Source organism: Mus musculus, chromosome 7 (assembly GCF_000001635.26).
Source record: "Mus musculus strain C57BL/6J chromosome 7, GRCm38.p6 C57BL/6J".
Taxonomy (NCBI): Eukaryota; Metazoa; Chordata; class Mammalia; order Rodentia; family Muridae; genus Mus; species Mus musculus.
Window position 1 is genome coordinate 34,199,089 of NC_000073.6, and position 144,179 is coordinate 34,343,267.

Consider the following 144,179-nt stretch of genomic DNA (forward strand, 5'->3'; position numbering starts at 1 on the left):
CAGGGGTACTGGTTAGTTCATAATGTTGTTCCACCTATAGGGTTGAAGATCCCTTTAGCTCCTTGGGTACTTTCTCTAGCTCCTCCATTGGGAGCCCTGTGATCCATCCATTAGCTGACTGTGAGCATCCACTTCTGTGTTTGCTAGGCCCCGGCATAGTCTCACAAGAGACAGCTACATCTGGGTCCTTTCAGTAAAATCTTGCTAGTGTATGCAATGGTGTCAGCATTTGGAAGCTGATTATGGGGTGGATCCCTGGATATGGCAGTCTCTACATGGTCCATCCTTTCATCTCAGCTCCATACTTTGTTTCTGTAACTCCTTCCATGGGTGTTTTGTTCCCACTTCTAAGGAGGGGCATAGTGTCCACACTTCAGTCTTCATTTTTCTTGAGTTTCATGTGTTTAGGAAATTGTATCTTATATCGTGGGTATCCTAGGTTTTGGGCTAGTATCCACTTATCAGTGAGTACATATTGTGTGAGTTCCTTTGTGATTGTGTTACCTCACTCAGGATGATGCTCTCCAGGTCCATCCATTTGGCTAGGAATTTCATAAATTCATTCTTTTTAATAGCTGAGTAGTACTCCATTGTGTAGATGTACCACATTTTCTGTATCCATTCCTCTGTTGAGGGGCATCTGGGTTCTTTCCAGTTTCTGGCTATTATAAATAAGGCTGCTATGAACATAGTGGAGCATGTGTCCTTCTTACCAGTTGGGGCTTCTTCTGGATATATGCCCAGGAGAGGTATTGCTGGATCCTCCGGTAGTACTATGTCCAATTTTCTGAGGAACCGCCAGACTGATTTCCAGAGTGGTTGTACAAGCCTGCAATCCCACCAACAATGGAGGAGTGTTCCTCTTTCTCCACATCCTCGCCAGCATCTGCTGTCACCTGAATTTTTGATCTTAGCCATTCTCACTGGTGTGAGGTGGAATCTCAGGGTTGTTTTGATTTGCATTTCCCTGATGATTAAGGATGTTGAACATTTTTTCAGGTGCTTCTCTGCCATTCGGTATTCCTCAGGTGAGAATTCTTTGTTCAGTTCTGAGCCCCATTTTTTAAGGGGGTTATTTGATTTTCTGAGGTCCACCTTCTTGAGTTCTTTATATATGTTGGATATTAGTCCCCTATCTGATTTAGGATAGGTAAAGATCCTTTCCCAGTCTGTTGGTGGTCTTTTTGTCTTATAGACAGTGTCTTTTGCCTTGCAGAAACTTTGGAGTTTCATTAGGTCCCATTTGTCAATTCTCGATCTTACAGCACAAGCCATTGCTGTTCTGTTCAGGAATTTTTCCCCTGTGCCCATATCTTCAAGGCTTTTCCCCACTTTCTCCTCTATAAGTTTCAGTGTTTGAGTGTAGTTTTAAGTGCCTTTTAATCCGGGGACCCAGAAGGGCTACCAAACACCCCCCCCCACACACACACACACTATTGCTTCCCTTTTGCTTTAACCCCCTTTAGCTCCAGGACATGTCCTCCCCTGAGCTTCCCTTGAATCTTCAGATAAAGACACACAGCTTGTTACTTTACAACTTACCTTCTGGGCACAATTGCTGGGCACAGATATCTCCTGCCTGGAAAAGCATCCACTTAACCAATTATCACCATCTCTCCACCTGCCCTAAATTTAGTAACTAGTCCCACCGAGCCCCTATTAAACATCCTTGGCGGCTCCCCTGAGAGCTCACATGGTTGTTGTGTCCTTCTTCCTCTAAAACACAGCAGAAAGACACTTTCTCCTTCCCTGCATCTATCTGCCTTTTTTTCCTCCTGGGACCTGGGAAGTCCACCTATACCTTCTGTCCAGCAATTGGCCTCTAGCTTTCTTTACTGACAAATCAAGAACCAATTGGGGAACAGGACTTTAGCATCAGAACCACCCACTTCAGTGACCAAGTTTGTGTACAGTCTACAGGGTAGACTCCTGTTTGAGTGTTTGGCCCAAAGGGAGTGGCATTACTAGGAAGTGAAGCTATGCTGAAGGGTGTGCCACTGTGGGGGCAAGCTTTGAGGTCTAACTTGCTCAAGCTAGGCCTACCTTCCGCAGCCTTCGAATCAAGATGTTGAACTCTTGGCTTCTTTTCAAGCACCAGGTCTACCCACATGTGCCACCATGGTCTGCCATGACAATAATAGACTAAACCTCTGGACTGTAAGCCAGCCCCAATGAAATGTTGTCTTTTACAAGAGCTGCTATGGTCATGGTGTCTCTTCACAGCAATAAAACCCTAAGACATGTACCAAGTCTTTTTATTGACTGGCCATCAAATGGGCCTAATTAACATGGTGGAAAGTAGAATGACAGGGCTGTCACTCAGTCTCACAAGGACTCACTGATAGCCAGGATATGAATGTGACAGTAATGACACCCTGCTAAAACTGTCTTTTGAAGGGTATAATCGAGTTCATCCCTGGGTTCTTTTGTTTGTTTTTAAGACTTATTTATTTTATGTATGTGAGTACATTGTAGCTGTCCTCAGACACACCAGAAGAGGGCATCGGATCTCATTACAGGTGGTTGTGAGCCACCATGTGGTTGCTGGGAATTGAACTCAGGACCTCTGGAAGAGCAGTCAGTACTCTTAACTGTTGAGCCATCTCTCCAGCCCCATTCCTAGGTTTTGATACCAAAAATAAAGCGAAGGTAAACAAACAAACAAGCAAGCAAAAACCTACCTAGTGAAGCAGAATTACTTTTTCCACGTCACCAAGGTGAGGAGGGGAAGGAGGTGAACACGTGACTGGAGAGCAAGTTGCCCACCTAACTGCAGATCCCTGACCCCACCCTACCCAACCCCTTTTTTGTAGACAGGGTTTCTCTGTGTAGCCCTGGCTATCCGGGAACTCATTTTGTGGACCAGGCTGGCCTTGAATTCAGATAGACCTGCCTGTGCCTCCCAAGTGCCCCTATCACCCAGCTGTCCCCTCATAACGATCAATCCTCCGAGACTGTGGACCAGCCCACCACCAAGTAAAGAGCCAACCAAACAAGGCATAAGCAGGGTCACCCACAAGTAACAGATAAAAGTACTGACTCAGTAAACTGAAGAGGCTGAGCCCCCATGCCTCCTCTAGGTGTCTTTATTCTAGCTGGGGTGTGAAATACAGGTCAGAACAACATGACACGTCAAAGCCCTTCCATCAGCTTCAACAGGGAGGGTGCGTAGTGGGTGGATGGCAGTTCCAGACCAGCTTCTCCCAACAGCCTTGTAGTCCAGGCCAACTACCGGTGGTGCGCTCTGGGCAGGGAGGGGCAGGACCATGCAGTGCATATGGTGAGAAGGGACACGGAGGACCAGTCAGTAGGGCCGCGGCTGGAGTTATTCTAGTTTGGTGTCCCGCTGTTGCTTGATGAAGCTGATCAGTCCGTTAGTGGAGGAATCATGGGAGGTCACAGCAGAGCTGCCCTCCAGCTCCGGCTCAATTTTCTTGGCCAGCTGCTTCCCCAGCTCCACTCTGTCGGGGGAGGGTGGAAGAGGAGGATGAGCCAGCCACATTCCAGAGACAACCCAAAAGCACAACAGAGATTCCTCGGCAACTCACCCCCACTGGTCGAAGCTGTTGATGTCCCACATGATGCCCTGAACAAAGATCTTGTGCTCATACATGGCTGCAGAGGAAACAACAGACGGTGCCCGTTAGGGTCTCTCTCCTTCCTTCCTTCCCTTCCCCATCCAAGTGACCCCAAGCCAGCCAGCTCATCCTTCTTCTCCTCACTCACCAATCAAGGCCCCCAGAATGAAGGGTGTCAGCTTGGTAAACACAATAGAGTTGGTCGGGCGGTTTCCTTCAAAGACCTGCGGGAAACAAGAACTGTCCTCAGCGACGGGCAGAGGCTCCGGAGCACTTAGCCCTAAATGGGGTGTCTATATACATCCCTCCCCTCAAGGCTCTGGGGTCTCTGCAGAAGAGGAGCTGGAAAGATTCTAAGGGCAAAAGTGGTGGATGACTCCAAGGAGACATTGTCTTGAGGACCCAACAGGGCCAATGCACTTAGACCCTCACAGCCCAAATCCCACCACAGAGGAGGAAAAGCAGATACGAAGTCCCACCTCTAAGCTAGCTGCAAATAATAGCTGCCGGGAAACAATGACACTAGGTCTATGAACCATATTCCAGGACCAGAGTCACACCAAGGAAGAGCAGATCAACAGAAAACAGACTCCATGTTTTTATGATGTTGCTGTTATTCATTAACTTCTTATGCCTTTTGTTCTATCTATCTATCTATCTATCTATCTATCTATCTATCCATCCATCCATCCATCCATCCATCCATCCATCCATCCATCTATGGTTATTTATATATGCTTGATCTAGGGAGTGGCACTATTAGGAGGTGTGGCCTTGTTGGAGTAGGTAAGTCACTGTGGGCATGGGCTTTAAGATTCTTGTCTAGCTGCCTGGGAGCCAGTCTTCTGTTTGCCTTCAGAATAAGACATAAAACCCTTATCTCCTTCCACACCATGGTTACCTGGATGCTACATGCTGCCTGCCTTGAAGATGATGATGGACTGAACCTCTGAAACTGGGTCATGGTGTCTGCTCATAGTAGTAAAACTTTAACTAAAATACTATCTGTTAATCTAATCTATCTCCTTCCTTCCTTCCTTCTTTCCTACCTACCTACCTACCTACCTATTTATAGAAAGAATATAAAGTTGGGTGGGTAGGTGGACCTGGGAGGAGTTGGAGGACAAGAAAGAAGATTGCCAAAATATATTGGGCAGGGGGGAAAGTCCCCAGGCTAATTCAGGTCCCCAAGCTTTTGAAGAGGAAAGCGCTCCACCCCAGAGCATGGGACATTTACTCTGGGGGAAGAGACCCTCCGACTGTGTAGGACAAACAATCCTGAGCCCCCACCCTGACCCTTCAATGTCATCCCTCTAGGCCCCACATGTCATCCTAGGGCTGAAGTTCAGGAGCAAAGCTGACCTTGTGTGGCAAGAGTTTCTCCAAGTCTTCTGGGCTCTTTCCGGCAGCCTGGAGCTCCTTCCTGGCCTCTTCAGGCAACTTCCCCTTCATCAGGGCCTCAGTCTGGGCCAAGAAGTTAGCCAGGAGGATCTGACAAGAGGGACATACAGTTACAGTAGCCAGCACCAACAGAGACTGCCCAGTCCATCTCAAGTGGTATCAGTTCCAGCATGGTCCACCCACTGGATAGCGCAACTGGAGAGGGGAAGGCGGCCGCATGGGATGACATAGGAGGGTGACAGTGCTTAACTACTCGTTTTCCTTTTAGGGAACAGAACCTCAGTACCCTCTGTGAAGCTACCACCTTATCCTTTCTTAAAATTTGAGACAGTTCTTTGCTCAGTTCCTCAGGCTGCCCTCAACTGGCAGATCCTCCTTCTCGGCCTCAATCACAGGTGTGTGCCACCTCGCCAAGCTGCCTAGCAGCATATGAATATTCTTGAATATTCTGATACATGATAAGGGATCCTGCTAATGACTGTCTTTTTTTTTTTTGGTTTTGTTTTGTTTTGTTTTTTGAGACAGGGTTTCTCTGTGCAGTCCTGGCTGTCCTGGAACTCACTCTGTAGACCAGGCTGGCCTCGAACTCAGAAATCCACCTGCCTCTGCCTCCCAAGTGTTGGGATTACAGGCAGTGCCACTACTGCCCGGCATGACTGTCTTTTAAGACTTTAAGAGGGAGCAGCATTGACCCCCCCTTTTCTAGTTGAATCAAGTCAACAGTGTTGTATCACAGTATAGCAGGCACGCGCCTTCCAATCCCTACACTCACAAGGCCGAGAGAAGATTATCAAGTTCAGGGCTAGCCTGAGTCGCATTGTGTGACCCTGTTGCAAAACAAGACACTCAGCCACCAATAAGGAACCAGAATGTTGGTCCTCAGAGAAGATTCTGCCAAAAACCTGAATGAACATGTATTTTCCAAGAGTCTGGTGGTAGTCTAGGTTTTAACTTGTCAAATTGATTTAGCCTAAAGTCATCTGAAATGGGAGTTTCAATTATGTCTGCCCCGTTCAGATTGGCCTGTGAGGGATTGTCATGATTATTAATTGATACAGGAAGGCCCAGCCCACTGTGGGCAGCACCATCCCTAGGCAGGAGGTGCCGGTCTGTACAAGAAAACTAGCATGAGCCTGAGAACAAACAAGCCAGCGAACAGCATTCACCCATGGTCTCTGCTTCAAGTTCTTGCCCTGGCTTCCCCCAGCCATGGACTGTGACCTGTAAATCCCAGGGCTGCTCGTGCTTAGAGTCTTTTCTCACAGTAGCAGAGATGGAACTAATTCAGGCCAACACCTTGAGTTTGGCCTATGACTTTTATGAGATAGGAGCCCAGCGAGGCTTCTAACTTTGGGAACTGAGATAACAGACTGTGTTTCAAGGCAGTAAACGTGTGGTCATCTGCTGTGGCAGTGAATGAGTCTAACTGCTGAGCCAGGCAGCTGCGGGAGGGCTGCCCCACAATCCTGAAAAGAACAACAGTCCAGCCAGGCTTTTTACCTTGTGATGCAGACCTTTCCGTATGGGGTGCTGGGTCTGGACAGGGATGAGAAAGTCACAGGGTATCATCTTGGTGCCTGTTAAGCGCAAGGGGACAATAGTCATCCATACAACCCTAAGTCCATGGAAGCTACCCAAGCAACCTATAGAAGCCACTACCCTAAGCAGGAGGGTCCTGCTGTCCCATCCTCGGCTTACCAGGCATCACGCCCACTTGCCCAGGGCAGACGGGCCCTACCTTGGTGGATGAGCTGGTAGAATGCATGTTGACCATTGGTCCCTGGTTCCCCCCACACGATGGGGCCTGTCTGGTGGTCCACACGGGCCCCGGACTTGGTGATGTACTTTCCGTTGGACTCCATGTCACCCTGGAATGAGGACAAAAACTCAATCTGTAAGATTTGCCTGTCACAAACGGCCTGGATCCTTCCTGGGGTGCCTGAATCAGCTTCATGTGGGGAATCCTGTAAATGTGGGTTCTCAGGCTCCTGTTCCTGAGCTTTCTGCTAAAGACTACTGTAAGGACCACGAGCAGGAGAAGATGGGTCTGGAGGCAGGAGGAGGAGGATCTCTTTATTTGTTCTTCCTATAGGTGGCCTAAGGAAACCCAGGATGACGGCCTACTGCTCTCTTGACCATAAGACCTTTCAAAATCATGGAAATTGATAAGTCAAAACTTGATCACTCTTAGAACAACTATGAAGATGCTTGGAAGATTGTTGCAGGATATCTGATCACACTGTGAATCCCAAGATCGTCAAATTTACTGAAAAAAACACGTTTCTAGTGGTGGTGTGGCTCAGCCCTTGGCACACACCTTTAATCTCAAACAATGAAGGTAAAGTTAGTTCGTAGAAGGAAGCACCCATGTTTGAAAGTGATGTCTAATTGAGTGGCAGGCAAAGTGACCAATCAGAGAAAGATTTGACAGAGTAGGATACGCCCAACTCTCATGAGAGGAGAGAGGAAAGGAAAGCTACTTGGGGGCAGTGCAGAAAAACGAAAGCCGTTGTTTTAACAGGAAGAGCTTTACAGACACAGGTTACAGAGAGAACAAGCTGGACACAGGTGAGGACAGAACACGCCAAAGAATGAGAAGCCAGAGACTTCTTGGAACAGACTGCTAGAGTTAGCATGAGGCCAACCAGAGCCATTCAATAAGAACTGAGAGGCCGGACTGAAGCAGTCAGCTGTGAGAGGAGTTTGAACCACGTCAGCTGAGTTGAATCAGCAGCTTGAGCTCAGAAAGCACTAGGAAGGGGTGAGCTTATTCAAAAGTCAGTCCCAGAGGCTGGAAACATTCTAGGCCTAATTAAGGCTGTACGGAGGCTAGAAGCTTCCAGGACTAGGCCTAGGTTAGCAGTTGGAGGCAGTCAGCCTCGGACACAATTACTCAGCCGAGTAAGTCACATTTACAGGAGATGGCTCGGTAGATAAAGAGTGCTTCCTGCTCTTCCAAAGGACCCAATTTCAACTCCTGGCACACACGCCAGGCAGCTCACAGCCACCTGGAGCACCAGTTCTAAGGTTCCATCGAGCTCCTCTGGCTTCCAGGGCACCTTGCACCCGTGTGGCATTCACTCACATGGACACATACAAACACACATGCAAGGAAAAGGAGAGGGGAGACTGAGCAGGTAGGTATGCCTAGACCAAACAATAGGGCTGGACACAGGGTCAGGGGCCCCAAAGGGTGCTAATTCTTGTTGCATGTGCTTACAAATAGGGAGAGGTATAGCTGTAAACTCTCTGGTCACCGAACGTGTCCATCCTGGTGAACAAAGTATACCTGGGCCACGAGTTCCAGCTCACATCACCACCCAAGAACAGCAATGACAGGAGAGAGCCAAAGAGGAAGACACACAGGGCACCTCTCATAGAGGTGAATCCAGCTGGCAGCATGGATAGAGTAGGACTTGGTTAACAAGATGTGCCAGGAACCCAGCCGCAGGGATGAACTATGGCCACACTCACAAGCACAAGGTGGGGCACTGGACCTGCCACTAGACCTCCCAAAGCACGGCCCAGCGGCCGGTACCTGCTGGAAATAGGCAGCAAAGCGGTGCATGTACTGGTCATAGGGCAGCAAGGCGTGGGTCTCACAGCCGTAGCAGTTGATGTACCAGATGCCCAGTAGAGCCAGCAGGACGGGGGCATTCTTCTCCAGGGGCGTCTTGAGGAAGTGCTGGTCCTGAAAGAACAGCAAGGTGAGTGGCGGCTGAGCAGCTGGCAGGGAGAGAGGGAGGGCAGGGCGGGACCCATACATGTCTCAGGCCACACAGCACTCACCATCCAGTGAGCCCCGGACAGCAGCTGCTCGAAGTGGTCAAAACCTGTGACACAAAAGCAGCGTCAGCAAAGGTGCCCCTCGCAGGCAAAAAAAAAAAAAAAAAAAAAAAAGAAGTGCCACCTCTGTGTCCTCCCGGAAGTTAGTTAGTTTCTTCTGGAACCAGGAAAAGTGGGACCTGGGAGGAGGAGGGGCCCCAAGGAAAGCCTCTCTCTTCAGAGCTGGCCCTGAGCATAATATCAACCCTACAGTTCTCTCTCCCAGTACTAAAAGATAAATGTTTGTAGGCAGAAGCAGAGAGGCAGGGAGCCTGTGGGCTAAGCAAGGTATTCATGGATATGACATCAACCTCACGCTGCAATACTGCCTCCTGCAGGAGACGCAGGAACACTCACCTACATGCAGAGCAATGGAAAGTCCAATGGCTGACCACAGCGAATAGCGGCCACCTACCCACTAGGAGAGAAGGAAAGGGCATTGAAGGTGGGTAGGCACACCCTACCCCCTCCCCCTCCTGCCAAGCCTGTCCCTGGAAAGCCACTCTTCCACGGGTACAGCTTGTAGGGCTTGACGCAACCCAACTCTTCCTAGGAAGTCGGCAGCCCAGTGCCAGTGACCCTCCACATGGGACCGTTCTAAGCCATAGCCATAGAGTAGAGATGTTACCATGGTTGGCCTTTTCCTCCTGGCAGACCAAGGCCTCAAACCTCTGTCATCTGTCAGCTCCTGTCTCCTCAGCACTGGCAGACAGACAGCTTTGCCTTCTCAGTGTTGACAGAGCCAGGGCTTCATACCTGTGCTTCAGCTGCCTCAGCATGACCTGTGGTAGTTCCTACTTCCTCAGTGCTGACAAAAAGAGTTCCCGATCTGTGCTAAACCTTTTTCTTCAGATGCCGACCTACATAGACCTTCATACCTGTTCACAATCCCATCTCCTCAGATGAAGGCAGACCAAGCCCTCAAACCTGTGCATGACACATACCTCAGACCCAACTTAAGAGCTTCATACCTGTGCCTACCTTATCGCCTCAGACACCGATGGTAAATTTCATACCTCATACCTGTGCCGTGCCTCATCTCCTCAGATGCCGGCAGACCAAGCACTCAGACCTCTACTGAACTTACCTTTGAAACATGGAGAGGCCGAGGACCTATCCCCTCAGATACTGACAGATCCAGAGCCTCATACCTGTGTCTCCCCTGTCTCCTCAGACACTGACAGACCCAGAGCCTTGTACCTGTGCCTACCCTGTGTCCTTGATCAAGGGCAGACTCACTAATCCATACCTATATCTAACCTGTCTTCTAAGTTACTGACAGACCCAGAACTTAACTCTCAGACTTACCCTGTCTCTTTGGTCACCGACAGACCCAAAACCTCACACCTGCACTTACCATCTCCTCAGAAACCGACAGACCAGAGCTCATACCTTCACCTACCCTGTTTCGTCATAAGCCGACAGATCCAGAACCCCAGGCCTGTACCTACCATTGTCTTCTTGGTCATTGACAAACCCAGATTTGTGGCCACTCTGCCTCATTGGCCCAGATTAGACACAGAGACTAATACTTTACCTACCAAGTCGCCTCATATACTAATAGACTCAGAGCCTCAGACCTGCACCCATTCTGCCTCCTTAGCTACTGACAGATCCATAGCTTTGTGCCTATGCTTACCCTGTCTCCTCAGCCTCTGACAGACCCAGAGCTTCCTACCCATGTCTACCTTGGATCTGAATAAACACTGTCATCCAGAGAAGCACTCCAGAGTGGCATATACAAGAGTCCTGTGGCAGGAGTAACCTTTTACAACAAGAGATTAAAAACTCACAGGAAACAACAGGAGCGACTTCCTTTCTTAAGTCTCTCAGGCTGACACAGGACTACAACACCACTAGCTGTAAAGGAGAGTTGCTAGACCACATATCCGTTAGCTGTTTGGATGTATCTTCTGGAGGCCTGAGGTGACAGGCTTCGAGGAAGCACAGCACAGCGTGTAATGTGAAGGACGAAGCTGAGAGACCAGGTTGGAGAACTGCAGTCTGAGAGCCAGGCACAAATGAAGACAGAGAAAGTCCCAAGATGATGACATCCTGGCCTGTGGGGTGTAGAGAGCTAACACAGGAAGTTCACACAGGTGAAACTGAAAGAATGAGGAAGGTGGCCCAAGGTACCTCTGGACAATAATGATCTGCAGACTCATCTGTAAGGATCCAGGGTTAAGAAGAGCTCTGCTACAGCAACCATCTCACAAGCCTCGTTAGGTGTGACATGATCTTCCCTAACGGACTTAGTTTTAGAACGGGAATCGAATGGTTGGCAGCCCTGACTGACAAGTCTAGCTTCTGACCTTGGCTGAGAGGAACAAGGTCAGATTTCATCTAGCTAGCAATTCCAGGCAGAGTCTGACCCAAGCCTCTGGGCCCTCGTATTGTACCATGTGCATCCCTAGTATGGCTCAGACTATGAACCAAAGAGAAAGGAAGGCCAAATACCATATACTAGTGACTGCAGACTAGGGGGCTGCAGATCCCCAGGTCCCTGCAACAGCCCTGAGCCTTGCCTGATGAGGACAGGTAGTGGACAGGCTTAGGGCACCCCACCTCCTCTATCCAACCTCCAGACTGACCCAGACACACATATTGTATCAGGTTGTTTTGTCTCTCTCTCTCCCTCCCTCCCTCCTTTCCTTCCTTCCCTCTGTGTTTTATGTCAAGGTCTCACTAGGTAGCCCAGGCAGGCTTCCCACTGTGGTTCTCTTTCTCTTACACTATGACGTCTGACCAACCCCTCAGGTCTGCCCAGCCACGAACATATTCCTGGGCTAGGCTGCACACACATTTCACCTAACAAGCCTAGGGTACCTTTGTATCTGAGCCCAGGTGATAAGGACACCTCTTCTTGGATCCAAAGATTGACAGGGAAGGCTGGGCAAACACCAGCATGGATCAATGACAACAGCTTCACCTGGGAGGCCTGGCTCCACCTACCTGTATCCAGCTCCAAGGATACAGCCAGTGCCGCTGCCCAATCTTGACCCTCTACCTAAGGCAACAGTGGCAGGTCCATCTCCCTAAGAGCAATTTGAGACTCCTTAACCTTTATGGGGACCCAGCTCTATGTACTTCCTTGTGACTCCAGCAGTCTCCAACAAGTCGGCAGAGCTTCTCCCACCTCACATACCAAACCAGTACCACCAACCTTTGCTCAACCACAGCACCAGCAATGAGCCTGGACTTAAGAGCGCCATCCCAACATATGCAATCCACAGGACCCACCTGAGGTGTGCTTCTACTGGTGAGACTTACTCAGTCACACTTGGGCCTTACCTCAAAGACACAGGCCAGCACACCCCAGCCAGAACCAAGCTCCGCGGACTGAATAATCCCAGGTGTATACCTCTATCTCCCCAAGTCCTTGCTTAGAGGGCTCTATCTATCTATCTATCTATCTACACGTATAGATTAGGGTTTGAAAATAGGCTGTCAGCCCCACAGTACTTGTCTATTTTATGGAACCGTGCTATGTGTCTGATTTAAGAGGTCACTCCAACCCACATGAGCTTAGCCATGACTCCTCCAGCTTCTCCACAAAGACCCAGGTACAAGCTACCTTTGCCCAAATCCTGTCACCAACTCAACCCTATCTATAAACGTTCAACTTGAACTCCTCCTCAAGACTACATCTGTCAGAACAGCTGTGACTACTTACATAGGCAAATGCTGGGCCAGCCTGCTCACCTGTGCTCCATGATGGTACCTTCTGATGTTGCACTTAGTGGGACAAACGTCCTTCCTCTTAGTTTGACCTTGGCTCTCCTACCCTCACCTCTCAGGCCAGTTCTGTCTGCCCATGTTTGATCTTAGCTCAATCTTCATCTGGAAGGCCAGGTCCACCCATCTGTGCTGGACCCTTGGGTCCTCAGACCACATCTGGCCAGCTCCACCTACCAGTATTTGAGCCTGTCTCTCCAGAGCATACCTGGCAGGTAACCTTACCTCAGCATGGCCCTGGCTTCTCAAACCACCTTGACTTTGACCACACTTCTTCAGGCTCCACCGCCACCAAGACTTAGGTGTAACTCTTACCTTTGACTGAATCCATCACCTACCTGTGTTCAACTCCTCAGGCCTCAGTGGTCTACACCTGGCAGATCAACTGTCAGCCACTGACGCTGGCCCTCCAGAGCACATCTGATAAGCCAGTGCCACCTACCGGCACTCACCTCTAATCCTCACAGTTCAAACCTGTACCGGACAGGTTGGGTGTGGCACCACACACCTGTAACTGCAGCACCTGGGAGGACGCAGAGGCAGGCGGATGTCTGAGTTCGAAGCCAGCCTGGTCTACAGAGTGAGTTCTAGGGGCGCAGTTCTGCCTACTGATACACTCTGCACCTGGCTCCTCTGCACGTCCTTGGTGAGCCAGGGCTATTGACCATGGCTCTTCAGACCATACCGAGAAGGCCAGAAAAACGGGCCTCAGACCACACACCAGATGGGCTGGCCCTGCTTTATCTGTATGTGATCCTGGGCTTTCAGTTCTTCACGTCTACCTGACCCTGAGCGCGCACACTCCGTCCATCCGACAGGCCAGCTCCACCTAGCTGACCTAATGCATGCACTTTCTTCCCCAGGGTTGACTTCATGTCTCACCAGCACAGGCAGTTTTGTGAACTCGGGCCTCCATGGATCCTCACCTGCTAATCTCACTCCGGACTGACATAGCCAAAATAAATAAATAAATAAATAAAAAATCCAACCTCATGCCAGGCAAAGGTTCCACAAGCCTTACCCAAGAAACTGACCTCCACGTTCCCGTACCTGGCCACACTTCAACTTTACCAGGTGAAGTTTCACACACTGGGCGTGACCATACCTGGAACCCAGAGACGCCCACTCACTCCACACCTCAAGCCCCTAGCTCTCTCAGACATTTGCTCCACTCACCTTCATTCCCTCGCACAGACCAACTCTTTGTCTCTGAGGCCTCACCTGACAGACTGATTCTGTCTTCTTTGCTCGGCCAGACTGATCTGAGAGAGGCCTCTCACATCGACCAATCTCTCTACTGGCTGCACAGACGCGGTTACCTGACAAACTCTCACTGTACTTAGCCAAGTCCGGCAGACTTAGGGTTCGAGGCTGGGTCTGACCTCTTCTGTGCCTTCCCTAGGAGGCCAGCTGTACTGTACACACCTGTAAGGACCTGGCTTCATTGCTTTCTGGACAGGTGCCGCTCTCCATCCCTTGACTCCCACCAGGTTTGAGACCCCCCCAAGTCAATTACCTGTGCGCTACCAGAACTGTTCAGGACTCACCTGACCACTCGCTTTTGGCCCGATTTCAATCATGGCACTTCAGTCCCTATCTGTGAGACTCCGCTCCAGTTCTCCCCCCCCCCCGCCCCCCTCGCATTTCCTGTGATGCTGGGGGCTGACCAAGCCAGGGAGCTCCATCTCCCACCCCTGCACCTTCTGCGTGCTATGTTCTACTTACAGGAGCCTAACCTGGCTCCTCTGGTTTCAGGGAAGACCCAGCCACTCACTTTTGTCTGATCCCGGCTCCTGAGACCTCAGCCATGACACATCAGGGCAGACTCTACCACATGCCTGAACAAATGCTACTTGCCAAATTTCAGTTTCCTGCTTCCGGAGTGTGACTCAGGCCTTAGCTATCATCATATTCTCTCTGAAGACCATGGTCTCCCGACCTTTATGTTTCATGAACCTCTCGAACTGCACCCTAATGACATAGTTCCCCAAGTGACCCTGCCTGTGTTCGACCTATCCACCTGCCCCAGGCCTCGCCTTTTAATAACCTGTCTACTCTTGCCCTCCTCACAACCCCACCCTTGAAACACCTGATGACAGAGAACAGCCTGTGACACCTTGGAAGATCTGGCAAGGCCGTTGAGGCCTGGGGTCACCTCATCTGAACAATCAGCTCACTCCTAGCCTGTCCTCCCTCTGCAGAAGCTACCAGAGACCATAGCATGGGCATATTTGAGACCACTCAGCCTCTTCCTACGTGGCCAGGCCATGCATCTCCACACACCCTTCGGATCTCAACTGCTAGAACTATTCATTTTGTTGTTGTTTAAAAATAAGATCTTGCTACATAGCTCTGGCTGGCCCAGAACCCACTAGATAGCCCAGGGTAGCCTTGAACTTGTGATCCGAAGGTCTCAAGCACCTGAGATTACAGAGATACATATCTAGCTAATGTCATAGCTGGACTCTCCTGATCCCACCAGTACCTATTCTCACTCTTTTTCAGACCCAATTCTAGCTCCTGTGACTTCTGCCATGACCCCCATCCCCACACACACACACCTCAGAGACTCCATCATCGGAGGAAATAAAACTTGTGAATGTCAGTCTCATTCTGGCCCTGAGAGACTCTAAGCTCAGAAGCACACCTGTGCTGGGTCCACAAGCCAGACACACCAGGCCATGTCAAGTTAGACCGCAGCGCACACACAGACCTTACTGGACTGGCCTGGAGGACTGGCCCTTCAGGCTGTGCTGCACTCCTCTGCCTGCCATCTGTCTCACCCGAGAGACTAACTGCAGAAGCCCAGGCCTGCTCCTGAGCTCCATGCATCATCACCCTCATTCCAGCGGCGCCCACCCACACCCCTTCTCAGGCTGTTCCGTGTAGCCTGACCCCCGAGGTCTCCACTAACAGCCCTGCCAGCCCTGCCCTCCTTTTCTCTGCACCTAAACATCACTCTTTGACCCTGCCTGCAAGACACAAGTTTCCGTCACATCGCATCAGTTTTCTGTACACTGGGCAGTTACCATGGACGTCCCATTCTGTTGGGCTCCTAGGCTAGCAGCGGGTACCTGTTCCTCCCCTACCACCATGTGCTCAGATGCCAACGCCTAGGGAGGAAGGGGAAAGGCCCCTCCTGCTTTACCAGGCAGGGAACATTTGTCAGAAACCGCAGTTTCCCAACAGGGGTTCCTCATCTAAGCCACAGGATGTGTGCCAAGGACGGCCGCAACTGGTACATCTGCAAGGAAGTTAACTGAGACACAGCAGATGGCACAGAACAGTGGGGCAGCATTCTCTCCCACAGATTAGATCCACTGTGGCGGTGCATGCCTGTAACCTAAGCACTTGGGAGGCCAAGGCCAGAGGATCACAAGTTCAAGACCAGCCTGAGCTACCTTGTGAGCTATCCGTTAGCTTGGGCTACACAGAGACCCTTTGCCTCAAAACTCCTTTAAAAGGGGGCGGGGAGCAGCTCAGTGGTAGAGTGCTTCTTTAGTGTGTGCAGATCCTAGGCACTTAAAGAAAACTATTATTTATCAATCTAATTTAAAGAAAGGGTTTTTCTTTTTTTTTTAGAACTTTCAAAGCAAGGTTACCCATTGGTTGATGATGCCAACAGGAAAAGAGCCTCCAGTCCAAAGGCTGGTGGGAAAATGCCCCACCTTCTCGGGTGTACCCCAGATGTGTCAGAGAGCATGCCTCTGCCCAGCCACAGCCACTACACTCTCAGGACACTCGCCACACTCACACAGTAGCCCTACACTCTAAATCCTCACAGCCCTTCCTCACAGGTCTGCAGGGCTCAGGCCAGTGGCAAGGCGGGTTCCTGTCTCAACTCCCCCAGGAATGTCGTCTACAGCGTGACCTGCATGCAGATCTACCATCTGAAGTGGGGCTTGCTGTGCAAGCTGCCTAGCCTCCAGGTCTACTGCCTCCTCCCTGCCCCACTCCAGCTGTTCCTGCAGCCTACCAGGCCCAGGACCTGCCTTACCCTGCCCTTTGGCCTTTATAGATCGTAGCTGCAGCCCGGAGAAAGGTCAAGACTGAGAATAACTCACCTCGGCTAATCGAGAGGGCAGTGGTGGCTCTGGTTACCTCACAGAGGGCGCAGCTGGAAGGCTCCCAAGGGAGTATTGCTTCTCCTCGTAAACTAGGAACTTGCCCACAGACCAAGCCTCCCTAAGGGCCTCTCTGCCTTTCCCAAAGGGAGACGGACATGCATGCAGCAAGCACTCAATAAATGCTGACCTGACCTGTTGGCTCAGCGGCCAAGACTCGGCAAAGGACACACCAAGCACACAGCACAAGGTGCCCGTACTTACATCCCAGAACTCGAACATGTTTTGAGGGTCAATTCCAAACTCTTTCACTTTGGCCTGGAATAGACAAAGGAAGAGAGATGAGGGGCTATCTGTTAGAGAGACAGGAAGAGGGGCTGCAAGGTGGGAGGAATGACAAGCTCCAGGGACCTTTCACCTTCCTTCCAACCCCAGGGAGCAGGCTGAGCCAAGGGTAACACCCAAGCCAGCTCACTCAGAACTGCCCACCAAGCCAGCTCCCCTCCGACACACCAGGGGTCCTGAGCCTACAGAAACTCCTCCTGGTGTGTAAGAACCAGAGATGTAGACCAACCCCCATACCCTGACCTCAACATCTGGCACTCAAACCCAGAGGCCATTCCCCGGGCCAGGCAACCAAGCCTGGACCACTGCCTAGCCTCCCTTCTGAAGATGAGGCCACCTGAGAGATCCCTAAGGAGACAGCCTTGTTCTCAGGGTCTAGGCTGTGGGCAGGCTAAGCTAGACACCCCATACCTATCCTCACTGGAGATGTCCACTGAGAACATGAGCTCTGCTGACACAAGGCAGAAAAGGCACAGATTAGCAGCCTAAGACATCTGACACGACCCCACCCTTTTGGAGGTTGAAGTGGGAAGAAGGGGAGGCAAAGGGTGGTCGGGAGGACCGAGGTGCGTTCATCGTTCCCAGCTATGTGTTGCACTGCACTGCCACACGGCTGTGTTCCAGTCCACAGGGGCTGTGCTTCCAAGAGCAGCCCTCACTCTGACTCGCTGAGCATCCTCGCTGAGTGTCACCCACCTCACACAGGCTCAAGGCCCGGCCAACTGTGAGATGGCTGACATGATGGGCTCTAATCTCATTATCCTGACCTCGCACAGTCCTTCTAGAGGAAATCTGGGAGTGTGGAGGGATGACACAGCAGGAAAGAGCATTCATTCCCTGCCCTTGCACTAGACCTGAGTTGAGCTCCTTGCACAGACACCAGGCAGCTCATAACCAACTGTAACTCCAGTTCCAGGGGATCCCATGCCCTCTTCTGGCCTCTGAGGGCATCCGTACTCATGCACACCCATACCTACCCACCCAACCCCATAAAATTAAAATAAATAATTATAAGAAAAAAGTCGCAGGGCAGTGATAGCACATGCCTTTAATCCCAGCACTTGGGAGGCAGAGGCAGGTGGCTTTCTGAGTTTGAGGCCAGCCTGGTCTACAGAGTGAGTTCCAGGATAGCCAGGTCTACACAGAGAAACCCTATCTCGAAAAACAACAACAACAACAACAAAAGGAAAGAAAAAAGTTGTGACAGGCTATGTAGCAAATGTCTTAATCCCAGCACTCAGGAGGCAAATGTGAGTGGATCTCTGTAAGTTTGAGGCCATCCAAGATAGCCAGAGCTATACAGTCAGTCCCTGTCAAAAAAAGTTCTTATCTAGGGCTAGGTAGATGGCTCACAGTAAAGGCACTTGCTGTAGAAGCCTAGAGATCAGAGTTTGATCCCAGGAACCCACATAATAGAAGCAGGAGAGAACCATAAGGTTGTCCTCCGACCTCCAATGGTGTGTGTGTGCCCACAGATATCATGGACACACACCTGCAAAATCATAAACATTTAATTCAAAAGAAGTTACACCGAAGACTGGAAAGCTGGCTCAGTGGTTAAGAGCACTTGTTTGTTCTTAGAGAGGACCCAGGTTCAATTCCCAGTAGGATGGTTTACAACCATCCCTACCTCCAGCCCCAGAGGATCTAATGCTTTCTTCTGATCTCTGAAGATATACATGTGGTATATAGTCACATATGCAAACATACACATAGAATAGAATAAATTAATTAAAAAAAAAAGTGAATGGTGGTGGTGTAGGCCTTTATTCCCAGCAGTCAGAGGCAGAGGCAGGTGGATTTCTGTGAGTTTAAGGCCAGCATAGTCTACAGAGAAGTTCCAGGACAGCCAGGGCTATACAGAAAAAAACATCTCCAAAACAAAACAACAATAACAACAAAAAAGCACATTCATTTGCCAGACTTAACAGCTCTAGAGAGGAAAAAGATTTCTGCACATCCTATGTGGGCAGGGTGCCAGAGGCCAGGAAAGGGGGGGGTGGGGGTAGGGGGTGTCATGCATCAGCCTGGCCTGGGAGATGGGTGGGGACATTATCCCACTGACTGCCTGTCCTTCCTCAGGATTAGAGACTGAATGGAGACGGCAGGAAAGGCCAATCAGCTCTCACAGAGCCTTCTAAACCAGCACCCCAGCCATGATGCTACCCCGAAGCAGACCACTGAGCTTGGTGGATTCTGAGAGACTGAGGTTTTCCCATGGCCCAGGCTTTCCCATGAGGGCATGCAGGACTAGCACTTACCGTGTTCGTAGACAGGGCGACAAAGTGCTTTGCAACTGCAGATGGCTACAAGAGACGGAAGCAGATTATACCAAATCCATCCCAGAGGAGCCACTAAGGGTGGGGATGCCCCACCACTGGAGAAAACCAGATTCTACACAGGACTAACTATTCTCTCTCTTTGGCCCTGAGGCTGTTAGAGGAACCCACAAAAGGTCAAGGTCGAGAGGGCAGGAAGATGGTGGCACAGGACTATAATCCTAACACTCAGCAGACTGGAGCTGGAGCTTTGCCATGAATCCAAGACCTGCCTGGACTACATAGCAAGACCCTGCCCTGGCACAAACCAGGAAAAAAAAAAAGGTGTATAAGGGCCACAGACAAGCCTGCCCATCCCCACCTCAAAGGCACACAGGGCCAAGGAGTAAAATGAATCCAAGTGTAAATGGGTGTGGTTTCTGGGAGCAAAGAGGCAAGGGACCAAAGGCCAAGGGACTTAAAGAAAGGATCCTTAGTCATAACATGGAAACTATTAAAAGTGGATAAAGAAAGAAAGGCTCCTTAGACATTTAGAGCAGGTTCTGTGAATGCCAAAGCTCTGAAAGCTCTCCTCCCCTTCATACCTCAGCAGTTAAGGCTTGGGGGGGGGGGGGGGGACACAGGACATGTACCACACCTCCCACCAAGCTCTGTCTGTGGGAGAGCTGAGAACACACCCTACCACCACCACCTCCAGGAGACCCCAACCACTCACATCCTTGGCCGCTTCGAGAAACCACTCCTTTGCTGTCTCTGCATTGGTGATGGTCTCCTGGGTGGTGAAGGTCTGTAAGGGAATGTATGGCGGTCAGCCCAGTCCAGGGTGGGCAGCAGAGGGTACACTGGCTGCTGGCTAGCATATCAGCAACACCTACTACAGGCACCCACAAGCACATGCACATGTCACAGCGGCGCGTCCAGCAGCAATCTACCATCACACCCAGGCGTGGAAGGACCCCATTGAAACTCCCAGGCATCTCCCAGAGAGGGCTAAGCTATGCTGAGCTTGCTTTACTCCAGCCTAGGTGGGACCTCACAATGCAGATGGAAATCCTATTTTTCAAGTTTATTACATTTATTCAGAGAGAGTGTGTGTGTGTGTGTGTGTGTGTGTGTGTGTGTGTGTGTGTGTGTGCATAAGAGTGCCACAGCACATGTGGTGGAGGTGAGGAGACAACTTTTTGGGAATAATTCTCCCCCACCAGGTGGGACCCAGGATCAAAGCCCAGGTCAGCTGGCTTGCTGGCAAGCCCCTTTATACCTGCTGAACCATCTTACCGACCTCAGATGGACTTCTCATTATTTGCGTGTATTACAGTACACAAGGTGTACAGGATAATAAATAAACCCTTATGTTATCAAGCCAAGGCTCTGAAATCAGAGAGGCATAATAAACATGTCAGGTGTGGTGGTACACGCCTACATACCCAGGGCTCAGGGGGCTGAGGGAGGAGATTACACCCAGCTAGTAAAGACCCTGCCTAAAAACCCTGAGGAGGGAGAGAGAAGAAGGTAACAGATGTATCTGTTGAGAAAGAAGTTATCAGGGGCTGGAGAGATGGCTCAGTGATTAAGAGCACTGACTGGTCTTGCAGAGGTCCTGAGTTCAATTCCCAGTAACCACATGGTGGCTCACAACCATCTGTAATGGGATCTGATGCCCTTTTATGGCGTGTAGGTGTCCATACAGATGGAACACTCATACACATAAAATTAAAAAAGAGAGAAAAAGAAAGATAGATCACCCAGGACTTAGGAGCCTTTGCAGACCTCCGAGTTCCAAGACAGCCAAGGCTACACAGAGAAACACTGTCACAACTAGGGGCGGTGGGGGGAAGGCAGTTTCAGACACATGCTGGTGACATGGACCTGTCTGTAAGTACTTAAGCAACTAAGGAAGGAAGATCAAAAGTTCAAAGTGGACCACAGTTTGAATTCAAGGCTATCCGAATAACTGAAAGAGAGCCTGTCTCAATATAAAGAGCTGAGGATGTAGTTCAGTGGTAGAGGTCTTACCTAGCTTGTATGAGACCCTGAGGGGACACACACACACACACACACACACACACACACACACACACAGGCAAAGATCACATAAAGTGGGTACTGCCTATGACAAGAATCCAAAGTGAACAGGTTCCGGCTCTTATTAGGTAAACCTCACTTGCTGCCAGACATGGAAAGCATCTAAGGGCAGCTGTGCTAACCAGATCCACAAAGCCCCATTCACTCAGAATCCTTCCTGACACTCCATTGCCCAGGGCAATCCACCCATCCTCCCCATCCTCAGCGCCATACCTTGGAGGCGATTATAAAGAGGGAAGTCTCAGGGGACAAGCTGGCCAGTGTTTTGGCAATGTGGGTCCCATCAATGTTAGAGACAAACCAGACACGGGGACCTCCTTTCGAGTAAGGCTTGAGAGCTTCAGTCACCATGAGGGGTCCCTGCAGGAAGAGAGGACAAGGTTCTAGGGAGAGACTGTTCCCAACCTTCAGCCCATCCCAGGGTGAGCTGGGCGCTCCTTACCAGGTCAGAGCCCCCGATGCCGATGTTGATGATGTCCGTGATGGATTTGCCAGTGTACCCTTTCCAGTCACCACTCCGGACCCGCTGTCACAGAAGCAGATGTGATTAACCCAAACGCACAGCTCACAAATGTCACTCCTCGTGTGTCTTGTGTCCCTTTACCCAAATGACAACTGCTAGACCCTGTCAGGAGCCTCTGGTGGTCACAGAACCAGATCCCTGTCACAATCTGTGACATGTTATCCTGGTAGTCTGCCACATGCTGTCTAAACAGACTCTAGGAAAAACAGGCTTTCTTGCCCCACCCGCAACCCCTTTTGCTCTGGCTCTGCTTGCTCTAGCCCTGCTCACTCCAGCCCATGGGTTTTTAAAAATTTGTTTCTCATTACAGATGGTTGTGAGCCACCATATGGTTGCTGGGAATTGAACTCATGACCTCCAGAAGAGCAGTCAGTGCTCTTAACCACTGAGCCATCTCACCAGCCAAGTAGGGCTTTCTTGCTCCAGATTCCCCAATGTTTATTTCAAGTGGCCCCCCAAACTCCCTGTCCCAAGGCAGGCTGGCTTCCTAACTCCATGACAGAAAGAGAGGCTTCCTCTTTATCTCATGGCATAAAAGTGCTTGCCCAGGGCTAGAGAGATGGCTCAGGGGTTAGGAGCAAGGGCTGCTTTTCCACAGGAGCCAGGCTCAGTTTCCAGCACCCATGTGACAGCTCACCACACCTGGAGCTGATTCCGGGCGATCTGAGGACATTTTCTGAGCTCCGTAGGCGCCAGACACACACTTGGTGCACAGAAGTGCACAAAGCACTCACGAACACTGACAGAAAGCCCAGATGTTCTGACCTGTCACTCCCTCTGTGACTGTAAGGTAACTGCTTCTGCAGGGCTTCTCCTGTCGTCATTTCTGCTGGGTTTCACCAGCACCCACTTTGATAACGTTACTTTTGCTTGCTCAACCAACTGGGCTACTCCAGCTGCTCTGCGGGATGTTGTAAGCACTCAAGTGGATGATGTTTTGTTATCTGCGGCTTTTAACTTTTGCTTGCTACATACTTAATAAACCCACTTACTCAAAGACCAAAAGCATGTGTATTGTATTCTCTGTATGAAAACATTCCTGGCCAGATGGCCTGTTATATCCTCATTGCCAAAGTGGGATTCACAGTGGTCTCACCGTGACACTTTGCCAGAGACCAACTTTTTGCCAGGTCTTGACCAGGGACAAGCAGCCAGCCTCTAGGTAGAGAGCCAAGTAAATGTGGGTCAAATCCTGGGCCTTGAACCTACTAGACAAATACTCAACCACCAAGCTTTATCACCAGCACATATGGTTTGAGACAGAATCTTACTATGTATAGAGTCCAGGCTGACCGTGTCCTGGCAATCCCCTGCTTCAGCCTCCTGATTGCTGGGATCATAACCTATGTTAGCACGTGCAGTTGCGTCCATGTGACTCTCCCCGTTCTGGTACACAGCCCTGTAGCAGAGTCCTTACTGTGCTTAACACTGCTTTCCTGTGTCCCTACAAAGCTGTTGTAAAGGCGATCCTGTATGTGAATGGGAAGCTTGGTCACAACAACCTCTGCTTTGCTCTCTGATCTCTCCCCTGATCGACGTATTTTTTAATTTTTGTGCATGACCGTTCTGCCTGCATGTACGCACATGTGTGTACCACATGTGACATGTGCCCTGTGCCTGTGGAGGCCACAAGAGGGCATCAGATCCCCCAGAACTGCAGTTACAGATGGTTGGGAGCTGTCATGTGGGTGCTGCGAACTGAATCTGGAGTCTCTGCAAAAGCAGCCAGTGCTCCTAACCACTGGAAGACGTCTCTCTCCAGTCCTCCGACTTCTCTCTTTGAACAAGTCCAGCTACCACGCTGTGAGGACGCTCAGACCCGTGATTAAGCCCATGTGGAAATGAGCTGAGGATTCCTTCCAGCACGGAGCACCAACTTGCCATTCACAGAGGGAATCTTCCAGAACTGACCCCTTCAGAGAATCACATCATGGGCCAACACTCTGACTACACTGCTAAGCATCACTAGGAAGCACAGAGCCCCCTGAACAAAAACAAGAACAATGCAGGTAAAACTCCTCCCAGCTTCTGACCCAGTCACACCATGTTTGCTGTATTTACTGTTGCTTTTAGCTGAGTTCTGGTGTTGAGTCCTCCACATCGATAGAGAACTGGTGCAAGCCTCAGGACAGGGTCCTAGTGAAAATGTCAACAAGGGTCCGGAGAGGCAGCTCAGCAGTGGAGAGCACCAGATGCTCTTGCAGACGACCCTGGTTCAACTTCCAGCAGCCATATGGCAGCTCACGATCATCTGTAACTCCAGCTCCAGGGAAATCTAACACCCTCTACTAACTAACCTCAGGGGGTACCATATGCACACATACATATCCTGCACGGACACACAGAGGCAAAATACAGAACACATGAAATAAAAAATAAAATACTTGAAACCTAAACAAATTGTGTTTGTGGTAGCTTATGTCTATAATGCTAGCATGCAGGAGGCTGGCTCGTCATGATTCTAAGACCACTGTGTCTCTAAACAAACAAACAAACAAACAAACAAACAAACAAAAACAAACCGAACACTAACAGAAAGCTTTAAGAGTAAGTGAAACCCTAATAAAGACTAGACACCCCTGAGGAGGCCGCTGGTATGGCTTTAAAGAAAAGGTAGAAACACACTCGGGACCCTACTGGGTTGCCTTGTCCAGCCTTGATGTGATCATCCTGTAGGCTGTACTGTCTTTGCCTGATGTCCCTGGGAGGCCTGTGCTGTTCTAAGGGGAGGCAAAGTAAGGGTGGATCTGGGGGAGGAGGGGTGTCCAAAATAGACTAGGGGGAGGGCAGGGAAGGGAAGTGCAGGTAGACTGTAATACACGAAAAGAATTAAAAAAAAAAAAAGGCAGGAAATATTGCTAGAACTTATAAGGAAAGGAATTTTTATAGGCCAGACTTAAAGGTGTATGCCTGTAATCCCAGCACTGGGAGGTAGAGGCAGACACATCTCTGAGTTCCAGGCCAACCTGGTATACAGAGTGAGTTCTAACACAGCCAAGGCTAAGTTAAGAAACCCTGGCTCAAAATTAATCAAAGAGAAAAAAAAAAAAAACCTTTCTTGGGTAGGAGATGTAGATCAGTTGATAGAGGGCCTACCTAGCATGTACTATGTATGCACTGTATAAACTGGACATGGTTGCTCACACCTGTAATTCCAGGCAAGGGAACATAAGTCTATTGTCATATCAAGTAGGGATTACATGAGACCCTGTCCATAAAGATCTTTTAAATTTTCAGAGAAACATGCAGGGCATGGCGACACATGCTTTTAATCCCAGTACTCAAGAGGCAGAGACAGATCTCTGTGAGTTCGAGGCCAGCTTGGTCTACAAAGTGGGTTCCAGGACAGTCAGGGCTACAGAGAAACCCTATCTCAAACAAAACAAAAACCCAAAAAAATCAAAACCAGGAACTTGGGAGAGGCAAGGTAGATAGACACAAATGTTAAGTCAAAAACAGGGAGGTTCCCGAGTGGCATCACGGTCTCAGTGGGCTCAGAAGCAAAAATGCAAAGGAATTTACCTTGGGCCAGTGACATGATGGGTGGCTGAGGGCTTGCTGCCAAGCCTGACCTCCTGAGCTCATTTCCTGGGAATCAGATGGTGCATGAGGACTGATTCCCACGAACTGTACTCTGACCTCCACATGCACCGTGGCACATGTATGCGGTGTACAAATAAATACATATAAGATTACCAGGTTCTCATATCTATATAAACCTCATAGAGAAGAAACCTGTGCATACAGCGACTGTCTAACAGACAGCCCCACAGTGAGCTTCTTATGGAGTCTTTTTTTTTTTTTTTTTTTTTTTTTTTTTTTTTTTTTTTTGGTTTTACGAGATAGGGTTTCTCTGTGTAGCCCTGGTGGCTGTCCTGGAACTCACTTTGTAGACCAGGCTGGCCTCAGAAATCCGCCTGCCTCTGCCTCCCAAGTGCTGGGATTAAAGGCGTGCACAACCACGCCTGGCTCTGCTTGTGGGTTTTCTAGTCTTATTTTATGTGCATCCATTTCTTTTCCATGTATGTATATGTACCACACGCATGCTGGTGCCCACAGAGGTCAGAAGAGAGCATTGGAGCCACTGGAATTGGAGTTATAGACAATTGTGATGCACTGTGTGGGTGCTGAGACTTGAACCTGGATCTTCTGCAAAAGCAGCCAACGTTGTTAACTAAGGAGGCCTGGTGCCAGGCACAGGAAAAAATATTTAGTTGCTCAGCTTCTCACTCAGTCTCGCACACACAAATTATGAGAGAAAAACACATTTCTAATATAAGTTCACACAGCCTTTCTTCCTGTATATGAGGTTTTAGGACACACGCCACTGTTGTTTTGTATTTAGAAACAGTGCCACCACAGTCCCCCAGGCTGGCCTCCTGAGTGCTGGGTGACAGGATGTGCTACCACACCTGACCAATAACTAACAGTACAGTAGCAGGACAATACAGCCACAGTTACTGACAATCCTGATAAAGGAGGGGAGGTTTTCTTTTGGTTGTTATTTCTCCTTTACTGTGTGATATTTTGATACATGGATTTAAATAACGATCAGGTCAGAGTAACTGGGATATCCATTGTTTCAAACAGTTACCATTTCTCTTTATAAGAGCTAGCCTGTCACATGCCAGGCTCCCTGGCCCTGACCTCTGACTCCCCCACCTCAGCTTCCCCACTGCTAAGACCAGCAGCAGCAACACTTGCCTGACTGTACTCTTTACTTCTGAGAGGACCAGTCTCAGGAAGTAGAATTCCTCACTGGGATCGCCACTGGTTAGCAGTGTTTTGCTTGCCTTTTCATTGGGTGTTTTGATTTGAGACAGGGTCTCCCCACATAGCCCAGGCTGGCCCAGGACTGGCAAATCTTCCTACTTCAGGCTCCCTGTGCTAGGATTACAGGCACGATCCACCACACCCAAGCTGTGCATTTTGAACTAAAAATACCTGGTCAGTCTAGAGCCAGCCAATCCAAGAGCCAGCTTTAACGGGGTGTCATCCTGCAATAGCAATGGAGGGGGACTAGCACCGCACTGTCCACCCAACATGTCTGAGCTTACATAGCATGATCAGAGCACCTGGCTCCCACTCTGCTACATACAGCAGACAGACAGACAGACAGACAGACAGAGATGCCTTTCACACTCAAAACATCAGGGACATTCTGAAACCTGAAGTCACACCAGGACTTTCTAGCTTCCCTCATCCCAGGAAGTCCTATATACAGGTGTCGCAGGCCTTTAAGATAAATGTCACTTTCAGATCTAGAAATGGCTCCTGGCCAAGGCAAGCCGACTTTGACCAGCCACATGCGGGAGCAGCCGCTCTCAGGCGCAAGTCCAGAATGCTTACAGCTGAGCAGATGATCACTCTCTGAGCATGCCCAACCCATACAGACACACACACAGCACACATGCACACACCCACAGCGCCCACACATCACCGCTGCACTCCAGACCTGATAACGACTGCCAGCCAACCCTTGCAGGATTACCCTGGGGAATACACACTGAGGCCACAAAGGTTTATGTAGGTTAAGTTAGCTAGTCTCTAGGCAACCCATACTGCCCCCCACCCCCACCTCCATATACAGAGATAGAGAAGGTCGGCTAGGCAAGGTATAATGTCTTTAATCTCAGAATTAGGAGGGCAGAGGCAAGCAGATCTCTATGAGTCTGAGGTCAGTATGGTCTACACAGGCCAGTTCCAGGACAGCCAGGGTTACATAGTTAGACCCTGCTAGGAGAGACGGAGAGAAGAGAAGGGAAACAAGGGGGTATGTGTATGGTGTGGTTCTGTGCTCTAATACGGACCCGGGATGTGCTTTACATTTTTATACTGCACATAAACTGTGTGCGGGGAGGGAAGTAGGCTGTAGCTCGGTTGGCAGCGCGCTCTCCCAGCACCTAAAGCCTCGAGTTTGACAACCCCCACCCAACGCCCCCAGCACCACCTAACAGGTTGTGGTGGTGCACACGTACGACCCCAGACCTTGGGGGATGAAAAGAGCATGCTCGTTCTGAGAAGAGCTGAGGGAAATTCAGGTCTCAGCAGAGAGAGCAGGGTCAGCAACCACACAGGTCATCCCCACCTGAGGCTGCAACACAAAGTCCTGCCTCTAGGGAGAGCAACAGGGCCAGATTCCTAAACACACATACACATGGACAAAAGGCACGTCAAGGCTAGCGTCTGCTTACCTGGCAGAAAGACTTCATCTTGTCCAGAACCCTGTTCACCTCCGGCATCACATCTTTGCCGTCCACCTTGATGGGTGTGTTGGACCGGTTCCGAAGGGCCACATGCAGCACCGCCCGATTCTAGAAATGAAAGAGACAATGAGGAGCACGGTAGACCCTAGAGCTAGACTGGTCCTAGTTGGGGAAGGTCCAGTGTAAGGCAGTCCTCTGCACAGGACAAACAGGTCCAGGCATCCATTAACATCACCGTCTTGTATAGAGGGCCTGGGAGGGAAAGCCATTCTGGGACTCTGAGGATAGGCAATCCTGTGCGCCCCCTTCCCCCTTGTATGCTGTGAACACTCAGAAGCAGATACAGAAGGACCTGAACAAACCCCTAAGGGCCTGAAGGACCCAGGGCATGAAAGGCCTGACTGAAGATGAGCAATGAATGTATAGTGGTGACGATACAGATCAGAGATGAGCAGCAAGCTCCTTCAGTCATAAACTCAGCCCTCCTGAGGAGAGCGCTTCTTGTTTCTGGCACCTTCTAAAAATGTCACAAGGCCTCAGGATGTGAAGCAAGACAGGGAACAGAAGGCTCCCCTCACCAAACAGTCTCACCACTGCCACAAACTAAACCAGAACAGAGGTCTTCAACAGGTGCCAAGCAGCTCACCTGGCCACAAGGGCAAGAGAGCCCAGGCAGCTAAAGACAATAGCAATGGGAAGGAAGCAGGTGCAAAGGTCCCAAATGGTCAGGAAAGCGACTTCAATCTAGACAGAGGTTCCTGTGTGTGGGAGGGTCTGAGGGTAGCCCATCTAGTCTCACCCTTCCCATGTTCCTCAAACAAATGCACATCCCCCCACTCAAAGGAAGCCCCCCTCGACTGTGGCCTCCCTCATATCACACAAGCCCAGCCGTGCAAGATCAGCTGCTTCCCATTGCACCTCTGACCTCCAAGCCTTAGATTCCTCACATGTAAAAAGACTCAGGGCTGAAGAGATGGCTCAGCAGTTAAGAGCACATACTTGCCAGGTGGTGGCACACGCCTTTAGTCCCAGCACTCGGGAGGCAGAGGCAAGAGGCTCTCTTATGAGTTCGAGGCCAGCCTGGTCAGGGCTACACAGAGAAACCCTGTCTCAAAAGCCAACCAACCAACCAAAATACTCTTCTAAAAAGCCGGGGTTGGATTCCCAGTACACACACTGGGTGGCTCCCAACCATCTCTAACTGAAGTTCCGGGAGAATCTGACAGCTCTGTAGGCACCTGTACTTATGTACACACACCCACACACTCATAATTAAAAGGAAAAAAATATCAACACTGAGAATTCTCAGTGCAGAGTGTCTCCTATGCCTGCAGGCTTCCCCACCAAGTCAGGGCCAGGGTTTCCCAACCGCTGTCATACTCTCACCTCTTATTCATTCCACTGTCAAAGAAACTAAGGGCTTTGGTGACATGATTTTTCTTGTCACTAGAACAACCTGTAGCAAGGATCCATCAGAGTATCAAGGTTGAAGTTGTCCAAGAAAATGTCTCAGCCATGTCTCAGCCAGCCTTAAGCAAATCCCTCCCTTCAGGCTTGGGTTGTGCCCCTCCCTGGACACCAGGAACTGTGCCAATTTGATTGCCAAGTCCAGGCTGCCAGTCTCAGAGAAATCACACCCCAAAGCTCTGCAACCTCTCTTGCCCCCAAAGAAAAGCCTTTAGCACCTTCGTGAGGCAAAAGCATTGCTTAAGAGCAAGGGTGAAGACACAGGGCGATGCTGATAACGGTCGGCAAAGAGGAGGAAGAGGGGGGGGGGGCGGCGGGTGTAACTGCTTACCTCGGTGTAGTTGATCTTGGAACCACTGAACATGTTGTCCCGTGCAGCCTCCACGCCTCTGGACTTGGCCTAGGGAGAGAAGCCACTGCTGAGGTCTTGTATCCCATCCCCCATCCTCATCACCTATCACAAGTCCAGCCCCCCTCCCCCCCCACTCCCCCCCCCCCTTGAGGCTGACAGATGTTCTTCATAGACAGATTCCTTTTCCAGCATCTTCAAAGAGTCTGCTCAATCAGCAGGGGGCCTGGAGATCCCTGGGATACCAACTCCACACCGGGACCTAGAACCCAAAACAAAGCGCAGCCCCCACCCACAACCCAACCCAGAGATCACAACTCCCCAGTCAGAACATTACCAGCTCCACCAGCATCTGCATCACCTCCTTGTTCACAAGGTTCTTGGAGTAGTCCACCAGAATATGCCCATGGTTGGTGTTGAGGTTCAAGCTGCAGAAAGATGGAGACGCTGCTGGTCACACCCCAGCGGCAGTGCCTGGCCACAAAGGCTGACCTGTAGCAGTGTTAAGTAGTGTAGGAAGCCACGCCACAGAAAGAAGATGTAGACAGATCCTGGGCAGAACTTCCCCCTTCAAGCTCCACATCTCAAACTTACAAGGAAACACCCAGGGAGAGGTATCAGGGACGTCCAGTGAGGAACCACAGGTGGTCATCCCAGGTCCCTCGCCTCCTGGCATCAGTGACAAGGCACGAAGATGCATCACATGTACGATTTCTTCCACCCTCCCTTCTATTTCGCAGTCGCTCACAAGTCTCTCTGGCCTCTGCATCCTGCCTCCGCCGCTCTATTTTTACACCGTGGCTCCCAGGAAATCTCAGCCTTACCCACCCTGTCTGACCAAAGCCCACTAGGAGCAGGTGGGAGGGGACAGCTCTCTCGTGCCTGTCGAGCCAGCAGCGGCTGCTCCTCCTCATGGGTGGTTAGAAATCCCTACTCAAATGGCTGAGACTGAGAGGCGGGGGCGAAGGGATCCCCAAGGAGGAGCCGATTCCTCCTAATGACTAAGCAGCCTCGGCCCTCTGGCTAGCACGCGGGTCCCAAAACCCACTCCAAGGAGGCATCAAGGACAAAGTGCGGCCCCGGCCTGGGCCCTGCAGGGCTGCTGGGGGGGGGGGGGTCACGGGAGCCCCGACCCCGTGCGTGCACCTGAAGTTGTTGAAGCGCTCCGGATCCGCCTCAAAAAGTTCGCGCAGCTTGAGGTTGGCAGAGTTCGCGCGGTGCCACTCCAGGAGCTTCTGGAACTGCGGGTTCCGGGTGAGCGCAGCCATGGCGAGGGACCCGAGAGGTACACGGAGCAGGACGTGCTCGGAAGAGGAAGGAAAGAGGAGCGGCGGCGCGCGGCAAGTCGGTACCAGTGCGCGCAGCGGGCTTTATGGCGCAGGCGTCCGACCCCGCCCCGCCTCCGGCCCCGCCCCACCTCTGTCCTCCGCGTCCGCTAGGCGACCTTGCCGGCAGCTGTAGATCTGGGGGCCTCTGCTGGCCTCTCTGTAACACAAGTGTGGCCACTTGCGATGAACCTTGGCTGGCTTCTGTTCGGAAGTGACTTGAAGGGCAGAGGCGGAGTTTCTCGTGCCAGATCCGCTTGCTTCTTTCATTCATTCATGTATTCAATTCAGCAGAACTTTTTTTTTTTAAAGAATTTATTTACTATATGTAAGTACACTCTAGCTGTCTTCAGACACTCCAGAAGAAGGAGTCGGATCTCCTTACGGATGTGTTTGCTGGGATTTGAACTCAGGACCTTCGGAAGAGTAGTTGAGTGCTCTTACCGGCTGAGCCCAATTTAGCAGAACTTTATGGAATGCCTTCCTGGTTAGAGGTACTAAAGCAAGTGTTGTGGGTACGTAAGCCAAATAAGTAAATAGAATTTATGGGATTTCAGAGCTGGCAAGTGCTCCTGAGAAGAGGCAAACTGGATGAAGCCCCAGAGATGAAACTGTGGTTAAGAACACATAGTTCCCTTGCAGAGGACCTGAATTGGGTTCCCAGTACTCATAACTGCCTGTAACTCCCGCTGCAACCAATGGGAATACCAATGGCACTTGCATCCTTATGCTCATACCCACCCCACACATAATTAATGCTAAAATTATATACCCACCCCACACACATAATAAAAATTGTATGTCCACTCCCACACATAATTAATAAAATATCCACCACACAATAAAAATGAAATTATATGTATATATATTTAAAGGCAGGTTGGAAATAAGCATTTCCTTTAACTAAATGGTTAAGAAAAAAAAATTCACTCTTTATTATATTTGAGTAAAAGCATGAAGGGGAAGAAATGAGCCAGTTGGCTACCTGGAAGGAAAGTGTTCAGTCAAAGGGAAAAGACACTGCAAAGTCTGAGACAAGAGCACCCATAGATGTCCCACAAACAGCACCCATAGATGTCCCACAAACAGAAGACACATGTGGCTGGAGTGGAGCAGATTAGGGGAAGAAGTCATAGAGGTGACATTAGAGAAGGGAATTCACCCAGTGGCTTACAAATCATTGTGAGAATTTTGATTTCTGTTTAGAGATGAGGAGCCACTGAACAAGTCCACATGGAGCAGGGACTTTATCTGACACACTGCCTAATGGATCAGTTAGCTCAGTGAGCTAAAGCAGGTCCTGAGGGAGGGAGCTTCAGTCAAGCAGGAGGAGACGGACATAGAGGATGGAATGAGTGAGGGATCCATAATCGCCTAGAGAGAAAGGGCAAGATATGCACTTTAGGATCCAACTTCCTAGAAAAACTGGATTCTTATCCACAAGTCCGAGGGACAAGGGAGACTTCAAATGAGGACGAGTAGGTGAGGTGAAGTGTTTGCGGGGGACTGCGGGAAATATGTGTAAGTCTTGATACTTGCTAAGCTTCCCAAACAGTGCTGGACATCTAGCACTGGGGTGGCAGGCACTGGGGTGGCACTATAATCCCAGCATGAAGGGAGGAAAGGCAGGAAGATCGAGAGTTCAAGGCCAGGGTCAGCAACATAGGAATCTGAAGCCATCACGTCTAAAAAAAACCCAAAACACAGGAACTGAGAATTTTGTAAAGCATTTGCCTCAGAAGCATGCGAGGATACGGACACGTTTACTCTCCAGAGCCCATGGAAAAACCTGCACATGGTGGCCTTTTGCAATCTCAGTGCTAGAGAGGCAGAAACGGGAGGGTCCTAGGGTTCAATGGCCAGCCTGGCCTCAGGGGTGAGCTCCAGATCTCACCAACAGACCCTGACTCAAAAAAGAAGCTGAAATTTTTATAAAGTATGTTTTTAAAAGAGGGGCTGGCGAACCTTAAAAAAAAAAGCAAGGCAGCTGTAGCGCACACCACTAATCCAAGCACTCTGGAGGCAGAGGCAGGCAGATCTCTCTGAGTTCAGGGACAACCTGGTCTGCAAGAATGAGAATGAGTTTCAGGACAGCCAGGACTGTATAGAGAGGCCTTATTCAAAAAAAAAAAAAAAAAAGGTGGGGGGAGGGAGAAGTGGGGCTGACAAAATAGCCCATGGGTCAAAGGTATTTGGGGCCAAGGCTGAAAACCTAAACCTAATCCCTGAAATCCACATATAGAAGGAAAAAATGAACTGCCACAAACTGTTCTTTGAGCACAGGCACTCTGGGGCACACTCCCTTCAAACAGGTCTAACTAAATATAAAACGGGGCCGTATTCCTAGGAACAATGTTCAAGGTTTTCCTCTGGCCTCCATGTAAATTGCAGACAGACAGACACACACACACACACAAATTCACTCCCACCTTGAACCTCAACTAGCAGGAATGCCAGTCTTATTGTCCCTGTCCCAAGAGTCCTCAGACTGGCCCAGCAGTGTCTACAGACTGAAAAATTTACAAAATACATTAAGAGGGGCTGGCAAACCTAAAAAAGCAGGGCAGTGGTAGTGCATACCCCTAATCCAAGCACTGGAGACTCATTTGAGCAGGCTCTCATGTGCTTTCTGGACCAAGTTCAATTAATACAGATAGTGCTTTATCTGTGGCTATGATGCCCTTTTGGTAGGGGATACTTTTGAAGGCAGCCAGAGAGGCTTTCCTTCCACCCTCTCTTCCTGTTCCCATGAATTATCAGAGATCAATGTACTCAGGACAGACTGACTTTCCTGCTGAGCCATCTTCTCTGCCCTGAGCTTCAGTTTTAAGGGAAACAAGAGGTAGGGTTCCCCCTTGATTTTTATTATGTTGTTTTGAGTTGTTGTTTACTACTTTTTAAAAGCTGAAGCCCAACTGAGCAGTCAGTCCCTCACCTTTAACCCCAGCACTGGGTAAACACATGCAGGCATATCTCTGAGTTCGAGGACAGCCAGGGCTACACGGAGAAATCCCACCTTAAAAAACAAAAACAAAAGAATGTAGCCAGGGCTTCCAGATTGCTGGAGTTGTAGGTTTGCACTACCACATGTGGGTACACCCGTAAGTTTCCCCAAAGATCTTTGGGGTGTTTCATCTATCTAGCCCCGCTAGGAACTGCACACAGTGGTGCAGCCTTTTAACCCAGCACTGTGAGTTCAAGAGCATCCTGGTCTACATTACAAATTCCAGGACAGCCAGGGCTACATAATGAGGACCTGTTTCAAATAATTCAACAGCTAGGAGATTTTATGCTAAGCAATGCAAACCAGAGTAAAGGAGCGACAGGTCCCTGAGCAGAACATTCTTGGGATCATAGCCATAGATTAAGCACAATCTGTATTAATTGAAGCTGGCCCAGAAAGCGCACGAGAGCCTGCTCAATCAGTCTCAAAGGCCTTCAGCAAGATGACCTAGCCCGTGAACAGGATCGTAGGAAGGCTTGACAGTGGAGACAAGTTTAGAAAGTCCAGGAAATGTCGAAATTCCCTAAAACAACGCCTCGGCACAGCCCTTGAGTTTTGTGATGCTGGCACTTCCCAGACTTCGGTGGCTATGTAGCAAAAGAGAGCACTTACTCGTCCTAAAGATGAGGAAACTGAGGCAAGAGTATATGGCCGGATTAGGCCTTGATTTGAGCCTGCCCGACAAGGGTGACCGTGGAGCGTGGGCTGCCATGGGGGGCTGAGTGGAATGTACTGGCGGTGGGCGGAAAAGCCGGAGCGCACGCCTACAGCCTGCAGAGCAGTGCTGGGCTGCGTGAGATGCTGAGTCACTGGGCCGGGAGCGAGGGGGAGCGCGCCTTCCTGCTAGGGTGGAGGTCCAGGCACGCGCACGTACATTCTGCGGGGGCGGGGCGAGACCACGCGCATGGAAGCGGCGAGCACGCGTAGCACCTGGGCTAGCTGCGTGTAGACTGGCACGTTCAGGGAGGGGGCAGGGCGAGCGCATGTGCGCATGTGCGGATGCAGGGTCCAAGCTGAGTGAATTAGAAAACGCTTGCATTTGCACGTCTAGGATGGTTGAAATACTCTGCAGTGCGCATGTCCCGAGTTTGGGGGGGGGGGTGTGTGTGCACACGCGCGCTCCAGGAATGATGCGTGTGGCAGGAGGGCGGCGTTATACACCTGTGGTCCCAGGACTAGGAGGCCGACACAGCCGTGTTAGATGCCAACCTGGGCACTACAGTAAGTACTTAGTCCAGCCTGGGCTACAATGTGAACCCTCTTATTAAAAACAAATATAAAACGGTACATAACTCTGATGCGAAGCTCCCAATGGTGACTCCTTAGCAATCCCAATAGAATTATGGTGAACAACGCTTTAGTTCTGCGTGAGAGCCTCATCAGGTCTGATTTTTCACTCTATATTAGAATTACCAAATCCTACGAGATAACCACAGAATACCTGACAACGATTTAGGAACCGTGGCGCTAACACGATTCAGTCTTCGCTCTCTCGGAGCCTTCCTTTGGGAGGAACAAATGCAAACACGGGATTCCTGGGCAGTGCTGACTGGCAAGCAAGGGCAGAAAGCGAAATTGTTGAGACTTAAAGCACCTTTTAGAGCAGCGGTTCTCAAGTTTCACGCTGCTGCGACCCTTTTTTAAACCACAGTTCTCTCTCGTGGTGACCCAACAATTTTCATTGTTACTTAATTTTGCTACTGTTATGAAATGTAACTTAAATATATGTTTTCCAATGGTCTTAAACCACCCTTGTGAAAGAGTAATTCCACCCCCAGTTTTATTCACGACCCAGTTTGAGAACAACTGCTTCAGAGCAACAGGGCAAGGAGTTGGAGGGAGCAGGGTAAGGCAGTGTTGGTAAGTTAACACATGAGGTTTGGGTGGGTAGGAAAGCTTAATGGCAGGGACTTAAAGTGACATAGTGTGCCGGAGGACACTTCCCCCACCCCACCCCCACCTCTGAGACAGGGTTTCTCTGTGTAGCTCTAGTTGTCCTGGAACTCACTCTGTAGACCAGGCTGGCCTTAAACTCAGAAATCCACCTGCCTCTGCATCCCAAGTGCTGGGATTAAAAATGTGCACCACTGGGGCTGGTGAGCTGGCTCAATGGTTAAGAGTGCCAACTGCTCTTCCAAAGGTCCTGAGTTCAAATCCCAGCAACCACATGGTGACTCACAACCATCCATAACAAAATCTGATGCTCTCCTCTTGGAGTGTCTGAAGACACACTACAGTGTACTTACATTTAATAAATAAATATTAAAAAAAAAAAAAAGCCAGGCAGTGGTGGCGCACACCTTTAATCCCAGCACTTGGGAAGCAGAGGCAGGCGAATTTCTGAGTTCAAGGCCAGCCTGATCTACAGAGTGAGTTCCGGGACAGCCAGGGCTACACAGAGAAACCCTGTCTCAGAAACAAAACAAACAAACAAAAAAATGTGCACCACCACTGCCAGGCGGTTGTCTGTACTCTTTAAGGATGGGGAAAATGGGTCTCCCCTGTAGGACAAGAACAAGAACTGCACAAGTCTTTGCATGCAATTTGGCTTTTATGGCAAGAGCCTGACCCCTGGGGAAACGAGCATGAGACTGTCCTTGTCACCTAAGCTGGCATTCCCAATTCATTCAGTAACTAATAGAAGAATACCATGCCGGCCAGCCCTTGGAGCTGTGGCTGAATTGTAAGGCCAGTTGCATGGTTAATCCAGGACTACATCAGAGAGGCTGGTTCCCTGGACTTCTCAGGCATGCAGCCCACCCATGTGGCCTCTTGACAGTCCAGGAACTGACCACCAGGTTATACTTTGTTCTAAAGCAGGCCAACTCCATGGCCTCCTAAGGACCTCAACCGGTGATGTTCTCTTCCATTTTCCAGGCTGGCTGAGGACTCCCTCCTAAGCTCTCCAGCTCATCTCTGCCACCATCCCAACCCGTCCACGACAGACACAGTAGGGCTACCATCATCACCACTGATGTAAACAGAAGCACTGGGTACTTCATCAAACAGGAACACACTCAGTGTCCGTCTTCCTGCTAGTTCTTTACTTACTGGCACTGGGGATTCAACTCTGGACCTTCGGCTTGCAGACCAAGTGTTCTACCACTCAACTACAACCCAATCACCGTAGTTTTGTTTTCAGACAGGGTCTTATGTAGTCCAGGCTAGCCTTGAATTATGTAGCCACAAGAACCTTGAACTAATCTTCTATCTCCAAACTGCCAGGATTACAGGCATGTACCATTATGCCTGGCTTCCTGCCTCAGCCTCCTGAGTGCTGGGATTACAGATGTTTGCTGAGGGAAAATGGCCAGAAAATCCTCATTCCTACGTTTGTTCCTTAGAAAGGCTGTTGGGGCAGGTAATCCAGCTCCTGCACAGTTCTGCTGAGAGCCACATATCTGCTGCAATTAATTTAAAAAAGATACAGAGTATTATTAAATGTATATTTTAATAAAGCCAAGTTATTTTACTTATAGGAGCTTTAAAAGTAAGATACAAAATGTAGAGTTCCAGTTTTGGAAGGTCACAACTATTCACATGATGTCCTGCTAATGCCGAGCAAGGCAGCCATGCTTGGCCGTGCTGAGGACACACTCACACGCATACATGCGCTTTGGCAAGACACCTCTGCCAAGCGCAGCACCTGGAATCACCAGTGTTTAGAGCAAGGTGGTGCTTCGAACAGCACCCATGTGGAGACTACACAAGCTGATTCACACGGTCACACAGCCGTGGAGACAAATATCTTCCTTAATAGAGAAAGACAGACCAGAGATGACAATTAGCAGTGTCACCTGTGCTGTGGCACCGAGGAGTGACCTTGGCCCAAGGTGAGGTCTTCAGGGAGGCACTATGAAAATGAGAGTACTGCAGAAGACTAGAACTGGAAACACAGCACTGTGGACACATTACTGAAGGAAATACACAGTTTTTACAAGTCAAACAGCCACAAGGAACTCTGAACAGATTAGTGTGCACACTGTGACAGCTAACACAGACAACAGCCACGCAGGGCTGGTGCAAAGTACGTGCCTGGAAAACTCTATGTACAAAATAGTTCTCTGTAAACATGGTGAGGTGAATATTCCGAACCCACTGAGAAGGATCTTCACTACAGGCAGAAATGTCACCCCCACACAGCACGAATGACAACAGCTGAGGCCTCAGGCAGCCTGGAGACACAGTACTAAAAACGCAGGTGGCTGGGCTCACCCTACAGGTCCTCTATAATTTTCTTATAAGTGAATGTGTGTCTGTGTGTGTGTATGTGTGTGGTGTGTATACATAGGGATTTTTTTTTTTGGTATTTTTAAATATAAATTTATCTGTAGAAAAATGAGAACAAAAATGTGTTATTACAATCTTCATTGGAAAAGCTTACATGGAGTTAGAAAGAATAAACCATTTATTAGTAGTTAACATATATTAAAATGGTTTAATGATTTAAGAAAATATAAAAAAATTAATACTGTCAAACTTTCATACCAGAAAATATCATGGATTTTTCTCAATTAGACATTTTCAAAGATGAAATATGAAAATTTTAAATAAGTTTTATATAAAGAACCTTCTGCAACCTCAATTAATATATAGTGGGAAATGTCTACTCTATATAGATATATTTATTATTTCTCAATTTAAGCACCATTCAATTCTGGATCCATTCTAGCTGGAAAATATCCCCAAATCCATGGAGTGTCATCTGTTTAATGGCACACATTAACTAAAAGTGAGGTGTTGTTGGTGACTAAACAAAGATTTTGAATTCCTGTCTACATCATAATTCCTTTGTCTCTGAGTCAGCTCACAATGTCACTGTGGTTCTGAGTGTGGGGGTCTTGGTGCAACCCCTCCCCTCCACAGTTCCTTCCGTAGAGGAGCGTGGTGCTGGTGCTGCCCTGGTCATGGTGGAAGGAAGTGAGGGCAGCAGGTGCACTCAGCATGCACCAGCTGCACCCCCTGGGAGGCCAGAATATGCCTGACAGCAGTTGCCCAATCCCGCTCTTGTACATTACATGAGCCTGCACCCCTGGGTGCTTCAGAGGAGCTACTGACCCATGGGAAGCCAGGTGGTTGCTTCTGATCACTAGCATCTTATATAAGCTTAAATGAAGACAGTGCTGAGCTAACTAACCTTCAGCCAGTGTACCTGGATCTTAAGATAGCCACTGCATTTTAGGCAGGAGACGTTTTAACCGAAAGCCTACATGAAAAATATCTATAAAATTAGTGATGGGTGTGGGTCCCACTCAGTGTGTTAAAGAGAAGAGTTTCAAAGAATGGTCAGTTTTGTTCTCAGCCTGCAGGCCTCATGCCTTTCCCACATGCAGGACTACCTTCAGACTGTGTTTTCCCAAGTGTGGCCTCTGGCCACCTGCACCAGGATTACCTGAGGTGCTTATTAAGCATGCAGATTGCCAGCATCCCCTGAGTGTCAGAAATCTCCATCTTCAGCTGGCTCTCAGGGGTCTGCTACCTTCAAAGTTTGAGAAACCAGGCTTTAAAGACTTGGAGCTGCCAATCACCTCAGACCCAAGGAATATTTCTGTCCCTGGGACAGGGTGTACTGGTCCTTCTGGGGGCTAGTATCAGCTAGTTAGCCTTGGGGACAGTTGCCCCAACAGCTTTGATGGGCAGCAGGCTAGCTGTAGTCAGTACTGGGGCAAATAGGCTGGCCTACGTTCAGCCTTCCCAGGGAAGGCCTTGAAGCCCTTGGGTGCTGCCTTATGTGCTGGTGGAGGTGGGGGCTGTGGTGGTGTCTGAACATAGGTGAAGGAGGTGGTATTGCAGTCATTGGCTGCAGCCCACACAGGGGACTGCAGCATCTGCACGGTGTCGTTCCACTGGCTGCCAGGACTGGCGACTGCATAGAGTGGTGCAGCTGGGCTGGGCAGCGTGCTGGGCATCGGGGAAGGGTGCTGCCATGGTGCTTTGGGTGGCCACGTTTTGGTTTTGTTATCCTGGGAAACAGAAGAGAGATTTTAGGTTTAGAGGTTTTAGAGGTTTTGGTTGAGTTTTCATTGTGTGCCAGCCCACCTAACTCCCAGAACTCCAACTCTTTCTACCTAGTGGACAGAGTGAGAACAGCTGCCCACAGCTTGGTACAGTGATATCAGTGCTCAATGCCTGCACAATCCACACAGCATTCTTGCAGCCCAACTGTGGAGATGAACTTGTGTTTCTGCACATATACACTTACATGTGTGTACAACTTTCATAGTTCAATATTTACAGGGCCTCCCACCACTCATACAGCCACAGCCCTTACTTTAACTGATCTGAACAGTGAGTGTGCTGTGTGACTCATATTAACACAGTCTCAGAGCTTCCTCTACAACATGGCTGGGTCAGCTAAGGTGACCATATCTCCCCATTTAGACAAAAATCACGAGAAAATAATTCAGCACAGAGACAACCCTTATGACTTTGAGATCCAAGGTCTTTACCATGAGCTAGCTCACAATACCTGGTTCACGTCCTCCACTGTGGTCAGGAGAGGTGGTGAGGGCAGTGTGCTGGTCTCCTGCTCTCCACTGCTGTGTTTCCTGAAAGAATCAAGAGCTCAGGGCATTGACCACTTGGCATCATTGTATGGGACAGAGTTAATCTCTGTGCTTGGCTCTGGTCTCTAGGTCCCCAGTCTAGGTGTTGAGCCCTTGGGTACACCAGGGTCAGTATGACCTGGGAGGCAGCATCCCTGTCTGTAAAGCCTGTATAGGAAGTGGGTGGGAGCTGCAGCCAGCATGGAGATGGCACTGGCTGTTTGCACAGCTAAGTTAACCCCCTTTAGCTTTTTATTAATTTAATCAATAGTTACTCAAAGTGTTTAACATGCACTCGGTATGTTTGGGATTTAAAAAAAATACTTTGTGATGGATATGATCAATATATATTGTATACACGTATGAAACTTTCAAAAATAAAATATTCTAAAAAAAGAAAAAAAAGCATGCTTGCTTTACACTGATGAGTAAAAGGGACAAGATACAGCAGATCTGAGCCAGAACTGTTGTGTATGGACACAGACCCAACAGAGGTGACTTCCTTTTCTCACACAGCCTAAGACCGGTGTCCCACTAGCCCAGCACAGATTTTCTTCTTGGAAGACACCTTTTGAAGATGCCTCCAGAACAGCCTTTGTTCGGTTGGTCACAGGGCAAACAACGGGGCTTCTGGCTTCCCCAGAGGCGGAACATTGGCTCTCCAATCCTTGGTTTAGCAATTTCGTTACCTTCTCTGTTTAACAGCAGCAACAAGGTCAGGCCCTGAAAACATGGAGAACAGACTGTCCCCATTGGCTGAAGAGGTCTCATCACTGGAACTGGCCGAGTCTCCCTGAGCTCCTGACCAGCCGCTGTGCAAGCTGTCCCTGAGAATGCAGAGAAATTGGTCAGACCTCCCACAGCCTCTGCTGCCTCTCTCTACCACAAGTGACATTTTCTTCCTTTCTCCTCAAAAGAAAGAGTCACTACTTTTTATCCCTCTGAAGCCCGTGACTGATTATAGAGAGAAACAAATTGGGGATGCTCTTTCACTCTCCATACTTACTAACCAGGAGGTAATCTGAGACACAGATTCATAATTCTCTCAAAGACTTAAGTTTTTATGTATATGTGTGTCCCTATGTGCAGGTGCCCTCAGAGGCTAGAAGTGGGGGGTCAACTCCCTGATGCATTGGACGGTTTTTTTGTTTTGTTTTGAGACAGGGTTACTTTGTGTAGCCCTGGATATCCTGGAACTGGCTCTGTAGGCCAGGCTGGTTTCAAACTCAAGATATGCCTGCCTCTACCTCCCAAGTGCTGACACTAAAAGGAAGCACCATCACTGCCTGGCCTGAACAGGAGTTAAAACCATCTATGAGCCACCATGTGGGTGCTGGGGATCACGTGTGTCCTCTGCAAAGGTATAGTAAGGGCTCTTAAGTCATCCAGCCGCCTCTCCAGCCTGGGGTTTTTGGTTTGTTTGCTTGGTTTCCTGAAATTAGGTTTCTCTAGGTAGCTCAGGCTAGCCTCCAACTGTAGCCCTTACTAACCTAAACACAGGACACTGTTGTGCGCCTGCCTCCCACAGGCTGAGGACAGGTGTGTACTGCCATGCCCTGCCTACAGTTTTTTGATACACTAGAGCTGAAGCTTGTGCCTTGGCCTCTGCTGCACTGGGGTTTGTGCTCAGGGTCTTGCACACGCTAGGTATACATGCTACTGCTAAGCTACACACACCAAGCCGACTTTGCTTTCTGTGGAATAACAGCAGCATTCTGATACCTAGTGGGTTTTATACCAAGGCTCCCTTTACCAGAAAGACCACATGAAACTCTGTCAAATAAGATCCCTGCTCCAAGCCAGGTGTGGTGGCGCACACCTCTAATCCCAGCACTCGGGAGGCAGAGGCAGGCAGATTTCTGAGTTCAAGGCCAGCCTGGTCTACAAAGTGAGTTCCAGGACAGCCAGGGCTATACAGAGAAACCCTGTCTCAAAAAACCACCAAAAAAAAAAAAAAAAAAAAAAAAAAAAAAATCCCTGCTCCACTCGGGAAAGGCTCTTTTTGTTTCTCCTCTCTCTCTCTCTTTCTCTCTCTCTCTATTCATAAGTTAGTATTTATACTTTTTTATTTAAGTTAGTACACATATATGTATATAGTATATAATCTTATTTTAGCCCCCATATTTATAATTTTAGAAATAAAATATTTTAATATGAGAAATATGTTTAAAATCTTATAATATGTGTATTGCTTTTATAATAGGCTGTCTTAAGTCACTCATTCATTGCAGGGGTATGTTTAGGTGGATACATTCTACCCCTTAACATCCTATATTAGAATCTGAACCCACCAAGATTTAGCACATTACACTTTCAATGCTCAGGAAACGTGAATGAAGGCCAGTGAGCCTTCCTCAAAGCAAGGCCGTAAGAGGCATCCAGATCCCAAATTTGGCTTCCTTGCTCTAGGCAGAACTCACCCTTCTGTGAAGAACTCTGGCAAAGGCCAGGTCCGATGAGCGTCTTCCATGGGCGGCCAGTTGCCACGGGGGTTGCCTGGCCGGCGGCCATGTTGAGCTTGCCGCTTCTGCTGCATTGCCTGGCTCACTCCTGCCACATAGCGTGCGAATTCTGGGTCTGAGCCCACTGTGTTGAGACAAAGGAAAAGGCAGGATTTAAGGCCAAATCGACTTCTTCCTTTCCTCTCCTCTGAGGATGAACTGGTCATACATACAGTAAAGTGGTGAGAACCTAGCAAGTAACTGTCCCATTGGTTGGCTGCAGGCTATGGCCACTCCCTGAACTGAAACTGGGTTTATAGCACACAGGTCTAAGGTTGGGGCTGGCATAGGCAGGGGCTGGATGTCAAAAGAAGACAAAGAACAAAAGTCTGAACTATCCACCACTACTTTCGCTTTTTGAGAAAAAGTCTTGCTATGTGCCCATAAACCAACTATATAGCACAGACTATCCTGCAACTCTCAGTGAACCCAAACCTAACTTGTTTTTTATGTACATTGGTGTTTTGCCTGCATGTATGTCTGTGTGAGGGTATCAGATATTGGATTTATAGACAGTTGTGAGCTGCCATGTGAGTATTGGGAATTGAACCCAGATCCTTTGGAAGAGCAGTCAGTGCTCCTAACCACTGAACCATCTATCTAGTCCCCCAAAGCTACATTTTTATGGTGGTGGTAGTGCACACCTTTAATCCCAGCACTTGGGAGGCAGAGGCAGGTGGATTTCTGAGTTCAAGGCCAGCCTGGTTTACAAAGTGAGTTCCTGAACAGCCAGGGTTATACAGAGAAACGCTGTCTAGAAAAAAAAACCTAAATTTTAAACACAAACAAGGCTCGGCAGTGAAGACTACTTGCTCTTGCATTATGCCTGGGTTCAATTTTCAGCACCCAAATGATGGCTCACAACCATCCATAACTCCTATGCACTCATGTGGTACACATTCATATACATAAAAATCTAGGCCACACAGGGTAGTGTATACCTTTAAATCCCAGCAATTAGAAGGCTGAGGCAGGTAGATTTGTGAGTTCAAGTCCAGACTGGCCCACAGTAAGTTCTAAACTAGCCAAGGCTATATAGTGACAGCCTCTTTAAAGCAAAACATGAAAAATAAACATAAAAGAAGCTGAAAAGAACTCAAATGTCCCTCAACAGAGGAATGGATACAAAAAATGTAGCACATTTACACAATGGAGTACTACTCAAGCTATTAAAAACAATGAATTTATGAAATTCTTAGGCAAATGGATATCATCCTGTGTGAGGTAACCCAATCACAAAAGAACACACATGATATGCACTCACTGATAAGTGGATATTAGCCCAGAAACTTAAAATACGCAAGATACAATTTGTAAAACACATGAAAATCAAGAAGAAGGAAGACCAAAGTGTGGATATTTCATTCCTCCTTAGAATAGGGAACAAAATACCCATTGAAGGAGTTACAGAGACAAAGTTTGGAGCTGAGACAGAAGGAAGGACCATCCAGACACTGCCCACCCAGGGATCCATCCCATAATCAGCCACCAAACGCAAACACTATATGTAAGTATCCTGTAGCTGTCTTTAGACTCACCAGAAGAGGGCGTCAGATCTCACTATGGATGGTTGTGAGCCACCATGTGGTTGCTGTGATTTGAACTCAGGACCTTTGGAAGAGCAGTCAGTGCTCTTACCCACTGAGCCATCTCACCAGCCCCCAGAGAGGATTTGTGGTTAAGAATATTTGTTGATTTTGTAGAGGATCCAGGTTTGCTTCTAAGCACCCAGGTGGTGGCTCACAGTCATTCATAACTCCAGTTCCAGGGAATCTGAACCCCTAATTCTGACCTTTAAAGGTACCAGGCATGTACATGGAGCACACACATATATACAGACAAAACATTCATACATATAAAAATTTTTTTAAAAAATGAAATGTGTGTATATGTGCATGTCCTTGTGGGTGTCTGGAAGCTAGCCAATAAATAGTACTGGCTCCTCAGGAGCTGAAGTTACAGGGGTGTGTGAACTGACAGGTGTGAGTTTTGCAAACTAAACACAGAGATGCTCATAACAGCCCACCCATCTCCACAAACTAAACTGTTTTCTAATGTCTTGCTACTATGAATTTGAAGTATTTAATAACTTTAGAGAATCATACGATTTTTAACCAACTATATCATGGAATTTACCAAAGCCAGATAGAGGTTACATATCACTGCCACTCAAGTCAACCTTGAGCAAGTAAGCCATATTTCACCCCACAGTCCCAAATTCAAAGCCTGACTGTGGCTAGAGAAGAAGTTAGAGATCAATCTGACAAATTAGTGAGACTTTCTAACTAAAAAGAAAGGGAGGGAGAGACTAAGGCAGGTTCATTGGTGGAATGCTTGCTTAACACATGTGAGGATGCCCTGGATTCAATACTCAATACCACAAAAAGTAAAAAAATTGGATTAAGGTGCTTCCTTCTCAGACACTTTCTTAATCTGCTTCCCATTCTTGTTACACCTCCTTGCAGAAGACAATGAGAGTGCTAGCATACGCTTAGGGGCTGGGTATAGGTATGTACTAGAACACACTAGTATACCCATGTACTACTTACTATACCTTATAAGGCTATGATAAATAGGCCTCTAAGAATTCCTCAGTGACTGTATTGAACGTTTAATGGGGTGAACAGTGGGAAGGCCTCACCTACCTGCAGGATCAAAAGGCAAAATCTCTCCCAGCATTCCAAAGACTCCATCACTTTGGTCACGGTTTGGCCAGGTGTTATTTCTAGGTCCCTGGGGCTTCTGTCCCAAAACTTCTGACATCATATTGTCCATATAGCTGCTCACTAGACCCAAGCTGTACAAGTCAGAGCTGAGATCAGATATGCCAGGCCACTGACCAAGAGGAGACAGACCCGCTGCCATGGGCTGTGATGGGTGCTGAGATGAGCCATGTACCCATTTCGCAGGCGCCCGAGGCTGAGGTGGAGTCTGCTGTGATCCAATGGGTTGCAGCAGGTGCTGGTAGTACTGGACTTGGGGCTGCTGCTGCTTTGGAGACTGCTGCTGAGGAGCCAGACCTTGCTGGGCTGCCAGAGGCGTGTGTGCTCCAGCCTGGGGTGGCCGTAGTGGAGGAGCCAATGGCAGTGATGGCTGCTGTGGTTGCATGGTTCCTGTCTTCTGTTCAGTCACCATGGCAGTGGCAGTAGAGTTACGCCTTGTCACCAGTGGGGACCCCTGATGGGACTGGCCCATGTTAAAGCCTGAGAGAAAATCTATCACTTCCTGCATTTCCTGATCAGTGGGTAAGTTCATGCCCTTCTCATCCTTGCCATCATCCCCATGCAGGAAGTTCTCACGTCTCTCCAGGAGAAAGCCATTGACCATTGGATTACTGGAATTCTGAGACGACTGTGAAGGGTCTGTAGTCCTAGGGAAGTTACCAATGTTCAAAATGCTCTGTAACCGTGTATCAATATTATTGCCCATCATTTTGGCCCTTTCCTCTGAACACCCAGCTGTGAAGATGTTTTTGGAATAGTGTGTGCTGCCAGAGTTGGTGCATGACACTTTCTTTGTGAACCGGGATGTCAGTTTGGAGAAAGTCTTCTGCAGTCCCGAGGATTTGCTTCCATTTCCAGAAGGCAGGTCAGCCTGATTCCCAAAATCGCAGATATCCCTTTGCAGCTGGATCTGTATACAGGGTAAAGCTTGTTCCCTATTTCAACAGGGGAAAAAAAAACAACAAGAGAAAAAGTTGGAGAACAAGACTTTTTTGTATTGATTGCTAGCCTGAGGATGGATACTATTGATTACTAGACATTGATTACTGGCATCATGGTGTTTTAAGTCCCAGCACTGCAGTGAGCAAGTAAGCTACAAGGAGACAGGGAGGAAAGAGTGGAGACCGGCAAGAACTTGCCTGAGTTTGGAGTCTTGGATGGTGTTTTTAAAAGTTTGTTTTTGTCAACCTGATACATGCTAATTATCTTGGAATTGGAGAGGAATTGAGAGGCAATCCTATTATCTTTGATTGATGAGGGCACATGCCACTGTGAGCAGTGCCACCCCTGGGCCAGTGATTCTGGGTTGTATAAGAACGCTCCTGCCTCCAGGTTCTTGCCTTGGCTAGGTGATGGATTCTAGGATCTGTAAGCCAAACAACCCCTTTCCCCATTTGGGTTTTTTTGTTTTTTAAAGATATATATATACATACATACATACACACACACACACACATATACATACATACACACACATATGAGTATGTATATATATATATATATATACACACACACATACATATATAGACATACATATACACACACATATATGTATACACTGTATATGTTTACACTGTATATGTAAACACTGTAGATGTTTACAGATACAGCAGAAGAGGGCATCGGATCCCATTACAGATGGTTTTGAGCCACCATGTGGTTGCGGAAAATTGAACTCAGGACCTCTGGTAGAGCAGTCAGTGCTCTTAACCGCTGAGCCATCTCTCCAGTCCCCCCCTAGTTGCTTTTGATAGTGCTATATTTATCAGAGCAACAGAAGGTAAACTTGGTCAGGCAGGTCCTGGGTTCATGTGCTCTATACATAAATGACTACTCAGTGTCTCACTCAAGGCTGTACAACAGTAGCATCTGGAGCTGAATGAAAGCTAACTGCAGGACAGGAGAGCAAAGCCTGGCTAGTGTGGTGGTACAAAGAGATTCAGCAGAGAAACAATGGATACATGCAAATGGTAGGGGTGGTGGGGAGGAGGCTTATGGCCACTCTGCATTGCTGCTGTGGCATGCACAGCTGTTCCTTCCATGAATTTCTGAGTACTCTTCCCCACCCTCTTTTCTTTCTTTTGGTTTTCTGAAACAAACCACATAGACCAGGCCTGTTGACCTTGAATTTAGAGATCAGTTTGCCTCTGAGTGCTGGAATTAAAGGTATTTGTCACCACACTGGGCCCTGAATACTCTTTCTACAACAGATATAAAAAATGCCATGAATCAGGAGACAAGGCAGCTGGCTGCTGTAACTCTTGACAAGATACTGCACTGAACTCGCCTTAGGAGGAGAAAGCTGAGTGTGATGACTTCTTTTTTTTTTTCCCCCCCAAGACAGGGTTTCTCTGTATAGCCCTGGCTGTCCTGGAACTCACTTTGTAGACCAGGCTGGCCTCGAACTCAGAAATCTTCCTGCCTCTGACTCCAGAGTGCTGGGATTAAAGGCGTGCACCACCACGCCTGGCTTTGTGTGATGACTTCTTATCGCTAGGAGTTGAGACAAAATGCTTGCAAAAGTTCAAGACAATTTGGACTACATAGTAAGTTTAAGGCCACCCTGAGGTACAAATAAGATAGTCTGTCAGGAGAGGAAAGGAAAAGAGATGAGGGCATGGGTAAATGTTTAAGATTTCTGCCAGTGTTAAAACGAGCAACTCACAGAGAACATTTGTAACTCAGCTATTTCTACATGCAAATAAACTTCATGAAGAATACAAGAAAATGTTGTAAGCATTTCTCTGCTTTTGCGTCTGGGAATGAGAACTGGGTTAAGAGTTCTCTCCATGACCATACTCCATGATTAAAACAAGGAAGGCCAAGTATTAACAGGTTAAGAAATGTGGATAATGAAGAACTTCTTGTATCTCATCTGCATGTCTGACCCATCTTGAAATAAAGTTACTAAAAAGTTCTCTATCTTGCTTTATTTACCCACATACTCTCAGAGGCAGGAGCTTACATGAGTTGGATTGTATGTGGCTACACTGCTTCCTGGCTATGGATCTAAAACGCAAACCATATGTATAGCTCCCTCATGTAAGTGCAGGAGACACCAACCTCCCTGTTCTCCAGCGGTTTAGGTCTAGCACGGCTGTGTAAAGCACATCCACCAGACCTAGGGTCTTCTCGGGATCCAGGCTCCTCTGCAGCAGGGACATGGTAGCAGGATCTTCCTTTAAGCACCTAGACACAAACCAAGTCATGTTAGTCCTGACCAATACTTCTCTGAAAAGGTGTTCAAAGCATTATGAAAGACACTACAACTTAAGTACTTCTAGCACCCAAAAAGAGCTCGGGAGTGCTGGGTGTGGTGGTGCATGTGTCTTTTAGTCCCAGCAGGAAGATCTCTGTGAGTTTAAGACTATTCTGGTATACATAGGTATCATAGGACAGCCAAAGCAACAAAGAAAAAAAAACTAGGGAGTCCAACAACCAAGCAACCTAGTGAGTACACCAAGTCCTCTGCAAAAGGAGAGGAGACAGAGGTACCACGGGTTTCTCAGTAGGACCAAGCTCTAATAAAGAGAATACTTAGGCAACATATGATGCATACAGGGCAGCATGGCTGTATAAGAACACATCTAAAGTAAGCTAAACGTTCCATTGTAAGAGGAAAACACTTGTGCATACACCAATATGTGTGTGCATGTGAGTGAGTCTGACTTGGAATGCCCAGAAGCCCTGAAAAAAGCAGAGCAGGGATATAACTGCAGCTTCTGTTAGGGTGGCTGGGGATGAAGGCAGCTCGGTCCCTGAAGCTCATTAGATAGTAGGTCACTCTAGCTGAATGGATATCCTGCAGCTTCAGTGAGACCCTACAAGACAGGGTTTCTCTGTGTAGCCATGGTTGTCCTGGAACTAACTCTACACAAGGGTGACTCCAAACTCAAGAGATTTGCCTACTTGTGCCTCCCAAGTGCTGGGATTAAAGCTGTGCTCCACCATCCCTGGCTTTATACATTTACGTCACTTATTGTGTGTATATGAGTATAAATGGATGGACCCAAACAGAGGTTAGAAGGCTACTATCAGGAGCCGGCTCTTTCCTTCTACCAATGGGCTCCAGGAATTGAGCTGAGGCTGTCAGGCTTAGAGGCCTTTATATAAGATTGTTTGTTTGAACATTTACTGTGTGTGTGCATGTGTGCATTCTGTGTGTGTGTGTGGAGATGGACACGAGTGCAAAGGGCCATGTGAGGAGAATGTGTAGGAGCTGGTTTCCTCCTTCCACCATATGGGTCCCAAGAATTACGCTCAACTTATCAGGCTTGGGGTCAAGCGTCTGTTTAGTCATCTCACAGGGTTTTGTTTGTTCTGTTAGAAGCTCATGTAGTCCAGGTTGGCCTTAAACTTGCTACACAACTGGTCCTCCTGCCCTTAATTCCTGAGTACTGGGATTAACTTTTTTTTCTTTTTTTTTTTTTAAAGATTTATTTATTTATTATATGTAAGTACACTGTAGCTGTCTTCAGACACTCCAGAAGAGGGTGCCAGATCTCATTATGGATGGTTGTGAGCCATCATGTGGTTGCCAGGAATTGAACTCAGGACCTTCAGAAGAGCAGTCAGTGCTCTTAACCGCTGAGCCATCTCTCCAGCCCCAGGATTAACTTTTTAAAACCAACTTTCTTTTTTTTTTTTTTAAGAATCATGAAAAGTTTTTTTTTTAAAGATTTATTTATTATTATATGTAAGTACACTGTAGCTGTCTTCAGACACACCAGAAGAGGGAGTCAGATCTTGTTACGGATGGTTATGAACCACCATGTGGTTGCTGGGATTTGAACTCTGGACCTTCAGAAGAGCAGTCGGGTGCTCTTACCCACTGAGCCATCTCACCAGCCCCCTAAAACCAACTTTCATACAAAATAATTCTTAAGACTTATTATTTATTCTTATTATTTGAGATAAGATCGCATTACATAGTCCTGGCTGACCTCAAACTCACAAGGTCTCTTATCTCTTCTTCTTCTGAGTGCTAAGATTAAAGGCTACACCACTACGCCTGGCTTTATTTTTTTTAATTATGAATGTGTGTGAGTCTGTACAGGTGACTATCAGTGTCTAAGGAGACCAGAAGCATTAGATTCCCTGGAATAGAATTACAGATGGCTATGAACTACTCAGTGTGGGAATTAAACTCAGGTCCTCTACAGTAAGTCTTCTTAATAGTTGAGCCATCTTGCCAGCCAGGGTTCCTTCTTCTTTCTTTTTTTGTTTTATGTGCATTGGTGTTTTGCCTGCACATATGTCTATGTGAGGGTATGGTATCCTGGAGCTAAAGACAGCCATGAGCTGCCTTGTGGGTGCTGGGAATTGAACCTAGGTCCTCTGGAAGAGCAGCTAGTGCTCTTAACCACTGAGCCACCTTTCCACCCCTACAGCCATGTTCCATTAAAAAAAAAAAAAAAAAAAAAAGGTGTGTTCTCTGTGCTACACACTTATGTGGAGTTGGTCCTTGGCCACTCTCACATGGGTACAGGCGATAAAGTAGATCTTCCCCCTCACTCATTAGGTGCTTTACACATTGATCTTGTTTGCTGGCCCATGCTGCGCTATGACATGCCATACACCCCTGCCACTGTGCTTTGCTCACTGTATTTGCTTCTGTAACTCCCCACTCATCATCCAAAAGTCATCCTCCTGCTGTTATGTCATATATTGGCATGTGTGGATAATGTAATAACACATGTATGTGTTGGTCTGGTGAGATGGCTCAGCAGGTAAGAGCACTGACTGCTCTTCCGAAGGTCCTGAGTTCGAATCCCAGCAACCATAAGGTGGCTCATAACCATCTGTAGTGAGATACAACGCCCTCTTCTGGTGTGTCTAAAGACAGCTACAGTACTTACATATAATAATAAAAAATAAAATCTTTGGGCCAGAGAGAGCGGAGGTCCTGAGTTCAATTTCCAACAACCACATGATGGCTCACAGCCATCTGTACAGCACAGAGTGTATGCAATAAAAGCCACCCTTTTCACCAAGATGGTACCGAAAGCGAAGAAGGAAGCTCCTGCCCCTCCCAAAGCCAAAGCCTTGAGAGCTAAGAAGGTGGTGCTAAAAGGCGACCATAGCCACAAAAAAAGATCAGAAAGTCACCCACCTTTCAGCGGACCCAAGACCCTGTGGCTCCAAAGGCAGCCAAAATATCCTCGAAATAGTGCACCCAGAAGAAACAAGCTTGACCACTGTGCTATCATCAAATTCCCACTGACCACCGAGTCAGCCATGAAGAAAATAAAGGACTACAACATGCTTGTGTTCATTGTGGATGTCAAGGCCATCAAGCACCAGATCAAAGAGGCCGTGAAGAAACTCTATGACATTGATGTGGCCAAAGTCCATACCCTGACAAGGCCTGACAGAGAGAAGAAGGCGTATGTTCGCTTAGCTCTTGATTATGATGCTCTAGATGTTGCCAACAAGATTGGGGTCATCTAAACTGAGTCCAGATGGCTAATTCTAAATATACACTTTTTTTCCCACCATAAATAAATAAGTCTTTTAAAAAATATGTGCATGTTTGTGAGAGACAGACACAGGGGGAAGGGTGTCTTGTTTCTGTAACCCATAATGGTGTAAGCTTAAGGATCCTCTGTCAGCCTCCTAAGGGACAGCAAGACAGACATGTACACCCATGGTTGGCTGAATAAACTCTTGATTAGTTTGCTGACAATTATTTTCCTAAAAATGAAGTAACACTCCCACTTCAGCATTCCCAATGAGCACATACTTGTACAGGCCCAACATCTCTAACCCAAAAACAGGAAATGTTCAAAATACAAACTTTCTGATGCTACAGTGACAACACAAGAGAAGAATTCCACAGATGATCTCAAGTGCAAGGTCACAGTGAAAATTCAGAGCACCACAAATACTATGTAATACTATGCAAAACCAGCACTGGCCTAGGGCACAGCAGTCTGAAACACAGGTGATCATGTATTTACACTTCATTCTCACAATACCTCATCATACCCATGGGCAAATACTTTCAAAACAAAACCAAAACGGCTGGAATCGGAAATACTTCTGGTCTCTAGCATTTCATGTCAGACACTTGATCTTGGCTTTCCAAGAGAAAAAACAAAACAAAAGAAAACCTCAAAGCAAAAACCAATTTTTATCATTACAAAAAGCAGACAGCAGAGGGAGCCTTTGCAAGCAGTAACAGATGCCATTTCAGAAGGTACAGTAAATTACAAAGGAAATGAACCACACAGGCAGTGAGTGTTCTGTCAGTTTTGTTCTCAGCCTGCAGGCCTCATGCCTTTCCCACATGCAGACTGTGTTTTCCCAAGTGTGGCCTCTGGCCACCTGCACCAGGATTACCTGAGGTGCTTATTAAGCATGCAGATTGCCAGCATCCCCTGAGTGTCAGAAATCTCCATCTTCAGCTGGCTCTCAGGGGTCTGCTACCTTCAAAGTTTGAGAAACCAGGCTTTAAAGACTTGGAGCTGCCAATCACCTCTGACCCAAGGTAGAAAATAAACTAGCTTTGTAGAAGCTGTTTATGATCACCCAATTCTATATAAGTTATGTCTGTTTTTCTCAAAATGAGAATCCATATAAGGTCAATGTTTTCCAATGAGCTAGGTATGATAACATACATAGGTAATCCCAGTTCAAGAGGTGGAGGCAAAAGAATCAGGAGTTCAAGGTCATGTTTAGATACACAGTGGGCTTTTAGGCCACCCTATGTTTATGTAAGACTCTGTCTCAACAACAATAATAAAAACTTTTGAATGAGAATTAAATTAGGAATTCAAATTGCAGAGTGCTGGCCCAGAATGCCTGGGTTTGGTCCCCAGCATCCTGTAAAACTGAGCTTGGCAATGCATACCTATAATCCCAACACTTAGGAGGTGGAAGCAGGAGGATCAGAAGTTCAAGGCTATCCTTAGCTACAAGGTTGCCCTTCACTACAAAGCAAGTTTAAACAAGCCTGGAATACGTGAGACACCATCTCAAGATAGACAGACAGACAGACACTGAGAGTTATTAGAGGGTTAAAAAGATGACTCAGCCAGTAAAGGCATTTGCCAGCAAATCTAATGACCTGAATCCAGTCCCCAGAATCTACAAAGACAGAGGGAGAGAATGGACTCTTCCTGCAAGGTGTCCACTGCCCTCCACATAAATATATTAAAAAAACAATTCAGCTTCAGCTTCATTTTCTGTATACACTTTTCTCCAAAAACCTTGTGTGGTTGCTTCTCAATCCAAAAGTCTCTTGGCCTGTTTTTCTGTAATATAGCTCAAACCAGTACTTGCCAATATCCCTTACTGCTATCTAAGTGAAACTAATTATTTTAGGGCAAAATGAATCTTTTGATCTTTCCCTTTACTTGCTGTGATCACTGTGAGGTTACACCTTTTCTCATCTCCTTGTGCAGTGTCTTCTTTCCTCATGTATGAGGTCATATCCCTGGCCTGCTTCCTTGTTTATAGGAGCTTTTGTCTTAGAAAACAAACTATGAATAACCCTTTATCTTTTGAAGTGTTACAAATATAACAAAAAACAGTTTTGTTTGTCCCCAGATTTACAATGAGAATGAATATATAATGATATAAGCTCAAGCTTATCAGGGTTGTAACTGAAAAGATAGACTTGAGAGAAAATTCTAGTCTCTCCTCAGCTTTAGAAAAATAAAGGGTGACTCAGTGAGAGCAAAAGACACTAAACCCTGTGGCTTCAGTAAGAAGATAACACTGCTCATTATGGTCTATTACTTATATGCCAGTTGCCTGTGGTCAAAGGAGCTCTTTCTCAGAGGTCTTAGATTCACCATCATAGCCAAGCCAAACAGACTCCAACACCGCCCTGCTACCTGAGAAGTGCACAGGTAGCAAGCACTACTATGTCAGGTTGCAAAGATGTGAAAGATACACAGCCTTCAGAGTTTAGGCTTCTATTAAAAAGAGTCATGTTACCATGTGGATGGGACTTGAACCACAATTCTGGAACCTTCAAGACTGATCTGGGGTGCATAGGCTTCTTTATTTTCAATCTGTGCTGTGTCAACAACCACCTAGAAAAGAAACAAAGACAACCGCAGTTCAGAGAGATTTCAGTATCAAACATTCAAATACATAAGCGTATTAGTCACTCAGTAACCGGCAGAACTGTCTGCAGCACATCTGCACTGCAGTGAGACCAGTGAGACCCCCAGAGATAACAGCAAGCAATGATGCGCAAACACACAGAAACCAAACTCTAATTGTGGGGTCTACTCGATTTTGTAGGCATTTTCTACACTGTAGTTGTTCTAATTACAAATTATTCAAGATAAATGTGGTTGTATATTTCTGTCATCCCAACACCTGTGAGGCCATGGCAGATGGATGAGTTTGCAGTCAGCCTGTGCAATATGTGACCCTGTCTCAAAATGAAGAAATAAATAAGTCTGGAGAGCTGGCTCATATGTTGAGAGTACTTCCTGTTCTTTCAGAGGACTTGAGTCCCAACACACATATCAGGCTGCTTGCTCACTGCCACCTGCAACTCTAGTTCCAGGAGATCCAATGCTCTCATTTGGCCTCCAAAGATAATACACACACACAAAATTTAACTTAAAAATAAAGTCCTAAGATAAAACTTTAAATGGGAAAGGACTGGAAAAAAGAGAAAAAGAAAGTGAAGGATAAGAGAAAGAGAAAGGGAAGAGAGTTGATGCATCTTTTATTTTAGGAGTTTGTTCTTGTTTTGATCTTTTCAAGACAGTGTTTCTCTGTATAGCTATGGCTGTCCTAGACCTTGCTCAATAAACCAGGCTGGCCTCAAATTCGGGGATCCACCTGCCTCTGCCTCTGCCTCTACCTCCTGAATGCTGAGATTAAAGGTATGCACCACTACACAGCTATTTTAGTGTTTTTGTTTTTTTAAACGTTATATACGTGAAAGAAAAAAAAGATGTCAGAAACTGAACCAAGCTGGGCCCAGTGATGCAGACCTGTTTTCTAAGCTCCTTACAAGGGTGAGGCAGAAAGACTACAAATTCAAGGGCTGGGGATATGGCTCACTAGTAGAAAAACACATCTCCATTTTGGAAGGAGTTAAGCTACGCATAGGTACTTTTCATGATTCCAAACACAGCTTCCAGTGTGTTCATTTCCACGGTTATAAATAAACAGGGTTCTTATGGCTGGACCTTTGAGAAACATTTCCTGTCCAAGGAACAGCCTTTGTTGGACCTGACAGGTGTTTCCTCTCTCCTCCTCCTATGGCTATGGTCCTAAACGCCTTTGTCAGCTACAACAAAGGCCCTACCATCAATGGTAGGGAAGTAAAAAGTTCCTGGATTCTGCGTATAATTACACTCCCCCCACCCCTTAGCTTAAACTGATTTCTCAAAACTGCCTTCTCCTGCTGTACTCTGTGTTCTGGAGCACACATTGCCATAGTGCCAGCTTCAGCTGACACAGTCCTGGTCTCCAGGAAACTGGCTCAGTCTCTCTATTATAGGTTAGCAGAGTGACCCTTGTTTCTTGCTTTTCTTTCTATATGAATCTTCAAGGAAATGGAGCCCAGGTCTGTACACTGTCTCTGAAGTAATCTGCATGAAACAGGGACAAAGACAATTTTAATCTGTTTTTTTTTCATGAATAAAGCAGAAATCAGACTACAAAGAGTACCTATAAAAAAGTTTTTTATTTATTTATTTTTTAGACAGGGTCTCACTCTCAAACCATGAATATGAGGCAGAATCTAGTACATACAAGCTACTTGGGTCGACATGGCAGACAATAAAAGCTAACAGTGATCACAGATGCTGAGCTCTGGACCTGGTCTGACTTCACCTGAAGTTTCTTTAGTTTTTATTTTCCTTCCCTTTTCTCTGACAGGTAAAAGATAGATTTTTACCTGAAGCAGATACTGCCACTTTCTTGTACAAAAGGTAATGGGCAGAGAGCTAGGATAGGAAATGATTGGGTTGGGGCCCTAGCTCACCTTTACAGGGGCTGACCTGTAAAGGTGAGAAGAACAAGCCACATTTAGAGAGGTCAGAGAACAGGCAGAGTACAGAGGACTGAGATAGGAGGCCACCAGCCCAGCTCACTTGAGCAACAGGAAACTCCAGTGTTGCTGCAGATCAGTCAGGCCAGTCAAGGCCCACACAGGCAGTACTAATGTGTTTGTTACTCTAAGATGAGGAAAGCGTACAACATCACCATTTTGTAAATAGATTCCCAGCAAATACAGGTTACAAAGGTATTAAAACAAACAAACAACAAAACTTTCAGTTCTGAAGAGAGAGCAGGGTCTTCCTATGTATCTCAGGCTAGCCTCCAACTCTTCCTTTTGCCTCAGTCTGTGCAGTGTTTTGCATTGTGCTCTCATGCTCTCACATATACTCACCAGCCCTGCCTGGCCGAACAGCAGCTGCACAGCAGTCTTACAGGCACCCCGCCACATGGACGGGCACACCTGATTCAGGACTTCAGTCACAGGAAGATCATCCCTAGGTGTGATTCCATTGTAGCAGCCTGCTTCCTTGATGAGCTGTAACATGGTATGCTACAGATTGACAAGAGAGAGGACAGTTCACATCTCAAGACTCTTGACACTGGCAAGGCTACAAAACTTATAGGGGTTATTTATGCAACCACCCTCAAGAGAGGCACTCTGAGAGCACCCAGATCATGCCATTTGGAAAAAAAAAAGTTTTTGGAGGCAGGATCTCACTATGTGTCCTTGGCTGGCCTAGAACTCTCTTTGTTCTGAGAGAGGCCAAGTTTCAGGTCCAGGCATATTACTTTGGGCTTCAGTTCCTTTGTCAAATTGGAATGGGGGAATACTCATGCCTCAATGAGACACTTAATTAAATAAAACAATGTATGAGAAGCACTTTGTTGTATTTCCCATGATGCTTTACAACTGATTATTATTACTGCACTAAGATTTCTATTACTTAATTCTCAAAACTCCACCAGCAACTATTAAGCATCAACAGCTCATGGTGTACTCTCAAACTCTTAAAGATCTGAACAAAATTATTAATAAAACTTGCTCAGTAAATGTCTTCTTATGTTATCCCAGGGTAAAGTGTGGCTCAGTGTCTGCTTTGCATATGTAAAGCAGAGTTAAACCCCTAGCATCATACACAAAAAAAGGAGAGACATCACAGGCCTACATTTGGCCATCACTGTACTCAGAAAAGTTAGAGCCTCCTTCCATGATTCCCATTTTAGTTTTTAAATGTATATTCTTCAAAAGCCCTTGAGTTTCCTGTAACAGCTCTATTCCAAGTTCATGCTCAGGTACTGGAACCCAGGGAATCCACAGAAAGATACCGTCTTAAGCTTCAGATTGTCGGCAGCCGACTCATTAAAGGAGACCCCCTTCAGGAAGTGCGATCCTATCTGCACAGGAACCGTGGGGAGCTCACACTGCATGGGCTGTGGGGGTGTCTGCCTTCGCCCTGTCTGCTGAGCTTCCGCCTCACTGCAGCAGCCCTGGAAGAAGTTTGAATAGGGGAGTGGAGGTGATCCACAGCTCATGTGATGAGCATTTGGTACCCACACGACTGAGTGAACAACTCCCATAAAGTCCTAGAGCCGCTGGAGAGAAAAGTGTACCTGCAAACTTGCTTCAATGGCCTTTGGGTTTAGATGGAAGCCAGCTTTCATTGCATATTCACAGTGGCCTAAGCTTTCCAAAGCTATTTTATAAGCCTGTAAGAATCAAGATCATGTAGCAGATTAGAATATGACAAAGTCTGACAAAAATAGGAACTTAACATTTCTACAGTTGTGGGGAGTGGATCTGGAAGGAGTTAGTTAAGGAGAGTGGAGTGAATACACTGTATGTATACATGAAATTCTTGAAAAATAAATACATTATGTTAAAATTTTCCTACAGTTATTGAGACTTGAGGACCTATTATTACTGTTACCTTTTTGAGTGGTCCAACTTCCCCCTTGGTGACTTGCATCTAACAGTATTGACAACACACTTACCTGCAAAGCACTGTCGATTTTTATGTTTAGCTCTTTTAGCTGGTGCTCAGGAATTGCTGCACTTTGAGAACAAAAGAGTTGTTGGACTTCGATTCCTGCCAGGCATCCATCACAGCCTCTCTCTCTCAATCTAGATGTCGCCTATGACATAAATAGTAACGAGTAGGTAAAGAAAGGCAATTATAGTTACTAGTAAAATTCAAACAGTACCAGCAGCGACAAATCCCATACCTAAAATGAACTACGTGAGCTGGATATACACCAGGGTTTTGGACCAGTCACACTACAAAGTCAGACTGAAACTTTACAGACTTAACTTTTGGAGATGATCTTACCATGTAACCCAGGCTGGTCTCAAACTTACAACTGGCATGCCTCAGCCTCCTACGCACTAGGATTACAAGCCTATACTGCCACCTCTAGCCAAGTAACATTTCTAGGAGTTAAGTCTCTATTCTTCCAGGTCAGGATAGAAATGTTAATATTTACAAAATGCACAGAACTGCAGGAAAGAAAACTAACAGCTTTAATGCTGTCAAGCTCAAGGTTTTCAATTTCACAAGCCATGTGTGCACACCAGGCTGTCTGTCTAACCAAGCCCTGAAACCTAATACATAGACTTAAGATTAAAACCAGCTGACTTCTAAGAATCTTCCAGTGAAACATTTAGTCCACAGGAGTTGTGCCAGCTACTACCCCAACCCTAGAGCATATAGTCTGGTCCCTGCCTTCCGGAAGCCAATGCCTTATCAGCCAAAGGTGAACTTAATAACTAAAACTGCAGTAGGGAGCAGAACTGAAAGTGGAATCTAGGGACCACCTCCAGTGGCCACTCCTGTACTCACCATACTCTAAAGTAAAGGATTATGAGTTCCAGGACAAGTTGGGCTACAAAATAAGAACCCATCTCATAAAAAGACAATTTAGGTTGAAAATTGGAACGTGCTCAGAGTAGGTGGTGGTATATGAAGACACCAACAAACCCTAACATCCATTAGTGATCCAAGGTGAAGGAGCAGAACACTAATGAACTCCATAAAGTCTAAGGATCAAGCAAGAAATGGCCACAGGCAAGGCAGGAGTCTGACATGGCAGCATTTGGTATGTCATACTGAGGCATCTATATTTGACCTGAACAAAATGAGAAGCAGTGATGTCTCACTTTAAAATCAGAGTGGTGAGGCAGAAATGGGAGAATGAAGTCCAGAAAGAAGTATGACCAAACTCCAAAACTAGGGAGTGACAGTAGATGGAGATAGGTGGGGTGGTTGAGCTGGTGGAATGGGAGACAGACATGATGGGAAGACTGAAAGGTTAGTCTTGGGTCTTGAATGTATGGTCTAGTGTCAGATGGCACCACTGACTCCCATAGGTATGGCACAGAGAGAAACATGTACGTGAAAAGCCAAAAATGAGCCACCTGGGGAACCTAAGAGAGGAGCAGCTAATTCAGGGCTCTGGAGCCCATGGGAAGTGGGCTGGCATATACATCTGAAGCATGCCTCCATATAGGAGTGGTCTAAGTCCTACACTGGGTCAAGATCCCCTCAGGAGAAGGGAACCCAGCACCGAACCATAAGAAGTTCAACTTAGAAGCTGCTCTGAGGAGAGGCAGCAAAGCAGCTGAAGAAAGGACAGCTTGATACAAAGAAGGCAACTTTTTTCTTAACTTCAATTCTAAATGCTTATATGTATTTATTTAGTGTAGTCTGAGACAGGGCACACATGTGCCACATTCTGCATGTAAAGATTGGAAGGCAACTTTTGGGGAATCTGTTTTTTCCTTAGACCTATTACACAGAAAAAAAACATCAGGTTTCTGTGTCAACCCCTTTACCTACTACAAAATCCTGCTAATACATAGCACATTTTATATGCCCATAGTACTTCATGATTTTTAATAAAAGGTGAAAGATTTGGCTGAGAAGAAATCAGAAAATATACGGTTCTCAGAATGAATAAAAAAGGTGAGGAAAAGATAACTTCAAAAAGTTAACTGTTCAAAGAGCAGAGAAACTGGTAGACTTTTAGGTTGGCAGCACATAAGTATTGAGAGAGATTAAATACTGGGTACAATGGCAGAAGCCAGTTCCTTGAAAATGGAAATAAGATAATGCCAAGGTAAGCCCTGGACCTGTGAAAAGGGTACCTCCTCTGTTGTGTCATAAAAGGGACAGATGGGATGGAGGTGAGCTGGAGAAGTGGTACTGTTCTGGCCATGCAGGAAGAAAGACTGCACTAGGAGACTCCATTTTCACAGGTAGTGTACAGAATGGGCACCCACAGGAAGCAGTGGGCAAAAGGGCACTGGATACACGGAAGTGGGCAGGGGAAAAGATCAGTGAGGTGGCACTCAAGTTTCAGAGTGTAAAGGGAATATTCTGTAGGCTGGAGCGGGAAGCAATAATGACAGAGGGCTGTGAAGCCAGATTACAGACAAAGGCCTGAACTCATGCCAGCAGGAGAAAAGGACAGTAGTAAGTCCCACCTCCAACTCAACCTCTAAGTGCCATTGAGGGTCTTTCCGAGGAAAGCCTTTTAGATGAAAGAGAAAGCCAAACAAACAATAACAGAAAAAAGGACAGACAGCAGCACAGCAGAGTATTATAACATCAGAAATGGAATATTGTGAAAACCTGAACAACTCTCTGAGAAAGGAGAAGAGATGGAAGATCAGAATTTCACTTATTTTTGTTTTGAAACATAAATATCCTAAGGTCTCATATATCCTAAGATGGCCTTGAATGCACTAAGTAAGGATGACCTTGATTGAGCTCCTGATCCTCCTGCTTCACCTCCCAAGTGCTGTGACACAGGTATTTGCTACCATGCCTGGCTTTAGGTCCATAACAAAAGGCAATACACTGCAAATTAACTGTGGGGTAATTCAAATCATCTAGGAAATAACATACATACACTCCTTAACCATACACGAAGATTATGTACTCTCTATATAAAGTAAAATAGCAAGTCTTTGTGAGGCCATCTTGGAAGGTTTTACTTTTCCTTTTTCTCACTAGGAAAGAGGTGTTAGCAAGAGAGCCACTGAAATGCAGCAGAAAAGGAGTGCACAGCTTTAGAGTGCTGTCTAGGCTCCTCTGCTGGACTTCAGGCTTGAGTGGTAGTACTGAGTGCCACAGTCCAGCTTAAGCTTACCTTGGGTCAGACCATAACCCAGGGGACCACTCCACTGTGCTGCTCCCTATAGTAATCACTGTAATGCATGTTATTCAGTGTGGGCTTTGTGGGCTGCTATGAGCCTGTGAAAAATTTCTGCCTTATGACTTCAACTGCTATCTTCCTATCTCTTTCAATTAGATTATCAAGCATTGTGGCCATGGTTTAAGATACTTAGAGAGAAGGCATATATCGCTTTAATAAAAACTTTGAGAAGCAGATAGAGAATTATTCTTTAAAAACAACAACAAAAACCAAAACTACCAAATGGCCTCAATCCTGTATGTAATGTCGAATAGTTTTTTTTGTTTTTGTTTTTGTTTTTTTTCCCAAGACAGGGTTTCTCTGTATAGCCCTGGCTGTCTTAGAACTCACTTTGTAGACCAGGCTGGCCTTGAACTCAGAAATTTGCCTGCCTCTGCCTCCCAAGTGCTGGGATTAAAGGTGTGTGCCACCACCGCCACCACCGTCAGATAGTTCTGCCAGGCTGTCAGATAGTTCTAAGTGCAGCAGGGCCACTAACAATACAGATTTAACTCTTGCTGTGTTAGCCATCACTGTGATCTGTGGGTCTCATTTCAAAGTGTCTGCAGGCCTGCAGGTCTCTATGAAGTGTGGGATCTGGCTGATGAAGAATGCAATGCTACTGGCAACTGCAGCGGCTCTGGAAACTGCCTCCTGCCTCCTGCCTCAGGCGGAACACTGATGAGACTATGTAGTTGAGTCTTCTCAGCCTCTTCTCCTATGGCAACAGTACCCTCCAGGTTTTTCAACATAATACTTTCCTATCAAAAGACCATATACATTTGCATGTATGTGTTAAAATGCTTACAAAACACATGCTGCCATTGATGAAGACCCTGACTAAAAAACAAACCAGGGCTGAAAGCAGCGCTCAGTGGTTAAGAGCACTTCCAGAGGACCCAAGTTCAATTCTCAGCAACTATATGGTGGCTCACAACCACCTATAACTTGTGTTCCGGGGAAATTGATGCCCTCTTCTGGTTGGGTTTCTCAAAGACTGTACACATGTGGTGCACTAACATATATGAAGGTGTATTTATTATTAAAAATAAATAAGTGGAGTATAGTGATAGATACCTATAAATAACCCCAGCACTTGGGAGGCTGAGACAGAAGCATTACAAGTTTGAGGCCTGCCTGGGCTATTCAACAAAATACTGTCTCGAAAAATAAAAGGGGGAGGAAGAAGAAGGGAAGAGACAGACTGACTTTATAAAGAGCAATTTCTTTTTTTAACTTTTTCTATGTGTGTGCCTGCATGCCTGTGTGTATAACTCATGAAAGTCAGCACAATCAGGTTCTATCGCAAACACCTTCACCAATTGAACCACCCTGCCAATTGAAAAACTATTTCTGACTTGTTAATATCCAAGTTTAAGTTCTGGGTGTAGAGAAGTCTCAACCTTCCCAATGCTACAGCCCTTTAATATAGTCCCTCATGTTGTGATGACCCCCCCCCCAGCCATAAAATTATTTTGTTGCTACTTCATAATTGTAATTTCGCTACTGCAATAAATTATGTAAATATCTGTGGTTTTGGATAGTCTTAGGTATCTTGTAAAAGGGTCATTCAACCCCTGAAGAGGACTGAGACCCTGGCTGAGAACCACTGGACTAGAGAATACCATGCTAGAGTGGCCAGAGGAAGAACTGTATACTAGGCAGGATGCTCCATGAAAAGGTTTGAAGATGGCCAGCAGTAAACTTCTAAAGCAGGTCCTCATCCAAGAGGTTGTACGGGCACCAGAAGCCCAGAGGAGAATGCTCATTGGACACTGGCATGTCCCTCCCCAAATCTGATCACTATGCCATTCTATCCCGCTCAAGCTTCTCTACCCACTAGTGAGGCTGTGCTGGGTAGCTTCTGATCATTAAAAAATAAAAGGCTTCATGTGTCAAATAAATTAATAGGAAAATGGCTAAGATCACATGCAAAAAAAATGATAAATGAGGACCTAAGATTAGTTCAGCTAAGCATCTTTTTCTATTCATTTTTATGAAGTTTTGGAGTTGGCATATATAGTAATAGGTTTCATCATCGCACTTTCTTGCATTTGCCACTGCAGTTTGTTCTCTCCTGCTCCCCATCCCTGCCTGCATGCCCTGAGTTCAAGGCTGCCTGGTCTACAGAGTGAGTTCCAGGACAGCCAGGACTATACAGAGAAACCCTGTCTAGGAAAAAAAAAAAAAGAAAAAGAAAAAAAGAAAAAGGAAAAAAAAAAAAGAAGAAGAAGAAGCAGCAAGCTAGTGGTAAGTTTACAACTTAATGTCTAAAAGCAAGTGTCTCTCCTGGGAGCCAACAGTCAAAGAATCCCAGCAGCCTCTCCCAGGTCAGTTACCTCAGCTGCCCCTCGCCAGGATCGCACAGCTTCCTCCAGTTCAGGTGTGTGGCCCATGCCAGACAGACTGCTGTTCTTTTTTTCTGGCACAACTACCTCAGCAAAGCAAGAGTGAGCCACCGGCTGGACTTTCTGCAAGGCGTGGGTCAAAAACTGGAAATGGACTTGCACCACTGTCAAGAAACATCGCCCCAACACCTGTGAAAACAAAAGAGCAAGGGGATTTTAGGCTGTGGGTTGCTCATGGATTAGTGCAGTAACTCCTCAACTGTCAACAGACTGGCAATCATAAAAGCATGCAATGCTAAAAAGTCCCCCTGCTTTACAAGTGCCTGCCTATTGGGCCTTGATACTAGAAATTTAGAAGTCAAAACATTTCAAAGAGCCAGGTGTGGTGGCTCACGCCTTTAGTCCCAGCACTCAGGAGGCAGAGGCAGGCGGATTTCTGAGTTCGAGGCCAGCCTGGTCTACAAAGTGAGTTCCAGGACAGCCAGGGCTATACAGAGAAACCCTGTCTGAAAAAAACAAAACAAAACATTTCAAAGCAAGCAGTAAGCCTCAGGCACAAGTGGGTCTTCCAACTTCCCCCCACCTGTCCTCACTTCCCGAGTCTAGACTGTCTTTGAGTTCCTGTGGGTCCGAGCCATTCATAATCTCAATTGTGGCCACAGAGTATTCAGAACGCAAAGGAAAAGTCATGGTATGTGAGTAAAAATCTGAAAGGTTGGTTTGACCTAGAAGAAAACATTCCATTGGGAATGAAATTCAAAGATACTGGTTGTTTCAGTGCTGTGCTAATATTGTTATGAATACAGTTGTTTGTTGTGTTCCTCCTACTCATTACAAAACAAAGCTGACAGACCAGTTTTCCAGGAGTCAACAAAACATAGGAGATAATGCTATCAACAAGGCAGAAACCCACTAATCTGACACTATCAGTGGTTGGTTGGCTAGTTAATAATTCAAATAGGATCTCACTGGAACTGTCTGTCCTGGAACTCACTCTGTAGGACAGGCTGGTCTCAAACTCACAGCAATCTGCCTGCTTCTGGCTACCAAGCCCTGGATTTAAATGCACATGCCACCATGTCCAGCCAGAATTTTTTTTCAAACAATAAATCTGACAGATATGGCGATATATTCAGGTAATTCTAGCACTTGGAAGACTTAAGTAGGTGCATCATGAGTTCAAGACCAGCCTGGTCTACAAAGAGAGTTAGAAGCCACTGTTCCCCTGCTTCAAAACAATAATAGAAGCCCAAATCCCACTGCTAATAGACAAATGTTCTAAATTGTTAAAATGTTAAATGAACATTTTAAGCCATGAAAGATTATTTGCTTGGAGACCAGGGAAGCTGTTCCCTTTCTTGCTTCCTAGTGACTTGACTTCCTCCCCCACCCCCTTTTTCAGGAGACAGGGTCCAGGAATTCAATCTGTAAACCAGGTTGGCCTCAAACTCAGAGATCCACCTGTCTCTGTCCCCTCTAAGTGCTAGTACTAAAGGTTTGCACCACTGCCACCTCCCCCCCCCCCTCTTACTTTCTCTGTATGTTTTTGGTGGTACTGAAGCTATCCCCAGGGCCTGGAGCAGAATGAGGAAGAGCTAACATCCTCCTTCCGTTTTATCTTTGTACTTTATACAGGAGGGTCTCACTAAGTAGCTCAGGCTGGCTTTGGACTTGCAATCCCCCTGCCTCAGTCTCCTGAATTTCTTAGATTTCAGGAGTGTACAACTCCCAGTCTGGTTTTCTAACTTGGGCACAGCTGTGATGTTTGTTGATTTCCTATGTTTTTCTCTAAAAAGCAGGAGAAACTGCTAGCTGAAAAAGACCCTGAGCTTGGAGAATTGAAAGTTCAAAGTCTGCCTGGGCAATCTGGTGAGACCCCAGCTGCTCCAACTGTCTGCACTCCTTTCTCAAAGATTTAACATCCATTAGAGTCCCGACGCTCTCACCCCATCTTGTACCTTGGAGCAGCCTAAAGACTCAGCCACATCTAAGTCAGATGCTGCCCTTAACCATAAACCCAATCCAGCATCACACAACAGAGCTGCTTTGCTACAGAAACTGGGACAGGCCAGCTCCCAATACCTATTCTCTCTAAAAGATTTCTCCCCTGTAGAAAGCACCAGAGCAAACATGTTAATTTAAAGTTTCATCCAAAACTAGAGCAAAAAACAAACAAACAATAAGCTCATATTAAAGTGTCCACCCTCTAAGTGAACAGCTAAATCAAAGCTGAATTCTACCTCCTAGGTTTCCACTGCCCCTTTCCTCAGAGCTCCTCCCTACTAAGGCTACGGCTATGAAGGGTAGGGTGAGGGACACAGACCTAAGAATCCAGCTAGAGACTCCTGACATGAATACACGCCCTCTGTCTAGTACCATACACACTACCAGTCGGCTTTAACTAAGCATTCAGCATGTACTTGGTCTACACTACAGAGTTCATATGGGTTGTGTCACAAATCCCAGAATACCCCTATGAAGTCATCTCTATGTTACAGAGAAAAAGACTAAGGCTAGACAAGTTATGAAACCAGGCACAAAGGTTACAAAACAAACAAGCAGAACAGTCTCTTCATTCAGTGTTCAGCTTCTACGATTTTAGCAAGTATGTCCTCTTGTCTTCAACACTTTCAATATCCAAACAGACAGAGGGTGGCAGCACTGGACCAGGCACACAACAGAAATTCAGTCTTAACTGGCACCGGCTAAGGGCACCAGGAAGCTCCCTATAGCGACAGAGGAGCTGGGTGGCTCCTCCAGGTCACACTCTCTCCCCTCTTTCTTGGCCTCTTAGCAAGCTATGGGAGAAAGAAATGGAGGGTAAGTGAAGTTGCCATGCTGCTCTGGGGTCACATTCTCCCAGCTTCTGACCAATGAAAATTACTTGCTCCTTCTAATAATAAATATATAATACATGAATGCCTAATATGTACAAAGCTCAAAAATCCTGAGGGTACACAGGAAAGAGGATGAGAAAATCCCTGTGCTCAGGAGGGTTACATCCTAATAGGGCTAAGAGACAACAAAGCCATAAATAGACACAAGGTCAGATGCAGCTGGAGAACAAGCTGCCTGGCAGGTGGTGAGGAAAAGGCTCTCTGAGGATAAACCAAGGAAGAAAGCTTCACTTCCTACTCTGAAAGGAACACTCTGAGAAATGGCAGTGAAGCCTGGTATCTGGATCACAGAAGCATGGGGCTGGGGTGGGTCCTCCTAATGCACTGCTAGAGAGGTGGAGGTGGAATCCTGCTGTCAGTCTGCTGTCTTTGCTCTTTATTATGTACCTGACCTTAGATGAGTCATTTAAGCTGCAGTTCTTCTCTGTAAGAACTGCCCTCTTCTTTCCCACGATGGGTAAAGCATAAACCCAATTAAGATTGTGACAAAATACACGTTGTAAATAATTAAAGGCCAACCTAACCAGTAGTTAGCCCGACTCTTGGAAACTGGTTTCAGTGACTACTTATTATAAAATGTCACCTCAAGTAACAGACACATAAACATCACCTTCTGAGAGGACAAAGCTCCTGTCTCTGCTCACCCTTTATCTCATCTCCTTTCCTGGCTCAGCCCTCAACGCCCTTAATAGACCTCACCCTCCTTGACTCAGGGATGGGCCAGTTCTTGGGGACTGTCCTCACACAGGTTTGGAAGAATGTGTCCCAGGGTCACAGACAGCTCTCTCAGCTCACAGACTCAGGGCATGTAAGGCTGCAGAACAGATTGGATAAGCTGGAGAATGGGTGAGTGGAACAGTCAAGGCCAGGTACTTAAGTATAAAATAGCACTGAAGCTCTACCAACAGCCACCACCTTAACCCATGCCAGGAGCCACACACATGGTAAAGTAACCCATTTTACATATGACAAAACAGGCTTAAAAAGATAAATTTGCTTAATGTCAAGTAGGTTTAAGTGAGGAATGTCTGTCTCACTCTAAAAGACATTTCTGACCACCAGGTTGCCCTGTCTGCCTGTGACAAGATCCAGGATATAAAAACAACAGTGGGTAGGTACTAAAGAGAAGACATTCTGGAAGCAGATAATCGTTAGGGAGCTACTGAAACAGAACCCTGCTTACTGGAAATTCCTGATGGCCAAGACGGGTATATCACAAGCCTGGTGCCATGGTATATGCCTGTAATCCTAGCACTCAGGAGGCTGAGACATGAGATCCACAAACTCAAAATCTACGTGGATTACAGAGTGAGACTAGGTCTCAAAGCAGAACAGTTGCGCACATGAACCTTCTTATTCTCTTATACTGTATGCACAGTATCTACCACACTGTAGACATGGGTATAACCAGAGTCCCTCTCTTCTTGGTGTACCTGTTTGGTTGTTTAATGTTGCTGTTAATATTTTATTTTTATCTGTGTGTTTGTCTACACATATATCTATACCCCAGTGTATGCCTAGTGCCTGAAAAGGCCAGAAGAGGGTTTGGAACTGGAATTACAAAAAGTATGAACTGCCATGTAGGTGCTGGGAACTGAACTCAGGTCTTCTCCAAAAGCAGCCATCTCTCTACACCTCTTGTATGTTTCTTGAGGCAACAACTCATCTGGACTGGCCTCACTAGTGTAGCCTCACTAGTACAAGGGTGACCTTGTACTGAGTTTATAGGCCTGGGGCCACCACACCCTCTTTCTTCTCAGTAAGTTTTATAGCTTAAGCAGATTACAAAGGGTTCTAATTTAAGTCCATCCTGTTTGAGAACTAAGACATCCTTTCTGTACCATCATAGTTGTTGAGGGTCAACCTCTATGTTCTGAAATTTTGTTACAGCCATTCCTTCCTACAGCACTTTCTACCTGCTTGTGAATGGAACTGTGGATGCCTAGGTCAACCTCATCTCCCAAAACAGCTTACTTTTTTTCCATATTAACACAGATGGAAGAACCCAAAAGTTCACTGCTCTGCTCAACTCCATTCAACAATTCATCTTTCTTAGATCCCTGCAAAAACTAAGCCATTCTGTACCTTATGTCTGACCAGACAAAAAGTCTCTAGAGTGAAAGCAAGTTGCCAGACTGGCTGCTTCCAATTGAAATTCCAAAGCCATTCCATCATTTCCCTCTCTCCAGTACTTATATACCTTACGCATTCCATTTCATTTTCAGTGTTCACAACCTTGTTTTGAATACAGCTTATTGTCTATATGGTAATTCCAGAGTCATTACACAATGACCCAACCCACAGACCAGACCTTGATACTGCCATCTAAATGTGTCTCAGGAGAAACAGAGAACACAGACTACTTGAAGACTATGGAAAGTACTTATGAAAACTGCACTACAGGTTAAAAATGGGGAAAAAAAAAACCAAGCTTACTGAAAATAGCATGCAAACACTGACAAGCTGGTGCTGTACTGTGGGAGAATGCTTGTTGATCACGCAAGACTCAGATTTCCATCCCAGGGGTGTGGTTCCTTGATTAACAAAAAAAATCTACAAATCTTTTTGCAGCCAGAATTTTCAATCACAGAGAAAAGCCAAGCTATACATAAGGTGGAACAACCAGAAAATGTAATAAAGTCAGCATATGCCTACAACACCACATGTTCAGACAAAAGAACATTCTGACCTGGACAAGCTGCTATATTGCCAGTAAAAACAGCAGAGGTGGTTTCTGAGCTCCTGCCTGCCACATGGGCTAAGCACCATGACATGCAAAGCCTTTGACGGTGATACATCTTCACTTTTAACTGGACAGGGCTTGGAGGGGTAGGGATTCTGCTAAAAAATAAACAGTACTAACTATTCCTGAATAAATAAATAAAATACTTTGGGTATTTTAGTAAAATCTAGATGTTATTATATGTTGTTTTGTTGTTCATTTCCCAAAATAAATTATTATGAGTCAATAGTACAGCACCTGTTTTTGCATGCATAGGGTCCTGAATCTAATTTACTGCCATGTTATATGTGCTAAATATGTAAGAAATCTATCTTGTTCTTATTTTTGAGACAAGGTCTCACAATGTAGCCCTGGCTGGCCTCATATTCAGACATAAAGAGATCAGTTTGCCTCTGCTTTCTCAAACTCTGGGATTAAAGGTTTGTTCTAGTACACCTAGCCATTTTTTCAAGATTTTTAAAAAACTATATGCATATGTTGTGTGTCCATAGAAGTATAGGTACCCATAGAGTCCAAACAATCCCTTATAGCTAGAGTTACATACAGATGGTTGTAAGGCACCCAACGTGGATGCAGGGAAGCCAAACTCAAGTCCTCCTCAAGAACAATGGTTGCTCTTAACCTCAGAGCCATCTCTCCAACCTCACAAGAAGTCATGTTTCAGCTTCATTGCAAAAAATCTTAATACAACTTAAAAAAAAAAAGATTATCCAGGGAAAGGCTACAAAAGGTAAGTATCTAAATTCACATTAATTATGGTAAATCAAAGACAATATCTGTTCTTAAACTCTTTCCCCACTTCAGATGTAAATTTTCTCCATAACCAAATTTATATTGTATGTTTCTATGGGGTAGAAATTGAAAATATATCCAAGTCACCACACATCGTATGGCCTACAAGCCCACTAAAATTTAGGAATTTTTGTTGTTGTTGTTGAACTAAGTATATTTTTGTTAAAAAGTTGTCATTGCCCTTAAGAATGCTTCAAAACTAGGCATGGCAAACACCTGTAGGCTCAGCTTTTCAGGAGGCTGAGGAAAGAGAATCATTCAAATGCATGAGTTTGAAGCCAGGCTGGGTTCAACAACATAAAAAAACAAAACACCATAACTTGAATCAGTGCTTCAGGAGCTGCCTCACTGAGACTCAGAGCTCCCACCCCCATCCATCAGAAACACTAACGACCCCTCCACCCTCGTCCCCACAGTTTCTAACTAGTGATTCTCTGGTGAGTCTTGGATAGGTCAGAAAAGCCTAGCCTATCTCAGCAATGCGGAGAGGGTGAGCCTCCACCTCTGCCTTGACTGATTTCCTTTGTCTGACATCCAACATCCAAGATACTGTACTGGCTTAAATCTCTCCTGGCTTTTCAGCTGATCCAGTTTCAGACTCCCTGGCTGCTTCCCAGTCATCTTCTGACCTCTACATGCTGGAGTACTCTAAGGCTTGCTGCAGCACCACTCACTTGCTGCATCCTGTTTTCTAGTTTTAAATACCATCTATTAACCCATAGTTCCCATATTCTGTTGCTGTGGACCTCAGCTCTCCTCTCTCAAAGTGTGTTCACCTATCTACTGAAAACCACACCTTAACAAGTATCCCAGACCTATTATTCTAGGCATCTCTTCCTTCTGTTCTTAGTAACAGCAGTATTAGGAAGAGACCCAGGTACAGAAAGAAACCCTGGAGGGCATCTTTGATTCTCTTCTCCCTTCCTCCCCACCCCCATCTCTGCCTCTGTTAGTCTATCTCTGACTGTCTCTGTCTCTCTCTCTGTCTCTCTTACACACACACACACACACACACACACACACACACACACAGCATTACAGATAATTCCAGCACTTGAGAGGCAGAAGCAGGCAAATCTTTTTAAGTCTAAGGCCAGCCCGATCTACTCACCCAGGAGCTATATTGAGAGACCCTATCTCAAAACAGACAGAAAAAAACCCTGAATAATGGTGTTGGGCACCTTTAATCCCAGTACTCGGGAGGAAGAGGCAGGCAGATCTCTGAGTCTGGGGACAGCCTGGTCTACAGATGGAGTTCTAGATCAGCTAGGACTACACAGAGAAACCTTGCCTTGCAAAAAACCAAACCAAACCAAAGTAAACCAAACAAACAAAAACCCACACAAATGCTGCCCAAGTATAAAATCCTAATCCACAGAACCCATGCAAAAAACCAGTTGTGGCAATATCCATTGATAACCCAGCACTACTATGGTGAGATGAGAGGGGGAGACAGAAGTTCCAAGTCAGCTAGCCTAGAGTATATGGGGCAGTAGCAAAAACAAGTGACCCTACCTCGATAAGGAGGAAGGTGAGAACCAACTCCCAGACATTCTCTGATTCCTACAAGTGCATATGTGCATGCCCGCAGTCACATTCACACAAAAAACAAATAATTATATGCAAACCACTCCACTCCAGTTTTCAGTTTCACAAGATCAGTAAAGTTCAAGAGATAGATGGTGGTGGTGCCTATACACCATGTGAATTTTTTTTTGTTTGGTTGGTTTTTTTGTTACTGAACACTTGTAAACAGTTAAAACAGCAAGCTCTACATTATATATATTTTACCTTATAAAAATCTAGTCCTAAAACAACAAACAAACAAACAAACAAAATCTAGTCCTAAACTGGACATGGTGGTACACTCCTGTAATCCGTTACCCTGGGAGGTGGAAACAGGAGAGATTCAAAGTGATTCTCAGCTATTCTGTGAGTTCAAGGCCAGACTGGGCTACACAAGACCCTGTCTCAAAAAACAGACAACTCCTTCCCAATTTCCCCCATACCCCTCAAAAAAACCAAACAAATGAACAAAAACTAGTAACAACAAAACCTATTTATCTCCTATACAACCGTTCCATTCCAAGCTACTACAATCTCTTGCCTAGATTACTGTTATGGCCTATAGCTTTCTTCACTCACTAACACCAGATTTATGCCTAATAACAACTCCCTGAATTGTATGGGGCTTGACCTTCAGCTGTTCCACCTGCATCCTCAACAACTTGCACAACGTGGAGGAGAAGAAGGAACACTCTTCTTTTCCAGTGAGGAGACCTAGTTGTTCTCATCTAGTACTTCCTGTCACAGGTCCATGGGCTAGCTAGACCTTATCAATTATCACTGTCAGCTGTCAGGAGACTATGAAGGGTAATCCCAAAAACAACACAGCTGAAAAACAAAGAGTTTCTTAGTAAGAAAAAAGGAGATTGGACACTAGAGAGCAAATAGCAGCCCCTTGGCGGGGTGGGGGTGGGGGGCACGGACACGGAGGGATGGAGGGAGGGTAAGAGAATGAGGGAATGAGAGAATGTGTGTGTGTGTGTGTGTGTGTGTGTGTGTATGTGTCTGGGTGGGGAATGGGATACAGGACGTCTGAAAGCAGAACTGAAACAACCAGGCTTGAGGCCATTTTCCATTTGCATTACAGCACACTTTCCACACCTAGTGCCACAGACTTTTCATCTGCCTGGAGCACTTCCTGTCCTTACCCATCAGAGCAAGCTGGTAGCTACTTCCCCAGTTATTTATCAGGAGGGTGGTGGTACAAAGAACAAAAAGCAAAGCAGGAGAGCAGGCTGGGCTTCTACAGTCAGGACGTATTCACAGGGGTTCCTCCACATCCAGATAATTGCACTTTCCTAGTTCTGAACATTTTACCATTAGCCTAGTTCCCATAAAGGGATGTACTCTGTGTGTATACAGCAATGGCCTGAGGCACTGGGGAGGGTCCAGATGCATAGGATACTTAACTCCTGTGTGTTAAATCTGGTTGCTTTTTGTGGTGCTGAATATAGAACCTAGGACCCCAACCCTTGCCCAGAGGATTTTGGGCAATTATTTTACAGATGATCTGATTTTAAAGAAAAGAAAGGCTGCAAGAATATGTCATTAATCAATCATATGAAACCTAAACTGACCAGCAGCCATAAACATTAGCCTTACCTAAGTTATATTCTCTGAACTCTTTATACTTCTGATTACTTATTACTTTCCCATGAAATCTAATTTTCCCTTGCGTCTTTCTTTCTTCCTTCCCTTTCTCTTTCTCCCTCCCTCTTTCTTTCAACAGGGTTGCCCTGTGTAACCTAGGCTGGCCTGCAACTCACCACCCTCATCTCTTAGTATCCTACTGGGAATGTAGGTGTGTAGTACCATGCTTGACTTCCCTGGATTCCCTAAACTACCTAATAACAGCCTGGACTGTTAGAAGACGAATTCGCAAGCACTAGCCCCTCCAAGAAATACAATCATTCACTAGGTCCTCGGTACTCCAATCATGCATTTGTAATGTTCTCTAGTTTTCACACTTGGAAAATGTCCAAGCATACACAAAAGCAAAACAGAGAATATCACTACGCACCCATCAAAAGGCTTCCATCTTGCATGGTGACACATACTTTTCAACTATCCCTGCCTCTATCCTTTTTTTTTGTCTTGAATTAAAATCCAATCAACCAAGAGCTAACACACATTCAAACTTAATTCAAATTAACTTGTTTGTTTGTTTTTGAGACAGGGTCTCTCTTTGTGTCCCTAACTATGGAGGAACTCTCTGTAGACCAGGCTAACTTCACTATCAGAGAGATCTGCCAGCCTCTGCCTCCTGAGTGCTGGGATTAAAGGCATTCGCCACCACCAACTGACCAACTCAAATTAATCACTGTCTGAATTCTGCTTCCCAAAAGGTCATTTTGCTTAGTTCTTTTTTTTTTTTTTAAGATTCATTTATTTATTATATGTAAGTACACTCTAGCTGTCCTCAGACAATCCAGAAGAAGTAATCAGATCTTGTTATGATGGATGGTTGTGAGCCACCATGTGGTTGCTAGGATTTGAACTCTGAACCTTCGGAAGAGCAGTCGGGTACTCTTCCCCACTGAGCCATCTCACCAGCCCCCCATTTTGCTTAGTTCTTATCTCTCTTAATTCTTTTTTAATCTAGAATAGTACCTTTACCTATTTTCATGCAACTGTCTTGAACAAATCAGGTCAACTAACTACCGAATATTCCACCTCCTGTCAGATTAGTTTCTTGTGGTACTGTGTAACTCAGTACATTATACCCCATATTTCTATAGACTCAAAGTTCATTTCAGAAGCTTGATCAAATTATTTCAGGGTTTTTTTTCCTGGTCTTTGTTTTTTGTTTTTCATTTTTTTATCTATTTATTTCATGTATGAGTACCCTTTAGCTGTTTCCAGGCACACCAGAAGAGGACATCAGATCCCATTACAGATGGTTGTGAGCCACCATGTGATTGCTGGGAATTAAACTCAGGACCTCTGGAAGAACAGTCAGCACTCTTAACCACTGAGCCATCTCTCCAGCCCTGTATGTTTTTTTTTTTTTTTAACAAGAGTAAGATACTGTATGTACAAGTACAAGACTGTATGCTGTGGAGATTACAAGTGTAACTCAGCAGTAAAACACACCTGCTCTTGGGTTTCATTCCAACACTGAAAGGAAGGAAAAAAGGATGGAAGGAAGGGAGGGATGGAGGAAGGGAAGAAGGGAGGGAAGGAGGGAAAAAAGGATGGCAGAGAGAGGGGAAGGAAGGAAAAAGAAAGGAAAGGAAATTAAGTGGAGACATAATTTTCATACTGTGTAGCTTTCATAATGGGAGACATCATCTGCCTTGATTCTGGTGACAGTGACCACTGAGACTGATCACTGGGATTTGAGTACAGAAGACCTAATTCCTCCTTTATGTAATTCCTCAGCGACCTTTCACTAAATGGCTTCATTCTTTATTACCACCACTGTTTGAGTAACTGAATTCCTCATGGTCAACAAAATGTCTTTTCTAACCTGTATTGTCATTTCCAGACTAAAGAGTGCTAAGATGCTTTTTAAAGAAGTTTCATTACCCAACCAGGCTATAGAACATACCAGAAAAGCAAAAATCTGCTTAATTCCTTACTTTTCTCTTTTTATTTATTATCGTTACTGGTGTTTTGTTGGTTTTTGAAGATTTATTTTTATGTGCATTAGTGTTCTGCCTGCTGTCTGTGTGAGGGTGCTGACTGTATAGAACTACAGTTACCAACAGTTGTGAGATGCCATCTGGGTGCTGGGAATTGAACCTTGGTCCTCTAGAAGAGCAGCCAGTACTCTTAATTGATGAGCCATCTCTCCAGCCCCTGTTTTGTTTTGAGACAGGCCTTGGTTTGGGCTGGGACTTGCTATGCAGGTCAGGCTGAACTAGAACTGACTGAGATCCTCCTGCCTCTGCTTCCTTAGTGTTGAAATTAAGGGTGTGAGCCACCAGGACTGGCCACTTTTCAACTTTTTAATTAGTTATCTCCAGAGTTGATTTGGATTAACTGCAGAAACTAGGAAAATAAAAAGGGCCCATTGTGGAAGTGGGAAATGGAGCAATAGAGAGACAACAGCAGGGTACAAGGGATCTGAAGGGAGAAAGGGGGAGGGGCTTTAGTTAGGGATGGAAGAGGGAGAAGATAAATACAGAAAAGGAGCAGCATAATAGAACACCTGAAAAAGTCCTAAGGAATCATACTATTAACTATCTAAACGTATCTATAATATATGTAAGTGGTGTATATAAAATACACACACACAGAATTTAAATTAAATGTTCCAATTTTCCTAAGCTTTCAACGGCAAGAAATTAAACCAATGTCCTACCTAGCTATGACGCCTATGAACTGAAATGACCAGAATGGCACAGTAACCCTAATGGTGCCACAGTGGCAAGCACACCTTGACAGTAACCAATAGTTCTCTAATTAAACTTAAGGCCCAGTCAACAAAAGGGAATCATGCCCGGTACTGGAAACTTAGCCAACTACCTGGGGATAAAGAAGTCATGTATCTTGGAGGAGAACTTTCAACTACCATTTAACTAACCCAGCATAACCTCTAACTATGTTCTAAATATTGGTCCTTATTCCCACAGGTTAAGTGTAGTTCTCATTCCGCATCAACAAACCTTTTCTTTGTCACAGAAGGAGACCATTACAGAGAAACACAGTCAATTGAAATGCAGCTGTGGAGCCGGTCCAAACTGATAACACAGCTCCTGCACCTGAAGCTCAGGGATCATTGCAGACAGTGAGGCAGAGAGCCAAAGGACAGGAATATTGCTAAAGCTGTGTCACAGCAAATGTCACAAGTTACACCACAAAGTCTTACCAACATGGCTACCTAAACAAGACATGAACAAGGACACCACCAACAGATATGCTAATATGATGGCGGCTGAGGGCACCCAAGGCCTCAACAGCAGACAAGTATGTTATCCAATACCAAATGATCACATGATCAGCCCTAAAAACATACATACAAGTAACATCATACAAACTGAACAAGTTGTATGTATATTTAGGGGGAAAATATATGCATGTATACACGTAACAACTTAAGAAAAACAGGCCACAAATTTTAAAGAGAACCAAGAGGATGTGTGTACAGTGTACACGAGAGGGTTTAGGAGAAAAGAGGAATGTAAGATGATTAAAAATCTCAAAAACAAGCTACACTTATTTATTTATTTTTTTTTAAGATTTATTTTATTTATGAGTACACTGTGTGCCATCACATCCCACCCCATATAAGTCATATAAGAATGTTTTGTTTTGCCGGGCGTGGTGGCACAGGCCTTTAATAACAGCACTCGGGAGGCAGAGGCAGGCGGATTTCTGAGTTCGAGGCCAGCCTGGTCTACAAAGTGAGTTCCAGGACAGCCAGGGCTACACAGAGAAACCCTGTCTCAAAAAACAAAAAAAAAGGTTTTTGTTTTGTTTTGTTTTGTTTGAGACAGGGTTTCTCTGTATAGCCTTGCTGTTCTGGGACTTGCTTTATAGACCAGGCTGGCCTCAAATTCAGAAATACTTGCTTCTGTCTCTCAAGTGCTGGGATTAAAGGTATGTACCGTCACTGCCAGAACTTCCTTTTCTCATTAACAGTAACCATCTGGATTTTCATATGGCATATATAGTTAGGAAATAGTTCAGTATAATTTGCTACAAAAGATCTACTAGTTAATACTAGGCATGGTGGCACACACTTTTAATCTCAGCACTCAGCGGGCAGAGGCAAGCAGACCTGTGAATTTGAGGCCAGTCTTGTCTACCTAGTTCTACATCAACCAAGGTTGCTTAGAGAAACCTTACCTCCAAAAATTAAAAAATAAAAGACCTCCTAGACAAAACAAAGACATACAATGGAGTTTTACCTTTAGAGGGGTAAAAGTCTCAATCCCATAAGGTTAATGAAAATCACATTTTAAAATAATTTCTAATATTTTCCACTACTACTGCTGTACAGTATTTTTGGCACATATCTGATAAATGGTTACATACCTAAACTAAGGCCCTGAAGAGTAAGTCAGTACAGAAGTTTCTTCAGATACACTCATGGGCAATTGTAGGAGTCCAAGGACCCTGTCAGTGTGTAAAACTACAAGGCAAGCTTCAGGCAGGTAAAAATTTGATTCCATGTCTGCTTGTGGGACTTGAGAATCCAGTAAAAAAAAATGCACAGCCCCCTCAAAGCCTATGAATTCTGAGAGCCCGCAGCTATGCTGGGTTTCTGGACTGTCTTCATACATGGCACCTGCCCAGGGACCTGGCGCTCAAGACATTGAGGACCCAAAGTGAAACCAGAACCCTGCAGCTGTCAGCTGGGTGATGAGGGTAAGCAACATCCATTCACTACATGAGGGTGGTGAGCCCATCCTGCTACCCTCTCTCACAATCCCTTTAGACACTCTCCTCACCCTGCCCCCTCTCTGGCCTCTCTAAACTAAAGCAGCATTTTCTATCTAACTCTCCTTAGGGCTGTGGGTTGGCTGAGAAAGTAAAGGTGATTGCTGCCAAGCCTGACAATAAGGGTTGAGTTTCTAGGATTCGTACAGAAGAAGAAAAACAACTCCTGCAAGTTGTCTTCTGAGCTCCAATGTGTGTGTGTGGTGGCCTACATATGTGCATACACATACATACATACATACATACATACATACATACATACATACAATACAATAGGGGCTAAAGAGATGGCTCATTGGTTAAGGGCACTAGCTGCTCTTCCAAAGAACCCAGGTTCAATTCCCAGCACCCACGTGTTAACTCACAACTGTCTGTAACTCCTCTTCCAGGTGATCCAACACTCCCACACAAACATACATGCAAACAAAACACCAATGCATGTATAAAAAATTTATATATTTAATTCTAAAATAGCCGTAAATTCTCCCTTCTATTCACTCCCTTTCAAGCACAGGAAAGGCCTGCCCTTTAAACACTCTAGGCTGACTCTTGTTTCAGAGGCTCTGCACTAGCTATTCCCTCTGCCTCAATCTCTTGGGTCTGTTCCCTCATCAGCTTCTACTCTTTACTCACATGTCACCTCAGTGACTCTCCTTCCAACCCTTTTCCTAAGGACATGCCATCCTCTGGTACAGAAAGAGACTCCTGACTTCATTACCACATCCCTTATAACTGTGACAGCACTGGACACCAACAAAGTATGCAATTAATACACACAGAATTGCTGCATAAATCACAAGCAAATGTGATTTAATAGTATTACATGACTTGCTAATAAATACAAACCTAAGACACAGAACTGTCTACCATGAACTACAGGTTTAACTGTTAACAGCTTTAAACTGATTGAAAGTGAAAGAGATATCAGTCAACTCAATTCATCTAGCTAGGCATTTTTAAGAACACTGAAACTAATACTATATATATGTGTGTGTGTGCGTGCGTGCATATATATATACATACATACGCATATATATAATACATGTATGTGTGTGTGTGTACATATATATATATATATATATATATATATATATATATATATATATATATATAAATAAAATAAAACAATCCTCTAGTGGACTTTCCTAAGACTCAAGAGGTCCAGCGTAGTCCACTCTTAAAAAAAAATGTCCAGGTGGGATGTCAAAGCTTTGGACAAGTAATAAGTTCAGTAAGAAAAACATATTTTTCCTAAATACACATTTTAATTTTGCTGACAGCTTTGAGACTCTATGAGGATGTGTCCTGCCAAATCTGTCAGTGGGCTTATCCAATGCTTCCTGGCTACTTACAGGTGTGTTCAATGGACAAGCTGGCCCTCCACTTCTTTTTCCATGCCCCATTCTGTTAAATGCTTGGCAAACAACAATGATTACTGACACAAGAGATTTTCCTGAGTTTTTATACTAAAAAAGTCCTGCTCAGGAGACTAACCTGGTAGCACTCACCTGCAATGCCAGCACTGGGGAGGCTAAGACAAAGGATCACCCGTGACATAAAGATGCCTTTGACTGGAGAGATGGCTCAGTGGTTAAGAGCACTGACTGCTCTTCCAGAGGTCCTGAAACACATGGTGGCTCACAACCATCTGTAATGGGATCTGACGCCCTCAAAAACTAAACGTTCAAGTTCCAGCAGTCCCACACCAGACATCTTTTAGACAAGAGAAAAAGCAGCACAAGACACGAAAGGGAAAGGAAAATGCTGCCTTGGGAGCCAGGTAAACACTGCAGAGGGCAGTGTTCTGGGGAAGCGACTGGTTCTGCCCCAGAACCAAGTGTTCCAATTAGAGGACATCTTGCTGGCATGCCTCTCACACAGAATGGTGTTCCGTGCTTCAGAGACCTCCCAGCACCTGCTAAGCCATGTCAGAAACAGTAGTACTAATAAGACCATTCACTGGGTACAGTTTTTTACAAGTATTAACTGCTTCTGATCTTCAGGAGAACACTAGAAGGTGGGTGGTAGTTCTATTGTATAGACAGGCAAACTGAGGCTCAAGCTGTATGGGCACTGAAAAGCAGAGCCATTTTCTAAACTCAGATTTTCTGACCTCATGCTCAGAGCTTACCTGGGGTGGCATGAGAGTGTCACAGGTGCTAGTCAACTAGGAACCATCACAGTCACAACTCATACTCTTATAGCAGCATTCAGGGTAAGGGATAAGCCACTGGAAACTATACAAAGGATAACCCTATGGAAATGTCAGAGTGGCCACGCATGTGCGTGCGCGCGCGCGCACACACACACACACACAGGTAGCAACTGCAGCACTTGGAGCCAGGTACCACTGTTTGTCTATTAAGAACATACATGAGTGAATGGGGGCACAATACATCATACTTTGTGAGAGCATTTACATACTTCTACAGGGCTTTCTTTATACACAATCCTGCTTCCATAATAGAGTCATCATAGTCTGCTTTTGGCTGCTGTGACAGTTTTGTGACTAGGAAAGGTAAGTCTAGCTGGCAAGTGTAAAGGTTAGAAAGCCAACAGCACAGGACCATCAAAGACAATCTACTGCTGTGTCTCCTGGCAGAAAGCAGGGCAAGCAGAGAAGAACATGAGAAGCATCCCCTCTGTAACAACCCACTCTCGAGCTAACTAACCCAGCCCAGCCCTTCTAGAGCTACAATTCATGTCCACTGTTCACACATGAGAAATAAATTTTGCTGGGGACCAAGCACATCAAACTACAGTAAATCAAGATATGCAATGCCAGCTTTAGATTCCTCTCCCCAGAATGAACATTAAAACCTCTCAGGCTTTGAATATAAAACAGGGGGAAGAGGTAGAAAGCAACAAAACACCAAAGGAAAAAAATCCAAATGCTTATTAGCTTTTCCATCTGAGTTTGGTTAACATAGAGGAGAAACCCCTACTAACCTAACTACCCTGGTAGCATAGGAATTCTAGAAACAGCAAATACTGCTCTAGGGGAAAAGGATAATGCTGGGCTGGCGAGATGCTCAGTGGGTAAAGGCATCTGCCAAACCTACAACCTAGGTTCTAGGAGAGTATTCTCCTCTCAGCTCCACAGGTGGGAGTCATAATGAGTCAGCATATGTACACATATACACACACAAATGAATGCAATAAAACTTCAGTATAGTTTTACTTTTGTGGGTCTGCTTGAGACACATTTTGAAACTAATTTATGTCAGTTGTTCCACATAGAACAGGCCCAAGGATTCCAAAACCCATCAACAGCAAGTAGTTTCCAGACTAACACTGGAAGCAGAAAGCTTGTTTAGTCTATTATGTATAAAACCCATGGTAATAGTCCAACGACCTTAATCAGAACTTCAATGAGGAAAGTCAAGTCAAAATTGTAAACTGCCAACAATCAGAAGCATTTCCCAGCCCAGTATGGTAGTGCATGCTAGCAATCTCAACACTTGGGAGGATGAGGCAAGAAGATGTAAGTAAGGATAGCCTGTGTTAGTGATATACCCTGTTATATCACCAACCAAATCAACAATAGAACACATGGTAGTACATATCTAAAATTCCAGCACTCAGGAGGTAGTCTGTCTCAAAACAAAAGCAAAAAACAACACACACACAAAAACAAAAAACAAACAAATAAACAACGTCCCAGTGATTCACTAAGCTCCTGTGTATCATAAAACTACCCTGACTAGGAAGCAAAGGCACTTCTTATCCTCCATTATTAAAGACAAAGCCACATGGCTCTAGCTGTCTTCTCGAATCCCAGGGTAAGATTTGAAGAGAACAGTAATACGGGTAACATAAGATTAAGGCTCACACAAACTGCTCTCACTTGGGCTCCTACACAAACTTACAAGTGCTGCATCATCTCAGGGTGGCCGTCCTAACAGTGAATGCCTAACACTGATCTGCACTTCCTGTGAGGAGACGGGAGATGTAACAACGTGCTTGCAAAATATCACACCTTTGTCAAGAAATAATCAAGCACGCTGTAGCTGAAAACAGTTCTTAAAAAAGACAAGGGTGGGCATGAGGGCTCATAGATTGCTTTGAGCTCCAGGCCAGCCTCAACTACACAGTAAGTCCAGGCCAGCCACAGTGAGAACCTGTCTTCAAGCTTACAAACAAAAACAATAAAAAACAAAGCAGTGCATTTGTGTGTGCTCTACTATATATTCATGCACAGTCTGGAAAGGCATATATCAGGTACATAGGCATCTTGGGGGTGGAAACAGAACAGGATGGGGAATGAAAGCACAAAGCTCTACATTTCTATTTGTTGTGGAGGTATAGATGAGGTCTCATGGACACTGGCCAAGTGTTCTATCACCCAGCTGCATGTCCAGCCTTTTTTATTTTATTTTGCAACAGGTAAATATACAGCCCAGATTACACTTACACCCACAATCCTTCTCTGACTCTTTACCATTAAGACTGTAGGGTGGTGCTACCACATCTAGCTAAGTTTTACATTTCACTGTCCAATATCTTTGAAAATTTACACATATTTTTAATGATTTCTTTATTTACCCAGGTCCAATGCACACACATGCAAGGAAAGCACTCCACCCCCCGAGCTACATTCCCAGCCTTTAGGTATAATTTAAAAAATAATTTTACTATGATGAACCATTTTATGAAATCATAGAAATGGTCAGAATTACAAATATACCCGAATAAAGAGAGTCAAGATAGAAAGAACCTATGGTGTATGTAACTCAGTGGTAAAGTATATGCCTGACATGGCACAGACTGGGGTTTAAGACCTAACACTGAAACAAAACAACACACACAAACTTGGATGATACAGAGAGGATTGTGATGTCTCCACAAGCATGATACACAATCTCCTAAACTGTCTCATATTCAAATAAAAAGAATGCCCCAATATTATACATTTGTAACAGCAAAAGTAGCAAACTATGGCTCCTGGATCAAATACAGTGAACTGAACACGCAGTCCCTTGGATGAAATGAGTTTGGTTTTTGAAGATTTATTTTAAATCATGTTTGCCGGTGTGTACACATGTGTGTATTGACATATGTGGTATGTGCACGTGTGTAGGTGCCCAGAGGACAGATCAAACCTCAGATTCTGGCATTACAGGTGGTTATAAGCTATCTTAGATGAGTGCTGGAAACCAAACTTGGACTCAGGTCCTCAGGAAGAACAGTATACACACTGAACCTCTGAGCCACTTCTCCAAACTCCATGGCTTCCTATTTTTCAGTAATTGGAGCTGGATGTGATAGCACAAGCCTTTAATCCCAAAACTCAGAAGGCAGAGGTACCCTGTGTGTTAAAGACAAGCCTGGCCGGTTGTGGCGGCACACGACGGTAGGATTTGCAGAAGGAGGCAGAGGCAGGAGGATCACGAGTTCGAGGCCAGCCTGGGCTACAGAGTGAGTTCTAGGACAACCAGGGCTACACAGAGAAACCCTGTCTCAACTCCCCCCACCCCCAAAGACAAGCCTGGTTTACATATGGAGTTCTATGTCAGCCATGACTACATATCTAAAAACAAACAAGAACCATAACTGCCCTTCCAGAGTACCCAGGTTTGATTCCCAGCACATGGCAGTGATAACCATCTATAATTCCCTAAAGACTGGATATACGTGCAAGCAAAATACATACACAAAATAAATGTTAAAAAAAAGCCTAATACAACAGAATCAAAATTTAAAAACACACACACACAAAACTCATGGTAGCCCAGTGGTACAGCATTTGTGGTGAAAGCATAAAGTTCTGGGTTCCATCCCTACCACTGAATAAAAAAGAATAGTAAAAAAGGATTTCCTCAGGGGCTGGACAGATGGCTCAGTGGTTAAGAGCTCTGACTGCTCTTCCAGAGGTCCTGAGTTCAATTCCCAGCAACCACATGGTGGCTCACAACCATCTGTAATGGGATCTGATGCCCTCTTCTGGTGTGTCTGAAGATAGCAACACTGTACTCACATAGATGAAATTGAAATAAATCTTTTTTTTTGTTGTTTTTTCGAGGAAATAAATAAATCTTAAAAAATATTATTTCCTCAATAAAGGAAGTCAGGGGGGCAAAAAAGCCATCTTTACTCTGAATAAAACTTGATTCTAATCTAGAGTCCTAAAGAAGAGTGTTTCATTTTTACTACACTACCCAAGAAATACACTGAGTAAGCTTCAAATGCATTTTGATGGAAAAAAGTTTTCGATTTAGAACTGGAAAACTAGCTTATTCTATAAACACATGGGACTTTCTTATAAACCAGTGATTCTATAGACTGAAAATTGAAAAATACGATTCATGATTATACTTAGAATTCTAAGCACTTCTGTTTGTGCAGTATTAGGGATTGTAGCTAGGACTTTATGTGTAGGCAAGGGCACTGTAGTGTATCTCCAGTCCTTCACTACCTACTTTTCATAGATTATTATTTGGATACTAGTTTCCAATTTGAGAAAATGAAGGGCAAACATCAAACACAATCAGTTTAACTTTTTCTTCGGTGTGTGCTGGGTTGTTCCTGAGATCTCACACCCTGAACACTGACTCTAGCACTGAGCTTTCTCATCCTTCTCGATAATCATTTAACTTACTTCAAATGAAAGCATCAGAACTTGGCAGGCACCAAACTTTTTACAAGAAGAGTATATCAACAGAAGGAGGACAAAGGCTATTACTGCCACAATTTGGAGAAACTGAGTATCCTCGGTGACATTTGCAGTCCATTTTCCTATGATGACAGTACTTTACCTCAATGTCCTGGAGACTGAATTCCTTCTGATCTGTGAAGTTTGCAGCCCCAGCACTGAGTTCCATGAGCATCTTGGCAATCTCGGGCTTTATGGCTGAGGTCAATCTGCTGGCTGCTTCCATTACATGTTCCTGCACATCTTTGAGCTGCATGGCGGCCTTTGAGTAGTGTGAGTTCCTGAACACGGTGCTGAAGAGATCTGTGAGGAACGTACTAGCACGGCAAAAGACATTGAGGGCATCCAGGTACTTAGAGATGCCCTGCTGGATGTCAGCAATGGGAGTAGAGTGGGGCATGGCATGGTGGCAGCTGCCTGCAGCGGTCAGACTGCCCAGCGGGGCAGAGGGGGCGGTGGATGCCAGGGGAGCGCTCAGTGCTCGGCCCAGCTCAGGCATCGGGTACTGCTGGTGCTGCTGCACCTTCTGCTTGGACCCGCCAAGCAGGAAGCGCCGCTTGTAGTCCATCTTATTGTCCTGGGCACTGCAGCAATACATACGGGTGGGGAACTGTCCCGGGGACCACTGGCAGGTCAGGGTTCTGAGTCCTTTTTTTTTTTCCAAAACTGTAGCTAGGTATAAAAATAGTGGAGTTCTGCAAATCTAAGTTTTAAAAAAGGCATTTCCATGAGGCAGGTGACCATGTGATCCAACATAAAGGTGAGAAAAATAACAGATTTATATAATTAATATTTTCAGTGTAGGCAGGAACTCTAACAAAAAAATAACAGTGTCCGAAATGCTCTGTAACTGTTCAGCATCCTACCCTCAATGAAGATATGCTTGCTGAGGAAAGTGTTTGCTTATAATTGCTTTGCAAGAATATTTTGATACTTACATTTACAATGGCAGAAAAATAACTTAACTTTTAAAATGTAATATAATGTATCTTCTATATACCAAAAAGGACCCCAGCTGGTCAACAGCATTTAGGCGGAAGGGGTTACTTCACAAGAAGTCCTGAAGGAAGAACACACCTCTGCAGAATTCTGACAGAGCCTGCCTGTCAAATCCATTTACCTGGAAAGCTGCTTCTCAGTGCTAAAAACTTCCAAATCTCCTGTAAAGGTTTCTGGGAACAAGTTTTCTTTAAACATGGCATTTGTTATTGTGTGTCTTCTCCTTTCTTTTGTTTGCTGAGGTAGCGGTTTCCTTGTAACATTAATAAAAAGTGCTTCCAGACTGGGTTGGCCTGCAGTTGTAAAGTCTGAAGCAAGAAAGCACAGATGTATTCATAAGGCCTCTAAGTCATTTCCTGTAAGAAAGAAAGAAAGAAAAGATGAAGTCAAGGAGGCTGTAGGACAAAGAGCAATTCTGAACACTTCTAAAATGCTGTATCCTCCACTTTGGTGAGCTTTACATCAAGACACCATAATAAGCTTCATGAAAGCAGAACGCCGTGAAACCCAGCTACGAGAGGAGGAATGTTAGAAAACTCCTTGGGGGCCAGGCAGTGGTGGTACACATCTTTAATCCCAGCACTTGGGAGGCAGAGGCAGAGGGATCTCTCAGTTCAAGTCCAGCCTGAGCTACAAAGTGAGTTCCAGGACAGCCAGGGTTACAAAGAGAAACTGTGTCTTAGGAGAAAAGGAGGAGGAGGAGAAAAAGGAGCAGAAGGAGGAAGAGAAAAGAAAGAGGGGAGGGGAGGGGAGGGGAGGGGAGGGGAGGGGAGGGGAGGGGAGGGGAGGGGAGGGGAGGGGAGGGGAGGGGAGAGGAAAGACAAGCAAACAAACAAAGGCAAGCAAGCTAACCTGTTCATTTCTTGGGTTGGAGGCTAAAGATGTGACTCAACATGCATGAAGCCCTGGGTTCAACAGCAACTGCACACCTCTAATCATAACATTCAGGAGGTGGAAGCAGGAAAATAAAAAGTTTTAGGTCATACTGTTAACCTATTGTGTTCCAGGCCAATCTGGATTATAGGGGAGATCTATCTATCTTCTCTGTCTCCTCTCTCCTCTCTCTCCTCTCTCTCTTCTCTCTCTCTCTCTCTCTCTCTCTCTCTCTCCTTCAGACCAACTAACTAACCTAAAACTAGTTAAGTGGCAACACTTTGAACAGGGCCTGTTCAACATTTGGCATTCCTTTGTTTCCTCTTCAAAGGGCTCACAAACCTACAAGAGGATTGATGAGTTCAGTGCTCCCTGGCATCCATAGGAGACTGGGTTCAGGGCCTGGAGGTCCCCAAATCTGAGGGTTCTGAAGATGCATATATAAAATGGGATAGTATTTTGCACTCCACTTGTGTACACCTCCTCCCTGTACAACTTAAATGAGCTCTATAAAACACAAGCAAAGTGCTGCACACCTGTAATCCCAGGTCTTAGGAGGCTGTTTCAGAGGATTGCCTTCAGTTTTGAGACCAGTCTAGATTAAAGAGCCAAGTATCAGATCAGATCAGAGTTATATGATCAAAGTGGAGAATCACCTCTACATGACTTGGAGTATCTAGGGCAATGTAAGCACGATGTGATCAGCTGTTACTCTGTTTAATGGTAATAACAACAAAAAAAATCTGTATGTATCTTGTACAAATACAATTCTAAAATTCCACATTTACTTATTTATATGGAATTTGAAAGATAACCTGTAGAAGTCTGTTCTCTCCTTCTATTATGTTGATTCCTAATCAGGCAAGCACTCTTACCCACTGTACAAAGGACACCATACCAGGCAGAATTAATTCATCTAAAAAGAAGATTTATATATTTTATTTATGTGTATGGGTGTTTTGTCTGCACATATGTCTGGGCATTATGAGTGTGCCTGATGTCTGCAAAGGCCAGAAGAGGGCATCAGACCCCCTGGAACTGGAATTACCAACAGCTATGAGCTGCCACAGAAGTGCTAAGAATCAAACTCAGATCCTCTGGAAGAGCAGCTAGTGTTCTTAACTGTTGAGTCATCTCTCCAGCCCAGAAACTACTTTTAAGAAAACTAAATACAGAGGAAGAGGAAAGGATATGCTGACAAAAAAATATGGAAAATTTTTAATTTATTTTTAAAGCAACAACAACAAAAGTAAGAAAAAAGGAAAAAAGAAAAGAAATACAGCACCCTGGAGGCCAAGGCAGGAGGAATTCCATGAGTCAGAGACCAGCCCAGGTTAAGTGTCAGAGCAGCTTGGGCTAAAAGACAGCCCTATCTCAACAATCAAAAATAAACAGATACAAATTCTGGTCCTGAGACATATGAAGTGGTTTATGCCTGTAATCCCAGCACTTGGGAAGCTGGGGCAGAAAGAATGCAGAGTTTTGAGGTTAGCCTATGTATAGGTACATTCTGAGTGTCAATCCAGCTTGAACCTTAGACAGGGCAAGACTCTGGAGTTGAAAAAACAGGTACACTAACACAAGAAAGCTATTATATGGTTCTCTGAGAGCTCTATGGGACACTATCAAGCACACAAGTGTGACTATAACAAGGAATATTTGAAGGACTTATGACTAAGAAGTCCACAAATGATGAAAATGAAACTATACATCCAAGAGGGTAAACACATCCTAGAGAGATAGACTAAGAGAGCCATATTAGGATACATTAGGATCAAAGGATCTTAAGGCAACTCCAAGCTGTGAAGAAGTGAGTCCGCACAGAGGTGGCTCTCACTCCTCATGGTCATTAGATAATATCACCAGTCACTGAACCCTGAGCCCCTGTTCCTACACTAAGAAGTAGGGCTTCTTAGAGCATTAAGTCAAAACACTTTCAGGAAAAAAGAAACCAATATGTGATCTTGTTTTATAATTCAGTTTAAAGACACCTTCCTTGGGCTGGGGTATAATTCAGTGGTAGACTATGTGTTCATCACACCCAAGGCCTTGAAGTCAATCACTAGCACTAAAAACAACTCCCTCAAACTCTTATTAATATACAGCTGATTTATGTGATATGCAGTAATCCTACTCAAGAAGACTTTATGACTAATTAGTTACCTGCCAGTGTTTGCCTTTAAATGGCATTATATTGGAAATTAGTTTCAGCATATAAATTTTGTGTGAAAACTAATATTGATCTCATGACTTTTGTATTCTTGCTTTTGGACAGTTCCGATCTCCTGCTTATAGCCTGAAGACAATGCCAACCTGGACTATTGAGCAAGAGCCCCTACCTCAACTCTTGCCTAACAGGCCCAAGGCCTTAGGTTTAATCCCCAGAACTGGAAAAAAAAAAAAAACTCCATAAACTTCACTTTATAAATACTATGTTTCTAAATTAGCGGACATATTTAAAAACCATAATGAATTCTGAGCCTGTGGGTGATAAGATGTGTGAATATTATGCTAAATGTAATCAGGTTTCATGACTAACACAGTGGGGCGTAGATACATAAGCATGAAGCCATACATAGAAAAAAAAGTAAAAGATGTTCATTTTAAAAAAATAAATGTACACATTTGCACACGAACACCAGCTGTGGGTATATTACTTGAATAATTTTTAAATGTTTTAAAGATTTGTTTATTTTTATTTTGTGTATGAGTGTTTTGCCTCATGTGTGGGTGTGCATTGTGTACCTGATGCATATGGAGACCACAGGAGGGTCCCAGATCTCCTGGAGTTGCAGGTAATTGTAAGCCACCATGTGGGTGCTGGGAATTGAACCCATGTTCTCAGCCAGTGCTCTTAACTACTTAACTACTGAGCCACCTCTCCAGCTCCTATCCTTTCTTTTCTTTTTTTTTCTTTTTCTGTTTTTCAAGACAGCATTTCTCTGTGTAGCCCTGGCTGCCCTGGAACTGACTACGTAGACCAGGTTGGCCTCAAACCAGGAGATCCACCTGCCTCTGGGATTAAAGATATACAACACCAATACCTGGCTCTTTTCTTTTCTCTTCTTTTCTTTCTTTTTTTTTTTTTAAGAAAATTCTCCCTTGCTGTCTGTCTTTCAAATGCATTTGATCCACATTTATCTTCCTAAGGACTAAACTATTAAAAAATATTTTTCAGCCAGGCATGGTGGCGCACGCCTTTAATCCCAGCACTTGGGAAGCAGAGGCAGGCGGATTTCTGAGTTTGAGGCCAGCCTGGTGTACAAAGTGAGTTCCAGGACAGCCAGGGCTATACAGAGAAACCCTGTCTCGAAAAAAACAAAAACAAAAACAAAACAAAACAAAAAAATATTTCTCTTTCATATCCTCTTTATAAAACCGTCACCAGTAAAACATTCAAAATATAGGAAGCTGCACACAGTATGGACATAAATACTCACTGTGAAAGGCTGTACAAGTTAGTGCAGGCATCCAGCAATGTCTTCATAAATTCTTTTTTTTTAAAAGATTTCTTTATTTATTATATGTAAGTACACTGTAGCTGTCTTCAGACACACCAGAAGAGGGAGTCAGATCTCATTAGGGATGGTTGTAAGCTACCATGTGGTTGCTGGGATTTGAACTCAGGACCTAAGAGCAGTTGGGTGCTCATACCTGCTGAGCCATCTCACCAGCCCTGTCTTCATAAATTCTAATGCTACTTACAATTCTTTTTTTTTTTTTTTTTTTTTTTTTGGGTTTCCGAGACAGGGTTTCTCTGTGTAGCCCTGGCTGTCCTGGAACTCACTCTGTAGACCAGGCTGGCCTCGAACTCAGAAATCCGCCTGCCTCTGCCTCCCGAGTGCTGGGATTAAAGGCGTGCGCCACCACGCCCGGCCTTACTTACAATTCTTAAGCATATCAGAAAAATTACACTTCAGTAGGTTAAATGGCACCTTTTCAACATGACATAACTTGCAAAGGTTCTCAATAGATTTAAATACAGACCAATTACATCCATTCCTTCAAACTACCCAACAAGTTCTATTTCAAACAACAGAAAACATTCTTGAAACTAGATGGAAACCAGTGTAAAAGCAACCTTGGGCCCCCAGGAAGAAAATTCAAAGTGCTAGGAAAGTGGTGGGAAGCACACTTCCCTCTAGGGAAGTCACTAAGAGAGTGGCCTTGCAGGTCTGACTGGCTGGGTGAGGTCCTGGTTCTGCACTGACCAGTAATGTGACCTTGAGTAAGTTCTTTATCCTCTCTGCAGAGGTGTCATCATCTATAAGCAGAGATAATAAGAGTAACTACTGTTACTGAGTTAAATGAGCCCATACATATAAAAAAAAGAATAATGTCACATAAGACAAGAGAATGCAGGCCTCATTATCTTTGCTTGTCTGGAAAAACACTACTGATAAACAACAAAGGTTTTGTTGAGTTACCTAATGCCTAAACCAAACAGAAACCTACCTACCTCCCTAGGAAGGGAGGAAACACATACTTCATGAACCCTAGTGTTTACTTCAATGCATTAAGCAAAGAGAAATGAACTCCTGAATGAATTCATTAGAGTTCCTGTTTGACTAAAATGTGATTGCTATGATTTGTAAATATAGTGTGTTTGTGTGTGCATGTGTGCATGCTGCTAGGGATCAAATCTAGGACCTCACCATGGTAGGGAAATGCTCCTTAGCCTCAGCCAGAAAACAATTATCAGTTCATTTCATTCGTTCAGGCAACAGAGAACACAGAGCAGCAAACAGTTCTGCTGTCAGCAATGAACAGGCACAAGGAGATTCACTCTAGGACCACAACAGCTTACTTGGCATTCTCTCCAACCCAGGTAGCCTAATGGTAAAGCTCTTCACGAGAGAATCACAGCCTAACAGGAAGGTTTGAGCCATGGTCTATTTAAATGTGAGCTACTGCTGAGGAGACAGAGAGCTCAGGAAATGTTGTATTCTGAGATACAACACAGCAGAGCTGACCACTTCCTAGATCCCACAGAGCCAAAGGGGCACAATGAGGTAAGCAATGCTTCCTGGAGGAGCTGGGTAAGTGCCCAGCTCTAAATGGACAGCTACAGAGATCAGGAGTGGGAAACAATCTAATCAGTTTCATCTCTTCCATACTTCCCATCTGATCACCAAGTTAGCCAGCCCTCACAAAGGAGACAGGATTGCCAGAAAGAGGAACCTCTTACCAATTACCTATCTACAGGTTTGGTTGTTTGGTTAGTTGTTTTAGGGGATGGCATCAAGGGCTAAGCTTATGATAGAACTAAGCAAATGTTCTACCACTGAGCTACACTTCAGTCCAACAAACCAGTTCATTTTTTAAAAATTACATTTATTACATTTCTTTTTGTGTGTGTGTGACACACATACCACAGTGCATGTGTGGACCTCAGTTGAGTTGGAGGAGTTGTTTCTCTTCTTCCACCATGTAGTGGAAGACTCTTTTGCCTGCTAAGTCATTTTGCCAGCCCTCCATTAATAGTCACTTGCTAATAAAGACAAACTGGAATGTCTTCAAAGGACACTAAACTAGGTGTGGCATATGCACTCAGGAGCGCAGAGACCAGAGGGTCTCTGTGAATTCAAGGCCAGACTGGGCTTCATAGTGAGACTCTGTTAAAAAAAAAAAAAAAAAAAAAAAAAAAAAAGACGAAGATGAAAAGAAGATCAGTTCTCCTAAAATAAACTTTACTTTACAGACAAGGTCTTATTATGTACCCCAGGCTGACTTTGAACTCAACAGCTGAGGATTATCTTAAACTTCTGATCCTCCAGCATCCACCTCTTGAGTACTGATTTCAGAGGCTGCATTATAACCCTATGACACTAGGCCTAGTTTTATGTGGTCTTGAGGCTTGAACCCAGAACTTCAAGCATGATAGGCAAACACTCCTCCCCAGCCAAGAAGTAGTCATTTTAGATCCTACAAAAAGACCTGTAAAAGCCAGGCTTGTGCTCTTGTAAAGTCTAGAACTTAGGTGGCTGAGGCAGAGGATCCTGAGTACAAGTAAGGCCTCAGCTACATATAGTGAGTTTGGGGCTAGTGTGAGCTACACAGAAAGACACTGACTCAAATGATATAGAAATAAGTAAATACATAAATGAAAAAAGCAAGAGAAGAGGGAAAACACCTGAACATTTTCTAAATGGTATCCTATGTGACACTTGAGAACCAGGAAATAAGAACTATGATTACATGATGAAAGACAGGAAGAACTGAAACAGAAGTAAGGTACAAACACATACACATTGTGTTCAGTGTGGTGTCAGTGCTGTATGTATGTCCTGCTCCATCACTCACTGTCATATTCCTCTGGTACAAGGTCTCACTAAACCTGGAGCTAGGCTGGCAGCCAACAAGCCTCAAATCTTCCTGTGTCTGCCTTCCAAGTCTGGGGTTATGGGCACACGTGCATCCACACTCGGCTTCTTACATATATTCTGGGATTTGAACTCAGGTCCCTATGCTTGCACAGGAAGTGATCCTGCCCACTGAGCCATCTCTCTATATGTAATATACATACATTCTTAAAAAATGTTGAGACTTAAAAAAAAAAAGAAATCCAAAACCAATGAAAATACTTTGTGTAAGGTACACAGAAAAGCAAAGGCAAGAATACAAGCCACATTTCTTTCAACATATGATGTGTTTTAGTCTTACCTATACAGAAAGATGTAACTCTTCACTGAACCTGGAGCTCACTGACTCAGCCAGACTAGCAAGCCCTTGAGGTCTCCTGTCTCTGTCCCCCAGCAATCAGATTCCAGATGCATAGTGCCTTGCCTGGGTTTTATGTGGGTGCTGGAGATCCAAATTCAAGTCCTCACATTTATACAGCAAGTACTTTATCCACTAAGCTATCTCCCCAGCTCTATAATTTACAAATATTCAATGTTTTAATTCCTAAAATATAAGAGACAAATGGCTCAATTATGCCATGTTTTCTTTGTTTTGTTTCTTTTTTCCCCCAAGACAGGGTCTCACTGTAAGTGACTTAAGGCTGACTTCATATTTATAGTGACCCTCCTGCCGAAGCCTCCTAAATGCTGTGATTAAAAGAATGTGCCACCATGCCAACTGTTTGTTGTTTGTTTTTGAGACAGGTTCTCAACTATATAGACCAGACTGACCTAGAACTCACTATGTAGCCCAGGCTGGTCTCAAACTCATGGTCCTAATCCTCCCAAGTGCTAGGATTGTGATGTGTGAACTACCACAAACAGCTTTAGCTTTAGTTACCTCATGTTTGACCTTTCTAGTGTTACATATTGATAATATAAAATTAAATAAAAATCCTTCCATCCACTTGAATTGAAAATGTAAGTTTTAAACTACGCATGATGGCACTTGCTTTTAATTGAAGCACTCAAGAGGCAGAAGCAGGTGGATCTCTGAGTTCAAGGCCAGCTTGGTCTATGAATCGAAGTAGACTTGTCTTGAAAAACCAAAAAGGAAAAAGGAAAAAAGAGGGAGGGGGTGGAATCATTCCGATTGATCTTCTCCTTTGCCAAAAATATTTCCTAGCTCTCCTTAAAAGAAAGAATTCCCAATCCAGTTGCAATGTATACTCCTAATACCATTTCCCACCAAAATGAGTCAGAGCTTATAAGAATGGCTGATTCTAGGGTCAGGGATGGCTCAGTTGACAGAAGTATTTGTCTTGCAAGTATGAGGAACTGAGTTCATTTCATAGAGGCCGTGTAAAAGTCCTGGGCATAGTACCTCAAGCATGTAGTTAGTTAGGGCTTGCTGGTCCACCAATTGTAGACTAACTGGTGAGCTCCAGCCCAAAGGCACGCACATCCACCAACATTCACAAAGGCACACTCACTCTGGCTCTCTCACTCTGGCTCTCCCTCTCAGGGGAAAAAAAGAGAGAGAGAGAGAGAGAGAGAGAGATGCCTACAACTCAACAACAAAATTCAGTATTCCAATGAGAAAAGCACTCACGCCGGGCGTGTTGGTGCACGCCTTTAATCCCAGCACTTGGGAGGCAGAGGCAGGCGGATTTCTGAGTTCAAGGCCAGCCTGGTCTACAAATAAGATTTCCAGGTCAGCCAGGGCTATACAGAGAAACCTAGTCTTGAAAAAAAAAAAAGAGAGAGAGAGAGAGAGAAAAGCGCTCACATATCCTTATTGACATAGAGCAGTCAGTTATACATATTTATCCCACTCAATGTGACACTTCAATGTACACATACAATGTGTACCTGATTAATCTAATTCTTCCCTCCATATTCCTCTTCCAAATATTCAGGGTACAACAACTCAGTGAGTAAAGGCACTGACTGCTGTGCAAGCCTGATGACCTGAGTTTGATCCCTGGATCCCACAGCGGAAGAGGACTCCCAAAGATTGTTCCCTAACCTCCAGACAAGCTGCGGCATTTGTGTGCACACACACTCACCATACATACATACATACATACATATACACACACATACATACATATACACACATACACACACACAATATTTTTCTTTTTTTTTTGTTTTGTTTTCTGAGTTTTGGCTGTCCTGGACTTTGTATACCAGACTAGTCTTGAACTTACAGAGATCCACCTGCCTCTGTTTCCCAAGTGCTGTCCAACAATAAAATTTTTAAAGTTTATAAATAACAAATCTAGCCAGTATGTATAAAATAGTAAGAAAACCAGCATTTTGCAACTGTAATGAAACAATGGTTCTAGCCATCTACATGACAAAGTAATAATTTGAGGAGGAAGTTTATGATGGACTCAAGCCTGATTATATCTGAACCCAGTAATTAATTCTAGCATCATAAAAAAAAATGGGAAGGACTGGACAGATAGTTCATCCTTTAAGAGCACTGGCTGTTCTTTCAGAGGACCTGGGTTTGGTTCCCAGCAACCACACGGCAGATTACAACTACCCACAACTCCAGTTTCAGGGGATTGGACACCCTCTTCTGGCCTCTGCAGCCACCAGGCATGCATGTAGTACAAAAACATACATGTAGGGAAAACATTCATATATTAAAAAAAGATCTAAAAATATTTTAAGTGGAAAGCACTTAAAATACATATAAAGTGTTTCTATCAAAACCTAATTAAACCTATCTATATAGTAAAGATGCATGAAAGAAAAACTGCAAACTACATCTTTTCTGTGGCCTTTTCAACTAACTTTCTTTCCTTCCTTTCTTCCTTTCTTTTTTTTTCCGAGATAGGGTTTCTCTATGTAGCCCTGGCTGTTCTAGAACTCACGCCATAGACCAGGCTGGCCTTGAACTCAAGAGATCTACCTGTCTCTGCCTCCCAGGTGCCAAGGTTAAAGGTGAGAGCCAACACTGCCTGGCTCAACCTTATTTTTCATTAACAACCACTAAACTTATAGCTTGGCTAAGTTATTCTAATAGTCTCAGAACAATTATACCATCTCTGTCCTTAGTTTCATTTTTTTATTCTTTTCTATCAACTTTTTAAAAAAATCTCTTTTCTGTATGTAATTTTCTTAGAATTGACATATACCATACAGTAAAATCAAACTCCACACATGACCCATTCACTGATGGCCACTCTCCAGCCTCATTAACCTGTACCTTCATTCAGCACTCTCTAGCCATGTGCCTAGTTCTTTCAGAGCACCTAGTGCTTTGTACAGTTGGAGCCTCTTCTAGGAAGCTGTTACCCCTCCTAGCCTCCTATTCTCATCCCCTTCCCCTACCCTAGTAATTCCTGAAATGAGTGTCACTCCTTCTCCTGTCAACTGTAGAAACAAGGGTCACCTTGACCACAGTGAGATCTTTTCTTACTGACACCTTCCAATTATCTGGCCATCTCACTTGCTTCATACACCTCAGCAGCTGGCACAGAAGGACAGCATGCTTTGTGACCGCCAGGTCCACACAGTCAACAAGTTTGCTGGCAGACTATCTGGAAACCTGACATCAGTTAGTTACTGATTATTTGGACTGTGTTAGTTTTGTAAATGCAAGAAACCGATTCTTATGTCAAGTTACCTCTACCTGAAACGTGCCAGATCTGAAGACTTGCCATAGGATGTGTACATGTGACTTTAAGATGGGTGATGCACTCTGGGGATGCAACTCAGTGGAAACACTTGCCTGGTTGTCCAAGGCCCTAGGATCTGTCAGCAGCAGCAGTAGCAGCAGCAGCAGCAGCAGCAGCAGCAGCAGCAGCAGCAGCAGCAGCCGCCGCCGCCACTAATGTGGAGAAGGCAGATACTATGGTTTCCATTTCCAAAGTCAAGATTTCAGGATCATTAGGAACCCCCACAGACAAGCTCTGGCTTAATATGGCTAGAAAACTCTGGTGTTTCTCTGAGAGGCCTGTTCTCTACCATACAAATCTGTTTATGGAATCTTTTTATAAACAAACATGTATGCACACGTATACTTTCCTCCCTTGTTTCTGTAGTCAGATATATATATATTCCCGTTTCTTTACAGTTCCCAAAGTGATGCTCAAACATAAATGAACTCTCCAGAATTGTGCATAAAGCATATATTAAAGGATGCTTAGAATCATTCACTATGAGGAAAACACAAATCAAAACCACAAGACACCACTTCATAACCACTAGCCTGGCAATAATGAATAGCAAATGTTGTGAAGGACATAAAGAGACTGCAATCTTCATATATTGCTCACAGGTAAGGAAAATGGTGCAGATACTTTAGAAAACCAGCGGACACTTCCCTAAATTGTTAAATATAGAACTGCCACATGGCCAAGCCACTTTACTCCTATGAACATACCAAGAAAAATGAAAAGCATGATTACACCAAGAACAGCATATACATGTTCCAAGTATTAGTTCTAACAACCAAAAACTGCAATGTGAACCATCTTATCAACTTGACAAATGGCATAATCAAACAGTAGAAAATTATTTAGCCTAAAAAAAAAAAATGGAAAGGGAACAGAAGAGATGGCTTAGTAGTTAATGCTCACTGCACTTGCAAACGACCCAAGTTTGATTCCTAGCACCCACACAGTGGCTCACAAACGTTGGCAACTCCAGACCTGATATGTGACACCCTCTCCTGACCTCTTTGGGCACAGGTATGCACATAATACATGCAGGCAAAACATCATCAACAAAAAAAATCTTTTTAAAAAGACAGATGCTTTTTAATCCCAGTACTCAGGAGACGGAGGTGTACAGATCCCTTAGAGTTCAAAACCAGTTAGGTCTACATAGTGAGTTCCAGGATAGCCAGGGCTATGTACATAGACCCTGACTCAAAGAAAAACAAACAAACAAACAAAAAAAATAAAATAAAACAAAAACAAAACAGATACAACAAAGAATGACAGTAATAGCAGAGCTGGGGAGGAAGAGACAGGAGGATCCTTGGGATTTTCTGGCCAAATACTCTGGCTGAATCAGTAGGCTCCAGGTTCAAGTGAAAGATTCTGTCTTAAAAATATGGATAAGTAGTTGAGAAAGATACCCAACATTAGACACACACACACACACACACATATGCACGCATGCATGAACACTCGCACAAAGTTTGTGATCACAAACTGCCCACCATAGGCAATTTACTGAACAATTGGTGGGTGTCTTAGTCAGGGTTTCTATTCCTGTACAAACATCATGACCAAGAAACAAGTTGGGGAGGAAAGGGTTTATTCAGCTTACATTTCCACATTGCTGTTCATCACTGAAAGAAGTCAGGACTGGAACTCAGGCAGGTCAGGAAACAGGAGCAGATGCAGAGGCCATGGAGGGATGTTCCTTACTGGCTTGCTTCCCCTGGCTTGCTCAGCCTGCTCTCTTATAGAACCAAGACTACCAGCCCAGAGATGGTCCCACCCACAAGGGCCTTTCCCCCTTGATCACTAATTGAGAAAACGCCTTACAGTTGGATCTCATGGAGGTATCTTCCCAACTGAAGCTCCTTTCTCTGTGATAACTCCAGCCTGTGTCAAGTTGACACCCAAAACCAGCCAGTACAGTGGGTAAGTATGTAATGCTCAAGGGAAGGATGAAAAGATAAAATCTTTTCAGAAATGGTGTCTTGTGTAGTCTAGACTGGCTATGGATTGATGATCTTCCTCTCTCAGCCTCCCAGGTACTGGGAATACAGGTATGTTCTGCCATACCTGGTTTCAAAACTACTCTAAAATTAGTATAGTTAATGGCTTCATGACCTGTAAATAGCCTTGAAACCACTGAATTATAAATGATTAGTGAACTACATAGCATGTGATCTGTATTTCAATAAAGTTATAAAACTGAAATATTGAGGCAATAGAGCAGTGGTTCTTAACCTTCCTAATGCAGTTCCTCTTTAATAGTCTTTAATACAATTCCTCATGTGTGGTAACCCCAACAATAAAACTATTTTGTTGCTACTTCATAACTGTTATTTTGCTATTGTTGTGAATAGTAATGTACATATCTGATATGCAGAACATCTGATACGCAACCCCAAAGGGGTCGCCATCCACAGGTTAAGAACTGCTGACACAGACAATTCCTTCTTCTAAAAGAGGGAAAATAACTTGTAAGCACACTGCAATGTTCTCTATTGTCCTCCCACCCCAACCCCAGGAGCAAAACCCAAACATTTCCCCTGGCTAATACAGAGACACTGCAGGAAATTCCTTAGGCAGATTAGTTAAGTCATTGTCTATGGAAGTTCAAAGCCCAACCACTTCCATGTTTTTAGTTCAGACTGACACAAACCATATTTAGAAATGAGCTCCAGAAAAATGCTTTGAAAACTTTTACTCTCAACAATCATAAATTTAAAATATCCATCTAGGCAAGAGGAGAAACCTTAAAAGATCCAGTCCTTAGTCTATCCCTCCTTAATACCAGCTTTCTTTTGGCTCCTCTTATCTGTGACCACATCTAAAAGTGAAGCTCTCTGGTAGACATGTCCTCCTAACTTTCCTCCTACTTCCAGCCATCTGCACCTCAGAGCCTGTGGGGCACCCTTGCTGTTTCTGACATCACCAACCATATCCTCCTTGGGAAGATTGTACACCACTGCTCTTCCCAGGCATCCATGCCTCCTTCCTCATCCTAATACCACCTACTTCTCTTACGACCCATCTTCCCTGTCACAAACAGTCTACTTGTTCCCTCCTAGCATCTGGAAGGCTCTTTGGGCTCCTTGGGATGTCTCAGTAGTTTTGATAAAGACTGAGTTAAGGTTCACATTGTGTTCTGTCAGACTTTGTTTCTACATTAGCATTACTGTCCTAAAACACAGTTTACCATCTCCCCTGTATGTCCCTGCTATCTCCAAGGCACAAGATCACTGACTTCATTCAAAACATTCAAGAATTAAGGGCTGAGGCCATACCTCAGTAGGTAAAGTGCTTGCCATGAAAGCAAAGACCAGGTTTGATTTCCCAATATCATGTGAAAAGGCTGGGTATAGAGAAAATACATGCTTGCAATCCCAGTGCTGGGGAAGGAGAGACAATCAAGTTCCTGGGGCTCACTGGCCATGAGAACCAAGACCCAGAGAGAGACTCTGACGCAAAAACCAAAACAGACCCCGGGGTAAATGACTCTTGAAGAGAAATATTCAAGGTTAACTTCTGGTCCCCACACACATATACACATGCACATGAGCACCTACACACCCCCATTCATATTCACCCATTCATGTACACACATGAAGATATGCAAGTATCACTTGGGAGATAGTAGTAGAAGAATGATGAATTCTAGGGCAACCTGGGCTGTACAGCAAGATCAAAGAGGAAACTGGAAGGAAGAAAGAGAGGAGGGAAGGTCAGAGAGGAGGGAGGACCTCATGAGTTGTATCGCAATCCAAGGCACATCCACCACGAGAAAGCCTTCTGTGAGCATCAGAAACAGGATGTTAGTGCTCAGGCTCCATTGCACCCATGAAAGCACACAGAAAAGGCTGTGTGCTTTCATAGTGGCATGTCTTTAATGCCACTAGCCCAGAGGCAGAGGCAGGATGATCTCTTTGTGTTTGAAGCCAGCCTGGTCTACATATAGAGTTAAAGGCCACCCAAAGCTATGCTGTGAGGTTCAGTCTCAAAAAATAAACAAAAGAGTATAAGGCCACAGAACTAAGCATAGTACTTTACTCCATCTTATAAGATTAGTAACTCAGTATTCAATCCTTTAACATAGTTCTCACCATAGCTGACCTACCTTAAGGCATTAGGGAAAGTGATTTTCTTTCCTGGCCCCCTTACTCATCTGGGTTGTCACAACTGAGGAAATGCTAGTAGCATATAGCGGATAGAAGCCAGAGAGACTCTGCTAAATATCCTCTAAAATACACAGTAACTCTCAGAGCAGGGATCTTCCACCCCAATATGCCAACAGTGCTAGCACTGAGAAACCCTGATCACAAATGCTTTAAGTACTTTCAAGTTACCTAATATATTATGAAATTATTTCTTGGCTGCATGTGGTAATACATAATATCTGTTTTCTCAATACTTAGAAAGCTAAGGCAAGGAGATCATGAGAATTCAAGAGTAGTCTGAGCTATAAAGCACAGTCTTGTCTCAAAATAAGACAAATAAAGTTACTTTTTCTGGCCAAGCAGTGGTGATGCACACCTTTAAATCTCAGCATTCAGCTGGGCAGTGGTAGCACACACATTTAATCCCAGCACTTGGGAGGCAGAGGCAGGCGGATTTCTGAGTTCGAGGCCAGCCTGGTCTACAAAATGAGTTCCAGGACAGCCAGGGCTACACAGAGAAACCCTGTCTCGAAAAGACCAATAAATAAATAAATAATTCTCAGCATTCAGAAGGCAGAGGCAGGTGAATCTCTGAGCTCGGCTGAAGGCCAGCCTGGCCAATGGAGTTCTAGGACATCAGAGCTATACAAAGAAACTGTCTCAAATGAATAAACTAATAAATAAGCAAATAAACAAAAAAAAATCTTACTTTTTTCTGGAAATGTTACAATCTTCTCCTATGAATTAAGGCACAAGTTCCCAAGACACTGAGAGGTATTATTAAAATGATGAATAAATGCTACCTTAGTGGTTTAGAAATCAATTCAAGAAGGAGAATCGCAGAGACCAAAGCTCTGGACCGACCAGGGTTCTTCCTACCTGCCTGCAAGGTAACCCATAATCACATTCCCAGATTTGTGCTCGTGTGTACTTGTGTAGGCCAGAGGTCAACGATGGGTGTCTTCTTGAACTGCTCTCCACTCTGTCTTTTGAGGCAGTTGTTCACTGAGCCCTATACTCACTAAGCTAGCTAGACTGATGAGCAGGTGAGTACAGGGTCTATATGCTCCCTGCCCACAGATGCTTTTCACACAGGTGCCAGTGATCCTAACTCCGGACTTCATGCTTGTGCTGAGTACTTTACTCACTAAGCCACCTTCCCTAACCCATTCCCATCCCTTCAACTGACCCTTGTTTGCATACCAGGATACCCAGCCATGCTGTTCAGGCTGAATAAAGCCTCACCTCAGAGTTTTGAGTAGCAGTCTTCCCCAACCCCCAGGTCTGAGGAGGTCATGACATCATCTCAACCCTATCACAAAATGTTCCTGTGTCTCCCAGAGGAAGAAGGCACAAAGGTGGAAAGTGCGGCATGCCTCAGAACCTAAGGCCTCATCATCTGCCACCTCAAATCAGTGCTCAACAGGAGCCAGTCAGGAGCTCATTTCCTGCACAAGGCCAGTAAAAAATAGGAAGTGGGGGAAGAAGTTCACAAAGCAGAAACAAAAGTAATCTCAGCCCAGCTTCCTGAACACAAATCACTGAGCAAAGAGGAGTATCATTAAACGGAAAGGCAGGCAGGGAGAGCCAAGGCCAGAGGAAAGGAAATGACTCTTCTGTGTCTACCAAGCCCATAGCATTTTCTGTTCACAAGAAGCTGTCTTAACAGAAAAACTGAACAACGCCAGACCCAACTATTACATGGAAATGAATGCTAAAGCATGTTAATTCAAAAATTAACACACAGACTGCTAAAATGTGAATCTTATCAGCACACATGCAGTCCATGGAAAGTCTAGGGAGGTCACGACTAACTTACTGTTTTTCTAGCCAAGACATGACAGAAGGGCCGGAAAAATGGCTCAGCAACTAAAAGCACTTGATGCTCTTCTAAAGGACCAGAGTTCTGTTCCCAGCATCCATGTGAGGCAGCTTCACAGCCTCCCGTAATTCTAGGGGATTCCATACCTTAGAGCACCCACACACAGGTGGCACACATACACTCATAAATATAACTAAATATTTTAAAAGTAGCAGCAGCATTATTAACAGTGGCAGAAGCTGAGGCCATAGCTTGATGGTAGAGCACCTGCCCAGCACATGTGAGGTCTCAGGTTCCATCCCACCACCATCAAGTAGGTAGATGATAAAGCTTCACCCGCCTAGAAAATCAGCATAGTCACCCAGACATGAACAAAAGCAGCTATCAGCCTATAGTAGAAGGGGACACAGGGTGTGGACTGCCTCTGAGCTGGCATTTACCCTATAAGACTTTACCACAAAATATGGCATTCCTCCACAAAACCAAAGCAAGTTATCATTAGTGGTCCTAAGGCATTTTATATCTAGTGATCTACAAACAACTAATCATTTTATTTAAGAAGAAGAAAAACTGTTCTAACCACAAAGTCAACACAGTTGAGATTTACTCTAAAATAACAGGGCTTTAGAGGGAAAACAAATATGTCAAATGTGTTAAACGGTCATTTTTAGGGACAGGCTTAATTCTGTTTAAATTGAGGGTTAATCCAGCTGAAGAAATGGATGAGTGGTTGAGAGTGACTGGTCATGATCCTCCTTCCTTCACCCTATCCCCTAAGTGCTAAGGTCCAGGCTTGTGCTGTTACAGTAGGGCCTTTAGGAGACTTCTGAGCTCAGTTAATTTCCTATTGTACCACACAGAACTTACAGAACTGACTTACTCACATTTACTAGCTTGTTGTAAAGGGTATCGCCAACATCACAGATGAAGAGCAGAGAGCACAGAGCAGAGCACTTAGGAAGGGGCACAAAGCATTCAAGCCCTTTCCAGGTGTGACGCCCTCTAGAAACCTCTTAAAGCTCTGAGCCCTAGCCCTTGGCATATATGGAGGCCTCATTACTCAGGCAGAACATGAAACCCCAGCCACTAATGACCGGTTCACTCAGTCCCTCTCTATCCTACAGGCCTGGGTGAAACTCTAAGTCCTAAGTCACTTAAGTTTTTTCAGGAGACCAGCACCCAGCCTGAAGCTCTCCAGGGGCTGCCAGCTCAGTGATCTCATTAGTATATAAAAATATATTAGTTCAGAGGTTCCCCAAATTTCAGAGGTTGCATGCCAATATGGAAGAAAATCAAATATGTATTTCACAACTATCACATCAAAACATCTTTCAAGTCTGGCATGGGGATATACACATGTAACCCAGCACTCAGAAAACTTAGGCTAGAGCACAGAGTTCTAGGTCAACCTGAGCACAGGAAGACACTGTCTGAAAAGGAAAAAATAGTTTGAAAATTTGCAAAACAAGTTGAACTGGTACAAACTTATTATTGTATCCTTTAGAGAACTATTTAAGAGGCTAGAGAGATGGCTCAGTGACTAAGAACACTGGCTGCTCTTCCAAAGGGTTTGGGTTCCATCCCAGTACCCACAAGATAGCTCACAACCATCTATAACTCTAGTTCCAGGAGATCCAGCACCCTCTCTTCTTTGTTTTGTTTTGGTTTGATTTGGTTTTTTAAACATGGCTACTCTGTGCAGCCTTGGCTGTCCTAGAACTAAACTCTGTAGACCAGGCTGCCCTTGAACTCAGAGATCCACTGCCTCTGCCTCCTGAGTGCTGGGATTAAAGGTGTGCACCACCACTCAGCTCCCAACACCTTCTCTGACCTCCACAGGTACCAGGCATGCACACAGTATACATACATACATGCATACATACATACATACATATATACATACATACAGGCAAAACGCTAATATACCTAAAATAAAAATCTTTTAAAAAGAAAATTATTCAAGAAAACTTAAAATCCCTACACTGCTACTTAGTAGTATATGTCAAAAAAAACTTAAAAATTACTTTTCTTACTATGAAGTATTATATACATTTAGACACTTTCAAAATTTTAATATAATTTGTGACCAGACCTGGTATCATAAGTCTCTAAGACCAGCACTTGCAAAGGAAGATCAAGTTAGGCTTGGCACAATTTAATCTGAGCACTCTGTGAGTTTGAGGCCAGTTTGGTCTACATATTGTGTTCTAGGACAGACAGGCTACATAGAGACCCTGTCTTAAAGGGGATAGGGGGAGGCAGAAAGAAACAGAAAGAGAAAATTTAAGAGCAACCTAGGCTACCCAGTGAGGCTCTAGTTTCACAAACAAACAAACAGAACATTTAAGGCACCCAGGAACAATTTCAGTAATGGATAATTATGGTATCTCTCTTCTCCTAGTTGGGCACACTAACTCTAAGTTTATATCCCCTGCAAGCCCTATCATCTGTTAAGAAGACCAGCAAGTCAGAAACAAAGTTAGGAACCTGTTTTTCCCCATAAACATTTCAGCAGGTCAAACAATCAGAAACTCAGGAGAGAGGGAGAGGGAGAAGGGGGGGGAGAGAGAGAGAGAGAAAGAGAGAGAGAGAGAGAGAGAGAGAGAGAGAGAGCCTGCCTGCTAATCTACCTGTCTGTGTATGATGGGTATCGAACCCAGGGCTCTGCCCATGCTAAGCAAACATTCCTGCACTGAGCTACACCCCAAGGCCCGAAATGTAGAAATTCTATGACATCTCCTCACATGGGCTCCCTAGGCAGGAAAGGCTTATGCTAGCTTCCTACTCTGCTACTCTCCCAAACCATGAGCCTTCACATACTCAATTACTGAAGTCCAAATGTATGTACAGCCCTTCTCCAGACATCAGGGATACAGAAGTACTGCCTAGTTTAATGGGCTAGAAAGGCCCTTACCTGCTGCTAGGTGAAAGATGTTCCAATACAAAAAAACCTTCATGGAAGGCAGGTCCTGCCAAATGCAGTGGCTATTGCATTTTGCTTGGGCAGTCCTATTCATCTAGACGTGAATTTCTGCTCTCGGTAATTATCAGCAAAGTGAAAGGCACTTAGTGACTCTGTGACCTTAAACAAGTCAGCTGAAAACTTGTGCGTCAGTTTCCTTAGTAGAATGGAGTGGCTAAACTCTACAGAGCATGGGACTTGGCACATCTCCAGACTCAGGAAATGGAAACAGCCACTCTTCAAGAAGCCTTGGACTAGCTTAGGTATCTTTGGCAACTCCTCATTCTGGTCCACTAGATCAATCCACTCCAATCCCACATTACAGTTAAGTCATAGAAATAGAACCTACCTTCCTGCAGTTGTGGCTCCAATTCCCAAAAATCCAGTCAACGAACTAAATGTGCCACCTGGTGTGTCCAGAAGAAAAGGAGGTCATGGCTCTTTCCCTTTTCTCAGTCCATCACTGCCCTCCTACTTCAGCCTCAAGCTAAAAGGAAGTAGTGGACACAGCTGAGGAAGGGGCCCTATTACCTTTCACAAAGCACAGAACAAAGTTACTTAAGCACAGCATCCTCCCCTCCCTGAAGACTCAGGGGCAGGGGCAGCACAAGTCCTTGGAAGCTGCTGAGAGGGCCCAACTTCACCTCTCCTTTCCTAGATCACCGAAGCCTAGGGCTCCCAAGGCTGGGAGCCAGGAGCTAGGTTTTTTTCCTGCCTCTGGGAGCAGGGTGATGGGGTAGGGAAGACTTCTTTAACCATAACTGAATCTCATTAGTATCTAACCCCCAAGTCATTCTGAGTATGAAAATGTGACTGTTTTCCTGCTAGTATCTAGCTCTAAGTCTACATTCAAATCTTCCCATTGCTGGCAGAGCTCTGTAAGTTCCAGGTCAGCCTGGTCTAAACAGCAAGGTTCAGACCTGCCAGAGCTCCACAGTGAGTCAGTGGGCCAAGCTGCTTGTTCCCAAGCCTGATGATCTGATTTCGATCCCAAGACCCACAAATGTAGAAGCCAAAATCCAATTCCTACAGACTGTCCTCTGACATCCACACGTATACCACAGTACTCATGCCCACACATACACACAAATAAATTTTCAAATGTAATTTAAAAAATTTTTAAAGGTGGGCTGGTGAGATGGCTCAGAGGGTAAGAGTACTGACTGCTCTTCTGAAGGTTCTGAGTTCAAATCCCAGCAACCACATGGTGCTCACAACCACTCGTGTAATGAGATCTGACGCCCTCTTCTGGTGTGTCTGAAGACAGCTACAGTGTACTTATGTACAACAATAAATAAATATTTTAAAAAAAATTTTTAAAGGAATGCCATTTTTTAAGGGGATGAATCTTAAAACTTATAGTAAATGCACAGGCTTTTTTAAGAAAACAAATGATACCAGTCAGGGCCACATAGTGAAACCCTGTTCCAAAAAGAAAAGAAAACCAATGGCACCATGAACTACAAGAATCATCTTGGAGCCGGGCATGGTGGCACATGCCTTTAATACCAGCACTCAGGAGGCAGAGGCAGGTGGATCTCTGAGTTCGAGGCCAGCCTGGTCTACAGAGTAAGTTCCAGGACAGCCAGGGCTACAGAGAAACCCTGTCTCAAAAAAAACAAAACAAAACAAAACAGAATCATCTTGGAAGTGACCCACATATGTTGGCATTAACAGGTTCATTACCTAAACTAGATATGAGTTCAAAGACCAAAAAGGGTAACAGGTGTAATTTTATAAATGGTACCATCAGCACATAGATCCCAAGGAAAGCTGCCACACATCAATGACACATCATCACTAAAGTAACCCAATTTCAGACCCCTCTAAGATCTTTCCTGTTGCCAATCCTTGTGACTGGTTGTCTGGGAGACACACCACATCACCCTTAGAACAAGACCTGTGGTGAGCAGAGGGCGGTTGGGCACATATGCTCGTAACCCCAGCACTAAAGAGGCAGAGGGGGAAAATTGAATTTTTGGCTAGCCAAGCTACATAGCCAGATCTTGTCTCAAAAAAAGACCCTCACCTTCATTTTATTTTTTCTAAAAAGTTAGCTATATTCAAGATCCATTAGCTCAGCTATGAATGGTAGTGCTGGTATATGCTGTCATCCCATCATCTGGGATGCTAAGACACAGAATTACTGAGTTCAAGGCCATCCTGGTCTATACAATGAGTACCTGGTCAGCTTGGGTTACATAGTAAAACCTTGCCTAAAAGTAAACTTTCATTATCTCAATAAAGCCAACACCTTAAGTCCCATGAAGCTTTTCCTGAGCTTTGGCTGCCTTTGATGTCACTGCCTCTTGTGCCTGTCTCACCAAATGACCAGCAAATGCCATGATGGATGTAAGCTACAGGCTCACTGTTCTGTACTGCACAGAATGGAAAGTAACAAAAATCACATTCCCACCAGGACCTGTTCTAAGGGCTTTATATTAACACAGTAAAACTACATTGTAAGCTTGGTGTGGTGGCCTGTGCTTATAATACACGAACCCAGAAATTGAGGCAGGAGAACTTAATTTGAGATCAGCCTAGGCTATACAGTAAAGTTTGGGCTAAAGAGACAGCATCTCAAAGAAAAGAATAAAAACCACACTATAACCCTCGACATTATTTCCTCTCCTATTTTCATACTGGGTAACCCAATTTTAGTGACTCAAGAGGCCAGTAAGCAGGACTAAAGTTTGACTGGTCCTTGCTCTCTGATCCCTCTATATATGACTGGATACCACAGATATTTCTTTTAAAGTTTATTAATTTTTAAAATGAAAATAATGAACAGGAAAAAAAAAAAAAAGCATGCCATTCAAAATGGTACCCAAGGCAGAGTGAAGCCAGACAGAGCATGCTGGCATACACCAGTATGATAAGGCAAGAGGATCTTGAATTTGAGTCTAGCTTGGTTGAATTTGATTCTAGCTTGGGCTAGTCAGCAAGATCTTGTCTCAAAAGTAATATTAAAAATGTTAGACTGGTTAAAAATGTACTGTTTGCACTAAAAAATGGTTTAGGAAAATTAAAGCATGTACACAACATCTTTAGAATGTAAAGCAGTATGTAGGTTAACTGGCAGCGACAGAAAGCGAACATGTCAGTTCTGAACGTATCACAAGGCTGTAAGGATAAAGGAGCATGCAGGCAGCACTTTGCAGTAAACCTGATTAGCATAGTGAGGCCGCAGTAACGCAGATACCACCATTAATTATATTCCCCAGGCTTGCTCATCTCTACAGCTTTACTCATGTCACCATCCTGTCTAAGTATCCTCTGTTCTTACAATGAGCTGGAGTCACTGACTCTCCCCACGCTATCAGCTAAGCTCAACGTTCTTCAGAAAGTTTCTCTTGACACATTCAGGTTGGCTTTCCTGCCTGAGCAGTTTGGGAAGAGCCTGTCTGTCATCACTTCCCACAGTCTGGTTAGCAGCTTTGTCACTGAGCCCAGGAGCAGTTTCAGGGGGACAAGTTAGGCTCAAAGACGACTGATGTATTAACCAGAAGGCCAATAACTACATCTATACCAAAAGGGCTAGCCCTAGCTGTAACTTTACCAAGCTTAAAGTTCTCATGGCAACACTAAAAGAAAAGTACAATGCTGTGCCCATGCTACAGTTAGATTAGACAACATCCTAAGACCAGAATCTACTACAGCACTTTGAATAGAGCTTGGACCACCTCTTTGGCAGAAACTTCCAGATGAAACTATGAAGGGTATAAGGAAGGTGGCCCCTCCCTTTGATCCTGCAAGGACTGTGCACCACCACTCCTGGTCTGGACTCATACAGAGAAACCCTCACACCGCCTAAGTTAGCTCTCTTGCACCAGCCACTCCAACTTCTACAGATATCATCCCAAACCTCTCCCGGAAACACAAGTCTTTCTTGGAGTATACAAAATTAGGTTTAAGCTTTCTGACCACAAACACATTCCAAACATGCCTTCCTTGGGGTTATAGCTGGGTCAGTTTGGCTTGAATTTAAAGTTTTCCCTGAAATTTGTCAAACTCTATTTACAAAACGTCTCTTGGCTTATGTCTGCATCTCCTCTATAGATAGCAAATTTGTATTTATTTTTTTATTTTATTCTCTGATGGTCATTTATTCAACAAATTCTCAACTGTTTCCAGAACAGTATGTTCTAGACCCCGATGATAAACACAATGAACAAAACAGGCAAAATTTCTGAAACCTTGCACAACTTTTTTTGGTGTCTCTCTCTAGGTACTTTAGACACTTCATAGACAGTCTTCTCCAAGCTGTGTCTCTTAGCTAACAATGGCGTAGATGTCTGTGAGCCAGCTAAATTCACTGGGTTACTTTCTTCCTAACTAGAGTAGGACTAGAACAGTCCCTGAGAAAAAAGATGCAAAATCTAATCAAGGTATAGGGGAGGCCAAGTATGACCTCTAATTCCAGCACTCAGGAGGCAGAGGCAGGTGGATCTCTCTAAGTCTAAGGCCAGCCTGGTCTACAGAGTGAGCTCCAGGACAGCCAGGGCTACACAGAGAAACCCTGTCTCAAAATAAAACAACAAAAATGTAGGGAAGAATACAAATGACAAGAATAATCTTAAGTCAACAAGGAAAATGAGATTGTGGGATGGCAGCTAGTAAAAACTTTAGATTCGGGCTGGAGAGATGGCTCAGTGGTTAAGAACACTGACTGCTCTTCCAGAGATCATGAGTTCAATTCCCAGCAACCACATGCTCAAAACCATCTGTAACGGGATCTGATGCCCTCTTCTGGTGTGTCTGAAGAGAGCAATGGTATACTCATATACATAAACTAAATAATTCTTAAAAAAAAAAAAAAACTTTAGATTTATCAGACAGGCCACAGTGATGAAGGATCTGCATCTAGGGGTCATTTAGAAGGAAATAAAGAATTGACATAGAGAAAGCAGAGATATGTTGTCATATGCCTATAGACCCAACAACTGGGACGTTGATGCCTGAGAATCTCAAGTTGGAGGCCAGCTTGTGTACATAAAAGACTCTCAAAAACAAACAAACAAACAACAGAAAAAGCAAAGCTGAAGTTAGGATGGAAATGTCACTCTAAGGACCCAAGGGGCAAGGAGATAAAGTGGAGACTACCTCCAAGTCTACTCTGGATGTGAAGGGAAAAACATGAATCAAGGGTTGGGGAGAAAGCATGAGGCAAGGCCTTACAAAATAGCACTAGACAGACAAGGTAAAATAGGGCAAAAAAGACCAGGTAAGAAAATAGACACTACTGCTCTAAAGTAGGAAACCAAGAGCAAGGCTGGTTTATAACAAGAATGGCTGCCCTCACCAAATATTTACAAAGTCACAGCATCTGGGGAGGTAGCTCAGTGGTACAGTACACACCTAGCATACTCAAACTTGTAAGTTCAGGCCTAAAGATGGCTCAGAGGTCAAGAGTACTAGCTGCTCTTGCAAAGGACCTGGGTTTCTTCTCATCACCCACATGATAGTTTACAAACATCTGTAACTTCAGACCCAGAGGGTCGGAAGCCCTCTTCTGGTTTCAGTGGCTTTGTATGCTCAGGGTGCAGTCTTCAGACAAAACACTCTCATACATATAAAACAAAAACAAAAATAAAAATAAGGGCTGGAGAGATGGTTCAGAGGTTAAGAGCATTGACTGCTCTTCCAAAGGTCCTGAGTTCAATTCCCAGCAACCACATGGTAGCTTACAACCATCTGTAATAGAATCTGATGCCCTCTTCTGGTGTGTTTGAAGACAGCTACAGTGTATTCAAATACATAAAATAAATTAATAACTATTAAAAAACAAAAAAACAAAAATAAATAGAATCTCAAAGTCTTGAGTTGTATCATAAAGAATGACAAAGAGGAAAAACAACTACACAAAGTGAAAAGAAAACAGAAAAAAGCAAGCAGTGACCACTAGATCAACCAACTCGGGGGCCTCACTGAACAATATCTGTAGAGAAAACGTTTAGAGCACAACTCTACACTTCAGGTTCTTTCTGAATTAATACTGAGAGAACCCAGCAATGGGTTCTTCTTACTCCAAACAAAGCAATTCCTTATTCTAACCAACATTCTTTGTCCATCTAGGAAGGTCATTTTTTTCCACTGAGGAGAAAGTCTCACAGGAAAGGGACAGAGTGGACACACAAAACCCATGGGATGTTGGAGCCTGCTAGTGACTTCCCTGGAATGCAGAAGACCTAGGAGACGCACAGCTCCTGCTATAGTAGGCTTCAAGTTCTCAACAGAAAAATTATTTAGCAAAGTATTTTGTATTTGTTTTTTTTTTTAAAGGATGCTTAAAGCATGCGGTCTTCCAAAAATCCAGAGATAATTTTAGATTGAAAAAAATCTAGGCTTGCCAAGGGAATCTGAGAACTTTTCTATCTTGGTCTCCAATGCTAACCTACGTATTCGTGTGCAAAAATAGAGGAAGATTAGAATCTCAAATGCCAGACTGAAAAGTTGCCACAACAAACTTGCACTCTTCATATGGAGTCTGTGATCTTGTCAGCAAGAAAGCAAATAAAACAGCAATAAAACCTTGTTTAATATGTATATCTTATATGTATATGTATCACACACATAAATATCAAATATAAAGAAAGTATTCTCTGAACTTGTAAAAGAAATGATCTTTTTAAAGATTACAAGGAAAAACTTACTATTTTCAAGGCACATAAAAACCTCCAAACGCACACCGAATCAAGCTCGCAAGTAGTCTTTTACAAATACATTCTTAGAACTTTAAGCCTAAAATAAGATAATAAGACAACAATGGTTACCTGGATGACTATACTGCCACTTGGGAAATATGTCTTAAAAATAAAAACAAATACAAAGGCAAGGCCTCTTGGCCTGTGTCTTTAATTCTAGCACTTGAGAAACTGAAGCAGAGAGATCTCTGTGAGCTTAAGGCCAATCTGGTCTACACCGTGGGGGTCTGTTCAAAATAAGTATGAGTAAATAAACAAATTTTTTAAAAAAGGTTAAAAATGTTAAAGCAATTATGAGAAGCAAACACAGATGTAATTTTCTACAACAGTGCGTTTGAGGTTTCCAAGCATATCCACAAGGAGAAAAACGGAATGTTACCTTTGACCCCCATTTGTAAATTTAGCCGAAGACAATAATCAAATAAATCCTTTTTGCCACAAGTGTTTTTTCTTGTGACAGGGACAATCAAATATTCATTAGAGTTTGGATAAATTATGGTACTCGATGTTCTACTACAAAACCTCTAAGAGTGACAGTATATATATCTGCACTTACTGATGTCACCAAAATGTTAGGAGCGGTTGTCACCGAGTCGCCGTGGTCATTTTCCCTCCTGACACTTTGTATACAGTGGCGAGTGTTTTTTACAAGGACAGAAGAATGAATCGCTTTCATAATGGCAACGGGTGGGGAAGGGCAAGGACAATCTATTTTCAAACTGGGGGCTCCCCAGGCTGATCGTTTCCCAGGCAATTTTGGTTAAAGTATAAACAAAATTCTTATCATGCCAAACAGGCATGCTCTTTTTCCCCTGCTCCACGAGGAGCAGGAAGACACACCCCTGACCCCGGCGCTCGCCCGACGGGTGTGGGTCCTTCCTCAGTCCTAGCCCAGCCTCGGCCCTCCTCTGACCCCCGCCGCGCCCACGGGCTCAGAGGGAGCCAGGAAGGGGCGCGCGGCCGGCCGGGGAGCCGCGGGGCGGCCTGAGGGCAGCGGCGCCCGCCTGTGCCCGTGGACCCAGGTCGCCCACAGGCCGCCAGCCCCGGGCGCACGGCGCCCCGAGCTTCCGGGAGCGGATCCCCCGCGGCGGCCCAAGGCAGCCGCGTCCTTCAGCGCCAACGCGCCCCTCAGGGTCTCGTCCCGGGCGCGCGCCGAGAGGCCCCTCCGGGCTTCCGTCCGCCCGGCCAGCGCCCGCCGAGCCCGGCGTCCTCCACAGCAGGCGGGCGAGGGACGGCGCCGAGGGAAGCGGCACCCCGCGAGCTCGCCTCGATGCCAGTCGCCCTTGCGACCCGCCGCCCGCTACCCCTAGCCAGTCCCCGCCGACCCGAGCCCGCTGGCGACCGTACCTCACCTGCGAAGCGCCCCGGCTCCGGCGCACCGCCCGGACCGGCTGTGTACACCGGAAGTGACGTCGGCGGGCGGCCCCGCCCCCGCCCCAGGCGGTCGCTGCGGTTTCCCCGGCCGGAGCCCACCCTCCCCTCGTGCTGGATGGGCGGCGGCGAAGCTCTGCGTTCCCTCCCTGTTTCCAGACCTAGTCGGAACCCTGCTGAGGGGCTCGGTTGCGTCCTCGCGTATTTATCATTGAAATTAATGATAGAACCATTGATCGCTAGACATCACACCTGACAGACGATGTAGGAGCGGGATAGTACTAGCACCCTCAGGGATTGCTTCGTGAGCGGTGCCAACAGAATACTACTGTCACAAATCACTGTAATGATGTAGTGCCATTTGTGGCAGATGGTAGGAGGGGAAAGTAGAAGAGAGAAGGAGAGAGTACCCCGACCCAATGGAAGTGGATGTCCAGATAATTACCCTCCGGGTTAGATCAAGAGCTAAGATCCCTAAAAGAAAAAGGAAAAAAAAAAAAAAAAAAAAGGAATTTTAAAACAAAACCTGAGGAGGACTACATGACAGCACACAGCAAAACACAAATAGGCGAAAGGGACCCGAGATCGTAGCTCGGAGATAGAGTACTACTCAACTTGTCAGGGGCACATATTACAGCCCCAGGGTTTTGCAATGAGAGTTTGGGAGGTTAAGACACATGTTTTAGGCTGGGAGTGGTGGTGCATACCTTTAAGTCCCAGTCACTCAGAAGACAGAAGCAGGCAGATTTCTATGAATTTGAACCCTGCCTGGTCTACATAGCAAATCCAGGGCTAGCCAAGGCTACATAGAACCTGTCTCAAAAAAAAAAAAAAAAAAAAAAACCACACACACACAAAAGGTGAATAATTATCAAATGTTTCATTGTCAGAAAACTAGAGAAGATAGGATTTATCTAAGAACATTCCAAACTCCCTGTTTTAAACAAGGGCTTATTTGGCAGTACTTGGGAAGCTGTCAGGATTGCCCAGACTCGAGGTCTGAAACCCGGAGGCAGGAATGGTTGTATCAGGCTGAAATCCAGTTTAGTGGTAAAGCACTTACTTAGCACAGGACAGGCATTGGGTTCACCCTCAGCATTAGGGGAAAGTATGGATGTAGATTTTGATGCAGTATTTGAAAACAACAAAATCTTTCAGGACTGGGTTGTGCTTGGCCCCAGATCCTAGGGTGCTAGAGACTCAGTGATCATTAAAGGTCCACCCAGGTCAGGGGCTACAAAGTTGACGTTCTCACAGTGATAAAGATGAAAGACATAAACACTTAGAGGAGTAACTGAAATGAAGGCAAATTTATTACAGAGAAATAAAGAAAAGTTAAAAAAGGGTGGTTGTGGGGCTGGTGAGATGGCTCAGTGGGTAAGAGCACCCGACTGCTCTTCCAAAGGTCCTAAGTTCAAATCCCAGCAACCACATGGTGGCTCACAACCACCCGTAATGAGATCTGATGCCCTCTTCTGGAGTGTCTGAAGACACCTACAGTGTACTTACATATAATAAATAAATAAATAAATCTAAAAAAAAAAAAAAAACGGTGGTTGTCTGAGTCTCTGTCTCAGGCCAGCCTGGTCTACAGAGTGAGTTCCAGGACAGTCAGGGCTATACAGAGAAGAAACCCTGTCCAAAAAAAAAAAAAGGTGGTAGTAGTAGTGGTATACACAGGGGGGAAAAAAAAGTAGCACATTTACTATGTTCTGGGGCCTGGGCAATGGCTCAGTGGTTAAGAGCACTGGTACTTCTGGCACCCACCTGGTGGTTCACAACCATCATTACTCCAATTCCAGGTGATCTGATACCCTCTTCTGACCTCCTCAGGCACCAGGCACACATACAGGCATGTAAAGCACTCATACACATAAAAGAAAATAAATCCATTCAACAAAATAAAAACATATTCTATACAGAGTGAGTTCTAAGACAGTCAGGGCTACACAGAGAAACCCTGTCTCAAAAAAACAAACAAACAGGACTGAAGAGGTGGCTCAGTGGTTACGAGCACTAAATGCTCTTCCAGAGGACCTGAGTTCAATTCCCAGCATGCCAAAGCTGCCTGTAATGCCAACATCAGAGGATATATCCCCTTCTTCTTCCCTCGAAGGGCCCTGCATGTGCAACACATGGTATATATTCATATACATACAGGCAGAGCATCCCTATACATAAATTTTAAAAAATTAAAAATCATCCTAGGCTATGTGGCAGTTTGAGGCCAGCCATGAGACCCTGTATCAAGAAACCAAAAATAAATAACTATAAAGACTGGAGCAGAGTCTCTAAAATGCGTGGTGATGCCTCAAGTTGTTAAGGCACTAAAGCAGAGAGGTGACCAGACAGGAGAAACAGCAAGGGCCCTGAGATCCCAGGGCAGGCTGCAGGCCAGCACTTCAGAATGGAGCCTTCCTCCTCAGTGACTTACTTACCCCAGCTTTCTGAGTAAGGCAGGGGGAAGCCAGGATTCTTTGGGGGAGGGGTGACTGTGCAGAAACTGAGCACGGCAGACAGCTGCTTACTGGATATTGTCATCTTGCTGGCGTACACAAAGGTGAGGGCAACGGGCTTTGATTGGCCACTCTGTGTGTCTGTCTGACTGTCTGTCTGTCTGCCTCTCTCTCTCTCTCTGTGTGTGTGTGTGTGTGTGTGTGTGTGTGTGTGTGTGTGTGTGTGTGCGCGCGCGCGCGTGTGCATGTGTATTGGTACTGGGGGCTTCTACATGTTAAGCAAGCCTGTACCACTGAGCTATTTTCATCTAAGTTATCCAGTAAGTACTTGAGCTTGTGATCCTCCTGCCTCAGCTTCCTAAATAGTTGAGATTATAGGCCTGTACCTCCAGCCTGGTTAAAGCTACCTCTTAATCATAGGCTCTCTTAGCTATTGCTGTTGGCCCCAGCGGCTATTAGACCATGACACAGAATCCTCCAGGGAGCACACTTGATAAACATCAGTTGGAACTTTTACTCTTCCCCCAACTATTGGAGACCTCACGCACCGTCAAGCTCTCTGCTACTGGGCTATACCCCCAATGGCTATTTTACGTTTTTGGTGCTGAGGATGGAACCCATGGCCAAACAGATAGTCAGCACACTTTATATCATTGAGCCACACCCCGTGTGGTGTTTTGAATATGCTTGACCCATGGAAACTATTAGGAGGTATGACCTTGTTGGAGGAAGTGTGTAACTGTGGGGGTGAGCTTTGAAGTCCTATGCGCAGGCTCCACCCAATGTGGAAGAGAGGGCCTCCTCCTGCATAACATCTGCCTGCACACTGCCATGTTTCCCACCATGATGATAATGGGCTGAACCTCTGAACCTGTGAGCCAGCCCCAACTAAATGCTTTCCGTTATAAGAGTTGCCTTGGTCATGGTGTCTCTTCACAGCAGTAATACCCTAAGAAACCCCATGACCCTGGTTGAAAAGTAGTTCTTTCCCCTCGTGTTCCACTTTGAGCTATCTTTGAAATTATGGCCACTTAAACTTTACTCCAAGCAATAGTCACGGAGAAATGCGTTGGAAACTGATTTAGTCCAGGGCATAGAATCCAACTTAGAGCCATACATGCCAGTGTTTTCATTTTGTTTTCCAAGATAGAGTCTTGCCACATAGTCTAGGCTAGCCCTGAACTCATGGTCCTGCTGTCTAGGCGCGTATCACATAGACGGCTCAGCTCATCCCTTACCTCTTTACTATTCATTTATTCCATGCTCCAGTGCACCAAGATACCAGGAAAAAAGATGGAAAGTCATAGCTCTGACCCCCCAGCTCTGCAGATCTATGAACTAGAGCTTCAACATATGTGTATATACAAGCACACGTGTATGTGCACACACGCATGTACACAGACACACACACAGAGGAATGAGTCTCACAGCCTAGCATCACAACACCTTCACTTTGCCATCCAGATATTTTGAAGTGAACCCATCACCACACATTTAGAGACACTTCCAGCCTTTTTTTGTTTTGTTTTGTTTTGTTTTGTTTGTTTGTTTTTGGTTTCTTGACCTAGGGTTGCATGAAGCCTAGGTTGGCCTCAATTGCTATAAAGCCAAGAATAACCTTGAATTTATCACCCTGTCCCTGTCTCTGATGTACCGAGATTACAAGCTTGTAACATACCCTCTGTATTTAAAAAAAAAAAAAAAAAGCTAGCCAATTAATATTTATTGTCGTACTGTGTCATCCAAGCTGCCCAGTGTGTGTCTAGCTGGATGTGCTGACAGGGATGACCGTCTCTGAGGTTGGTACTGCCTATGAGAAGTGAATAGAAGCCCTTCTACACTGAACAGGCCAGGCAGGACCAGAACCTGCCTTAGTGAGATAGACCATAGACATGCACTTTGACCTTGGCTGGAGCTGCTGAGAGAAAAAGCAGGTCTGCTGGCTTTTACAAGACCTTCACATTCCTTGTGTCAGAAAAGCCAAAAAATGAGAACATCTCGCATCCAGGGGCTCCTGCGGGATTCCAGAGCTGATTTTCCTAAGCGGCTGAGGCTATTACTGTTGGCTGTGCTTGTTCGAGACAGTGGGAGCCAGACTTCTAGGCTGGCCTCTTCCATGTTAGTTTTAGTGGGAACATCTGAAAGAAAAACCTTCAGGGAAGGAGTTTTCACAGCCAAGTCTTCTTGGTGGGGCTGGGGAGCAGTGGAGTGAATCTGGAGAGGGAAGTATTTTGGGGGCTCCCTTGGGCAGGATGTGAACATGGCAGGATGGGCTGCAAGCTCCCTCCCGGGTGGGTTGCTGCATTCCAGAGACCACAGGATTTGGGAGCTGGTCTGGAGGGAGCCGGCCAGACATTCTGGGCACAGAGCAACTGGCTGCATCTGCTGAGTATGGATGGAGGTTGGGACCAGGCCAAGGCAATAGCTCAGGCAGCATGACAGGCAGCAGCAGAGTTGAGGGCAGCGTGAGCTGTGTGCAGATGGGGAAACCTCTCCCCTAGTCTCCAGATTGCTCCCCCTATGGAAGGCTCTCCTTCACTGCCTTCCCCCATACATAACTGTCTGAGCCATCGGTACTCTCCAACCCTGATCACCTCCACAGGCTGGTGTTGAAGCCAAGAGGCTCAAGCCAAGGAGCCATTTGTTTATGTGTGCACTTGTTTATGCTTGTGGTGGTAAGGACTGAACTGGACCATGATAGATGAAGTGTTCTACTACTGAGCCATACCATCTCAGAGCTTGGCAGCTGCTTCTCCTCCTCTTCTTCCTCCTCCTCCTCCTCTTCCTTCTTTTTCTTCTTTTCCTAACTGGGTTCTCTGTGTAGCCCTGGCTGTCCTGGATTGCTGTGCTGTAGACCAGGCTGTCCTTGAACTCAGAGATCTGCCTGCTTCTGCCTCCCAAGTGCTCAGATTAAAGGCATGTGCCACCACTGACTGACAGCAACTTGGCTTCTTTAAAATGAAGATTCACTTAGCAATGTGTATAGGTGTTTTGCCTGTATGTATATATGTATGTATGTGTATATGTTGTATGTATGTATGTATGTATGATGTATGTATGTGTACTTTGTGCATGCCTAGTGGTTATAGAAGAAGGCACCAGATTCCCTAAAACTGGAGTTACAGATGGTAGTGAGCCACCATGTTGGTGCTGGGAACTGAACCCAGGTCCTCTGCAAGAGCAGACAGCACTCCTAACCACTGAGCCATCTCTCCAGCCTCAGATCTCATCTTTCTCTGAGGCATCCTCACTGTATAAGTCACTGCCCTTGAACTCCGGATTCTTTCGACTCAGTTTCCTGAGTGCTGGGGTCACATGCATCTCACCACATCCAGTGGAATGTCTGGCTCCTGTCTCATCCTCTTTTCTAAGATTCTGGATGGCTTTATTGTTGTAGGGATTTGGAGCTGGCCAAGAGCCTGGGAAATTCCTAACATCTGGGCTGGCCCCAAGATTCCAAGCTCCTTTGACTGAAGCTAAGACAAGGGGGCCTACCTAATCTAAAGGAAAATCTGATCTGAGGTTGATGCTATATGTCTATAACCCAGCTACTCTAGATGCTCAGCTCCTCTTCCTCCTCCTCTTCTTCCTCCTTCTTCTCCTCCTCTCCCTCCTCCTCCTCCTCCTCCTCCTCCCCCCCTCCCCCTCCCCCTCCTCCTCCTCCTTCTTCTTCTATCCTAGCACTTGAGAGGCAGAGGCAGACAGATATCTGAGTTTGAGGCCAGCTTGGTCTACAGACTGAGTTCCAGAATAGCCAGGACTACACACACAAAAAAAAAAAAAAAAAAAAAAACCTATCAAAAAGAAAAGAAAAAAAGAAAAGAAAAGAAAGAAAAAGAAAAGAAAAGAGGAAAAGAATAAAGAAAGAAAAGAAGACCTCAGGATGGAAGTTGAGTGTGGAGACATTCCCTTACAGTTCCAGAATTTGGGAACTGGAGACAAGAGGATCTTAAATTGAAGGCCAGCCCAAGCCACATAAGGAGACCTTATCTCAAACAAAACAGAATGAAAAACAGTTCTTGGTCAAATACTCTCTGGAGCTTCCCACCCAGGGGCCAAGGATGAGGGATACAAGATCCATCTGGTTGTATAGCTAGAACCCTGCCCCCCTGCCCCTGGCCACGGGAGGACTTGCTTTTTGGTTGTCAAAATGTAATAACCCCCACCTCCTTGTCACTGGAACAAAAGGGGATTCATTAGCTCAAACAAAAAGGCACTGTGGCCACAGGAACAACTGGCCTTGGCAACAGTGCTGATGCCTGGGGTGACTCACAGGCAGGGCTCCCCCACAGCCTATCAGTTCCCTCTGGGCAGAGCAGGACGGAGGCCTTAAGGGGTCAGTCTTCATCCCTTCCACATACAGTCATCCAAAGGGACGCAGAGGTAAATGTGAGGCTCCAGTCAATATGTGTGTGCGCGTGTCTGTGTGTGTGTGTCTGTGTGTGTGTGTGACTGTGTGTGTCTCTGTGTGTGTGTGTGTGACTGTGTGTGTCTCTGTGTGTGTGTGTGTGTCTGTGTCTGTGTGTGTGTGTGTGTGTCTGTGTGTGTGTGTGTGTGTGTGTGACTGTGTGTGTCTGTGTGTGCGTGTCTGTGTGTGTGTGTGTGTGTGACTGTGTGTGTCTGTGTCTGTGTGTGTGTGTGTCTGTGTGTGTGTGTGTGTGACTGTGTGTGTCTGTGTGTGTGTGTGTTGTTAAGAATGGAATCCAGAGCCTTAGATGTGGGAGGAAAACGGTTTACGTCTGATCTACCCACCTTTGGTACATGCGTTAGCTCTTAGCACAGCCAGTCGACACATGGGAGTTGTACAAACAAGGGATAGGAAAGTTGCCATTGGCTGAGTTGCTGATGGCAACGTGACTCTAGCTGTAACTTGGGTACTGGTTACAATGTCTGGACCTGAACCTTCAACTCCTTCCCAAGTTGGCCTGGGACACCAAACCAATCCCCTATCCAAAACCTATCCCGTCTTTTGAGATAGGGTATCATGTAGCCCAAGCTGACCTTGACTTACTAAGGAGGTGAGGGTAGTCTTGAACTCCTGACTCTCCTGCATTTACTTCATAAATTCTGGAATTACAGGTGGCCCACATGCCCCTTCCTCAACCTAGGGCCTCATGCATGTCTGGCAAGCACTCCACCAACAAGCCACATCCCCAGCTCTATCCAGCTTAGCCCAGCTTTGAAGCAGGTACCAGAGGGCAGGATACAACGGCAGATACCCTGTGCTGGACAGCTGGCTGCCTCTCACATAGTATTGGAAGCGGGTCCTGCAGTCTTCACAGCAGCCCAGTGAGGGAGAAGTGGGAAGGGCGTTCTCCTCCCTGTCCTCCAGTGCTTTGCAGAGATCCATCCAGGGCCTGAACTTCCAGCTTCTCACCCTGCCTGGCAAGGCTGGGCCTAACCTTAACTCTAACCTACATGGCTGTGGGGGAACATGTTCTACGTTAGGGGCAAAACTGAGCACAGCCCAATGTTTAGAGCCAAGTTATGAGAAATATCTGGGGAAACGCTAAGTCTGTAAACAAAAAAGTGACTCTTAACCTGCAATGGTTTGATTTTGCTGTTGGATACAAGATAGTTAACTACCACCGGTCTCTACACTGTAAGAAATGAGTCTGCAGGACACCATTTGGCTCCGTAAAGGGCTCACAGTGAATTAGTGAAGCCTAAAGCCACCTTAGAATCACTGTGGCTCTGAGATTCCTTCCAACTAATGTTTACAAATAAGGAGGGCCAGTGGGTAAAGGCACTTGTCACAGAGCCTGAAGCCCTGAGTCAGATCCCTGGAACCCATATGGTATAAGGAGAGAACTAACTCCTACAAGATGTCCTTTGATTGACATACACATGGCATGTACACACACACACACACACACACACACACACTAAAGCAGCTTAGACAGAGAGAGAGACCCGAGTCTAAAAAGTTTTCATAATTTGCTTACTCCTACATACAGGTCTCTGGCCATGGCTCTCTTTGAAAGCATTCACACATGGGAGCTCCTGTTGTAAAAGGGCTTCCCCAAGTTCCCCACTCTGAGCTTGCAATCATAGCATTTATCTCATAGAACTGTAGTAGAGTGGCCCCTGTGCCCCATGAGAATAGGTAACATTCATTTCATACCCCACCAGTGGTATATCTCTAGTCACATGGTTTCACCAAGTGACTCATGCAGTCATTCAACACATTTCTGAGCACCCCCGTACTGCGTTAGGTATTGGGGAAAGAAAAAGACAAGGGCTGGCGAGATGACTCAGGAGGTAAAGCACTTACTGCAGAAAGAGAAGGCTCACTCACAAGTTGACCTCTGATCTTCACACTTGTGCTATGGTGAGAACATGCCTGCACTTAAACACTCACACGATAACAATAAAGTTGGTGGTTGGGGCTAGAGAGGTGGCTCAGTGGTTAAGAACACTGACTGTTCTTCCAGAGGTCCTGAGTTCAAATCCCAGCAACCACATGGTGGCTCACAACCATCTGTAATGAGTTCTGATGCCCTCTTCTGGTGTGTCTGAAGACAGCTACAGTATACTTACATAAAATAAATAAAGTTGCCAAGCAGTGGTGGCGCACGCCTTTAATCCCAGCACTTGGGAGGCAGAGGTAGGCAGATTTCTGTGTTCGAGGCCAGCCTGGTCTACAAAGTGAGTTCCAGGACAGCCAGGGCTATACAGAGAAACCCTGTCTCGAAAAAAACCAAAAATAAAAAATAATAAAATAAAATAAATAAATAAAGTTGGTGGTTGTTGTCTTTAAGAAAAAAAGGTTGTCTTTGTGGTGTTTTGTTTTATTTTGAGACAGGATCTCATCATGTAGCCCTGGCCGTCCTAGAACTCACTCCTTAAGGTTTACTTATTTTATGCATGTGAATACACTGTAGCTATCTCCAGACATACCAGAAGAGGGCATTGGATCCCATTACAGATGGTTGTGAGCCACCATATAGGAGCTGGGAATTGAACTCAGGACCTCTGGAAGAGCAGTCAGTGCTCTTAACCACTGAGCCATCTCTCCAGTCCCTATTTCCTATCTTTTTGTTTTGTTTTGTTTGGGGACAAGGCTTACTATTTAGTCCTGGCTGGCTTAGAGTTTGCTTTGTAGACAAGGCTGGCTTCTAAGTCTGCTTCCTGAGTGCTGGGTAAAAGCATGCTTGGCTCTTGCTTTTAGCTCAGGGTGGCCTTGAACTATTAATTCTCCGGCATCAGCCTCCTGAATGCCGGGAACTCCTGTGGCTGTCATGATGCCTGGCAGAGTTGATATTTACACTCGCACAATGAAGAAGAGAGACTTGAACACAAATATGCAACCTAAATTCTAAGCACAACTAAGACAAGATGCCATGAAGAACTATGTGCTGGCAGTCTATTGCAAGCAAGCCATAATGCCTTCTGCTTCCATGTTCGGCGGGAAGGCTGGAAGTGCAATATTTAGATTGTCATTGAAAAAAAAACAAGAAGAAATTGGCTGAAGAAGAGGAGGCCTCCAGGCAGAGGGGGCTGTCTGTAGGAAGCATCTGAAGCAAGGAATTTGGCTCCTGTTAGGACGTGAGGAGAGGCCCCGGGAGTTCTCCTGGGACCAGATCGTACTTGGCAGGCTGGGAAGAACAGTTTGAAGAGAAACAAGATTTCCACGGAGAGTTAGGTGGAGCAGAGAGCATGGGGCCCTGGGGAGTTAGCGGGGCACTCAGGACTCTGTGCTATCAGAGGGCAGAACAACGGAGAGAAGGCAAGGTCACTAAATCCATGGGTCAATAATTACTACTGCTTTAAAAACTTGTTTTTTGCTGGGCAGGGTGGCGCAAGCCTTTAATCCCAGCACTTGGGAGGCAGAGGCAGGCAGATTTCTGAGTTCAAGGCCAGCCTGGTCTATAAAGTGAGTTCCAGAACAGCCAGGGCTATACAGAGAAACCCTGTCTCAAAAAACAAAAAACAAAAAACAAACAAACAAACAAAACTTGTTTTTGCAGGGGCTGGAGAGATGGCTCAGCAGTTAAGAGCACTGACTACTCTTCCAGAGGTCCTAAGTTCAAATCCCAGCAAACACATGGTGGTTCACAACCATCTGTAATGAGATCTGACATCCTCTTCTGGGGTGTCTGAAGACAGCTACAGTGTACTTACATATAATAAATAAGTAAATCTTTAAAAATTTGTTTTTGCTTTTATTTTTAATATTTACTTCATGTGTATGGTTGTATGCACATCATGCGCATGCAGTGCCTGAAGAAGCCAGAAGAGGGCATCAGAGCCCTTGAAACTGGAGTGGCAGACCGTTGTGAGCTGCCCTGTGAGTGCTGAGAACTGAAGCCTGGTCCTCTGGAAAAGTAGCCAGTGCTTTTAAGCACTGAGTCATCTCTCCAGCCCCAGTTCATTTATTTTGTGTGTACAACACCTGTGGCAGTCAGAGGAAAACTTGTAACAGTTCTCTCCTCTTACCATTGGGTCCTCATGATTGAACTTGGGGCGTCAGGGTTTTGAGAGCCTATCTTAAGTAGATGAGCCATCTAACAGGCCAGTGACTTTTATTTCAATCATTACCACTATAAATGAGTTTTTCCTGTTTTGAATTTCATGGAAATGGCATCATTAGCATGTGATATAGCACATCTCTGTGTGTGTGTGTGTGTGTGTGTGTGTGTGTGTGTGTGTGTGTGTGTTTGTGTTTTGTTTGTTTGTTTTGAGACAGGGTTTCTCTGTGTGGCTTTGACTGTTGTTCTGGAACTCACTCCATAGACCGGGTTGACCTTGAACTCATAGAGATCCTCCTGCCTCTGCTTCCTGAATGCTGGAATCAAAGGTGTGTGCCAACACTGCCTAACTTCCAGGTTTGGGTTTTATACTCAATTAAGTCATTCTTTCCCAAACTGACTTTGATTCTCCTGCCTCTCCCTCTGGAGTGGTAAGACCACAGCCACCACATCCAGCTTCCCCACCCCTTTCTATCTTTTTCTGTTGTACTAAAGATCGTAATATTGTAAGGTCTAGTGTGTTTGTGCCCAACTGCAGTAGACAGCAGCCAACACAGCATGGAACTGAAGCCATGAGGGTTGGTGTGCATGGCATGTTTCCAATGTCAAGGTCAAAGGATTCTATGTATCATCAATGCACAAAATGTTCTAAAGTTTCTGCTGGCTTGTTTATGAGACAAGGTCTCTCTGTAGCCCAGGTTAGTCTTGGACATGAAGTGCTCTGTCCCAAGAGCTAGGACTATATACTTGGCCACCATAACTGGATCTAAAGTTATTTCTCTTCTCTCTCTCTCTCTCTCTCCCTCTCTCCCCCTCTCTCTTTTTTTTCTTTTCTTTTTTTAGAAAACACTTAGTTGGGAACTTCTTACAGTTTCAGAGGATAAGTCCAACCATTGGGGTGGGGAGCATGGCACTGGAGCAATGGCTGAGAGCTCACGTCTCATCCTCGGCCAGGGAGAGAGGGGTACCAAGGTTTTGAGAGCTGCCCTCCTCCACCTAGTTTGTGCGTGGGAGAATGTGGTAGAGCTGCTAGCCTGCTCCAGCAGGCAGCCTGGGGCTCAGGCCTTTCACTGTTAGCGTACCCCCAACAGCCCGAGTACTTCTGCCAGCTCTCAAGCTGGCTGTCCTTCCCAGAAGTTGGCTGTGGCAGACCTTAGTTGTACCCATCAATATTTGCTTCTAAATTTCCATCCCTCCTTCAGTTAGGTGAGCATAAGGCAAGTTCAAGTTGGGATAAGTCAGCAGCAGATGTGTCTGGGAGGTACTTCCCTTCCTGGCAAGAGCAGGAGGGACAGCAGCTCTCTGACTGTGCTAGAGACAGACATCATGGGCTTGGTGACCGACCTCAACTCGGCTGGTGAAGAGTCCAGTTTCCAGGTTGAAAGCAGGTCATAGCTGGAAGAGGAAATAAACTGGTCTAGACACCAGGGACGGTTTGAATGATTCGTTTGTTTTGGTCTACAACAGATTCTTTTTAAATATACTTATATATTTATTTACTCACTTATTTTGAGACAAAGTCTCTCTACATAGCCCTGGGTGTCCGGGACTATTACTACCAGACTGGCCTCAAACTCACAGAGATCCAGCTACATCTGCCTGCCCTCACGCTAGGATTAAAGGTGTGCATCACCATCTGCGTTCCAAGACCCCATCAAGTCTGAGACTGGCTTCAAACTTGCCATCTTCCTACCTCAGCCTCCCCAGCTATGGGAGTAGGGGATTACAGGCAGGTACCACTGTTCCCAGCACTGGGCAGATCTTAGGCACAAGTCATCCTCTGGGTTGACAAAAGCGGCAGAACAGGTCCTGTGACAGTCCAGAAGGCCATGGGGAGAGGCAAATGACCCAAAGAGAGGACTGGCTTCTGTGCAGGCTGATCTCATTGCTGTGCTGTCTGTCAGGCAGGCACTGAGGCCAGGTGTGGCTGCACATCTGCAATCCTGACATTTAAGGGGTTGAGGCAATGCTCTCCCTCCTCCCCAACATGCGCTGTCACTTGCGTTCTTGATCAAGCTGGAGGGCTCAAGGACACAACAAGAAGACCTACAGAGTCAACTAACCTGGACTCACACATGAGGGCTCCTAGAAACATCAACCAAAGAGCATGCAGAGGCTAGACTTAGGCCCCCTAAACATGTGTAGCAGATGGGCAGCTTGGTCTTCTTATGGGTCTCCTAACAATTGGAGTGGAGGCTATCTCTGATTCTGTTGTCTGCCATTGGATCCCCTTCCCCTACGTAGCTGGACTGCCTGATCCAGCCTCAGTAGAAGAGGAAACACTTAATTCTGCTGCGACTGGCAAGGGGGTACCCAAGGGGAATTTCCCCTTCTCTGAGGAGGAGGAGGGCATTGGGACGGGGTTTGTAAGGATAGGACTGGGAGGAACTGAAGAACAGGGTGGGGGGTGTTCAGGATGTAAAATGAATAAGTAACTTAATTAATTAATTAATTAAAGAAAAAGGTGAGGGGCTGGAGAGATGGCTCAGCAGTTAAGAGCACCAACTGCTCTTCCAGAGGTCCTGAGTTCAATTCCCAGCAACCACATGGTGGCTCACAACCATCTGTAATGGGATCTGATGCCCTCTTCTGGTGTGTCTGAAGAAAGCAATGGTATACTCATTTACATAAAATAAATAAATAAATCTAAAAAAAAAAAAAAGAAAGAAAGAAAAAGGTGAGTCAGAAGGGTGCTAAATTCTAGGCCAGCGTGGCCTACACAGTGAGATCCATCCCAGTAATGGATGCTTGAATGAAAGAGCTGGGTTTGGTAATACATGTCTATAATGTCCAAACTCCAGAGGCTGAGGCATGGTGATGATGAGTCTTGATTTCACAGAGAGTTGTAAGCCAGCCTGGGCCACAGGGTGAGACTCTATGGCAACATTTAATGAAAAGGAGCTGCGGAAGTGGCTCAGTGGTTAGATCACTGGGGATCTTCCATAGGACCTCCAATTGATCCCCATTTGATAGCTACATCTCCTGTCCCAGGGGATCTGATGCTCTTTTCAGGCTTCTACAGGCACCAGGGCACACATGTGGTACACATACATACATGCAGGCAAAACACCCATATGCATTAATTAATTAATTAATTAATTATAATAAAAATTAATGAAAGAAAGAAAATGCTCAGAGCAAGAGGCAGCAGCAGTACTGTCGTGGACTCTCTGTTACTGACCACAGGCTAGCCCTAGACCCAGAGGAGAGTAGTAACACAGCTTAGGTCACAGCCCTGTGGTTTATTTTTAGATCTGTGACTCAGAGGCTGGGACCAGCACAGAGACATTCACGCCTGGGAACTGGTTTTGCTTGTTTGCCTGTTTGTTTTCTTTGTTGTAAGGAAGGGTATTACCATGTAGCCCTGGCTTTCCTGGAATTTACTATGTGACAAGGCTGGCCTTAGACTCGCTGAAGTCCACCTGCTCTGCCTCCTGAGTATTAGGACTTCCACTCTGTCTGGCTAAGAACTGGCTCTTAGGGACACCACTGACTTTCACACAACAATCACATTCATAGGACCAAGAGGCAGTTGCAGCAACAGAATATCTTTTTTTTTTTTTTTTTGAGACAGTCTCACTGTCTCAGGCTAGCTTAGAACTTCCTAGATAGCCCAGGCTGGCCTTTGGGAGTCTCCTGTTACATCATCTCGAGTATGTGCATGTATGTGAGCAGATCCGACGCCTGACCCCCTTAAAACTATACTAAGAAAGTAGTATTTCTGAGTGGAATCAAGCAGGGAAAATCTGGACAGGACTTCTTTTATTACTTTTTTAAAGTTTTATTTAAATTACCCATTTTACATCCCACTCACAGCACCTTCCTGGTCACCCCCTCCTACAATCCTTCCCCCATCATTCCCTCCTTCACTTATCCTTTGAGCAGGTGGGCCCCCACTGGGTATCCTCCAACCCTGGCACTTAAAGTTTCTACAAGGCTACATACTTCCTCTCCCACTGAGGCCAGACAAGAACAACATATCCACATTCAGGCAACAGCTTTTGTCATAGCCCCCATTCCAGTTGTTCAGGACCCACATGAAGACCAAGCTGCACATTTGCTACATAAGTGCGGAGAGGCCTAAGTCCAGCCCATGTGTGTTCTTTGGTTGGTGGTTCAGTCTCTGAGAGCTCCAAGGGTCCAGGTTAGTTAGACTCTGTTAGACTTCCTGTGGAGTTCCTAACTCTTCAGGGCCCCCAGTCCTTCCTCCTATTCTGGAAAGAACTTTTATATATTTATTTATTTATTTTATTATATGTAAGTACACTGTAGCTGTCTTCAGACACTCTTCTTCTCTTCTCTCTTCTCTTCTCTTCTCTTCTCTTCTCTTCTCTTCTCTTCTCTTCTCTTCTCTTCTCTTCTCTTCTCTTCTCTTCTCTTCTCTTCTCTTCTCTTCTCTTCTCTTCTCTTCTCTTCTCTTCTCTTCTCTTCTCTTCTCTTCTCTTCCCTTCCCTTCCCTTCCCTTCCCTTCCCTTCCCTTCCCTTCCCTTCCCTTCCCTTCCCTTCCCTTCCCTTCCCTTCCCTTCCCTTCCCTTCCCTTCCCTCCCCTCCGCTTTCTTTTCTTTTCTTTTTTGTTTTTTTGTCTCTTCTCTTCTCTTCCCTTCCCTCCCCTCCCCTCCCCTCCCCTCCGCTTTCTTTTCTTTTCTTTTTTGTTTTTTTGTCTCTTCTCTTCTCTTCCCTTCCCTCCCCTCCCCTCCCCTCCCCTCCGCTTTCTTTTCTTTTCTTTCTTTTCTTTTCTTTTTTGTTTTTTTTTTGTTTGTTTTTCTGTTTTTGTTGTTGTTTTTCGAGACAGAGTTTCTCTGTATAGCCCTGGCTGTCCTGGAACTCACTCTGTAGACCAGGCTGGCCTTGAACTCAGAAATCTGCCAGCCTCTGCCTCCCAAGTGCTGGGATTAAAGGCGTGCGCCACCACTGCCCAGCTTCTTCTCTTCTCTTCTCTTCTCTTCTCTTCTCTTCTCTTCTCTTCTCTTCTCTTCTCTTCTCTTCTCTCCTCTCCTCTCCTCTCCTCTCCTCTCCTCTCCTCTCCTCTCCTCTCCTCTCTTTTCTTTTTCTCCTTTCCTTTCTCTTTCTTTCTTTCTTTCTTTCTTTCTTTCTTTCTTTCTTTCTTTCTTTCTTTCTTTCCTTCCTTCCTTCCTTCCTCCCTCCCTCCCCCCTCCCTCCCTCCCTCCCTCCCTCTTTCCCTCCCTCCCTTCCTTCCTTCCTTCCATGTCAGTACACTGTAACTGTCTTCAGACACTCCAGAAGAGAGCATCATATCTGGTTAAGGATGGTTGTGAGCCACCATGTTGTTGCTGGGATTTGAACTCAGGACCTTCAGAGGAGCAGTCAGTTAACTGCTGAGCCATCTCTCCAGCCCTAGAAAGAACTTCTTAACTACAGACTTTCTAGACTGACTAAGCCCTAACTAAGGATTCTTGCCTATCCATCTTCTGAGTGCTGAGGAAGCTAAGGCAGGAAAGCCAGACCAGCAATAACACTGAGCTGCACAATTGTGAAAAGTCCCTTCTCCTGCTGTGGCCGGTCACCTGTAATCAGGTACAAACAAACACTAGGGTGGTTTTCCGTAGAGATACCGACAGCCCTAGAACTGAGCCTTCAGTGATCCTGGGACCTCATCACTGCTGCAAGGATGCTAATGTGACAGCTGACAAATCCTAGTCAGCACAGAGCCCTGGAGTTTCTGCACCTTAAGGTTTTTTTTTTTTTATTGTACATGTGTATATGTGTGCATGCTATGTATATAGGGGTGCTTGCAGAAGCCAAAATAAGGCGTCGGGCATGGCAAGGGAGTTGGCCCAGTGGTTGTGGGTCTATACTGCTCTTGGAGAGGACCTGAGTTTGGTTCCCAGTTCCCATGCTAGGTGGCGTGAGCTACCTGTAACTCCTGCTCTAGGGAATCCAATACCTTCCTCTGTACTCCAGGGACACCTGCACTCATATGTGTGTGTGTGTGCACGCACGTACACACACACACTTAAAATAATATAAAAATAAATATTCTCTTTTCCCCTCTAACCCCCACCCCAGTTAATGTTACAGACTGTGAGATGACATGTAATGTGGGTGCAGGGAACCAAATTCAGGTCCTCCATCTTTACCACCAAGCCATCTCTCCAACTCACCACCACCCCCACCACCCCCAAAATCTGTGTTAAAAGGTTTTTGATTTTTTTTTTCTTCCTTTATAGCCTGGTGGTGGTGGTGCACAGCTTTAACCTCAGTCATCTATAACGCAAAAGAAACAGACTTGTCTTAGACTTATCTTCACTGTGAGCCAGCCTCAAGGGAGACTGTTTACATATATCAATAACTCAAGTAAGTTGTAACAGAGACCTTACTATCTGTTCCCTTATATAGACCTGGATGTCTTCCGCGGTGTGCATGTTGCGAGAAGTCAGAAGCCAGCTCTGTGGTGAGTTCTCTTCTTCTACCTTGTAGATTTGGAGATGGACTTCAGTCATTAGGCTTGGTGACCAGTTTTTACCCACTGAGCCATTTCAGTAACTGCTTCTTTTAGTTTTTGACAGGGACCCACACTGTTGTCCAGGTTGCCCAAAACCCATCATGCAGTGCAGGGTGACCTCAAACTCTTGTTGTTGTTGTTGTTGTTGTTGTTTCGAGACAGGGTTTCTCTGTGTAGCCCTGGCTGTCCTGGAACTCACTTTGTAGACCAGGCTGGCCTCGAACTCAGAAATCCACCTGCTTCTCCCTCCAAGTGCTGGGATTAAAGGTGTGCACCACCACTGCCCGGCTAAGATTTATATATTATTATAAATACATACAGTGTAGCTGTCTTCAGGCACTCCAGAAGAAGGCGTCAGATCTCATTACGAATGGTTGTGAGCCACCATGTGGTTGCTGGGAATTGAACTCAGTACCTTTGGAAGAGCAGTCAGTGCTTTTACCCGCTGAGTCATCTTACCAGCCCGGCCTCAAACTCTTGGCAATCCTCTTATCTCAGCTTCTGAAGTGCTGGGTTTACAAATGTGAGCCAACACACCATGACAACAAGGACTTTCTTAGAAAGCTGTCCCAGAAGCAGTGACTGACCTAAAGGGACAATAATCAGAAGCCCAGTCCTGTTTGCTGAAGACCTGGAGAACAACATGTTTGGACTTTTAACAGAATGCAGAAGGGACTGGAACAACCATTTCTATACTAAATGGAACCTCTGGAAGAGCAAGGCCTCTTTGTATCTAGATAGCAGTTGGTAAACAAATGGGGAAAAAGAGTATATTCAGGTTCTTCCTAATAACACAACATAAGGGGAGAAATGGGGATTAGCTTTATAGTTTCCGGTGATAAAGGTGCTTGCCACCAAGCCTTACTGCTTAAGTTGGATCCCTGGAACCCACATGGTGGAAGGAGAGAATCAACTCTAGCAAGTTGTCCTCTGACCTCCACATGAGCACCATGGCCAAGTGCATGCATATGCATCCTGACAGATGTAATAAGTAAATAAATAAATTGTATAAAATAGTAGAGGCAAAAAAAAAAAAAAATCCAGCCGGGCGTGGTGGCGCACGCCTTTAATCCCAGCACTTGGGAGGCAGAGGCAGGTGGATTTCTGAGTTCGAGGCCAGCCTGGTCTACAGAGTGAGTTCCAGGACAGCTAGGGCTACACAGAGAAACCCTGTCTTGAAAAACAAAAACAAAAAACAAAAATAGTAAAGGCATGCACCGGGCTGGAGAGATGGCTCAGCAGTTAAGAGCACTGACTTCTTCCACAAGTCCTGAATTCAATTACTAGCAACCACATGGTGGCTCACAATCATCTGCAATGGGATGCCCTCTTCCAGTGTGTCTGAAAACAGCAACAGCATCTTCACATATATAAAATAAATCTTGAAAAAAAAAGGCATGCACCGCCACTACTTGCCTAAAATAAATATTTTAAACCAGCTGTGGTTGCAAAGGCAGGTGGGAAGTGGATGCTCACAGTCATCTATTGGATGGAACACAGGGCCCCCAATGGAGGAGCTAGAGAAAGCTCCCAAGGAGCTGAAGGGGTCCGCACCCTATAGGTAGAACAACAATATGAACTAACCAGTAACCCCCAGAGCTCATGTCTCTAGCTGCATATGTAGCAGAAGATGGCCTAGTCAGCCATCATTGGGAAGAGAGGCCCCTTGGTCTTGCAAACTTTATATGCCCCAGTACAGGGGAATGCCAGGGCCAAGAAGTAGGAGTGGGTAGATAGGGGAGTGGGTGGGGGGAGAGGGGAGGGTATAGGGGACTTTTGGGATAGCATTTGAAATGTAAATGAAGAAAATACCTAATAAAAAATAGGAAAAAAGAAAAAAATGCAGGTGGGTCTTTGTGAGTTTGAGGCCAGCCTGGTCTACATAGTGAGTTACAGGGATGATATTCTCTCAAAAATATTTTTTATCAGGCAAATTGGGTTTTATACACACACACACACACACACACACACACACACACACACTCATGTGCACATGTTACTCAATTTGGAGAGAGATGCTTTCTGGAAGAACAGAAGTCAAACAGTAAATAGCATTTGCCTTGGAAGAAGGAGCGTGGTCTCTGAGTCCTGAGTACTAGTGTGGATCCAAGGCTCGCTCTCCTTCTTCCCAGGGCCGCTGTGTCTTGTCCATGGTGACTCTTCTAAAGGAATGTCCCCATTGGGAACCAAGACCCTTGAACTTGGCTCTCACTTATAAACGAAGACATGAATTCCCTGTGAAATTAATGGTAACTTCCCTTTGAGACCTTTCCCAAGTGCAGAACAGCCTCTGTCACCAGCTCAAGGGCAGCTGGAGGCTCAGTCTGGCTTTCATATTAAGTGTGAGAGTTGGGCCTTCCACCTACTACAGCAAGTTCATGGCCTCCCTTGTGCTCCTTTACCTCGAGAGCTAAATGCAGTCATTAATAATGAATAAAAAAATCAGTGAGTCCGAAAAGACGAAGGAAACCAGATGTATTATGGGTTCTTTTCCTTCGACCTTCTCATCCCAGCAGGAATGTCCCTCTCTCTCGGAAAAACCCTCCTCCAAATAGAATGTCCCTCCCTTCAACTTCCGGTGTGTCTCTCTATCCGTCCTCCTGACTCCCTCTTCAGTGCAGGATCTCAGGCATGCAGCTCTTTATTCAGTGAGGAACAAGACTATGTATGTTATTTTTCCTTCACGCGTGTTAACCATATTCACATGTTAAAAACATTATTTTCCAGGTCGCGAGATGGCTCAGCGGCTAAGAGCATTAACTGCTCTTCCAGAGGTCTTGAGTTCAATTCCCAGCAACCACATGGTGGCTCACAACCATCCTTAATGGAATCCAATGCCCTCTTCTGGTGTATCTGAAGACAGTGACCATGTATTCATATACATAAAATAAATAAATCCTAAAAAACAAAAAATCTTTTTCCATAATACAGAGTATTTACAAATAGCCTACAGAAGGGGAAGTACAAATAACTTAGATGATAAAACAATGCCTACCCTCAAAGAGACTAATGCATAATACTTAAGTGCTGTGTTCAGGCGTGCAAGGGCTTGTCTGGTATAAATGTCTGTGGTACTGGTGGCTGAACCTAGGCTCACACATGTCACATGTTGAGCAGTATTGTACTACTGAGCTGCACACTAGCACCTGACATCATATAACTTAGGTTACAGCCCCTACCCCTCATCCTTTTTGAGACAGGTTCTCTAGGTAGAGAATGCCTTATAACTCAAACTCACAGAGATCTGCCTGCCTCTGTTTCCTAAGTGCTGGGGTTAAAGGTGTGCACCACCATGCCCCAGCAGAGCACACACTCTCCAAAGTTGCTTCACACACTACTGACGATCATGTGGTTCGATCCTGTAAAATAAAAGAATTATGCTCACCCCTCATCTACCTTTGATGAGGTCAGTTCAGAGCAGTTGGAAAATTCCACCAGGCACCCCTCCCCTCCTGGAAGAGACAGGCCAGAGAGCACATACCAGAAGGAAGAGGCTAAGCCCCTACTACCTCATTCCCTAAAGATCAATCAGTTTAAAGGGAGCTCTGCTCCTCCAATCATATTGTGCCTAGCTGCTGATGCTCTCTATTCTGCTCCTGGAAACTGTATAAAAACTCACCGACCTGGGCCACCCAGGGTTGCTGCCTCTCCTTCGGGTGCAGGATGATGACCCCAGAATGCTGGAACAATAAATTCCTCTGGCTTTGGCATCGATCTCCAGCTCCACATTTTTCACTGGGGGTGGGAGAGTGGGAGTAGGGGGTGGAGGATGGGGGGTGGGGGGTGGGAGGTGTTTCCCAGTAAGCTAAGTCTCATCCGAGTCTTACACCTTCAAATAAATGAGACTCAAACTGTGATTTATTTATTAGGCTCTGCACAATTACCAGGGGATGGCCCCTAATCTAATTCTCTAACTCTAGATTGGCTACTTCAACTGTGCTTCCCAATTCTTGTTTGAATCTTCTTGGGTTATTTCTGCTCCAGCAGTCTGATGTCCTGGGGAGGCATTTCACTCTGGCTTGGGCATAGACTGCTGGTCCATCATGACTAATGGGGACCTCCTCTTCTCTATGTCTTTTCCTCCTCTGTGCCCCCCTTCTCTTACCTGTAACCTACCTGTAACCCCTCCTCTCCACCTAGTAATTCAAATCTGATAACCGCTCTCTATTCCCCTCAGTAACTAGCTGTTGCCAGTTTTACTTAACCAATAGTTTTAAACTGGGGAGTAAGGTTTGCACAACAAAGGCTAGTGTACATGGAAATTTGCTTCTCTTGGGGCAACCAGGTCTTGGGGTACAGAATCTAGCATTTGAATATACAGCAGCACCAGACCAACCCCCAACACCACCCCACCCTAACTGAGGAATACACTGCTCCTGAATACACTGTGGCTCCTGAGTATGACAGAGCAGGTATTTATTACAATTACAAAGCCATGCTGTTTCCAAGAATTTCCACTTCTTAGAATTTCTCTTCCAGATAAACCACATGTGAAACGATAATGAAGGTCTTTCACTACAGTGTTCCCTGGACTACAAAAAGACTGGGAAACAACTTAGCTTCCTGTAACCACAGGTCTGGCACAGCAAAGTGTCTGATTCTGAACCCTGTTCCCTTAGTCCAACTGGGTGAATACATACATTGAAGACAGAGGGACAATTTGCTAAGGGATGTCACACAGGCCTCTGCTCGACCGGCTCTATGACAAAGGCCATTGTAACATAGATTGAGGACTCAAGACTCAAGCCATGTGTTCCAACTACCAGGGAGCAGTGACACCTGGAGTGATAATAGGGGCCTTCATCCTTCTTGGTCTGCTAGCAGAGTTCAGCCTACCTGCCAGCGTTGGGGTAGAGTGCTCTGCTTCCTCTCTGATCCATTCCTACTTTCAAATGTTCTGTTCTGCACCCTAACTTCTATGGCTGCTGTTCAGGGTCATACCTGCCACAAGGGCTTTTGCAGCTGCTCTTGTTTCTGCTTGAATGTCCTTCCTCCCTTAAGTATTAAGAGAAAGACATTGGGCTGGAGAGATGGCTCAGTGGTTAAGAGCACTCACTGCTCTTCCAGAGGACCTGAGTTCAATTCCCAGCAACCTCATGGTGGCTCACAACCATTTGTAATGGGGTCTGATGCCCTCTTCTGGTGTGTCTGAAGACAGCAATGGTGTACTCATATACATAAATAAATAAATCTTAAAAAAAAAAGAAAAAAATGTATGTATGGGTGTCTGTCTGCATGTATGTCAGTGCACCATGTGTGTGCCTTGTGGATGTTGGGAATCTAACCTAAGTCCCCTGGAAGAGCACTTAACTGCTTAGCCATCTCTCCAGCCCTTGAGGTCAACCCCCAATGGCTTCTTAACAGGGTCTCACTACACAGCTCTGGCCATCCTGGAACTCACTAAGTAGACCAGGGTGGCCTCAAACTCAGAGAATCACTAGGCACTGCTTCTAAGTGCTGGGATTAAAGGTGTGTGCTCCATCAGGTCACTTTTTAAATGTACATATCCCTCACCTACTTAAAACTGGTGGCAGGACTCCTTCCTGGTACCACTCTCTTTCTTGCCCACTTCCTGCTTTTTCCATCTCTTAAGCCTCTTATGTAGTAAGTGCTCATTTAGTCTCCTCCTTGCAGAAAGCAAGTGCCAGTCAGTGCTGGCTTGGTTTCATTTGTTGCTGCTTCCTCTGCAATGAGAACTAGAGTTGCTATACAGTAAGGACTTAATGTCTGGGGCTAGAAAGATGGCTCAGCAGTTAGGAGCACTGGTTGCTCTTCCAGAAGTACTGAGTTCAATTCCCAGCAACCACATGGTGGTTCACAACCATTTATAATGAGATTTGGTGCCCTCTTCTGGCATGCAGGCATATATGCAGGCAGAATGATATATGCATAAATATATTTTTTTTCCAGACAGGGTTTTTCTGTACAGCCCTGGCTGTCCTGGAACTCACTTTGTAGACCAGGCTGGCCTTGAACTCAGAAATCTGCCTGCCTCTGCCTCCCAAGTGCTGGGATTAAAGGCGTGTGCCTCCATGCCTGGTGCATAAATAAATCTTAAAAAACCTTAAAAAAAAAAAAAAAGAACGTAATGTTTGCTGAATAAAAGGGTTTTCCTCTTTCATACAAAGTCAGTAACATACCAAAAACAGAATCTGAAAGGCAGGTGAAGGTGGGGTGAGGCCAGCTTCTCCAATACTGCAACTTCTCCCTTTCCCCATGCCCTGCTTTACCAGAGTTGTTTTTTTAAGACAAGAGTTTTTCTGTGTAGACCAGGCTGGCCTCGAACTCAGAAATCTGCCTGCCTCTGTCTCGAAAGCGCTGGGATTAAAGTAATGTGCCACCATTGCCCGGCCAGATATTTAATATAGGGTCTTGTTATATATAACCCAGGTCTGCTTTAGCCTCCCAAGTGGTAGTATAAGACCTTCTAAAGTATGTAAATTAGACACAGGGCACACTTACCTTTCACACCTTACCTATAAAAATAACTTAAAAGTCTCTATTTTGTTTTTGTTTTTTTTTTTTTTTTTTTTTTTTTAGACAGGGTTTCACTATGTATCCGTGGCTGGCCTGGAACTTCCTATGCAAAACAAGCTGTCTTCCAGATCATAGACAGCCACCTGCCTCTGCTTCCTCATTCAAAGCACGTACCACCATGTCCAGTTTTTAAAAAATACAATTTTTAAAGATTTTGATTTTGGGAACTAAAGAGATGGTTCAGTGAATAAAAGCACTTCTGAGGACTCAGATTTGATTCCCAGCACCCACATGGCAGCTCACAACTGTGTATAACTCCAGTTCCAGGGGATCTAACACCTTGTTCTCAACTCCATGGGCCCCAGGCACACATGTAGTGCACATATACACATGCAGATAAAACATTCTCACACACAAAACAAATCTTTTTTTTTTTTTTTGTTTTTTTTTTTTTTTTTGTTTTTTGAGACAGGGTTTCTCTGTGTAGCCCTGGCTGTCCTGGAACTCATTCTGTAGACTAGGCTGGCCTCGAACTCAGAAATCCACCTGCCTCTGCCTCCCAAGTGCTGGGATTAAAGGCGTGCGCCACCACGCCCGGCACACAAATCTTAAAAACCATTTTTTAAAATTCATGGTGTGTGTGTGTGTGTGTGTGTGTGTGTGTATGTCTGTGTGACACATGCCTGAGTGCCTGCTGAGTCCAGGAGCGAGCACCAGGACCTTTGGAGCTGTAGTTACAGGGGGTTGTGAGCTACACCACTTGGGAGATGGAGGCAGGCAGACCTCTAAGTCTAAAGTCAGCTAAGGCTACATAGTGGGACCCTTTCTAAAATAGTCTGGGAGTGAAGCACAGTGGTAAAGGACCTGGCTGCTAAGTGCAAGATTGAGCTCAAACCCCAGTGTCCCCCCAAAAAAGCATAAAGGCAAATGTGCCGTGTAGCTACTACAGTATGAAAGTAATTCTGTATACAACATAAAATAGTACACTAGCACAGCAATTAACTAATAATGGAAAGGCTTCTCACGAAAGAAGCTGAGTGAGTCTGTAATTTAAATCTGGGAGGTGGATAGGGTGCCAGGGCACAGGCAAAACTGTTGACAGGTCTTTTTAAAGTAGGGTCCCCAGGGAAGGCCGGAGGCAGACAAGGGTGGTTTAGATTGTGGGGGCAGTCTCTGTCAGATAGCTTTCAGTTCTCTTTGAAGTCGCTGGTCAGACCACTTGCTGTCTGCAGAGAGGTGATTACACAAATATGTGTTGCTGGCCATGTCCAGGCCCAGGAGAGGAAGACTCATATTACAGTAGTATCCATTTCCCAACTATTTGTTGCTGGGCGCTGAAACCAGGGAGGGTCTTGTGCACACTAGGCAAGTGCTCTACCATTAAGCTGCACCCCCCACCCTTCAACTATGATTCCCTTCTAGGTGAAGAGTGACTGTATAGACAAGTGGGACTTCAGAGTATCTGCAATATAAATGATGGATTATGATGTCTGGGCTGGCTGGAGACTGGCAGGGAGGAACAGAAAGGAAGAAGCTCATAAAGTCGAGAAAGAAAGATCCCAGACCCGGAGTTACATTCCTGGTGCCTCACCTCCCACCAACCAGCTGAAGCCCAAAGTGAGTGACAGCCAACACTCAGAGCTACTGCAGACGGGGTGGATGGACAGGTGTGTCCATGGTGTTACATAGGAGGGGATGAGCGGAAAAGATCACTGGACAAGGGACAAAGTCAGGGTGTGCAGTGATGTGCTGAGGTATCGCAGCAGGTCGAACTGCCTGTGGCTTTAGGACTCTCACGAGTCTTCCTCTTGCCCGCCATCTGGAAGTGTGTACTGCCAGATAGCCCCTCCCATGCCCCAATTCCAGAACTGCTAAGAATGGCTCACTGTTTCTACACTGTCTGCACAAACAATGTGGTTTGCTTGTGGTTACTGCTGGAAGTGTGGCATTTGGGTGTAAGGCAGGCAGAAGGTGCTTATGTAGCCAGTCCTCCCCACCCCAGCATGGAAGCCATGGGCACTGAGTCTTAAGCCTTGGCAGGCAGCACTGCTTTCACCCGTATACTTAACGTTGGAGAACTGGACGCATCTTGAGAGGCTCCACTTCCTAAGTCTCCTTCAACGCTTGGATCTGGTGTTTTGCACTCTGCTCCTGGGCCTCTTCCCTCTGCTTGGAATTCTTCCAGAGGAACACACCATGGCCACAAGAATGATGGTCTTGTGGACTCCCAGCCAGAAGCCAAAGACATCCCATAGGCAGAAAGGAGCTCGGTGTGGTGGTGGTATACACCTGTGAGCTCCGTGCTTAGAAGGGGGAGGCCAGCGTCTTAATTTCAATGCCAGTCTGGATCTATCCCCCAAATAAAAAGAAACACGTACCTAATTTTTAAAAAAAAGGGAGTGGAGGGCAATGGATTTCACAAGGTGAGGGTGTTCATGGGTGGGCAGTCATGACCCAAAGTGAAAAGGATCACGTCATTCAATAGTTTCTTTTTTTGAGATGGTCTTACTGTTTACCCTGGGCTGTCCTGGAACTCACCATGTAGACCAGGCTGGCCTCAAACTCAGAGATCTGTCTGCCTCTGCCTCCTGAGTGTTGGGATTAAAGGCACGTGTCACCATGTCTCTCTCAAAAGCTTTTGTTTTGTTTTCGAAGGAGAAACAAGAATACCATACTACACTTACTGAATGTGTTTCTAGGGCAAGACCTAGCTCACTGCTACCCTGGGGACAGATGACAGTTGGAGTGATATTACACGGGAGAAGGTCAGACTCAGAGTTAATCCTGCACTCTCAGGGTGTTCTGGCTCTTCGGGATTAGAAACCAATGACTGAAGATAGATAACTAATATGGAATACACACAGCTAGACTTCTCAAGTCCTCAAGGGCTCTAAGTCAGCTTTTTCTTCCCATCTAGCCTTCTCTAGTTTAGGAACGGGCTGCACCACTAATATTTTAATTACTAGAAGCTAGACATTACCCAGTGCAGCACTGTCCGTGGAGTTGGTGGTCGGGTCTGTTCACACATCTAATGCACTACAATGAGAATCAAGCACTTCTGAGCCAGATGGTGATAACACAGGGGAGCCCCACACTTTGTAACCACGGCCCTCGAGAGAGAGGCAGATGGATCTGTTTCAGGTTTGAGGTCACTATTACTTGTCTACGTAGTGAGTTCTAGGCCAGCCAGGGCTACACAGCAAGAAGGGGTGTCAGAGAAGGAGATGGAGACAGAGAGACACATACACCGTGAGGGTGGCAAAATGGCTCAGCGGGTAAAGGCACTTGTTGCCTCCAAGCCTGATGACCTGGGTTTGACCCCTCGGATTGACACGTTACAGCAGGGCATTGAATCCATCAAGCTGTCCTCTGGCTCCATGCACAGGAACTCAAACAAGCACTACCTCACATTCCTATTTATATGGATAGAAACAATAAGAAATCTGTGTTGGGAAGGGTTAGGAGTAAGCCTTGACTGGTAAGGCTCCTGGGAGTGGGACTGGGAATCTGCCAATGCAGATTCCGACGGGTGAAAGGGCCAGTTCTGCCGATCCAAAGCTGCAGGATCTCCATGACCCGGGGCAACAACAGGACAACCAGAAGCCCCAGTGAGGATCCAGTATTGATGGTGTCACAGAAGCCAGAGATCTTGAACCAGACCAATGACTCATCGAAATGAGCACTGGCAAGTGAAGATGTGTGGACAGGGGTGTACAGAGAGACACACTGTGACACATGCTACAGTTCTACCATGAGGTGTGTCCTATGCTTTGTGTGTGTTTTTTGGGGAGGCTGCAAGGGCATAAAGTGGATTCAAGGGGACAGGGAGATGAGCTGGGCTGGGGTGCAAGATGTGAAACTCACAAAGAATAAAAAGTTAAAAAAACAGCGAGCTTCAGAGAGCTAACACACCTCTAGGTAATGGTGCAGCATGCTGTTTGTCCTTCCTCTCCCTTCTGTTAAGTCTGTCTTCTAGCTAGGTGTGGTGGCACATGCTTACAGTCCCAGCAATGTGGGAAGCAGAGGCAGAACAACTGCTGCAAGTTCGAAGTCAGCCTACATGAGTTCCAGGCCAGCTATGTCCACCCAGTGACACCGTGTCTCAAAATGCTAATATCAGTTTGGTTGGTGCATACCCGTAATTCTAGGAGTTAGGAGGTAGAGGCAGGCTTTTTTTCTTTTTTGAAGATTTATTATTATATGTAAGTACACTGTAGCTGTCTTCAGATCTCAAGATGGGTGATTGTAAGCCACCATGTGGTTGCTGGGATTTGAACTCAGGACCTTCGGAAGAGCAGTCGGTGCTCTTAACCGCTGAGCCATCTCTTCAGCCTCGAGGGAGGCTTTTTTTAAGTTCCAGTATTTGGGATGCTAAGGTAGGAAGGTGACCAGCCTGAACTTCATGGGGGAAGAGCTTGTCTCCTAAACAAAATTCCCACAACTTCTATAGCATGCGCATCCTTTTTACATGTGATGCCTTCAAGGACAGAGAAACCATCAATTCCATGTTATTAAACCACCATCTGTGGTACTCCCTGTACCTAACAGGAGTGAGGGGAGCCATTGTCCAGTTAACCCATTTTCTTACACCATGGCTGGGATCTGTACTTTCAATGACAGGCCCGGGAGGCTGGCAGCTGAGGATTACCTGGATTAGGGGAGCGCGAGGATTATAGAGGTGCCCTCCAGACACCTAGTAAACATGCTCCTCTTCTTGGTTCTAGAATGGCTACAAAAGCTAGCAGCTGGAACTCATTACATCCTGCGTGGGCCCAGGCTCCACACAACCTTGGCACTGCTCACTTGCAGACTGGCAGTCTTAGGGAAGTAACTTTCTGGGCTGAGTGGCTCTAGGCAGATTTATGCTCCTAAAGCATCAGTGACTGTGAGTCACCCCGAAAGCCTCACTCCTGACTCAAAACATGCTCCCGCCTCGTCTAGCTGTTTTGTTTCCCTGAAAGCCTAGGACTAAAAAGCCATAACACGGCATCAGCACATTTTAAGGCATTTCGTCAAACATCAACCTCAGCCTGCCCTGGAGTCAGACTTGGGTCTTTTAGTGACAGGTTCATGGCTTAATCTGGAAGTATTTTTTATTAAATATGAACTGAGCTGTGATTAGGAGACACTGGCTCAGGCTCACAGGTCTGGCCCCGAGCTGGTGGAACCTCAAAACCACAAGGCCCTTTCCTAACTCCGGCCCTGGCAAACAGACTTAGGACCTCACAGGGCCACTCCCACAGGAGCTTGCCTGGTGTTCCAGAGAGCAGCACATGGACAGATGGCCACCTGGACACTCAGAACTATGACTTCCTTTGTTGCCATCTCTTCAGATACCTCCTCAAGACAGTTGTCACCATAAGGCTATGTGGTAGGCCCCCACTTCTGACTCTGATTCAGGGGTAACAGTGTTAATCCCATGACTTTGATTTTTACCTGTTTTGTAGTGCTGGGATCAAATCCACAGCTATGTAGGTATTAGTCAAGTGTTCTGCTACTAAATTATACACTGCCAGCTCTTTTCCAAGACAGGGTCTCTCTGTGTAGCCATGACTATCCTGGAACTCACTCTGTAAATCAGGCTGGCCTCCAATTCAGAGTCCTCCTGCCTCTGCCTCCCAAACTCTGGGATTAAAGGTATGCGCCCTGACTTGTGGCTTTGAAGCACACAGTAACCAGTAAGCCAAGCAGTGCCACCTAGGCTCCTGTAACTCCCTCACCTTTATTACCACATACCATGACACACTCCAATGTTAGCAAACTTTTAAATACTGAGTATGGGCCAGGCACCCATAACGCTCAATGCAGACATGGTACTGCATTAAAGAGCTTAAAATATGCCTCTTAGAAAAAGAAGTTGCTTCTCACTCTCCAAATGCAGTGCTCTGAA

The 144,179-nt window shown here is 45.5% G+C and overlaps 2 protein-coding genes and 2 long non-coding RNA genes across 14 annotated transcripts, besides 1 other annotated feature; 1 reads left to right on the forward strand and 3 right to left on the reverse strand.

The window, feature by feature from the left end:
• Positions 1-2,238: 2,238 nt before the first annotated feature.
• Gpi1 (glucose-6-phosphate isomerase 1) lies at positions 2,239-31,248 on the reverse strand. The gene is made up of 18 exons (NM_008155.4): positions 31,004-31,248; positions 30,195-30,285; positions 29,840-29,908; positions 28,030-28,149; positions 21,755-21,838; positions 21,526-21,672; positions 19,943-20,014; positions 19,210-19,254; positions 16,868-16,921; positions 9,162-9,222; positions 8,769-8,812; positions 8,518-8,670; positions 6,718-6,847; positions 6,480-6,556; positions 4,941-5,069; positions 3,727-3,802; positions 3,549-3,615; positions 2,239-3,461 (listed from the first exon to the last, which is right to left on the reverse strand). Exons 1-18 carry the CDS (start codon positions 31,123-31,125, stop codon positions 3,326-3,328), a joined length of 1,677 nt encoding a protein of 558 aa, NP_032181.2. The 5' UTR covers positions 31,126-31,248; the 3' UTR covers positions 2,239-3,325.
• Positions 31,249-32,093: 845 nt separating this feature from the next.
• On the reverse strand, positions 32,094-35,235 carry Gm12762. The gene is made up of 2 exons (XR_881947.3): positions 34,799-35,235; positions 32,094-33,692 (listed from the first exon to the last, which is right to left on the reverse strand). It is a non-coding gene; the product is annotated as a predicted gene 12762 (long non-coding RNA).
• A 53-nt stretch (positions 35,236-35,288) lies between these two features.
• On the forward strand, positions 35,289-41,119 carry Gm12758 (predicted gene 12758). Its single transcript, NR_166613.1, has 2 exons — positions 35,289-35,407; positions 37,064-41,119. It is a non-coding gene; the product is annotated as a predicted gene 12758 (long non-coding RNA).
• On the reverse strand, positions 37,619-114,466 carry Garre1 (granule associated Rac and RHOG effector 1). 11 transcript variants are annotated; one of them, XM_030242458.1, is made up of 16 exons: positions 114,399-114,457; positions 113,001-113,088; positions 106,697-106,834; positions 85,614-86,865; positions 64,465-64,662; positions 58,925-59,065; positions 58,544-58,639; positions 58,259-58,420; positions 57,324-57,482; positions 54,899-54,996; positions 49,019-49,144; positions 45,878-46,890; positions 43,152-43,317; positions 41,421-41,558; positions 40,656-40,734; positions 37,619-40,149 (listed from the first exon to the last, which is right to left on the reverse strand). In XM_030242458.1, the coding sequence occupies exons 4-16, from the start codon at positions 86,106-86,108 to the stop codon at positions 39,841-39,843; spliced, it is 3,180 nt and encodes a 1,059-aa protein (XP_030098318.1). In that variant the 5' UTR covers positions 86,109-86,865; positions 106,697-106,834; positions 113,001-113,088; positions 114,399-114,457; the 3' UTR covers positions 37,619-39,840. The 11 variants fall into 11 exon arrangements, with proteins under 11 accessions (XP_030098318.1, XP_030098320.1, XP_006539959.1 ...); XM_030242460.1 differs by lacking the exon at positions 114,399-114,457 and adding an exon at positions 113,608-113,967; XM_006539896.3 differs by lacking the exon at positions 106,697-106,834 and having other exon boundaries at positions 114,404-114,466.
• Positions 66,067-70,705: an enhancer, noted in NCBI's record as "VISTA enhancer mm1379". NCBI's record gives its function as "enhancer in: limb[8/9] | eye[4/9] | heart[8/9]" and the evidence as "EXISTENCE:transgenic organism evidence [ECO:0001131][PMID:17130149]".
• Positions 114,467-144,179: the final 29,713 nt, after the last annotated feature.

Coding starts and splice junctions, on each gene's coding strand:
- Garre1 (XM_006539896.3), bottom strand. CDS start 86,108: ATGTATTGCTGCAGTGCCCAGGACAATAAGATGGACTACAAGCGGCGC. Junction 46,891..49,018: donor AACCGCTGGAGAACAGGGAG/GTTGGTGTCTCC, acceptor CTGTTGAAATAG/GGAACAAGCTTTACCCTGTA. Junction 41,559..43,151: donor CCAGAGTTCTTCACAGAAGG/GTGAGTTCTGCC, acceptor CTGCATTCTCAG/GGACAGCTTGCACAGCGGCT.
- Gpi1 (NM_008155.4), bottom strand. CDS start 31,125: ATGGCTGCGCTCACCCGGAACCCGCAGTTCCAGAAGCTCCTGGAGTGG. Junction 5,070..6,479: donor GGAAAGGTCTGCATCACAAG/GTAAAAAGCCTG, acceptor CCCTCTTGTCAG/ATCCTCCTGGCTAACTTCTT. Junction 3,803..4,940: donor AGAAACTCTTGCCACACAAG/GTCAGCTTTGCT, acceptor TGTTTCCCGCAG/GTCTTTGAAGGAAACCGCCC.